We start from the raw sequence: 122,629 nt of genomic DNA on the forward strand, positions 1-122,629 counted from the left end.
GTAGTGTTCAGATTCTGGAAGCTGGGTCCGTTTCTTCCCCCTTGGCTTTCTGGACTTCATCTTTCCCTTCTTTGTATCATTTCTTGCTCATATTTATGGAGACAGACACCATGGCCAAACAGCTTAATTGTTCCCCCCTTTGCTGGCCAATAACAACATTTTCTCCAGTTCCCATTGTCCTTAAAGATACCAGAATATGTCACCCTAAAATATGCCTTTTTGGCTTATGAATTATTTTGAGCTAAAGGCAATTGAGAGCCAGCAGACACAGGAAAAGCTCTGTATCTCCTGATGACTGCCTGAAAACAAAGTGTATTAGTCTATTTTCACACTGCTACAAAGAACTACCTGAAACTGGGTAATTTATAAAGAAGAGAGGTTTAATTGACTCAGTTTCCACATGGCTGGAGAGGCCTAAGGAATCTTCCAATCATGGTGGAAGGCAAAGAGGAAGCAAGGGACATCTTACGTGACAGTAGGAGAGTGGGATGGAAGTGCCCCACACTTTTCAAACCATCAGATCTCATGTGAGCTCAGTCACTATCATGAGAAGAGCAAGGGGGAAATCTGCCACCATGATCCAATCGTCTCCCACCAGGCTCCTCCTCCAATTTGACATGAGATTTGGGTGGGGACACAAATCCAAACCATATCATTCTACCCCTGGCCCCTCCAAAATGTCGTGTCCTTCTCACATTGCAAAATACAATTATCCCTTCTCAACAGTCCCCCAGTCTCTACTCAGTTCAGCATTAACTCAAAATTCCACAGTCCAAAGTCTTATCTGAGACAAGATAAGTCCCTTCCACCTATGAGCCTGTAAAATCAAAAATAGTTACTTCCAAGATACATTAAGGGTACAGGGATTGGGTCAATGCTCCCATTACAAATAAGAGAAATTGGCCAAGACAAACAGGCTACGGGCCCCATGCAAGTCCAAAACCTAGCAGGCCAGTCATTACATCTTACAGTACCAAAATAATTTCCCTTGACTCCATGTCTCACATTCACATCATACTGATGCAAGAGGTGGGCTCCCAAGGCCTTGGGCAGCTCTGCCCCTGTGGCTCTGCAGGGTACAGCCCTCATGGCTGCTTTCAGAGCTGGAGTTTAGTGGCTGTGGTTTTTCCAGACACACAGTGCAAGCTGTCAGTAGATCTACCATTTTGGGGTCTAAAGGACAATGGCCCCCTCCTCACAGCTCCACTAGGCGTGCCCCAGTGGGACTCTGTGTGGGGGCTCTAACAGTGCATTTCCCCTCTGCACTGCCCTAGAAGAGGTTCTCCATGAGGGTGCCTCGCACACCTGCAGTAGACATCTGCCCTGGACATCCAGGCATTTCCATACATCCTCTGAAATCTAGGTGGAGATTCCCAAACCTCAATTCCCAAACCTTTTGTGCACCAGTATCATGTGGAAGCTGCCAAGGCTTGGGGCTTGCACCCCCTGAAGCCATGGCCAGGCTGTGCTTTGGCTCCTTTTAGCCACTACTGGAGCTGGAGAAACTGGGACTCAGGGCGCCATGTCCTGAGGCCGCACAGAGCAGCAGGGCTCTGGGCCTGGCCCACTAAACCATTTTTTCCTCCTAGGCATCCAGGTCTGTGATGGGAGGGACTGCCATGGAGGTCTCTGAAATGCCCTGGAGACATTTTCCCCAGTGTCTTGGCTATTAAAATTTGGCTCCTCTTTACTTCTGAAAATTTTACAGCAGGGTAGAATATCTCCCCAGAAACTAGCTGACTACCACATGGCTGGGCTGCTCTGCTTCCCTTTTAAATACAAGTTCCAGTTTCAGATAACCTCGTCGTTCGTGCATATGAACATGCAATTTTACAAACAACCAGGTCACATCTTGAATGCTCTGCTGCTTAAAAATTTCTCCTGCCAGATATGCTAAATCATCTCTCTTAAGTTTAAAGTTCCACGAATCTCTAAGGCAGGGGCAAGATGCCACCAGACTTTTTGCTAAAGCATAGCAAGAGTGATATTTACTTCAGCTTTCAATAAGTTTCTCATCTGCATTTGAGACCACCTCAGTCTGGACTTCATTATCCATATCGCTATCGGCATTTTGGTCAAAAACCATTCTACAAGTCTCTAGGAAGTTCCAGAGTTTCCCATATCTTCATCATCCTGTCTTCTTCTGAGCTCTCCAAACTGTGTAAAACTCTGCTCATTACCCAGTTCCAGCACTGTTTCCACATTTTCAGGTATCTTTATAGCAGTGTGTCACTCCCAGTACCAATTTTCTCTATTAGTCTATTCTCACACTACTATAAAGAACTACCTAAGGCTGGATAATCTATAAAGAAAGAGGTTTAATTGACTGACAGTTCTGCAGGCTTTACAGGAAGCATGACTGGGGGGCCTCAGGAAATGTACAATCATGGCGGAAAGGGAAGCAAGCACCTTCTCACATGGTGGCAGGAGAAGGACGGGAGCTGCCACATCACGTTAAATAAACAGATCTCCTGAAAACTCACTATCACAAGAACAGCAAGGGAGAAATCTGCCCCCGTGATCCAATCACCTCCCACCAGGCCCTTCCTCCAATTCAACGTGAGATTTGGGTGGGGACACAAATTCAAACCATCCCACAAAGTAAATTTTTTTGTAAAAAAAAAATTTATTTTTAAAGGACATTTGCATTTGTAAAGATGTCTCTGTACCAAGGACAGAGCTACTCCAGGGAGACAAGTCTTATCCCCTCCACCCCACCCCTGCCCCGAGAGAGTATTATATGCACAACAAGGCAAGTCTTCTTTACCTTACATTCCCCCCCTCCCTTTCCCATAACTTGCTTCCCCTGCTCAGAAGCCCAAACTCCCTTTTCTTTGTGTAGCCTAGTCTGTATAAAAGTGTCAAGCAGCTGGCTACCTCCTTGAGTCACATTTTCTCTCATTTGTACATATATAAATAAAATTAGTTTTTCTTTCTTGTTTGTCTGCCTTTATCAGTTTGATTTGTGGGCCCCAGCCGCTGAAGCTAGGAGGATAGAAGGAAAAAGATTTTCTTCTCTATATCCCCCAATTAGTAAACAATTTCCTGTTCCTGTAAATAATTTAAGGAATACTGGCATTGGAATGGCTCTGAGGGTGATGAGGAAGACCAAGCCATGGCTACCTATTTTATCAGAGAGTGTCCTGTTTGGAAAACAGAGCCCATCTTAAATAATTTAGAATTTGAGGCAGGATACAATTCAAGATGAAATTCAGGTGAGGACCAAAAAAAAAAAAAAAAAAAAAAAAAAAATTTAATGTAGGAAACCAATTACAAAAGTGTTGAGAGAATTGAAAAGTCAAACAAAGGATGGGGAGGCAAGCCAGAAATGAGCAACAGCAGGAGGCTGCTGTTACCCATCAGACTAGAAAGAGCAAGAGAAAAGGTGGTATTGGGAAGTCAGGAGCCAGAACCATCACCATCAGTGGGAACTAACCATCTTCGAGCCTGCCCAAGGAGCTGAGGCTGCAGGGAAGCTGGGACCTTGGAGGAGACACAGCTAGAGATGCTGCCAGGTCTCCCGCCAGTGCCTCCCACTGGGAAGGAAGAACTTTTCCTTTGCTATCTAGGTTCAGTAGCTCAGGGCCTGTGGATTTAACAGATAAAAGACAGATTCACAGGAGAAAAGACAGTTTGTGTGTGCAGTGCACACATGAGAGTGCTCAGTGAGGAGTCACTGGGTGAAGTGTGGTGGTTAGAATCTGGGGCTTACATTCCTCACTTCATAGGCGAAAGGGAGAAAGGAGAAAAGGCTCCTAAGGAAAGAACAAATAGATTTCTTTAGGAAAGACAAATAGGTTTTTAGGGAAAAAAAACAGGAGACAAGAAAGTTTGTAATAACGTTTGTCTGTGCAGATGTGAGTAGTCTTTCTGTCTTCTTCCTGACCATGAAACTACTCAGGAGAGGGGATTTATGGAAGGTTAACGCTTGGTCTCGCTTATGGGAGTAAATCTGCTCCAAAAAGGAAATTTATGGCGGCCTTATTTAGAAGTTTTTGCTTTTTGTCAGAGAAAGGAAGCTTTGAGAGGGCTCCTTTCTGTATCGGTTGAATCTCAAGTGTCTTCAGCTTAAAATGATCTTTATATTTTCAACCTAAATGACAAACAGAGAGAGGCTCTCTAAAAGAAAAGATGTTTATTTGGGAATAGAGCATTGCAATAGGAATGCACGGACTATAGCAAACTTGCATTTTTAGGGAGGTAAAGGAAGACAAAGGTTTTTAAACGAAAAAATGAGGATTATGTAATTGTTTTGAAATAACTATGCTTGGCTATGAAGATCAATAATGATGGTGGCACCAGTCCAAGGTTGGACTGGCAGTTGCTGGGCAGAAGTCCTTGCAGAAGTATTTTATGTGCAAAGTTGTGTTTAGTTTTAGAGTCTTTTTCATTGCCAGCCATACAAGCATGAAAACTCTGTCTTCATGGCCTTCCCTGGCTCTATTGTCAGTGTTTTCTTAACATCAGTGACTCCATTTTGACTCTGATATCTTTCACAATACCAGCTCTGCAGTTCCAAGTGGGTTCCCACAGACTAAACCTAACTGAGCGCCAGGTGAACAAGGGAGGCTGGCAAATGGAAATTTCTAGGCTCCAGCCCTTACAATTCAGAAAAGAGCAGGGATGGTTCCAAGAACAAATAAACAGCCAGCCCATTTCTTTTTGTGTGGTCACTGGTGATGTAGTGCCACCGTGGCCCCTTCTGGAGTACTCCACCATGAAGGAAACACTGCCTACCCCCAGACAGCAAGCCCAACACTTCACTTCCGGGTTTCTATGAATTGCCACCTTGATGGTACTGCCTGAATAGCAGGAAGAGCTTTTTATCTGAGAGACTGCCACCACCCTCCACAGTTGCATACGTGGCACTACTAACTTATGGTTTGTAAGTAACACGAAACTGAGGTGTTTAAACAAAACACCCCAATAACACTTTGAAGCTTCTTAATTCACAATATAGATGTGGCAAGTGTTGAGGTAATTCCTTCCAAGCCACTTGAATTACCTGTGGAAGAATTTATCTGCAATTCTAGCAGAGACCAGCCAGGACATCTGTTAACAAGGGTGGGATCCAAGCTTCTCATTCAACAGATGATTGAAGTTCACGAAGGAAGAGCAAACTCTTGAGTGGGTTTCTCTGATCTTAGTCTGCTTAGTGGTCTGTGGAACTCAACTGATCATTATTTATGAATGAAACCACTTGCCATTATGAATCAGTAACATGCCAATTATACATTTGGAATAAATAACGGGAAAGACTCTTACTCATTGCTGAATTGATAATAAATAAGTTTTGACAGTGTCTGCTCATTTTGCTGGAAAAGACAAAAAAGGACACATGAAAGTTGTTGGGGAGACACAGCCTCCACCCGCCGCTTGCTCTGTCCACAGCCACAGAAGTGCGGACACAGCCACTGTGTAGCTTGTTCTTCTGCCTATGGTACTATTCAGTGAGGCATCGGGCCATTCTCATATTTTTCTGTGTGTAGAGTCATGTCCTACTTTTGTGCTTCTCTCAAGGACTTTCAGCTTCTCCTGAAAGAGCACGTGTTCGTTCAGCCCAACGTCTTGGCAAAGGCAAGTCTTTTTGGCAGCAGGGCCATTGATGATAGTAGGTGCTGGCAAAAACGTAGGCAGCCAGGGCTCAGGGGAAGGCAGTGACCCAATTACTGACAGCTGTTAGAGCCTCGTTTCTCTGCATTTTAGTTTCCCCAGCAGGGTGGTACCGACCCCACCATCATTAACAGTTAATTTTGATTTAGTATGTCTGCACAGGCTGGGACAACTAAAGTGCAGACTGTTGCCTATAAAAGCTCAACCTCACCTTGAGGTCATTTTGAATTGCACCTGCTCAGGCCCAAGTGATGGGTGGAAGAAGCTTTCCAAGGTCATTCCAGCTTCTGAAGACCTCCTCCTGTGGCAGGAGTCTTGAAAGGTGAATTTAAGAGCTAGGCAAAGGGCTGCAGTAACTTATATAAAACCCTCTTTCTACTCCCCTGTGATCATACTAAGGAAAAAACCAAGAACTAAAATTAAGTTAAAGACCAAGACCCAGGTTTTATAACAACCAAATGTCAAGCTTATGATAGTATTTTAAAAAATGAGCTAAGTGGAGATTTTGAACAAATATTGGAGGGTGACAAAGACTCTCCTCTTAACCAAACTTTATTTATTACTTTATGGTTTTTTTTGAACCACAGGCACACCATTGTATTCAGATACCTTATGTTTTAAAAATAGTTACAGGGTCTCTGTTGCCCAGACTGGAGTGCAATGGCATGATCATATTTCACTGCAGCCTAGATCTCCTGGGCTCAAGTGATCCTCCCACCTCACCCTCCCAAAGTGCTAAGATTATTGACGTGAGCACCACGCCCAGCACAAACTTTAGAAAGACTCCTTTGAGCCCTCTTTTTGATGAGACCTCAACTTTGGCCATGAAAACTACAGACTCTCAGTACAAATGATTTCATCCACACTCTCTCTTCCCCACTAAAAGACGTGAACCACCGGTAACATAGATTCTAACAGTTAAGGCTGAACCCCTAAGAAGAGCCCCCACTCCCCTTAAAGTGTCTGCCTGGGAATGCTCAAGGCTGCTGGAGAATTACTGTTTGTTCCAGCCCAAACCTGGTAATAGACAGATAGGCCCCTTCACCTGCCTGCCTTAGAGCAGTACCTTTAGAAAGTTTGCAGGTGTAGATGCTTTCTCTCCCTCGCTGTGATGCTGATCTTTCACCGGAGGGCCATTCTTTTTTTTTTTTTTTAGATGGTTGAAGCGATTCTCTTGCCTCAGACTCCCAAGTAGCTGGGATTACAGGCTCCCACCACCACATCGGGCTAATTTTTGTATTTTTGGTAGAGACGGGGTTTCACCATGTTGGCCAAGCTAATCTCGAACTCCTAACCTCCAGTGATCCACCTGCCTCAGCCTCCCAAAGTGCTGGGATTACCTGCGTGAGCCACTGCGCCTGCTGGCCATCTTTTGAAATGCAAAAATTCAGGGAAATAACTCTGCTCTTCTTACAAGAACTCCCAGAGGGATGAGCACTGTGCTCTAACTTGCAGCACTATCTCCTGTCATAAAGATGTCAGGGGAAATCTGCTTTTGTTCCACATAAGTAGCAATGAACAAACGCAGTCCTTGCTCGAGCCGGTCTGGTTCCCTCACGTTACTCCCTCATTCTCCCTTTAAAACACCCAGTCACCTCTGCACAAACCAAAGTAAGCTCAGTTCACACTGGATCTCTTCCCCACTGCAGTGGTTATGACAGAATGAAGTCTATTTTAGCACTTTACTAGTGTCTGACTTTGTCTTTGACAAAGGTCAGATACATTTTCTTTTTGTCATAGGGAGCAGGGATTCGTTTAGACAGACAGACCATGGAGCTAACAAGACCAAGATTATGAACTTGACCTCCAGATGGCTCTGCCCTTATTGCGGTTGCTCGTGCACACCTCTGTCAGGCATTTCACACGTGCCTTCCACTGATCACAGGGGAGACCAGATGAGAAAGTAGTGATGGCTCAGCACAAACCAGGTGCTGCTGCCCTTTCGGTTTCTTGTTACTGCCTTAAAAGCTCTAGTACACAGATGGAAAAAAAGGATGGTGCAGCTCATAGCCTCTTCTTTGTACACCTCAGCTGTAAGAGTACCTGTGCTCTTGCTCCCGCAAATGCCTTCTCTCTGACATCCCCAATCCTCCCATCCTTTTAGCATCTAGTGCATGGTCCCCTCCACCACAGTTCTTTCTCAGACTCTACCTCCCACTTTGCTCACTTCGTTACCTAGAACATTTACCTTTCATAGTCGGCATCTCATTTTGTTATCACAGGTGGCTCATGGTTTATGCATTTATATTTTGCTACTTCTGAAAGAAATAAGGACCAAGTATTCCACCTCCTGCTTTCTACACTTATCAGGCTAGTATATTGAAACTATTCAGTAAAATGCACTGACATATTTTAAGTGAGCTTTCAAATGGCTTTGACAAATTTCGGTAAAATGATGTTGAATTCCTTCATCATTTCTAGGATGGACAATAAACTTTTATTATAACTCTCAAAATGCTTACAAATTTATGCAAAATCAAACTAGTGTTGCTGTACTTTGCATGGAGTAAGCAGTCTATTGCCTATGGATTTTTTTTCCAATTTTATGTGTGATCATACGGTAATATTATATTTTACCACAAAGGAAAATCATTTAGCATTTGGCATTATAATAGCCAGTTCTTTACACTTACATTGCTGTTAGCATACATTTTCATAACTTTATGCATATCTCTTTCTTATGATAGTATACTTTCTGCCCATTTTAAACAGAGGAGAAAGGTTTGGGACAATGTTATAGACTAACTAGATGGCTCATGAAAACTCCTCTGCATTAGTGATTCAAAATTCCAGTTACCTGCAGTAATTGGATCTTTGTTGTTCTGTTTTAATCAACTAAGGATAGGACTTTTACATTTTACTTAAACTGTTATAAAACTTTAAATAAATACATTAATACTAACACTATAAATAAAATCTTTTCACTGGAGAAAAGTGCAATCAATAAAAATGTTAGGTATCCATCACAGTTAACTTCTATATAGTTTTCAGGGATATAAAATAATCTTGTCATGGGTATTTAACTTAGGTTGCTCATGTGCTCAGATCCAGAAGGAACTTTCCAGAATGGTGGTTTTCCAGTTGTGTTCCACAGACCCCCAGGATGCTGAGGAATTATTTTCAGGTGTATTGGTTTTCTATTACTGCTGTAACAAATTTCCACAAATGTAGTGGCTTATAATAGCACGGATGTATTACTTTACAGTTCTGGAGGTCAGAAGTCTGAAAAAGGACTTCCTAGGCTAACAACAGGGCTCAGGAGGGCTATGTTCCTTCTTGAAAACTCTAGAAAATCATCCACTTCCTTGCCTTTTCCAGCTGCTGGAGGTTGCCTGCATTCCTTGGTTTGAGGCCCCTTCCATCTTCAAAGCTAGCAATGGCTGGTTGCATCTTCCTCAGATCAGATCACTCTGACTAACTCGCCTGTCTCCTTATAAGGACCTTCATGATTACACTGGGCCCATCTACATGATTCAAGTCAATCTCGTCATCTCAAGTTCAGTTGACTAGCAAACTGAATTGATCCACAATTCTAATTCCCTCCTGCCCTGTAACAAAACATGTTTATACATTCCAGGAATTAGGGGTTGAACTTCTATGGTTGGCCATTCTACTGCCTACCATACCATGTATCTCACAGATTTGAGTTAAAATTCTAAAACAGCAAAAACAGGTTATTTAAAATATTTAGAAGAAACAAAACACACTCAAATGCAAAATGTACAGATTTTATTTCTGGAGATAGGGTCTCACTTTGTTGTCCAGGCTGGAGTTCAGTGGTGCAATCACAGCCCACTGCAATATTGAGCTCGTGGGCTCAAGCAATCCTCCTGCCTCAGCCTCCTGAGTAGCAGGGACTACAGGTGTGCACCAGCACACCCAGCTAATTTTCTTATATTTTGTAGAGAAGTGGGTCCCCCTATGTTGCCCAGGCTGATCTTGAACTCCTGGCCTCAAGCGATCCTCCAGCCTTGGCCTTCTAAAGTGTTGGGATTACAGGCATGAGCCACTGTGCCCAGGCAACATACTGAATTTTAAACACCAGAGTCTACCAGTGTATTAACTTGTACTGCTAGGTCACTTGTTTGTTCCATCACAGATCTTAGACAAAAACTTCTGCTGCCATTGATGTGCAGATACCTCATTTTGGTGGGGAGTTTGATCATCTAATACATGTGGTTCAGTTAAAGCAAAAATCCAGTTATTTCCTCCAGAGTAATATCTATTCGAAATGGCAAAATTTTTATATATTCCATACTTGTATTTCTCTTGAAAGACATTGATCACATCTTCAAGAAGTACTTCCAGTGGCCACATACCACTTCCATAGCTTCTTCTGAAGACAAGGATCAAAAGACTATTTTAACAATGAAAAATGAAGGAAGTGAAGCCCACTAACTCATCAAACGCAGTTTTCTCCTCCAAGTTTGCTTCAGAACATTCTAAACACAATCATAAGGGAAACAGAGAGCTCAAAACCACCAACTCAGTGGGGAAGGCAGATCACACCGCCCTACTATGCACAGCAGAGTCCCTTGTTGTTGTGCAGTCAATGGCAGAAAACAATTGCCCAATATTTTGGTGTGATTATTCCAGCTGTCTGGAGGGTATGGCTCTCAGAAAACTATCCAGTCATTTTATTTAGGCTGGTGCAATACGGTTTCAACCCACTGTCTTTTCTCATATATATTAATGTCTTTCAGGAACATTTGAGTGAATTCATCACATAATATCCTGATAGATCCTACATTTTCACAAGAGGAACCTTAAAAATCATTGTTGCTTGTCAATATTGCATTTCTTGTGATCTTCACACCAACATACGTTTTAAAAATAGAAGAGAAATAATAGTGTATCTCTTGACCTTGCTTCAACCTGGACATTTTCCATTGTATTTAGAGAGTGAAGATTGTCTCACAGATACAAAGGTAACATGAGAGCCTTTCTAAGAAATGGACATATTCCTATTCCAGGTTAGGTGTGAAAGGTGAAGTCATAAATTATATATTTACCTTTGAATCTGATCTTTCTGAATTGTGCTAAAATAGCTCTCATTGTGTTGACATCTATAGTCAATGAAGAATAAGCCACAGGATTCTAATAGGTTACGATAAAGGAAAAACTGTTGCGCCCCCCACCCCAAAATTTTAATGGCTTAAATAAATTAGTTTAATTCTCTCTCACAAAAAGCCTGAAGTCTTAGAATTTCTGATTCTGTAATTGCGTGCGTATCTCAGATGTTTATTTTTTCTCTATACTAGGATGGGCATAGAGTGCTAGGGCCTTTTCTCTATACTTCTAAAGATATGGCTTTATTATCTTTTAGCATAGCAATAAATAGGTATTAATAGAATTCTCATTCCTTTGGTCTCTAATCTGTTCTTATTTTTTCTCTCTAGATGCTTTATCCTGAGTGTTCTGATTTTTCATTGCCATGTGTCTAGGTATTGGTCTGGACCTGGTGGGGCCCTTTCAATCTGTTTTTCATTAGCTCCAGGGAAATTTGTTTTGTATTTATCTGTTCTCTCCCTTGGGTATGCTTTCTAGACATTCAGATGTCTGAATCTTTCCTCCATGACTTTTTTTTTCTTTCATAGTTGGCAAATTTTTTGTTCTATGGTTACGTCGCTCAGAAAGATTCTTCAACTCAAATTTGGAAATCACCAATTGGCTCTCCAGGTCTACTACTCCTGCTATCTAATCCAGCTTTTTTTTTTTTTTTTTGATACAGAGTCTCGCTCTTGTCACCCAGGCTGGAGTGGAGTGGTGCAGTCAGGGCTCACCGCAAGCTCCACTTCCTGGGTTCAAGCTATTCTCCTGCCTCAGCACCCGAGTAGCTAGGATTATAGGCATGCACCATCATGCCTGGCTAATTTTTTTGTATTTTTAGTAGAGATGGGGTTTCACCACATTGGCCAGGCTGGTCTCGAACTCCTGGACTCAAGCAATCTGCCTGCCTCCACCTACCAAAGTGTTGGGATTACAGGCATGAGCCACTGTGCCCAGCCAGCTACTGAGTTTTTCATTTTGATCAAAATATTAATTTCTGATATGTTAATTTAATCTTCTTTATCTAGCATCCACCCTAAAATATTATGATTTTTCTAGAGTCTTGATCTGTTGCTTATTAATTGCCTCCTTAGATTGTAATTCTTCTGTTCACTGAATTGCTGTTTTATGGTATTGACTTTACTCATAATCATTTGGTATTCTTGGTTCTCTGAGCAACTTAGTACCTGAGAATCCTTGTTTTCTGCTTTTTCTGTTACCAGATGGTGGTAACATGCTGAGGGTTCAAGCCAGTAGCTTTTCTTTGGGCATGTGGAGGTTATCTCCTTTCACTCCTTGCTGGGTCCTGTGGGACACTGTTTAAGCTTTGTAGAAAATGCCACTAGTGTGTGCTGTTCCATATCTATGCGGGATAGGAAAAGCCTGCCGGCCTAGGACGCTCCATTTGGCTTTTTAATGATCGTAACCCGATCTGTTGCCAGTCTTCACTGTTCTTCTGCACTATTATATACTTGGGCTATTTTCAAATCTCTATTTTATTTATTTTTTATGTTGAGATGGAGTTTCTGTCGCCCAGGCTGGAGTACGACGGCATGATCTTGGCTCACTGAAATCTCTGCCACCCGGGTTCAAGTGATTCGCCTGTGTCAGCCACCTGAGTGGCTGGGACTACAGGCATCCACTACCATGCCCAGCTAATTTTTGTATGTTTAGTAGAGAAAAGGTTTTACCATGTTGGCCAGGCTGGTCTCAAACTCCTGACCTCAAGTGATCCATCCACCTTAACCTCCCAGAGTACTGGGATTATAGATGTGAGCCACTGTGCCTGGTGCAAATCTCTATTTTAAATAATTTCATGTGATTTTAGGCAAGAGGAAGGGCAAACACATATGCTCAGTCTGCTATCTTGATCCGCCCCTTTCCAAACACACGCAGAGTAGCTTATGCTGCAAATGAACACAATCAAAAACAGAATTATCAGTGTGATCAAGGATGAGTCTAGGCTCTGTGACGTGATGATGGGGTGATCCTGGCAAGCCTCACTTTCCACACTGGTAATGTGAGGTAGAAAACAGCTGCAAGGAACCTAGACAAAGCATGAAAGTGTTGGGTATAGTGTCGGCACTTGGCAAACCTTCAATAAATGGTAGTTTATTGTCACCCTTATTATTGTCATTGAGTGTAACAAAAGAAAATATACACTTTTGGCCAGGCGCAGTGGCTCATGCCTGTAATCCCAGCATGTTGGGAGGCTGAGGCAGGCGAATCACCTGAGGTCAAGGGCTCGAGACCAGCCTGGACAACATGGTAAAACCCTGTCTCTACTAAAAATACAAAAATTAGCCAGGTGTGGTGGCACATGCCTATAGTCCCAGCAACTGGGAAGGCTGAGGCAGGAGAATCACTGGAATCTGGGAGACAGAGGTTGCAGTGAGCCAAGATTGTACCACTGTACCCTAGCTTGGGCGACAGAGTGAGACTCCATCTCAAAAAAAAAGAAAAGAAAAAAAATGTGCACTTGTCAACATGATTATAAATTACTAGAAATTATTAAATAAAACCACATATAACAATGCTTATATATTTTTGATGTTACTTCTTCTCATAATGAGATGAAGTTCAAAAGCTACAGTGATGCTGGTGTGGAAAGGCTGTCACAAATGAAAGCATAAAGTCAGCGAGGGTCTCACCTTAGTCCTTCCTGAGAAAATACCAGTGTGGAGATGTGCTGAGAGAGTGGTTAGGTTTGAAAAGGCTCATACTTGACCCAAACGTGGGTGTGCTCCAACAGAAAAGTCTCTTTGGTGTAGTTGTTTAGATTTATAATGCAAAACAGAAGAGGCTTGGACATGAGAAAGATCTTGAAGTTAAGCATCTTAGAAATGGGCCAGCTGGCTCATAGCTTGAAAAGAATCAAAAAAGAAAATATATATATATAACCTGACACCACACTGGAATTGCTGACATTCTACTGTTTTGAAGCCTTATAAGAAGGAATTGTAGATACATTCTTTGATGCTTCAGCATAGTCAGATGACACCTTCAAAAATTCCACATTTGAATCTTTGATTTGCCTGAAGTTTAATTTGGTTTAAAGAAATGGGTAGAAATCAGCTCTCTCTCTCTCATATTTATTATTTATATTTATAATATAAAAAATATATAGAGAGTGCTACATATATTTGCTAAATTTATATGCTATATATATATATATATATATATAGAGAGAGAGAGAGAGAGAGAGAGAAAGAAAGAGAGAGAGTCTTGCTCTATTGCCCAGGCTGGAGTGCAGTGGCGTTATTTCGGTTCACTCTAGCCTCAAAATTCTGGGCTCCCAACCTCAGCCTCCCGAGGAGCTGGGATGACAAGCATGTGCCATCAAGCATAGCTAATTTTTAAATTTTTTGTGGAGACGGGGTCTTGCCATGTTGCCCAGGCTAAGCTTAATATTTTTCTAAATGGCAAGGTAGCCATTTGTCTCCATTCCATTCACTGAGTTATTCATCTTTTCCACTGTGACTTGAAGTGTCACCTGTATTAGCTGTTTTCTCTGCTTACCCCTACTTTTCTGTCTTCTGAAAAACCTAAGCCCTATATCCTGCTCACAGGGGTGGGGAATAGACCCACAATGAGCTAATGAGAACTCTTCCTAGGGATTTTTCGAACTAGAGTTGGCAGCAGAGAGCTCTTTTTGCTTTGATCTTGACGCTGTAAAGAAGCAAGTCTGGAGCTGCCCGACAAAGAGGAGGTGGTATGGATGGTGTTGGCATCTCTGGTTCTAGCTACCCTAAGGCCAATTCTATTGCTGCCTACTGTTTGAGAGTGTGGCCACTAAATGTCCCTTTTTGCTTAAGCTACATATGCTTGCATTTCTATTACTCAAAACTGAAAAACCATGTTTATTACATTCTTTTTTTTTTTTGAGACGAAGTCACCCAGGCTGGTGTGCAGTGGCATGATCTCAGCTCACCATCTCCTCAGCCTCCTGGGTTCAAGTGATTCTCATGCCTCAGTCTCACGAGTAGCTGGGACTACAGGCATGTGCCACCATGCCAGACTAATTTTTTGTATTTTTAGTAGAGATGGGGTTTTGCCACATTGCCCAGGCTGGTCTTGAACTCAGGCAATCTGCCTACCTTGGCCTCCCAAAGTGCTGGGATTACAGGCATCAGCCACCTTGCCCAGCCTATTACATTAAATTCTTAAATGTGTTTAGTTCTATTCCCCACTTTGTTTCTTTCTACTTATCTACTTCTCTAGAACTAAACTGTTACAGTTTCTTTACATTTTAGTATCTTTTAGGGCTAATCACCCACCATTACACTTGATACAATCTTTCATTGATATTGACATGCAGAAACACTAAGATAGTGTGTGTGTGTGTGTGTGTGTGTGTGTGTGTGGTGTGTGTGAAGATTGTCCTGAACTGCAGATACTGGTATTCAAGTTATTGTAAAGGTACCCTTCTCCCTCACCTCTAATCTTAATAAATTGATCTTGGATTACAAATTGGTTAACAAGAATCAGAACTTTGGCCTGGCACAGTGGCTCACATCTGTAATCCTGGCACTTTGGGAGGCCAAGATGGGCGGATCACTTGAGCCCAGGAGTTCGAGACCGGCCTGGGCAACGTGGCAAAATTCCTTCTCTGTCAAAATTAGACAAGCATGGTGACACACACCTGTAGTCCCCAGCTACTTGGGAGGCTGAGGTGGGAGAATCACTTGGGCATGGGAGTGAGCCTCGAACTAGGCAACAGAGCAAGACCCTATCTCAAAAAAAAAAAAAAAAAAAATAGAGCTTTACTTACTTGGGCAAACTAGTAAACTTGGGGTTTCTAGACTTAAAAAAACCGGCCAGGTGCGGTGGCTGACGCATGTAATCCCAGAACTTTGGGAGGCTGAGGCGGGCAGATCATGAGGTCAAGAGATTGAGAGCATCCTGGTCAACATGGTGAAAACCCGTTTCTACTAAAAATACAAAAATTAGCTGGGCGTGGTGGCGCATGCACCTGTAGTCCCAGCTACTCAGGAGGCTGAAGCAGAAGAATTGCTTGAACCCTGGAGGCGGAGGTTGCAGTGAGCTGAGATCCCGCACTGCACTCCAGCCTTGCAACAGAGTGAGACTCCATCTCAAAAACAAAACAAAACAAAACAAAAACCAAAAACAAAAGAACCAAAAACCTTTAGGCTGAACTACAGCCCATTGTGAATGCTGCAACTCAGAGGCTGGTCCAAATAGCTAGCAGGTTAGCCAGCTGCTGTTTTACAATCTTTCTAGCTACAGCAAATGGAACATGTGCGGTGAAGCCCAGAATTCTACTAGGACATTAGGATGCCACACTTTGATTTGGGTAAGGAAATGTAGGGATGCGAGTGGGGCAAGGATAATAGAATGCAATGCTAAAGATAAAATCAAGGACAGGTGTAAGGAACACTTAAGAAGGAATAAAATGGACAAATTTACCAAGACATTATCGTATAATAATTAAGTGTGTGGATGTTACACTGGGGCTGAGTGGGTCTGAGTCCCTGCTCTGTGACTAACTAGTTCATGACCTTGGGAAAGTTACTTTAGTTTCTCTGTGTCTCAATTTTTTCATCTGTAAAATAAGGATCATAATAGTACCTGCCTTACAAGTACTACTGTGTAAGAATTAAATTAGTTAATTCATATAAAGCACTTACAAGAGTTCCTGGCACAAAGATACTTTCTATGTATTTACCTAGTTCCCTAAGTAAATCACTATTAGATTATAATGGTCTAAAATGTTAAGGCATAAATAACTTAGACTATGGATCTATTTGCAAAGTTTCCAAAGGATGTTTCTTAGACAGGTGGGTAGAATGTTAATCAAACAAGTTCCAGACTCATAAACATTGCTAGTTACACTTTCTTTCTTGCACTAGTGTCATCTACATTTAAGCTATGATTGTAGAAAAGGAGAGGCAGTATTTAAGTTGTGTTTAAAGAAAATCTTCAATTGTTAATTCTTCACTGAGACTCCTACTTTGTGCAGCGAAGTGTGTGGGTGCTGGTCGCATACACACAGAGAGGACTTGGACATCCAGATTATAAAGTAGTGGCAGCAAAAAAAGGCCTGGGCATAAATGCGGGGCCTATGATGCTTATAGGAGGGAGAGGGCACCCAGGTATGGGGGAGGGGTGAGGATGAACCTGGAATAATTTCATAGAGGAGACAGTATTTCAGCATTTTCTAGTTAACCCTTGAAGTGTTAGTACATTTTAAAGATAATTTTCATGCACTGGAAATAACATAAAGCAGTTAGGAAATGGAGAGTTTGGAAATCCTAAGGAAAATTCTGGGCATTTCAAATAGTCCAATTTGATGAAAGAAATGGGTGAGAGAATAATGAAAGATCTGGGTACAAAGGCAGGTTGAGCATAATGTTGATGAAGTTGAATTTCATTTTGTGGTGGATGCTACAGACCGTGTAGCAGAGAAATAATGTGTAAGTATTCCAAAGAATGAAGTGTTAGTGGGAAGAGGTAGATTCAAACACTATTCATAGTTCTTAATGTATCATTAAAATGTATTTTTTTCATTGATAAAGTATAAGGAATCTTTAATAAACACATATACAATAAATAACTCATATGTGAAAATGCTCACTCGACAGCTTCATGCTTTGTCAGTGGAAGAAGCCACTGCACCAGGGAAATCCGATGGCAATCTTAGCAGCTCTTCTACCTCTTCTTGCAGCGCCTCTGCTTTTTCATTCAACAGCATCTACATCAAAAAATTAAGACATGAGGCCAAAATATGCATTGCTAGAGAATTGCCAACAATTTTACCGTCTATTGAACACCTGAATCCTTACACATCAGAAATCTAGACATTAAAACTATAATGAGATTGAAAGATGGCCACTTAAGAATAAATGATTATAGTCAATGAAGATGAGGTATTTAGTTAAAACCATTTTAGCTGATCACTGCCTTTTAGTATACCAAAAATAAAGGAGTTTTAATTCTCCCAAAGATTTGTTTTATTGAAGACTCAGCCACTTAAAAATTAGCTCTTAATCTATAAAATCTAAGACAATTTTGCAAAAATTTAATTAGCTACTGAAAATGTTATCCTTTATATATATGCACTTTATTATTCCTCAAAATTTAGTACGCTTTTAAAAACCTACCAGTATTTCAAATAAAAGTTTTATTCAAGTTCCTAAACTTAAAACTGTTAATTTCAAAAGCAATATAATGAGCAAAAAAAGTATTTCCAAACATGGCATATAAAACATGTTGATGAATATTTGCTGAATAATAAATTTTTTATCTTTCTTCTAAAAATCAGAACTAAAATACTGGCATTTGTTTCATCTGGGCTTTGTGTACATAAGGGTGAAGTATTGGTACTACTTATGTTATAAAATTTTTATTATAAAAAGTTTAACAAAATCACAGGAGGAAAAATTATGTGAAAGAGTGAAAGTGAGAAAAATAAAAACACTCTGCCAATTTGACAAAGCATTGTATTGTACAGCATCATATAAAAGAGAATAAATGTAATTAGGTAAACTTTCTAGTAATTGAGGTAATGGTGATCATGTAAAAGAAAAAAGTCTCCTAACATATCCTCTAAAAGCTATATAGATCAACGAGAATAGTAAGTAAACTACACAAAACCCATGTGTCAGTATTACTGTAATACAGAGAATATATCAACCTCAAGTTAGTTGTTGTTTAAAAAAGCCCACCAATTTCTGGAAGAATAAATTTTTTTTTTAATTAAAAAATGTAAAAAGTGTTTTTTGTAGAGACAGGGTCTCCCTATGTTGTCTAGGCTGTTCTCAAACTCTTGGGCTCAAAGGATCCTCCTGTGTTGGCCTCCCAACGTGCTGGGATTACAAATGTGCTGAGTCACTGCACTCAGCCAAAACCAGTTTCTTGAGCTCCCACCCAAACATTTGCAGAGATCCAGATGGGGTTGAGAAAAAAAAAAAAAACCTCATGAACAAAAGAAGAGGGAAATAGAGGGTCTAAAATGAAATAAAATCACCTCCAGAGAGAAAAAACCTACCCAAATATAAAAATACTGGCAAAAGAATGTTGGTTGATTAAAACATTCTTTATAGGAAGATACTTAAAAGTCACATGGGACTCCAGAAGGCAGTCTTGGAAAGACAATGCTTTTAGGGGAGAGAATGAGTGAAAAGGGAGGTGGCTTTTAAAAGCTCAGCAGGGAGGGGAAGAGGAAAAAAGGACAAAATGTACAATCTTGTAGGGCAAAAGGAAATTAAAAAAAAAAAAAAATAGACACAAACCCTCCTTGCATTCCTCTCCCACCCAAACTCATTCATTAAAGAAAAATACTTTGCTACTCTGACAGAAGAGAACACTCTTGAACTGGGATCTCATAAACCATTCCAAATGACTGTGTTGTCCAAGATATGCAGAGGCACAGGCAGTTCTCATCTATACAAAACTACTATATAAAAAGAAAACAAGAACCCAAACTCTTCAGCTCACAATAATTTCCCTCCCTGAAAACAAACGATGAAGCAGAAGAACTGTAACACAACATGGCAAACAAAATTAAATATCCTCAAATAAAAATCTGGAGATATGAGGAAGAGTGGAAATGTTCCTTGAATAAGAAGTTCAAAAACTAAGAACTGACATGGACAAAAACTGGAAGAAATGACAGAAAAGTTGATTGAGCTCAGGAAAGGAATAAAAGAAAAAGGCAAAATCATATTAGAAATAAAAACTAGAAACTATAACTAAATAACTGGGTGTCCATAGAAAAACAGATTTAAATAAAAAACCTAATTAGGGCCATTGAAAAAAATTTAAAAAGCAGGAAAACAATAAAGAGAATAAAAATGAGATAGGCTGGGCATGGAGTCTCACTCCTATAATCCCAACACTTTGGGAGGCCAAGGCAGGAGGATCACTTGAGGTCAGGAAGAGTTCGAGACCAGCCTGGCCAATATGGTGAAATCTTGTTTCTACTAAAAATACAAAAATTAGCTGGGTGTGGTGGCAGGTGCTTGTAATCCTAGCTACCTGGGAAGCTGAGGCATGAGAATCACTTGAATCCAGGAGGCAGAGGTTGTAGTGAGCCAAGACTGTGCCACTGCACTCCAGACTAGGCAACAGAGTGAGACTCTGTCTTAAAAATAAATAAATAAATAAATAAATAAGAGATTAAAAAAGATGTGAAAAGATCTAGAGACTGAAATGAAAGATGTCAAAGAAGATCCAACATAAGTTCAATAGGAATTGTTAAAGAAGGAAAATCAAATGGATTAGAACTAACATTTAAAACTGTAACCCAAGTAAGCTTCCAGAAATAAAATAAAATGAAGATCTATCCTAGTAAAAGTATTTGAATTTAAAGATTTAAAAAAAAAAAAACCAACAGGATAATGTTTTACATACTTAAAGTCCATAGGGGTCTGGGTGTGGTGGCTCACATCTGTAATCATCCCAGCACTTTGGGAGGTTGAGGTGAGAAGATTGCTTGAGACCAGAAGTTGGAGACAAGCTTGGGCAACATAGTGAGATCAAGTCTCTACAACAACAAAAAATTAGCCAGGCATGGTGGCCCATTCCTATAGTCCCAGCTAATCGGGAGGCTGAGGTGGGATCATTTGAGCCTGGGAGTTCAAGGCTGCACAGTGAGCTGTGATGGTGCCACTGTACACCAGCCTGGGTGACAGAGACCTAGTTCTTTCCCGTCACCTCAAAAAATATCTGTGATGGAAGGAGGGGAACTAAAATGAAATGCCAGTAGAATTTGTGTTTCAAATGTGTAACAACCACACTGAAGCAGATTTTCTTTTTAAACCCCAAACCAAGGAACATTTTAATACATCGTTGTAATTATATATTCTCAGATTGAAGACACAAAGTGCTGTAAATAAATACTGAATTTGTTTTTTTGGAGTGGTATAATTTAACAATTCTGAAGTTATTTTCAGTGCATTCTAAGACTGAGGAAAACAGAGAAATATATTAATAAACACAGGGATAAGGTTTCTCATTGTTGGAGAAAGGAAGTACAAATATTAAAAAGAGGAAGACTAGACCAAGTCCTGTATGGGATTAGTTTGGCAAATTAAAGATGATTGGAAATTCTTTGACAACATTGTTGAGAGATGGGATCTAATTCTCTTCTTGAATCTGTGCTAGCCTTTTTGGTTCGCTTATAACTAACAGAATGCAGAAGAAATTATGCTACATGACAGGGCTCAGTTAATAAAACGCCTTGGTGTCTTGAAATGAGATCATTCCAAGGTCATGTGAATCCTCCCTCTCAGACCCTAACATCAACACTGTAAGAAAGTCAAACTAGGATAGGCAAGGTGGCTCACACCTGTAATCCCAGCACTTTGAGAGGTGGGCAGACTGCATGAGCCAAGGAGTAGCATGACCACCCTGGGCAACATGGAGAACCTTATCTCTACAAAAGAAAAAAAATTACAAAAATTAGCTAGGTGTGATGGTGCATGCCTGTGGTCCCAGTTATTTGGGAGGTTGAAGTGGGAGGATCACCTGAGCCTGGGAGGCTGAGGTTGCAGTGAGCCATGACAGTGTCACTGCATTCCAGTTGGGGTGAAAGGGAGACCCTGTCTCAAAAACAAACAAACAAACAAGCCAAGCAACAGGGAGATTATAAATAGATAAATAAAAGCTGCAATGTTTTAAAAGATATTATACCAGATTGAATAAAAAGAGAGAGACAATATAAAACATCAAGTGCCTTTGACCTAATTTTTTTTTTTTTAATTTAGAGATAGAGTCTTGCCCAGGCATGATGGCTCACTCCTGTAATTCCAGTATTTTGGGAGGCCAAGGCGGGCAGATTGCTTGAGCTCAGGAGTTGGAGATTAGCCTGGACAACATGGTGAAAAATAAATAAAAAAAGATAATTTAGTTGGGCATGGTGGTGAATGCCTGTGGTCCCAGTTACATGGGAGGCTGAAGTGGGAGGATTGCTTGAGCCTGGGAGGTCAAGGCTGCAGCAAGCCAAGATCATGCTACTGAACTCCAGCCTGGGTGACAGAGTGAGACCTTGTCTCCAAAAATAAATAAATAAAAAATAAAATAGAGATAAGGTCTCACTTTGTCGCCTAGGCTGGAGTGCAGTGGCATAATCATAGCTCATTGCAGCCTTCATCTCCCGGGCTCAAGTGATCCTCCCATTGCAGCCTCATGAGTAGCTGGGACCACAGGTGTGCATCATCATCATTGGTTAATTAAAACAAAATTTTTTTTTGTAGGGACAGGGTCTTACTATGTTGCCCAGGCTGGTCTCAAACTCCTGGCCTTAAGTGATTCTCCCACCTTGGTCTCCCAAAGTGCTGGCATTACAGGTGTGAGCCACAACACCTGACCCTGAACTCTTGAACGTCAATATTCTTGAACTACATATAGGAAGCACATTGAGAAAGCTACCTAGTGGCAAACATGGGCTTATTGCTTATGGAAAAGAGATAATGACTCAAATGAGAGAACCCAAAGCCAAGAAAAATCATTCCCAGAGAGAAGAACTGGGACATAATTAAAGAACTGGCCACATATGGCTGGCTAGATTTCAGAATTGCTGCTAGGCACCACCCATTTTCCTCCTTTATGAACGAGAGTGTACTATGGTTATCCTACTTCTCGTTTCACCATTTTATATAGTGTCTCTTTAGTTCACTTGCCTTCAGCATAAGAAGAAATATAACTTGTGAAACTGTGCTGAAGTTGCATCAGTCACACCTGGACTTAATTTGGAATACTGAATCTGAGTCTGATGCTGTGATATTATGATATACATATATCGGTTTTTATCCACGGTTCTTGGCTTATAACTTCCATAGCCCTTATTACAATGTTGGGGCACTTTAGACCTCAGAAAACAGAATTTCTCTCTCTGACTTTCTTCTGCCCTCCTTTCACCTGCCCAAGGCAGAACTCTAATCTGATCAATGGGTGTTAAAACCCTCATTCCAGGCTGGGTGCAGTGGCTCATGCTGTAATCCCAACAGTTTGGGAAGCCAAGGTGGAAGGATTGCTTGAGGCCATGAGTTCAAGACCAGCCTGGGCAACATAGCAAAGCCTTGTCTCTATTAAAAAATAAAAACAGGCCGGGCGCGGTGGCTCAAGCCTGTAATCCCAGCACTTTGGGAGGCCGAGGCGGGTGGATCACGAGGTCAAGAGATCGAGACCATCCTGGTCAACATGGTGAAACCCCGTCTCTACTAACACAAAAAATTAGCTGGGCATGGTGGCGCGTGCCTGTAATCCCAGCTACTCAGGAGGCTGAGGCAGGAGAATTGCCTGAACCCAGGAGGCGGAGGTTGTGGTGAGCCGAGATCGCGCCATTGCACTCCAGCCTGGGTAACAAAGAGCGAAACTCCGTCTCAAAAATAAAAAATAAAAAATAAAAATAAAAATAAAAAAATAAAAACATTAGCCAGCGGTGGCACCTGTCTGTATTCCTAACTACTCATGAGGCTGAGATGGGAGAATTGCTTGAGCCTGGGAGAGGAAGGCTGCAGTGATCTATGATTGTGCCACTGCACTCCAGCCTGGGCAACAGAGCAAGACCCTGTTTCCAAAAATAAAAAGAGACCCTCGTCCCTGAGTGTCCTGCCCCATATTCTGGAGAAATTAATGCCACACAGAGAGGCCAGAAGAATCTGAACAGACAGGTCTTGCTGGGTTTCCCCACTCAATCTGTTAGTATTATTAATAAATCATACCCTTTCTGTCCAGTCACATTTCTACATAGTTGTCAATCATGACACTCCAATAAAGTTTCCATAAGAGGTCTAAGAGTACAGGGTTCACAGAGCTTCCAGACAGCTGAACACATGGAGGGTGCTGTGTCCAGGGAGGGCATGAAAGCTCTATGCCACTTCTCCCTACCTTGCCCTATGAATCTCTTCATTTGTATGTTTGTGATATCCTTTATTATTCACATGTTTTCCTGAGTTCTGTGAGCTACTCTAGCAAACTGATTGGACCCAGAGAACAGGCTGTGGGAACCCCAACTTGAAGGTGGTTGGTAAGAAGTTTTAGAAGCCCAGACTTTAGAAGCCCAGGCACTAGACAGTGTCAGGACTGAATTGGAGGACACCCAGCTGATGTCTGCTGCAGAAATGATTGCTTGTTTTTTGGGAAGAAATCCCTCACATTTGGTCACAGAAATCTTCTGTCTGTATTGTGTTGTTGAGTGTTGAGTGGAGGAACAAACAAACAAACAAACAAACAAAAAAACTGAGTTTTTCCTGATGGAGGTTATAATTGAAAAAGCCTTTTGGGGGTTAATATATTTTACATGTGGGAGGAACAGAAACAATTTGTGATGAGAGGGCAGATTTTAAAGATGACTGCAAATTATTTGACACTCTTCTCATGAAGAGGTGGAGGTCTAATCCCCTTTCCTTCAATCTGGGTCTTAATGGTTTTCTAGTAACCAACAGTATGTTGTGGAAGTGATACTGTATAACTTCTGAGGTTGGCTCAGAAGACTTCTTGCATTTTTTGCCTTGATACCTTAGAATGCTCACTTTCTGGACATTCCCTCTCAAAACCTAGTTGCTATGTCATAAAGACTGAAGCCACACAGGAAGGCCATACGTAGTTGTTTCAGTTGAAAGCTGGAAAGCCCCAGTTGCCTCCAATTATCAGCTGTTGGTCATGTGAGTGAGCCACCTGGGTCATCCAGCTCAGTTGGGCCTTATGACTATAGCCCCAGTCAACTTCTGACTACAATTACATGAAATCCAAGTGAGAAGCACCCAGCTGAACCCCTCCAGAATTCCTAATCTACAAAAACATGAGCAAAATAAGGTGGCTGTTTTAAGCCACTAAGTTTCGGAGTTAGACTGTTATGTAGCATATGTACCTGGAAAAATCAGAATTAGGGTTATCAGTATGAGCTCATGGCCTTTAATAATTTATACATAAGTACAGAAAAATACATAGACATACATCAACAAGGGCATTCCGAGTTAGTGCCCCAGTTCCACGGGCACCAGAGCTGGCTTCTGGGCAAGTTCAACAGCACACTGTAGGCAGCTTCCTGGCAGTTCTGTCAGCACTCTAGTGGGCAGCTTCTGCTTGTTAGCCTTGGCTGTAGTATCACAGCAAACTTCCCAGCATACATAGTGGCAATGAAGTCTGAATCTTATCCACAGGGGGTGCTGTGGGGTGGGGGTGAACCATCTCTCAAATGTATTCTTTCCTGAATTCTTTAAAGTTCTGTTGACCCCTTAGAGAGGCCTGTTCAAATCAGAAACCTGTGTGGTTTCTGCCTCCTAATGTTTGGATGCTGACAGACACAGCCAGAAAATAAGAAAATACTTCAAGAATGATGATGACAAGTTTTCAGGAGCTTCCACTGGCCAAATCTGAGGTCATTTGACACCAACATAAGTAATGATTATAATGGATTATAACCCATATTGAATACATTTGAACCTAGGAGCACATACTGATAAATACATGAATAAATAAAGGAAAAGCTTTTCCTCATAGTAAAACACCAGTGAATAAATCCAGAAGGAATAATGAAGTTAGAAAATCACCACTTGACAAACATCATGGAAATAATGGAGTTAGGCAAACATCACTAGTAAACGCTAAAACAAGTGTGTGAAAGTTTAATGAACTTTTTTTTTTAGGTGCTATAGCAAAGGAAATGACTATAACTTCATCCCTACCAACTCCAAGAACTCCTATTTTAATGGGACGAGGTCAGTCTTAGTGGTTTCTTCTATAAATTGGGGGTAACACTGACTTTGTCCACCTCATAGGTTTGTTGTAAAGAAAAATTAAGGTAATACAAGCAATGTGAGCACCATTAAAAAAGATGGAAATTTGCTTTCTAGCTAATTCTGATTTACATATGAAAATAGTAAAACAATGAAGTTTCAAAGAAGCCAAGAAGTTTCAGACTTAGAACTATAGTTGAGATCAAGAAGGAGATAATCTCAAATTGCTGTGGAAAGGCTTTACCCACAGGGAGCAGAAGGCAATGACAAACTGGATTGCATCTAGCAAAGGGTAACTAGGACAGTGAATGGCCTGAAACTCGATTATTTAATACAGATAAAAGCAACAGAAAAGAGAAACCCCTGGGGGCAATGAGAGCTGTTTTTGAATATGTGAAAAACAGTGTACAAACAAAAGAAGAGTCTAGTTCCAGAGGTGGTACACTGATGTAATGCTAGGAATTTTAAGAAGGCAAAATTTAGCCTCAGTATATCAGGATAATTTTTGTAACACTAACAGCATACAAAAATAGAACAACCTAACTTCTGATGAGCAAGCTCCTTGTCAATGATGGTACTCAAAGGTGGGGACACCAGATGTCAGGGATGCTGAGGAAAGGATTCCTGTGAAGAGAACTTTGGGATACAGAGCTCAATGACTTTCGGGGTTCTTTGTACTTCAAGGAATCCTTGAAATTGTCTTTTTTTAAATTTGTTTTTTAGACAGACTCTCACTCAGTCACCCAGGCTGGAGTGCAGTGGTGTAATCTTGGCTCACTACAACCTCCGCCTCCTGGATTCAAGTGCTTCTCATGCCTCAGCTTCCTGAGTAGTTGGGATTACAGGCGTGGGCCACCACATCTGGCTAATTTTTGTATTTTAAGTAGAGACGAGGTTTCACCATGTTGGTCAGACTGGTCTCAAATTCCTAGCTTCAAGTGATCCACCTGCCTTGGCCTCCAAAAGTGCTGGGATTACAGGTATGAGCCACTGCACCTGGCCGGCAATTTTTTTTAAACACATTATACTCTAGCCCAGCCATTTTTTTTTAAAGAGTTAGTGTCTCATTCTGTCACCCTAGCTCACTGCAGCCTTGAACTCCTGGGTTCAAGTGATCCTCCTGCCTCAGCCTCCTGAATAGCTAGAACTACAGGCATGAACCACCATGCCCAGCTAGTTTTTACATTTTTTCGTAGAAACAGAGTCTCATTATGTTTCCCAGGCTTGTCTCAAACTCCTGACTTCAAGCCGTCTTCCCAACTTGACCTCCCAAAGAGCTGGGATTACAGGCATGAGCTACCTTTGAAATTTTCTTTATTTTTTAGCAGGACCTTTTTCTGTTTAGCAAGGCTTGTGTCACAGCAGATGCGCTATTTTTACTCACAGATATGAGTATGTGCTTTTCTATCTACAGAAATAAACAGTTATGCAATGTTAAATGTTTTTGTTCTGATGTCTACAATACAAGGAAATAACACAAGATTATTAAGGTTAAAAAATGGTTTGTTTGCTTACCTTTGCTGATGAAACAATTTGCTTGGCTTGGCGTCTTGATAAATGATCAATTGTCCTTGTGAGCACTTCAGGATTTGCATTAGCTAAGTGCATTAGACTTTTGTAACCTGCACTGTATAATTGTTTTGCTCGACCCTGAAAAGTGTTACAAAATCAGTAGGATAATAATTTGGGTTTAGAAAAAAGAAATTTAAGCACCTTAACTGAAAAGAAAAAAAACCCTGCATGTAAGACACCGAGATAAACTAAGATAATAAAGTAAATATGAAGATGTAAGACATGAGAATCCTGAGAAATTTTTAAAAATGCATTTGGGTGGTTCCAAACTGACTACAAGACAGCGTTCTATGCAGCTGGAGTCAACTAACTTGTGCTGCGATCAAGAATAGAAACCCATTAAGGCACTTAGGTTGGTGGCATCATCTCATATCCTAAAGCAAAATGTTCCAGTCCAGTGTCTTTCTTTCTTCTTTTCTTTTTTTTTTTGAGACAGAGTCTTGCTCTGTTGCCCAGGATGGAGTGCAACGGTGTGATTTTGGCTTAAGGCAACCTCCACCTCCCATGTTCACAAATTTTTTTTTCCTCAGTCTCCTAAGTAGCTAGGATTACAGGCGTGCAATACCACACCTGACCAATTTTTGTATTTTTAGTAGAGATGAGGTTTCACCATGTTGGCCAGGTTGGTTTTGAACTCCTGATCTCAAGTGATCTGCCCACCTCAGCCTCCCAAAGTGCCGGGATTACAGGCGTGAGACACCGCATCCAGCCAAGTCCAGTATCTTTCAATGTTCTCACCATCTACTCAGGGGACCACTGGTGTCTGTGTGTGTGTATGTGTGTATTCCAAGTAGAACTCCTCTGACTCAAGAACTGAATAATAGAGAATACACTGAAGTTGAAGGTTGGCTGAAAATAGAAAGCTGAAAAACTAGTTGCGAATCCTTTCTTCTTACTCTCTTAGAAAAAATACAAAGGACCTTTGCTGCCACTGAATCATCATTACCTTAAACAAGCACTGAGTCCAAACTAACAGAAGGTAATTCTTCAAAGGAGTGGAAGAAAGAAGAGGTGTTAAGGACAAGTGGTAGCACAACATACTTGGAGACAGTCACCCCCACACTTCCTGTTTTTTTTTTTTTTTACAACTGAGATTTTTCATCAGGTATTCCATCTAATAACTGGATTTCTGGAAGGCCATCACAGCTATTTGTTTTAAATAAAACACTCCCATGACAAATGAGCAATAAGGCTCTTGCTATTACTTTCCCTGTATTAAGACTTCACAAAACAATAAAACCTGGCTTCTGTGTTAATTGACCTAATTTCAATTGGGAAACCAGGAAGCTACTGACCTCTAAAACTCCAGTCACTTCCATCAGAGGGATTAGTTCTGCCTTTACACAGTAAGTCAGCTTCTTGGTAAGTTCTACCAAAAGGGCTCTGTAAACCCAAAACTCCTCAAGCTCCTGAAGAACACAAAGAAATATATAAAATTTAAATTCTGTAAGTTATTTCACAGTTTGGTTTGTGTGATGGGGGCTCAGAAAGAATGTTCCTTATATAAGTTCTGGAACTTGAGTTAAGCCAGAGATGAAAGATGATTCTAGGCAAAACGGATGTGAAGAAACATGGTGAGGACCCTGAGGAATTTGAAGAATTGGTTTTAGGATGAGGAAAAGATTGAAAATTGAAAAATAAGTCAATAAAAAGAGCTCTGGTCATTTTAATCAAATACCTGGAAGCAAATGCATAGTTTTTCTTTCCCAAATGACTAAAAACAATTCCTACTTCTGGGAATTTATCCCGAAGACAAATATTAAACATGGAAATATTCAAATGCAACATAATGTTCAATGCAACCATAAAATGATAAAAATACTGGACACCATGACTCAATAATTGTTAAAGCTAGATGGGTAAATAGGAATTCAATATAATATTCTGTCATATATATTTAAAATATTCTATTATAGTAGTTTATTTTATTTTAAAGGTCCCTTTCTAGCCTTTGGGTATCACTGTGAGAGTACATGATGCATGGAACATCATTAGCAGCATCTTGTGACCACTAAGAAAGAAATCAATGTAATGAAGATGGCAGAGTAAAAAAAAGAAAACCCTTGAACAGAGCGACTGACTCAATCAACCTTGAAGTTGCCTTAGTCTGGGTATGCCTGTTATATAAAATGATTCTTTTTTTCTTATTGCTTAAACATTGAAGGGTTTTTCTGTAACTTGTAGTTAAAAGCATTTTAACTAATACAATTAATGTACTACTCCATACCATTTGTAACTTTTTTTTTTGAGACATGGTCTTGCTCTGTCGCCAGGCTGGAGTGCAGTGGTGCGATCTCAGCTCACTGCAACCTCCACCTCCCGGTTTTTAAGTGATTCTCCCGCCTTAGCCTCCCAAGTAGCTGGGACTACAGGCGTGTGCCACCACACCCAGCTAATTTTTGTATTTTTAGTAGAGACGGGGTTTCACCATGTTGGCCATGATGGTCTTGATCTTTAAACCTTGTGATCTGCCCGTCTCAGCCTCCCAAACTGCTGGTGTGCACCACTGCACCTGGCCTTATAACTTTTTAAAAGAAAAAATATCTTAAAATAAGCTTATCCAGCCTGTGGCCCACAGGCCATATGTGGCCCAGGATGGCTTTGAATGCCACCCAAAACAAATTCATATAATTTCTTATGACATTATGAGATTTTTTTTTTCTCATAAGCTATTGTTGGTGCATTTTATGTGTGGCTTAAGATGATTCTTCTTCCAATGTGGCCCAGGGAAGGCAAAAGATTCAACACCCTTGCCTTGAGATACTGAAAGTAGACCAGGTTTGGTGGCTCATGCCTGTAATCCCAGAACTCTGGGAGGCCAATGTGGGAGAATTGCTTGAGTCTAGGAGTTTGAGACCCGCCTGGGCAACACAGCAAGATCCCTGTCTCTACTGATAATAACTAAAAAATTATATACATAATGTAATATATATCATATAATTATATACTATTTATATTACATGTAATTATATATTACATAATTATATGTAAAATGAAGTAAATTAATTAGAGCACAAATTGTCAGCTAGATTTTTCTTAGGATTAATCATCAAACTTTCTTGATGCTTTATAGATTTTTTTTTACTTGAATAATTCAATAAGGCTCAAGGCCTCATAGTCACAAAGAAAACAAAGGAAAAAAATATTAGGGAGAGCATCTTTAAATATAAAAAACAACAAACATAAAAAACTTAAGAAAATACATTTTAAAGGCTAGCTGCTTTTTATTACCCATAATTTTTGTCTTCTGTTTAACTAGCATGTGCTCACAGAATATAAACTAACATTTAAAACTCAGCACAAGAAAAGATATTTAGAAAGCTAAATTTGTTAAAATAATTATCATTCAATCCAAAGCCAAGTATTTTTGAATTATTTACTCCCTTCTTTAGCACATATGATAGAATTAATTGCCATATCATATACAGAATATGAAGGTTTAAGAAAGGGAAAATAAAATACATTTTAAATTTAGAAAACAATTCATGGGAAAAAAGTTTTAAAAAACTGAGTTGGAAACAAATAGGGAAAGAATTATTATGCCACCCAATAAGAAGAGACTTAAATGCAGCAAAAATGGCTTATATTATAAATACATCGAAAAATTATCTGATGGAAAAGTCTGGTAAGCTTTATTGTGCTATTTAAAGAAATTCTGAAAGCTTATTTTAATAAAGTCTTAAATCTTTTGCAAATGCATATGGCCAGAATAAGGTTTTCTTCTTAAATTGTTCTATAAAATACACATTTGAAGTAAAAACTTTAAATAGCTGCCTGCCACCGGAAGCAAATATAGTAAATTACAGTGGCAATCAAGAGAATATGGGCCAGGCGTAGTGGCTCATGCCTGTAATCCCAGCACAAGGCCAACCTGGAGGATCGCTTCAGCCTAGAAGTTCAAGACCAGCCTGGGCATCATAGTGAGATCCCCCCATTCTACAAAAAATTTAAAAAATTGGCTCACACCTGTAATCCTAGCACTTTGGGAAGCCCAGGCAGGCAGATCACTTGAAGTCTGGAGTTCGAGACCAGCCTGGCCAACATGGCGAAATCCCATCTCTACTAAAAATACAAAAGTTAGCTGGCAGTGGTTTTGCATGACTGTAATTCCAGCTACTTTAGAGGCTGAGTCAGGAGAACTGTGTGAACCCAGGAGGTGGAGGTTGCAGTGAGCTGAGATCATGGAGGTTGCAGTGAGCCAAGATCATGCAACTACACTCCAGCCTGGGTGACAGAGTGAGACTGCATCTCAAAAACAACAACAACAAAATTAGCCAAGTGTAGTGGCACACACCTGTGATCCCAGCTACTCTGGAGGCTGAGGCAGAAAGATTGCTTGAGCCCCGGAGGTCGAAGCTGCAGTGAGTCTGGATAGTGCCACTACACTCCAGCCTGGGTGTCAGAGTGAGACCCAAGTAGCTGGGACCACAGACGTGTGCCACAATGCCTGGCTAATTTTTGTTATTTTTTATAGAGGCAGAGTTTTGCCACATTGCTCAGGCTGGTCTCGAACTCCTGGGCTCAAGTGATCCACCTGCCTCAGCCTCCCAAAGTGCTAGGATTACAGAAGGGAGCCACTGGATCTGGTCAAAATTAAAATGTTTTAAAAAGAGAATATAGTACTAAATAGTTGAATAGTAGCTGTTGGATATAGGTAACTTACTAACCAAACACCTGACACTTTTATTACTCAGATAAAAGACATTCACATGGAATCTACATCAATAGAGAAAGGTTGTTTTTAACAGTTAATTCAGAATACGTAAAACTATTAATGGTGGCTGTAAGAGTTGGGTTAAAAAGGCACTTTTTACTTGTTCATTACATGTTTTAGTTGACTCAGTAATTTTTGTATTGTTACCATAAATACATAATAGTACTTACATAAACAGAAAAACAAAGGCACATTAAAAATTTTTTTTTAATAACAGAATATGTCAACAATGAGAAAATGCTGACATACTAACTGGCTTATTAGTTTAGTAACAGTTAAAACAAGAAGATGTACAAAGTACATATCATATATTAAATGAAATTACCTCACAGAAATGTAACACACAAGATGAGAATGAGGCAGCTCCACTGAGAAGATTTTGTACATATCCTCGAGGCATATTAAATTTTTCAGATACAGTCCAAATGTTGGTCTCTTTGAGCAAGGAATAAAGAACAAAAGACAGATATAGCCTGTTGACAACGTCTTTGTCCACCTTCTAGAAAGACACAATCAAATAAATTCATTTACTAGATGAATTTAAATGTATGTTTAATGTATGTTATTAAAATTGGACAAAAGGAAATTGTGGATGAAGTATTTCATAGCTAGTACCAAGCTTAGAAACTAATTAATTCTTAAATTAGAGGAAAAAAAAGATGACCTTAAAAAAGAAAAAGTAAATATAAAATGTAAAATTAGAGGCTGGGAGTGGTAGCTCACACGTGTAATCCCAGCACTTTGGGAGGCCAAGGTGGGAGGATCTCTGAGTTCAGGAGTTCAAGACTAGCCTGGGCAACATGATGAAACCCTGTCTCTATTTAAAAAAAAAAAAAAAAAAGTAAAATAAAAAATAAGACAAAATATAAAATTATATCCTCCACATAGTAGAGGATATTATTTTGTATCTATATAAAAATGTATATTTTATATAAATATAATCTCATTCTTCTACTATCCTCCATAGTAGAAGAATGAGATGAGAACTTATGGTGACATAATGAAGGATGTATGAGTTACAGATTCTGCATGTTGATACCGGATCACTTTTTTAAAAGCATTAAGCTGAAAAAGTATGAAAGTTGAACATCAAGTAGAAAAAATAGCTATTTAATTTCCCATTTTAGTGCACCTTCAGTACTAACTATAAATTGAGTCAATGAAGGTTTGTGCTTAGAATGTATTTCCTAAGCCAAGAAAAATGATATAATTATTATATGGCAAAATATAATGCTTTATGCCAATTTCAAGATCTTTTGCAGCCAGGCACGGTGGCTCATGTCTGCAATCCCAGCACTTTGGGAGGCTGAGATAGGTGTATCACCTGAGGTCAGGAGTTTGAGATCAGCCTGACCAACATGGTGAAACCCCGTCTCTACTAAAAATACAAAAATTAGCCGTGTGTGGTGGTGGGCATCTGTAATCCCAGCTACTTGAAAGGCTGAGGCAGGAGAATCACTTGAATTTGGGAGGTGGAGGTTACAGTGAGCCGAAATTGTGCCATTGTACTCCAGCCTGGGTGACAAGAGTGAGACTCTCAAAAAAAAAAAAAAAAAAAAAGATCTTTTGCAAGAAACCAAGAAATGTTCAAAAAAGGTCGGCGGGGGGTGGAGGGGCTCTTTTTCAATGTGGAGAAATCAATTAGATTTTAAGTATTTAAATATGTTCTTTAGAGTTTTTAAAAATTATACCTCCAAAACATTAAACTAGTAATTAATCAATTGTAATTAAGATAAATTCATGTCCACACTATTTTACATATCTATCAATTTAGCAAATATTTGTTGACTATATTACATTAAATGTAACAAAAGTAAACTCTGGATTCAAGCTTAAAAAGATGCATTATCCTAATAAGATTTTGCATGTTTATTATTTGATAATGAGTTCTAAATTAATATTGTTTTATTTTACATTTTACAGTTTAATATAAAAGGTTTAAGAAATGTTTTTATTCAGCATTTTGAAGGTCTAAACAACATAGCCACTTCCAAAGTAAAAGACCTAATCTAAAAATTATGATAACGTGAATGCTTAAGTACCATACAGATACTTTTATTTTTATTTTTGAGACAGGGTCTCACATGTTGCCCAGGCTGGCCTCAAACTCCTATGTACAAGCAAATCTTTTGCCTTAGCTTCCTGAGCAGCTAGAAGTATAGGTGTGTGCCACTGTGCTGGGCTCGTGGATATTTTTGATTTTATGACACAGTGCTGCATGGAACACAGCACCATTCAATAAATGTAAGTAAATGTCACCTTCCATTCTACAAAATGAAATCCCTACTGTCCATGCAAATTTAAAAGGTATAGGGGAGGCTGGGTGCAGTGACTCACACCTGTAATCCCAGTCCTTTGGGAGTCTGAGGTGGGTGGATCACCTGAGGTCAGGAGTTTGAGACCAGCCTGGCCAACATGGTGAAACCCCATCTCTACTAAAAATACAAAAATTAGCTAGGCATGGTGGCAGGCACCTATAATCCCAGTGACTCAGAAGGCTGAGGCAGGAGAATTGCTTGAACCCAGAAGACGGAGGTTGCAGTGACTGGAGATCGCACCGCTGTAGTCTAGCCTGGGTGACAAAGTGAGACTCCACTTAAAAAAAAAAAAAAAGTATGGGGGAAAATGGTAGGTAATTAGGTTTCTATGTAAACTGGATTGCCAAAGAAAATTTAAAATGAAATAATAAAGTGTATTTTAGGGGAAAATAACATTCTCTTAAGGAATTTGAAGATATAGTATATGGTTACCAAAGAATTACTTCAACTTCTCTTAAGGTTAGTGTATGTATTTGATACTTGCTTCATGCCTGCTGACTGAATTTTAAAACACCAAAAGTTATCACACACATGAGTATTAGCTTATCCCCTTTAACCTTATAAAATGCTTTATGTAATATAAGTACTAGACGAGGAGTTCTTTGAGGATGGCAAAAACAATAACAAAAAACCCAGACCTGTCTTATCTTAGAATCCCTGATACTAAGCCTAATATAATGTATTTCTAGAAAATGTATTTCCTCCCTTGAAGTGAACTTGTATCAGGATTGTATAATATGAAAACATTTCATGTTACCCAAAAAAAGGCCATCACACCACCCAGAAATAAATGTTGTTTAAAAATATTAATAAAGCCCAGTGTGGTGGCTCACGCCTGTAATACCAGCACTCTGGGAGGCTGAGGAGGGTGGATCACGAGGTCAAGAGTTTGAGACCAGCCTGACCAACATGATGAAATCCCGTCTCTACTAAAAATACAGAAATTGGCCGGCATGCTGGTGTGCACCTGTAATCCCAGCTACTCAGGAGGCTGAGGCAGGAGAATTGCTTGAATCCGGGAGGCGGAGGTTGCAGTGAACCGAGATCATGATACTGCACTCCGGCCTGGGTGACAGAGCGAGATTCCTTCTCAAAAGAAAAAAAAAAAACCAAAAAACCAAAAACCAAAAAACCTTCATTGAGGTATAATTTATATGTAATAAAATACACCCATTTTACAATCAGGAGAAGGGCAAAAAAAAAAAAATATTAATACATTTTGGGTGCTCAGATATGTTTTAAGTAGTAAAATGAGAATTATACTAATTTAAAGGAGAAAATGTAAACCAAAAAAGATCAGTATAATGGTATTTTGTTGAGTGAACTTAGTGAGTAAACTAAGTGTTGAGTGAACTTATTATTTAGGAAGGAAAAAAACATTGTGATACCTTTCTGATGGCTTGGCCTGATGCTTTCTTCCCAATAAAGCTTTCAGAGACTCCAAGAATGACAGCTACATTTTGTTCAGTTGGACTGAGTTGGCTAAACTACATGGAAAAAAGAGCAAATAGATGGAAATATCAAAAAATCTGTCACGTGAACCAAATCCAGGATTTCTTTTGATATCACATTTTCATGATTAAGGATACAAAAAACAAGATAAATTTATTTGTAAATATTGCAGGTTTTAAAGTTATATCATTAGAATATAACATTCTTTAGTAGAATTACTTAAAGGCATGGCCACAAGTACTGGTTTCCTATGTGATTATGTTTAATACCAGATGGCTGAGGGGAAGGAGAAGGAAAGGTTTTGAGAGTAATTGTATTATATAGTGCCACTTAAAAACTTACTTCCTGAGTCATATAAATTCAGGAAGTTGAGCAGAGATGGAGAAAAAAAAAAACAGTAATGACTTTAAAATATGACATTAAAAAGTAAGTTAATTTCCTGTGATTAAAAGCTGTATACTACTTCCGCCTAATATACATTTTTGTTTTTTGGTTTTTTTTTTGAGACAGTCTCACTTTGTCACCCAGGCTGGAGTGCAGTGGACGATCTCAGCTCACTGCAACCTCCGCCTCCTGAGTTCAAGCGATTCTCCTGCCTCAGCCACCTGAGTAGCTGTGACTACAGGCATGCACCACCATGCCCGGCTAATTTCTGTATTCTTTTAGTAGAGAGGGGGTTTCACCATGTTGGCCAGGCTGGTCTCAAACTCCAGACCTCAAGTGATCCTCCCACTTTGGCCTCCCAAAGTACTGGGATTACAGGTGTGAGCTACCACACCCAGCCCTAATATACATTTATACAGCTAGTCTGTTCAGAGTAAAATAATAATATACTATATGCTACCACTTGGCTTTATAATAAGTATGGACAGTTCTACTTTGTGATAGGTTGTAAAATAAATATTCCTTTTCAGTTACTAACATCATTGGGTTTAATGTATTATCATACTTGGCTCTGAGTTTTCATATAATTAAACTCTCAATCATCAGAGATGGTTTTCACTGTTTTCTTTGCATTCTAGGCATTATAAAATGCAGTAATCATAACAATAACTTTCTGTGGGGAAACAGGACCAAGGGTAATCCTTTTTTCTTTTGACAACCTTTATTTTTTCAATAACAAATACGTTTATATTTAACAGAAAAGTAACATTTAAGTTAAACAAACCAAAAATCTGTTGCCAGATTACAATTTTTAAAAACAGAAAAAATATCCAATTCCAAATATATTTTAATAGAGAAAAAAGTGAATAATCGCTTAATAAAAAGCATATAAAAGGCTCGGCACAGTGGCTTACACCTGTAATCCTAGCACTTAGGGAGCCCAACATTGGAGGATCGCTTGAGCCTAGGATTTAACACCAGCCTGGGTAACATGGCAAAGTCTTATCTCTACAAAACAAAGCAGAACAAAACAAAACAAAACAGCATATAATAATTAATAAGTAGCCTAAGCTGAAAAATGTTATATTCTCACCTGCCTGAAGTATATCATCCAATCAGGGTTACACTGTGAAACCAGATCATAGGGGGTTGTTAGGTAGATTAGATGAAGAAGGTTTTCCAGCACAAGTCCTTCAAGACCTTTCTTCAAGTCTCTGTAGAGAATGTCACAATAAGCTAAATCTATAGTTCCTAAAAGAAAGATACAAATATTTAACCTTTCACAATTACCAGAGGGGGAAAGAGATGGTTTTAAATATTGTGTACATATTACTTCAATATAGCAATGCTTATTAACATTTAATAAGTACATACCTTCTGATTCAACTATTTTGGGGAATCTAACCTAGAGAAATATTTCCATATGTACCCCAAAATACATAGAGATGTCCATGTAGCCTTGTTTATAACAGAGAAAAATCAGAACTAATGCAAATGTCCATCAACATTGAATGGTTAAATAAATTATGGTACATCCACACTATAGATGACAATAGTAGTAAAAGGAAAATGAGATCGATTTAAAGGAACTCTTCTGTTAAGACGTTCATGATATAAATGGGAAATATAATTTGGAAAAAAATATTTAAATTATTATTCCATTTGAAAAATAAATACACACATAAAAATATTTGGAAGAATACATATCACATTGGTAGTAGTAGCTCCTGAGAGAGTAGAAATGGGACAGGAGCATGGCACTTTCCTTAACATAATTTTGAGTTCTTAGGTTTTTTTTTAAACAACAGACATGTATTATTTTTCATTAAAAAAGAGCCTCACCCTGGGCAACATAGTGAAACCCCCATCTCTACTGAAAATATAAAAATTAACCAGGCATGGTGGCATACACCTGTAGTCCCAGCTACTCATGAGGCTGAGGTGGAAGAATCATTTAAGCCCAGGAGATGGAGGCTGCAGTGAGCTGAGATTGTGCCACTGAACTTCAGCCTGGGCAACAGAGCAAGACCCTGTCAAAAACAAGCAAACAAACACACCGACCAAAAAAAAACCCACAACACTTTATTCACTGTCATGAAACAATCTCTAAGACATTATAGTCAGCAAAAAAAAAAAAAAAAAAAAAAAAAAAAGCAAGTTGCAGGCCCACTGTGGTGTCTCATGCCTGTAATCCCAGCACTTTGGGAGGCGGAGGAAGGAGGATTGCATGAGGCAAGGAGTTTGAGACTACCCTGGCAAACACAGCAAGACTCTGCTTCTATATTAAAAAAAAAATTATTTATAAAAAGTTTCAGAATACTATAAATGATTATTTGTTTAAAGACAAAAACAATACTGTACATACATACATATTATGCATTGAAATGAAATGTACAGAAAAGGTCTGGAAAGATATACACCAAATTGTTATTCTTGGTAGAATATTAAGATTTTTATGGTTGCTGGGGAGGGAAGCATGAAGGAGGGATGCCCACCTTATCCTCTATATACTTCTGCAGTACTTTAATTACTTATAATTCAAAACATTTTTCAACTTTTGAAAGTCGAAGGAGTTTATCAGCTTATAAAATAAGATTAATAAGATTAATATAAAATTATAACTTAAAGTATAATTTTTTAAATTTTTATTTATTTATTTATTTTTATTTTTGAGATGGAGTCTCACTCTATTGGCCAGGCTGGAGTGCAGTGGTATGATCTCAGCTCACTGTAACATCCGCCCTCCAAGTTCATACAATTCCTGTGCCTCAGCCTCCCGAGTAGCTGGGACTATAGGCATGTACCACCACGCCTGGCTAATTTTTTTTTTATATTTTAGTAGAGACAGGGTTTCACTATATTGACCAGGCTGGTCTCAAACTCCCAACCTCAGGTGATCCACCTGTCTCGGCCTCCCAGAGTACCGGGATTACAGGCATGAGCCACCGTGCCCAGCCTAAAGAAAGTATAATTTAATTTTCATTTTTTCCCAATGTGTTTTCCCATGCTCAGTAAGATTTAGGTAAGCTCTTACCCTTAAATGAAGCTCGTCCCAACTTTGTAATATGAAAATTATGTTGGACCTCTTCTTCAGACTTATAAATAGTGTCTTTTTGTAGGAGTCCTTTTTCTGTTAGGTATCTAAGTGATTCAACAGTTATTTCCCAGAGACTTTTTTCTTTCAACAAAATCTTCTGCTGAACACCAAAAAATGTACCATTCATGAAGTGATAGATATCATCAAGATTTGCTGCAATCTGAAACAATTCAGGATATCATTGGAGCATTTTCCTTAATTCAAGGCATCACCATGAATCCACATTAATCAAGATGATAACTCATTTCCATACCTCAAAGCTATTTAAATAAAAAAATCAGTATTAAATCTACACAGTTGTATATATAAATTTATAGTGACAATTTAAAATTAACAACAAAAAATGTAGGGGGATGATAGTTATTATATTCATACTTTTTATGAAAACATGTACACATTTTTCATTCCAAAACTCCTTTGAATAGGTCTTTAAATAATTTTTTACAGTATCTCCAAAACTGTGCTATTTACTCCTGAACCAATGTTCACTAATTCTCACTCAGCCTCCTTTATCGATCTTACCTGCACTGCTTTCCACCCACCTGTGAAAGTATCCTTTAGCTCTAAGTTACATTTAAAAAAAAAAAAAAAAAGGATGGCAAATACAACAGTTTCCACTAAAACAGGGTCAGACAATACTTCGCCTAAAATGTTACCTAAAAATAGTTGATCTCTACCTATTTTTGACTCTCTCATTCCTATCTCCTTTTCTTGTTCTTTCACTGCCTTTTTCTTTCCCTGTTACTCACTATTTATAACCTACAATAGCAATTATAATACTTAACCCTCCCATTTAGCATTCAGATGTAGAGATGACTCTAAATTAGAGTGATTTTTATTAGCCAATTTCAACAAAATCAGCATGTATACTAAAATATAGTCAATCAATAAGTATATTTCTCTCTCATAATTCTGATGCTATTTAAACTGGAAATTTAAGTCATTATTTCATATTAAACTGATATAAGGGGCAAGAAAAATATTATGGGGCACATTTTCTATTGCTTCTTCCCACTTTAATAAAATCATTCTTAATACAGTATTCAATTAAGCTAAAATTGCACTTTTAAGATATTTAAGAACTGATACTTGGTTTTTGGATTAATGTACTTGTTTTTTGTACTGTTTCCTACCTAAATGATTAGAGTTAACACTGGGGGTGGGAGAGTGCAGGGGAGCAGGGGAACCTTTACGTGATCCCTCTATCTACCATTATGTCATCTTTCTATCCCTCCCTGAAAAAGTTTTTGACATAGTAATTGAAACCCACTGGGCCAGCCTCTGTTTCTGGCTTCTCAAAGCCAGATTCTCCATTGATGTCCCAACTTGCAAGTTCACCTATGCTGAATTCTAAAGTTAATTTCATCACCATGTCCCAGATTAAAGGAAAAACAAACAACAAAATCAGGCCAGGTGCAGTGGCTCATGCTTGTAATTTTAGCACTTTGGGAGGCTAAGGTGGGAGAAATGCTTGAGGCCAAGAGTTCAAGACCAATCTAACCAACACAGCAAGACCCCATCTCTAAGAAAAAAAGTCAATTTCATTAATTCAAGTATTTATTAAGTGCCAACCACATGCCAAGCACTAGGATTCAGTGATTTTTTTTTTGAGATTGGGTCTTGCTATGTTGCCCAGGCTGGTCTTGAACTCCTGGGCTCAAACGATCCTCTTGCCTCAGCCTCCCAAAGTGGTGAGATTACAGGTGTGAGCCACTGCACCCGACAATTCCATGATTATTTAAAAATTATTTACCTTAATCACTGAAGTGGATGAGAAAACAAAATGTAAGAGAAAAAAATTAAAAGAAACAATTAAATAAAAAACTTAGTATAAAATCTACACAGTTGCATATATAAAGTTACTGCATAACTTTTTAACCTCTATTATCTCAGATAATAGTAATAAGATAAAGAATTTTTAAAAAATACCTTCAAACCAATCAAAGAGAGAAATAATGTTTGGATTCCCTTGGTGAACTCCTGAACAAGATGGCTGTAACAGTTTTCCAAAGGTCTAGTTATTAACTCCAGTACCTATGAAAGTTAAAGCAACACTGTGCTTTGTGTTATTATTAAAAATAAATGGCATTTCATATAAATAGTTTATACTTTACATAAATCTTGTAGAGCCAGAAGGAAATAAAAAAATAAATAAATAAAATAATAAAGACAAAAGAATAAGAATTTAACATTTGATATCATAAAAATGGAAGAAAGACAATAGGAAAAATATTTTTTCATGGTCTGAAATGTATACATTTTCAAACCACTCTTTCTAATTCTTAATCATATAGAAAAGAAAGCATCATTTAAAGGAAATTAATAATTAATTTTAAAAGATGATTTCATAAAAGGGCTAGACCAAAGACCAAGAAAAAGGCAAAAATCAACCAACCAAATTATTACCTGTTGTTTGTCTTTTTCTTGCAATATGAGGATACTCTCCCCAATAGTATCTATTCCAGCACGACCAGCTCTGCCAATCATCTGTTTATATTGATTCCTCTTTAAAAATTCCATAGCAACATAGGGAGCTCGTAAAATAACTCTATGGAATTAATAAAAGTAATTAAAAATGACAATCTACAGCAAACAGCACCAATTTTAAAAATCCTTAATTTCATTATATATTTGTGATATTAAATTTAATGACATATTAACACAAAATAATAGATAACTAGTATTTACCAAGAATCTATAATTTCTTAGGTTTTTACATATGTTATCTATAATTCTTATAAAACTCCTAGTAACAATATACTTTTTAAATTTCATTTCATTTTTATAAAGGAGTTAATTACAACTCAGTTAAGTGACTTACCCTAAACTAAAAAATTAGTCATTACCAGAGCTATCATTTGAACTCAAGTCTGCCTAGCTGCAAGGCCTATGATCAATCTATAGCAATAGTCTCCAAAGTGTTTTTACTTTATACTCCATAAACAAAAAATGTGACCATACACCACTAACATATACATATCTATTTATGAATTTACATTATTTTGAACTGTATAAAGTTGCAGATTTCAACTGTTTTTGATCTACAAAAAACTGATTTCACCCAGGTTCAGTGACCCAAGCCTGTTAATTCCAGCACTTTGGGAGGCTGATGTGGGAGGTTCGCTCGAGTCCCAGAGTTTGAGACCAGCTTGGGCAATATAGTGAGATGCAGTCTCTACAAAAACAAACAAACAAACAAAAACTTGGCTGGGCATGATGGTGTGCTCCTGTAGTCCCAACAACTTGCGAGGCTGAGGTGGGAGAATCACTTGAGTCCAGGAGGTTGAGGCTGCAGTGAGTCATGATTACGTCACTGCGCTCCAGCCTGGGCAACAGATTGAAACCCCATCTTTTTTTTAAAAAAGCAATTTCAATCATGTTCATATATACAGAAGTCTATAGTCAGCTTTCCTATCCAAGAAAAAATCCATTGTTTACCTATATTAATCAACTTACTCTTTATTTATAAATTTCAATATGCAGCAAAGATTACCAAATACTTGAAGAAAACTAATAACATAAAAGAAACATAACATGAATATACAGAATAAATGACCACAAAAAGCAGATAATATAGGGAACAGAAGAGAACTTTTAAAAATCCTAATTAGCATTCACAGAAAATTCCAGAGTATAATATCCATAATATAAGAGTAGACTAGTATAAGGAAAGAACAACAAAAGAGAGTTCTTAGAAATAAAAAAAATTAAATTTATTAAAAAATTCAATTGAAGGGTGTGGTGGCTCACATCTATAAATCTAGCACTTTGGGAGGCTGAGGTGGGTGGATCACCTGAGGTCAGGAGTTCAATACCAGTCTGGCCAACATAGAGAAACCCCGTCTCTACTAAAAATACAAAAATTAGCCAGGTGTGGTGGTAGGCACCTGTAATCCCAGCTACCTGGGAGGCTGAGGCAGGAGAATCGCTTGAACCCAGCAGCTGGAGGTTGCGGTGAGCCGAGACCATGCCACTGCACTCCAGCCTGGGCACTGAGCAACAGAGCAAGCCTCTGTCTCAAAAAAAAAAAAAAAAAAAAAAAAAAAAAAATGTGGCCGGGTGTGATGGCTGACACCTGTAATCCCAGAACTTTGGGAGGCCAAGGTGGGCAGATCACCTGAGGTCAGGAGTTCAAGACCAGCCTGGCCAAGATGGTGAAAGTCTTAAAAAAAAAAAAATTCAATTGAAGAACTGAATAATGAACGAGAATAGTTAATGGATACCATTAAAAACTGATATTTTTTTTAGGCAGGGTCTTGTTGTCTCCCAGGCTGGAGTGCAGTGGTACAATCATAGTTTACTGCAGCCTCCATCTCCTGCGCTCAAGCAATCTTCCCACCTCAGCCTCCCTAGCAGCTGGGATCACAAGTGTATGCCACCATGCCCAGCTAACTTTTTTGATTTTTTAATAGAGATGAGGTCTTGCTATGTCATCCAAGTTGGTCTCAAACTCCTGGGCTCAAGCAATTCTCCCACCTTTGCCTCCCAAAGTGCTAGGATTACAAAAAACTGATTTTTTAATATGGAAGGGAAAGTTAAAAAAAATCACATAGCACAAATTGTGTGCTTACATTCTTACACATTTTGAAAAACATGTAATAAAAGAGATATGAAAGCTGAATCTAAGAGGCCTCAACACTGTCTAAGTGAAATTATAAAAGCAAGGAACAGAGATAATGGGAAGAAAAAATAAAGAAATAACAGAAAAAACTTACTCAAAAAAGAAAGGCATAAAGCTTAGATTAAAAACGTCCACCCAAGTGCTAAGACCTATGAATGAAAAGTAGTAATGTTGGGATTGTAAAATCAAACTTCCTGGGTTCAAATGTTGGCTTTAAAACTCATTTTGGGTATAAAGTTGGGAAAGTTATTTAACTAGTCAGTGCCTCAGTTTCCCCTTCTATGATAGGTATGTAATAAAATAGGACCTTCCTCACAGAGTTGTTGTGAAGCTCTATCAAGTCAATGCGTGTAAAGTTGTTACTACATGAAGGCGAGAGGAATGTGGTAACTACAACTATTATTATACACCACGATGAAACTGGAAGGTTAAAGAGAAAAGTCCAAAAGCTTCTGGAAAATAAAAATCCATGCAGAGGCAAAAAAATGAGTAACACTGACCTCTAGAAAATATGAAACAATATTTACAAAGTCCCTAAAGGAAAAAAAAAATAGAATCTAGAATTATTTTGCTAGTGAAGTATTAAAGTGTGAGGCCGAAATACAGATATCTTCAACTATGCAAAGAGTCAAAATTTTTTACCCCTAAAGCAGTATTCTAAAAAGAATTACTCAAGGAAGGTTAAAAAAAAAAAAAAAAAAATCAGAGAAGAAAGATATGGCATATTTGAGGCAATGGTAAACAAAAAACAAGTATGATTTACAGGTAAGTTTAAATAATTACTATGTAAGATAAAAGAAAAATTTAAACTCTGGCACTAAAATTCTAGGTAATTGAAACATTTATGGGGCAGAGTAGAACATACTAAGGACATGCTAAGCCTCCTGTTATGTTCAGAAGAGGATAGATATTGAATAATTCTAAAGTAATAAAAAATGATCACAACTTAAAATTTTAAGAGTAACCACTGGAATAATAGAAATAGGATATATATCTTTCATTTTTTTCTTCAATTGTCTGAAAAATGGAAAACTTATCAGAGACAGAAATTGAAAATGAAAGAATGAAAAAAGGTACATACTTGCCAAAAAAAAAAAAAATGAATCCTGGTATTCAAAGCAGAATTATTATATGAGCAAAACAAGTACTTGTGGAACTGATAAAAGGTATAATTCAGCAATAAGATATTTGAAGTAAACCTTTGTATATCTAAACAGTTTTGAAATATAAAAAGTAATAACTTCTGGAAATGCAAAAAGGAGAAACTGACAACTACATAATTAAAGTAGAAGACTAACATACTTCTCTGAAATTGACAAAGGAATAGAATATAGTAAGAAAATAGAGAAGCTGATAACACAATGAACAACTGTGATCTCACTGAGATGTATAAAACTGTATATTCAACTGAAAATACATATTTTTAACACTCATGGAAAATTTATAAAAATTGATAATTTATTAGCAAAATACCCCATGGTCATAGATTATAAAGGATAGAAGTCAATTACTCAGGCCCACATATTTGGTAATAACTAAAAAGGTAATCAAAGATCTGCTTTAAAAATATATATATTGGACTCAAATTGCCTTATGGATTAGTTCTCCAAGATTTCAAGGAAATCTCTAAGTTAAATAAACTCTTTCAGATTATACAAAAGGTGAAACACTTGCCAACTATTTCTACACAAACAAAATAATAAACCCTAACATCAAAATCAGATATGAAGAGCATAAAAGGATGGAATTCTAATATCAAGAAATATATGAATGTTATTTTTTATTACATATTTCATCAAATATTCATTTAAATATTAAAGAAAATAAACCAACCAATCAACTCAGCATATGCTAAAAGAACATTTGATAAGTTTTTGATAAACAATATTCATTTAAATATTAAAGAAAATAAACCAACCAATCAACTCAGCATATGCTAAAAGAACATTTGATAAATTTTTGATAAAAACTCCTTGTAACCTAGGAATGGAAAAGTTCTGAGCCTGGTCAATATTCACTTATCTCTTACCGTCGAGCTGGTAGGTTGACACCTGCCGCTAGGGTAGATGTGCAGGTAAAAAGACAAAGCACTCCTGTGGAGTAGGCCTCCTCCAACAGTTTCCTTTCATCACTTGTTAAGCCACTATGGTGATAGGCAACTCCAAATGGGATCGTGCGCTTTAAGACAGGACACAGGTTGCCATTGCCAATATTCTTCAGGTTCTTAATCACCTCACATTTTTCTTTCTCCTTATGTTTCAGATATTCCCTATGAAAAAGATCTGTTAGAAATATAAACCCTTGACCTTCTAGTGACAAAATTCCTACAATTTTCATTTTAGTAGATGCTAATGTAAACATTCTTTATTTAATGTACTATTTTCATTGAGTTAAGTACATTAAGTATTCTCAGAATTTTGATTCTGACTTCATTAACTATTAGGCAGTCTCTCACTCTTTTTGTGAATTACAGAACCCTGTGAAATCCTATCAAAACTAAGGAAAGGTGGGGTGCAATGGCTCATGCCTGTAACTCCAGTACTTTGGGAGGTTGAGGCAGAAGGATCACTTGAGCCCAGGTGTTCGAGATCAGCCTGGGCAATGAAGGGAGACCACCTCTCTACAAAAAATAACAAAAATAAGCTGGGCACGGTGGTGCATGCACCTGTAGTCCCAGCCTATGGGGGAGGATGACGTGGGATGATCGCTTGAACCCAGGAGTTTGAGGTTGCAATGAGCTATAAACCTACCAGCCTGGGTGACAGAGCAAGGCCTTGTCTAAAATAAAATAAAAAAAAAAGATAAGGAAAAATAAAACTATTTACATAAATACAACACTTTACATATAATTTCAGAGGGTTTGTGGATTTCCTGATATTCATTCCTGTACTTCCTTTGAATCCATGGATACCAGGTTTAGATCTCTGCTCTAGATGCTATAACTGTTTTTTCTTTATAACATATATCTGTATAGGGGATAGTTATTTTAAGACACAAATTTTCTTCTCTGTAAATGGAAACATATATATTATTAAATCATATTTCTATGGTAAAACACTGTCTAAACACTAGCACTTTAGAAACTTCATTCATATCCTACAATATTTCCATCACTTAGCCAGTGTCTCCATCTTATTACCTTGAATTATTATAAGAAGATAAGTGATTCAATGAGAATATTTTTTCAATGATAATTTCCTTAAGTTTTTATAATCAAAATCATCATTGTAAAAGCAGACTGTTACCAAAATGAGCAACTCCTTTATCTTATCCCAAACATTTTTATCTTTTGCTATTCAATTAATTTAAGTCCATCTTAGACCAATCCATGACAGTAGGATTGAAAGAGGAGGTAGATGTTGACTAGATTAGCATTCAGGTTAATAGACTATGGATAGTAAGCCAGCATTAGCTAAGGGGCTGAAAGAAATCTCAGAAAATGATTAAACCACACATGGGACAAATAGGTGGATAAAAAACTGAACTATTAGTACTTAAAGTAACTTCATACTTATCTCTATGAATACGACAAAGCCAATATTATGATACTACAAAATTACAAGCCAATACATTTCTTTCTCAGAAAATTACATCCAAATCTCCATACAACTTAAGTGTGAAGTTTACTAAGTAAGGCAGGCCAGGCACAGTGGCTCATACCTGTAATTACAGCACTTTGAGAGGCCATGCGGGGTGGACTGCTTGAGCTCAGGAGTTTGAAATCAGCCTGGGCAACGTGGCAAAATGCCATCTCCACCAAAATTACAAAAAATTAGCTGGGAGTGGTGGTGTGTGCCTGTAGTCCCAGCTACTCAGGAGGCTGAGGTGGGAGGATCGCTTGAGCCCAGGAGGTTGAGGCTGCAGTAAGCTGTGTTTGTGCCACTGCATTCCAGACTGGGTGACAGAGTAAGAAACTGTCTCAGGAAAAAAAAAAAAAAAGAAAAAAAAAGGAAAAGGAGAAAAACAAGAGATGGAAGATATAATTCATCTCCACAGTGGTAACAGTGATTAGTCCTCTGACTGTCTAAGCCAGTGGTTCCTGACCTTGGTTATATGTTGGACTTGCCTGGGGAGCTTTACAAAATGATATCTGGGTGTCGCCGCCAGAGATTCTGATTTATCTGAGATGAAGCCTGGGCTTTGGAATTTTTAAAAGCCTCCAAGATGATTAACTATGTAGCCAAGGTTTTGAATCACTGACCTAAGCCATTATATTAGTTAACATTCTCTTATACGTAACCTTAGAGTTTTCTTTTTGTTTGAGATGGAGTCTTGCTCTATTGTGCAAACTGGAGTGCCGTGCTGCGATATCAGCTCACTGCACCTCCGCCTCCTGGATTCAAGGAATTTTCGTGCCTCAGCCTCCCCAGAAGCTGGGATTACAGGCACAAGCCACCATGTCCAGCTAATTTTTTGTATTTTTAGTAGAGATGGGGTTTCACCATGTTGGCCAGGCTGGTCTCAAACTCCTGACCTCAAGTGATCCACCTGCCTGGGCCTCCCAAAGTGCTGGGATTACAGGCATGATCCGTGGTGTCCAGCCACCTCAGAATGTTTCTCTGGCCATTTAACATTTATTTTCACAGTTAAAATTTCTTTCTTCAAGGTCAAGGCCTTTAGTATACTATAACAATATAATATTTTGCAAGGCATAATTAGTGCTTGCTCAATAAACATAATACACAGTCTGTAATTCATAATAAAAATAAAACAGGATATTTTAAAAAGATTAACATACTTGCTTAAAAATTTGCATATCATTTCTGCTACATTTTCACAGTTCTTCTTACTAGGACAAAAAACTAAGCAGGAATAATTGGGAATAACTTCTGTCACCAATGCTACCAAGTGATCGGGATCCATCTTTTTTAGGGTATCAGAATACTGCAAAACAACAAAATGTAGGAACAAGGTGGTTAGTAAACATGAAATCCTGTCTATTTTTTACCAGTGTGATTTGAAAGGTAAATAAACCATCTATAATTCTAAACTTCCAATTTAATAAATCTGATCATTTAAAATAAAAGATGAAATCTGTATTAAATATCAAAATGTTCAATCTTACATTTCTTTTAGGTTATTATGATTTTCTTAGGTCTAGTTAGTCTAAAAAGAACCTCAGAATTAAAGAAGTGAATTAAAGAAAATTAAAGAAGTGAAAATAGTTAATGTTATTAATAGCCTCACTACATGCCATCTCCACTATAGCAGAACAAAAAGGTCCACAGAGGCAAACACAGGTTGATCTTAATAATAGTCAAAGGACTATGTGAATAAGACATACCCTTTACAGCCGTTAATAGTTTTCAAAAACACAAATTCAATCACACTACTGAATTATGATAATTTTTGTAGTAACAGACATGAGGAACAAAAAGAATATGAAGAAAAAATGTAAAGTTATTTAAAATCTCAGTTTCTTCAACTTTACTGAAAACATACTTTAGAATAACACACCTTCATAGAAGTCTAAAACTATTGTATAGTCCCTTCTTCCCCTGTTTAATATCCTTCATATAAGTTATAAAACACTAAAATTTACATAGTAGACATTAACATTTTAATATAATATCTGACCTAGATGGTCTATAAATTATTCTTTTGTTGTTGTTGATAAATGAATAAACATTTACAGGAGAGGTTTCCAAATTTTCTTGGTTCACAGACCCAGTGCCAAAAGAAATACTTAACAGTTTTGTTAATTAAATAATGAGGTCCAAACAACTTAATAAATATGTACTTCCTCACAACTTAATAGCTGTTAGAATAAATAATACACATTAGTTGAATGAAAAAATATTTTTATTTTATACTGAAATAACCACAATGGCTCACTAATGGGATGTGTGTACAACTTGGTACTGTCTTTCAAACTCTGGAATAAGACTGGACTCAGCTGTTCTCTTCTGTTCCAGATTGATTTTCACATGGTACTTGCTTACAGCAACTGCAAAAACCCCAACTTCACAAAGATATGATGTCACAGAAAAGAATATGGTGTGATCTAAAGTTGAAATTGGAAATGAACTATCTTGCACTGGTAGTCTGCATATTGTCCAACAAATGTCAAGCATCAGCTGTTTCTCTCAAAAATCTAAACTGTCCTATGGAACACACTGGAAACTTCAGCAGTGCCCTGGACACAAAGTCTGGCAACCTAGAATTTAAAGGTTATCAACATTACCTTATAATTAAGGAAACGTGAAAAAGTCATGCCATTCTCAGCTTTGCTGTCAATTTCATATATTGTATCATTTATTTTCAGATATTCTTTTAATTCAACCTTGAATTAAAGGACACTTGCAATTAATACCACATATAAATTCCTCTTCCAGAGTTTTAAACGTTATAAAATTATTAAAAAAGGACAGCTATAAAAGATTTTAGCTTTTCTAAGATATATAAAACATGCTTCAACTTAAAAGTTCTTGCTTTACTATTTCTTCTTCTTCTTCTTTTTTGGTCTTTTTTCCCCTTTAAATCAAAATAGAGATCAATATCCTTGAAGAAATACTTTTAATTAAGTAAACACCATATCCAAAAAGAAATCATACACTTCTGTATTTGTCACAGAAAGTGTGAATCATGGTGTTCTTATCTTTTACTAACCTGTTATATGTCTTATGTCTCAAGATCTAAAACTTTGTCTTTTTTTTTGAGACAGTGTCTCTATCACCCAGGCTGGAATGCAGTGGCATGATCACAGCCCACTGCAGCCTCAGCCTCCAGGACTCATGCTATTCTCCCACCTCAGCCTCCCAAGTAGCTGGGATGACAGGCACACGCTACCATGCCAGGCTAATTTTTATAGAGATGGGGTCCCTCTATGTTGCTCAGGCTGGTCTTGAACTCCTGGGCTCAAGTGATCCTCTCGCCACAGCCTCTCAAAGTACTAGGATTACAGGCATGAGCCACCATGTTCAGCCAAAACTTTCTGTCTTAGTACTCATCAGTTTTAATTCTAAATACCACCACATTATTTTTCAGTATTTACAGACAAAAAGTTTGTAAACACAGCTCATTGCATTTTTTTTAATAACAATAACAATGTCTAATGTGGCGGTTAAGTTCAAAAAACATCTCTTGAGAATGTTCATATCTGGTACAAATGTAAAAACATCAATTTTTTTTTTTTGAGATAGGGTTTCACTCTGTAACCCAGGCTGGAGTGTAGTGGCACAAACACAGCTTAATGTATCCTCTACCTTCTGGGTTCAAATGATCCTCCCACCTCACCCTGTCAAGTAGCTGGGACTACGTGAGCACTACCATGCCCTAATTTTTTTTTTTTTTTAGACGGAGTCTCACTCCATCATCAGGTTGAAGTGTGGTAGCACGATCTTGGCTCACTGCAACCTCTGCCTCCTGGGTTCGGGTGATTCTCTTGCCTCAGCCTCCTGAGTACCTGGGATGACAGGCATGGGTCACCACTCCCAGCTAATTTTTGTATTTTTTATTTATTTTTTTTTTTAGTAGAGACGAGGTTTCACCATGTTGGCCAGGATGGTCTCTATCTCTTGACCTCGTGATCTGTCTGCCTCAGCCTCCCAAAGTGCTGGGATTACAGGCGTGAGCCACAGCACCCGGCTGTCCCGCTAATTATTAAATTTTTAGTAGAGGCTGGGGTCTCGCCCTGTTGCCTGGGCTGGTATGAACTCCCGGACTCAAAGCAATCCTCCTGCTCCTAAAGTGTTGGCATTGGAGGTGTGAGCCACTGTATCTGGCTAAAACATCAAATTTCAAATTAAAATTTGGCAATTAAAAAAATTATTTTCTGTATGAGATCCAAGATGGCCGCTTAGGAGGAAGTCGGGATTGCAGCTCCGAGAGAAGGTGCAGAGGACGCCACATTTCCAGACGGATTTTTACTGCCCACAGACCAGGAGATTCACAGGAGGAGAAGCCCCACGGGTCGCCAGCGCCGCTGGTTTGAGTGGCGTGGCCGCTCAGCCTACGCCCTGGGGCGGGGGGCAGTGGCTTCTTATGCAGAGCGAGAGAGACAGAGTTCCCTCTGAGCCAGCAAGGGGAGCCGAAGCAGGGAGTCAAGCCAGGAGACCCCCGGGCAAGGACGTGCCACGAATCTCAGAGCCGCTGCTTCGGCTGAGGCAGCGGCACACAGGGCAGCGGATTTTAACTGCCCACAGACCAGGAGATTCACAGGTGGAGAAGCTCCACGGGTTCCCAGCACCACTGATTGGACCAGAGCAGCCGCTCGGCCTGCACCGGGGGCAGGGAGCAGCGGCTCCTTGAGCAAAGTGAACGAGACTGTGTCCCCTCTGGGCCAACAAGGGGAGCTGAGGCAAGGAGGCAAGCCAAGAGATTCCCGGGCAAAGAGGGCCCCACTGGAAACACGGCTGAACCCGGGACGGTCCAGCTCTGTGGAGGAGGGGCGTCCTCCATCGGGAAACACCCTGCAGTTCCCGGGGCAATTTGCTGTAACCAAGACAACCCGCCACTAGAGAGACTCCGTCACTACAGGGGCGGGCCAGCATAGCGGAAGCAGTTCTAACTACACCCATATAAACAGGACTGCAGGGAAGCTCACACGGAAGCTGGGCGGAGCCCACAGCAGCTCAGCGAAGCCTCTGCAGGCTGAATGTGACTAGACTGCCACCTTGTGGGCAGGGAAAACGGTAGCAACACAGCTGAAAAGCATAAAGCCCTAACCCCCTGGGCCAGAACACCTGGGGGGAAGAAAAGGGGGTTTATGAGTTCAGCTGCTGCAGACTTAAAATTACCAAAATTAGAAGGACAGCAACTACAACGTCAATAGGCGGTTAAATCCACAAAGATGGGAAGAAATCAGCGCAAAAAGGATGAAAACACCCAAAACCAGAACACCTCTCCTCCTACAAGGCAGCGTAACTCCTCACCAGCACAGGAACAAGACTGGATGGAGAATGAGTGTGATGAAATGACAGAATCAGCTTTCAGAAAATGGATAATAAGAAATTTCTGTGAGCTAAAAGAACATGTTCTAACCCAATGCAAAGAAACTAAGAACCTTGAAAAAAGACTTGATGAAATGCTAACGAGAATGGACAACTTAGAGAGGAATATGAGTGAATTGATGGAGCTGAAAAACACAACACGAGAACTTCGTGAAGCATGCACAAGTTTCAACAGCAGAATTGACCAAGCAGAAGAAAGGATATCAGAAGTCGAAGATCAACTCAATGAAATAAAACGAGAAGGGAAGATTAGAGAAAACAAGGTAAAAAGGAATGAACAGAGTCAACAAGAAATATGGGACTACGTGAAAAGACCTAATCTACGTTTGATAGGTGTACCTGAATGTGACGAAGAGAATGCATCCAAGCTGGAAAATACTCTTCAGGATATTATCCAGGAAAACTTCCCCAACCTAGCAAGGCAGGCCAATATTCAAGTCCAGGAAATACAGAGAACACCACAAAGATATTCCTCAAGAAGAGCAACCCCAAGGCACATAATCATCAGATTCACCAGGGTTGAAATGAAGGAGAAAATACTAAGGGCAGCCAGAGAGAAAGGTCGGGTTACCCACAAAGGGAAGCCCATCAGACTCACAGCAGATCTCTCAGCAGAAACCCTACAGGCCAGAAGAGAGTGGGGGCCGATATTCAACATCCTTAAAGAAAAGAACTTTCAACCCAGAATTTCATATCCAGCCAAACTAAGCTTCATAAGGGAAGGAAAAATAAAATCCTTTGTGAACAAGCAAGTACTCACAGATTTCATTACCCACCAGACCAGCTTTACAAGAGCTCCTGAAGGAGACACTACACATAGAAAAAAGCAACCAGCACCAGCCACTCCAAAAACGCACGAAATGGTAAAGAGCAGCAACACAATGAAGAATCTGCATCAACCAATGGGCAAAACAGCCAGCTAGCATCAAAATGACAGGATTAAACTCACACGTAACAATATTAACCCTAAATGTAAATGGACTAAATGCCCCAATCAGAAGACACAGACTGTCAAATTGGATAAAAAGCCAAAACCCATCAGTGTGCGTGTATCCAGGAAACCCACCTCACATGCAAGGATACACAAAGGCTCAAAATAAAGGGATGGAGGAAGATTTACCAAGCAAATGGAGAGCAAAAAAAAGCAGGAGTTGCAATTCTCATCTCTGATAAAATAGACTTTAAAGCAACAAAGATCAAAAGAGACAAAGAAGGACACTACATAATGGTAAAAGGATCAATGCAACAAGAAGAGCTAACGATCCTAAATATATATGCACCTAATACAGGAGCACCCAGATACATAAGGCAAGTTCTTAAAGACTTGCAAAGAGGCTTAGACTCCCACACATTAATAGTGGGAGACTTCAACACACCATTGTCAATATTAGACAGATCAACGAGACAGAAAATTAATAAGGATATCCAGGACTTGAACTCAGACCTGGAACAAGCAAACCTAATAGACATTTACAGAACTCTCCAGCCCAAATCCACAGAATATACACTCTTCTCAGCACCACATCACACCTACTCTAAAATTGACCACATAATTGGAAGTAAATCACTCCTCAGCAAATGCAAAAGAACGGAAACCATAACAAACAGTCTCTCAGACCACAGTGCAATCAAGTTAGAACTCAGAATTCAGAAGCCAACCCAGAACCGCACAGCCTCATGGAAATTGAACAACTTTCTCCTGAATGTTGACTGGATAAACACTGAAACGAAGGCAGAAATAAAGATGTTCTTCGAAACCAACGAGAACGAAGACACCACATACCAGAATCTCTGGGACACATTTAAAGCAGTCTCTAGAGGAAAATATATAGCATTAAGTGCACACATGAGAAGAAAGGAGAGAACTAAAATTGACACCCTATCATCAAAATTGAAAGAGCTAGAGGAGCAAGATCAAAAAAACTCAAAACCTAGCAGAAGACAAGAAATAACTAAGATCAAAGCAGAATTGAAGGAGATAGAGACACGAAAAACCCTACAAAAAATCAATAAATCCAGGAGCTGGTTTTTTGAAAAGATCAACAAAATAGACAGACCACTAGCCAGACTAATAAAAAAGAAAAGAGAGAATAACCAAATAGATGCAATAAAAAATGATAAAGGGGATATCACCACAGATGCCACAGAAATTCAAACCATCATCAGAGATTATTACAAACAACTCTATGCACATAAATTAGAAAACCTGGAAGAAATGGATAAATTCCTGGACAGTAGCCTCCTCCCATGCCTAAACCAGGAAGAAGTCGAAACCCTGAATAGACCAATAACAAGGTCTGAAATCGAGGCAGCAATTAAGAGCCTACCACCCAAAAAAAGCCCAGGCCCAGATGGTTTCACAGCCGAATTCTACCAGACATACAAAGAGGAACTGTACCATTCCTACTGAAACTATTCCAAATAATCCAAAAAGAGGGAATCCTTCCCAAATCATTTTATGAGACCAACATCATCCTAATACCAAAACCCGGCAGAGACTCAACAAGAAAACAAAACTACAGGCCAATATCCATGATGAACATAGATGCAAAAATCTTCAATAAAATACTGGCAAGCCTATTACAACAGCACATCAAAAAGCTTATCCACCATGATCAAGTAGGATTCATCCCGGGGATGCAAGGCTGGTACAATATACGCAAGTCTATAAATGTAATTCACCACATAAACAGAACCAAAAACAAAAACCACATGATTATCTCAATTGATGCAGAGAAGACCTTCGACAAAATTCAACAGCCCTTTATGCTAAAAACTCTCAATAAACTAGGTATCGACGGAACGTATCTCAAAATAATAAAAGCTATTTATGACAAACCGACAGCCAATATCATACTGAATGGGCAGAAACTGGAAGCATTCCCTTTGAAAGAGGGCACTAGACAAGGATGCCCTCTCTCACCACTCCTATTCAATATAGTACTGGAAGTTCTAGCCAGAGCAATCAGGCAAGAAAAAGAAATAAAGGGTATTCGATTAGGAAAGGAGGAAGTCAAATTGTCTCTATTTGCAGACGACATGATTGTATATCTAGAAGACCCTATCACCTCAGCCCAAAATCTCCTGAAACTGATAAGCAACTTCAGCAAAGCCTCAGGATACAAAATCAATGTGCAAAAATCACAAGCATTCCTATACACCAATAATAGACTTAAAGAGAACCAAATCAAGAATGAACTGCCATTCACAATTGCTACAAAGAGAATAAAATACCTAGGAATACAACTAACAAGGAACGTAAAGGACCTCTTCAAGGAGAACTACAAACCACTGCTCAACGAAATAAGAGGACACAGACAGATGGAGAAACATTCCATGTTCATGGTTAGGAAGAATTAATATCGTGAAAATGGCCATACTGCCCAAAGTAATTTACAGATTCAATGCTATCCCCATCAAGCTACCAATGACCTTCCTCACAGAACTGGAAAAAACCGCCTTAAACTTCATATGGAACCAAAAGAGAGCCCGCATAGCCAAGTCAATTCTAAGCAAAAAGAACAAAGCCGGAGGCATCACACTACTGGACATCAAACTCTACTACAAGGCTACAGTAATCAAAACAGCATGGTACTGGTACCAAAACAGAGATATAGACCAATGGAACAGAACAGAGGTGTCGGAGGCGACACAACATATCTACAACCACCCGATCTTTGACAAACCTGAAAAAAAACAAGCAATGGGGAAAGGATTCCCTGTTCAATAAGTGGTGTTGGGAAAACTGGCTAGCCATATGCAGAAAGCAGAAACTCGACCCCTTCCTGACACCTTATACTAAAATTGACTCCAGATGGATTAAAGACTTAAACATAAGACGTAACACCATAAAAACACTAGAAGGAAACCTAGGCAAAACCATTCAGGACATAGGCGTAGGCAAGGACTTTATGACCAAAACACCAAAAGCATTGGCAACAAAAGCCAAAATAGACAAATGGGACCTAATCAAACTCCACAGCTTCTGCATGACAAAAGAAACAGTCAATAGAGTGAATCGGCAACCAACACAATGGGAAAAAATTTTTGCAGCCTACCCATCTGACAAAGGGCTGATATCCAGAATTTACAATGAGCTAAAAAAGATTTACAAGAAAAAAACAAACAAGCCCATTCAAAAATGGGCAAAGGATATGAACAGATACTTTACAAAAGAAGACATACATGAGGCCAACAAACATATGAAAAAATGCTCATCATCACTGGTCATTAGAGAAATGCAAATCAAAACTACATTGAGATACCATCTCACGCCAGTTAGAATGGCAATCATTAAAAAATCTGGAGAAAACAGATGCTGGAGAGGATGTGGAGAAATAGGAACACTTTTACAATGTTGGTGGGAGTGTAAATTAGTTCAACCACTGTGGAAAACAGTGTGGCGATTCCTCAAGGACCTAGAAATAGAAATTCCATTTGACCCAGCAATCCCATTACTGGGCGTATATCCAAAGGATTATAAATTGTTCTACTATAAGGACACATGCACACGAATGTTCATTGCAGCACAGTTTACAATAGCAAAGACCTGGAACCAGCCCAAATGCCCATCGATGATAGACTGGACAGGAAAAATGTGGCACATATACACCATGGAATATTATGCAGCCATTAAAAACGATGAGTTTGCGTCCTTCGTAGGGACATGGATGAACCTGGAAACCATCATTCTCAGCAAACTGACACAAGAACACAAAATCAAACACCACATGTTCTCACTCATAGGTGGGTGTTGAACAAGGAGAACACATGGACACAGGGAGGGAAGCACTATACACGGGGGTCTGTTGGTGGGGGGGGGACAGCGGGGGGTTGGGGAGTTGGGGCGGGATAGCATGGGGAGAAATGCCAGATATAGGTGAAGGGGAGGGAGGCAGCAAATCATACTGCCACGTATGCACCTATGCAACAACCTTGCATGTTTTTCACATGTACCCCAAAACCTAAAATGCAATAAAATAAAAAAAATTAAAAAAAAAAAAAAATTATTTTCTGAAAACCTATTTAGAAACTGAAAAGCTATTCAGATACAAAACATACACACTAGTACTACACACAAATAATATATATATATTATAAGCTATTTTCAAATAACTACAAATTACATTTGTTTACTTTCTTCAAGCATTTTGGGAATGCTGCTAGTGAGGAGTTTACATGTAAATCCATGTGAAGCCTTAACTTACTAAAAAAGTATTATAACTACTAATATATAAATATTTTAAAATAGTTTAAATTTTAAGATATGTTTTTTAACGTGCCAATAACTCAAAACATGTCTCACTCAATTTTTGCCAAATAAAAAAATTTACTTTAGAGAATAAGAAATGAAAAAATAAAATGAGGGTCTGGGAAAACTCATTTAATGAATGTTCATTGAGGGCCTGTGGGCCAGGTTATAGATAATTAGTGACCCAACCCAAGATCCCTAACCTATACACAAATTGTTAAATTCTCTATACAAAACATCTTATTAACATATAGTTATGGTGAGTAAAACGTGCCCCTTCACTACTCTGTAGAATTCTTTAAATGTTATGTTTACTACTTTTATTTCTAAGTAAGATGAATACAAAACAAATCAATACAGTGCAAACCTTAGGTACATACTGGTCTAAATTGACTGGTATAATATTCTGCTTGAAGAAACTTTTGTAGGTCTTCAACATTGTTTAATGTTGCACTCATACCAATAATTTGGGTTGTTTCTAAAAAACAAACAAAAAGCAAAGTGTTAAGGAAAATATTTAATACATCATAAAGTAATTTTAGCAAATTTTTTGTGCTCTGAATTCTTCCTGAGTGATTTGGGAAAGGGGTGGGAGAGGTAAGTAAGAAAAATACAAATAGGCTAGGCATGGCCTGTAATCGCAATACTTTGGGAGGCTGAGGTGGGTGGATCACGAGTCAGAAGTTCGAGACCAGCCTGGCCAACATAGTGAAACCCCATCTCTATTAAAAATACAAAAAAAATTTAGCTGGGCATGGTGGTGGGCTCCTGTAATCCCAGCTATTCAGGAGGCTGAGGCAGGAGAATCGCTTGAACCTGGGAGGTGGAGGTTGCAGTGAGCTGAGATCGCAACACTGCATTCCAGCCTGAGCGACAATGTGAGACTCCATTTCAAAAAAAAAAAAGGAAGAAAAATACAAATAGCTGGGTGCCTGGCTTACATCTGTAATGCCAACATTTTGGGAGGTGAGGTGGTGGGAAGATTGCTTGAGGCCAGGAGTTCAAAACCAGCCTGGGCAACATAGCAAGACCTCATCTCTACAAAAAAATTTAATCACCTGGGCATGGCAGTGCATGCCTGTAGTCCCAGCTACTTAGGAGGCTAAAGTGGGAGTATCTCTTGAGCCGAGGAGGTCAAGGCTGCAGTGAGCCATGATCGTGTCACTGCACTGCAGCTTGGGCAACAGTGAGAACTGACCTCTTAAAAAAAGAAAACTACAAATATACTACCAGAGTATTAATCTGGCAATTGAAGAATGAAAGTTTTCAGGTATCCTGAAAGTTACTACTTAGAAGTTTATAGAGTTTTAAACTTGGCAAAAAGTAGGATATTAAGGCTTCTAAACAAGAATAATGAGTATAAATTTGCCTATAACTGTCTATCTGGATCCTTTTTATGAAGAGCTATGATATGTTCCACAGGTATGGCTATAGACAGATGTAGAGTTAGTAGGATAGAGTGCTAAATGAGTCCCAAACTCTTGCCACATGAAAAGTCCTTTATGAGATCTTGCTATCAAGCTAACTTTTTATTTTATTGATTGATTGATTGAGACAGAGTCTTGCTCTGTTGCCCAGGCTGGAGTGCAGTGGCGCGATCTCAGCTCATTGCAACCTCCACCTCCTGGGTTCAAGCAACTCTTCTACCCGAGGCTCCTGAGCAGCCAGACTACAGTGTTTTCGTTTTTTTGTTTGTTTGTTTGTTTTGTTTTGTTTTTAAATAAAGGTCGAGTGAAGCTTATGAAGCCATATGACATCCTGGGCAATACAAAATGGCTGCTTTCTATAGACTTAGCTATTAAATGAAAACCCAAATAGGGTTTCTTTCCAAATGTTTCTTAATTGCTCCTACGTCTTGAAATGATCATTCAAGAAGCTGGCTGAAAGAGGAATATGTAGGAGTATCCTTCTCATTCCATAAGGATAGACTATGAAGCTGAAGAGGTGGGTGTGGGGTCAAATCAAGAAAGGCTGTGCTAAGAAATTAGGCATTTATGCAGAAAGCAAAGGGAAGCTATTATAGATTGGTAAACAATAAAATTAACTAATTGAATTTGCATTTGGGAAGATCATTCTATTTGCACTGAAGAAAGATGGATGTGGTGGATGAAGGGCAGTGATCAAGACTAAAGGCAGACAGAAGAACTTGGTGATATCTGGGGCAATCCAGGTAGAAAGGATGAGGTACTGAACTAAGGACTTAGTGGTAATGAGGGATAGGAGGGAGAGAGGTAAAAACATATTCATGAGGTAAATCAGATAGGATTTGGTTGCTGATAGAATATGTAGGATCCTGGCTTGGCTGGCTGGAGAGTGGTGGCTAAGAATTCAGACTGAAGAATGGTTTTGAAGGAAATGAGTTGAGGTTAGACTAAGCCTTAGTTAGGCTTAGCTGTTCAAAGAATATTTAAATAGGGATGTCCAGTTGGCAGATGATATTACTCAGGAGAGGGGTGGGGTAGGAAAAAAATCTTAAAAAAAAAAGATATTACTCAGGAGAGAGGTGCAAGCTGGAAATTCAGATTTGAAGCCAGCAGCACACAGGAAGTACTTGAAGTGATGAGTATGCATGAGAATTAGCAGAAACTGTAGCAAACAAGGGAGGAGCCTAACATGAATCTATAGTGACACCTACATCCATAATAAACAAGTTTAGAAAGAGATGTCACAGAGGAAAACGAGAAGGAAAAACTAAAGAGATTTTATTCAAATACCTATTAACTAGATATTAATATAAGTCACTGATGATAGAAAGACAATAATTACAGAATAGCAAACACAGGTCCATTATGTGATAGGTACTATGTCAGATGCTCTACAAAGATTAATTTATACCATCTTTGCAGCAATTCAGCAAGAAAGTTTCTGTTACCATCACTCATTGATGCCTAAGAAAACAGAGTCACAGTTTATATAAATTGCCTAGGGTCATGTACCTATTAAAAGTGAGCCAGGGTTTGATTAGCTCCAGAGTCTGTTCTCAGCTGTTATGCTATGCCATCTCTCAATGCTGAGGCATGATCCCTCTACAGAGAGACAGTAGGAAAGCCAAGGGGGAATGATGCTCCATCACCCAAAGCAAAAAACAATGATAAGCAGTTGCATGAAGAAAAATCAAGATAAGGACAGTTAGTGCACACTGGATTCCATAAGCAGGTGATTATTTTCCTCTCTTTCCCACTTTAAGTTCCATTGAATTTATCACCATTTGACATACCATTTGATTTCTTATCTGCTTATTGTCTGTTTACTTTCACTAAAATACAGTCATGATGAAAGCAGGAACTGTTTTATTCACTGTTATAACCCTAGCACTTAAAATAGTGTCTAGCACACAGTAGGTGCTCAAAATTTTTTTTAATGAACAGTTATAAAATTCTATATAACCTGCTTAAATATTATTGCTGTTGAAATATTTAAGATACATTTTAAGATTTTTACCTTTATAGCTAATTTTTCCATATATAAGGTAAATATTGCAATAGCATATCTCTAAATAGTAAGTTATGACATTTAGATTAAATTTTTCATATACTTTAAAGGCTATCTGATGTTGCAAAATAGCTCCTTAAAGTGACTATTAAAATGTATTGCTTTAGTGGTATTATTATGATGATGATGAGAATGGCTGCAATAGCAGCAGCAAATCCTCACTTAATGCAGTGTGCTAAGCACTGCTGAATGCAATACATGCATTAACTCACATACTTCTTACAACAATCTCATCAGGCTGGTACCATTATTATCCTAGTTTTACAGATAAAGAAACATAGAGGAAGAGGGGTGTGCCTCTTCCTCTATGTTTATAGTGGATAATAACAGAGGACTTCTTCAAATACCAATTTCATTTACTTTCAAAATTCTACACATTAGAAATTTTAAAACAAAGGCAAAAAGCGTTGAGTATCTTGCTTTAGGTTATATAATGTAGCTAGTGAAAGAATTAAGTCTTTTGTAAGTTTCTTGATTATAAATCAATTCATGACCTCATTTAAAAAATACTTACTGCTAGTGTAGAGGATTTTTGCTAGGGTCATTTCCAGTATAGCTCCACGGCTTCCTTCACCAATCATGTGCAACTTTGAGATTTTTTTTTAAAAAAGGGAAGAGAATTAAATCTTCATATAATACTCATATAAAACATGCATATATTCATATGAAATTTGTAGAGTTGCTTATAACTTGTAAGTATTTTGAATATAACAACTATAGTACATATACATTATTTCACTGGTATTTAGGTCAATGAGCTTTTGGTGCAAAATCTTGATAAATCTGAGATTAATAAGTACTATTATAATTTCCTTTTTTTTTTTTGAAACTGATTTTGGCTCTTGTCCCCCAGAGTAGCTGGGATTTCAGGAGCCTGCTACCATGTCCAGCTAATTTTTGTATTTTTAGTAGAGACAAGGTTTCACCACATTGGCCAGGGTGGTCTTAAACTCCTGACCTCAAGTGATCCACCTGCCTCAGCCTCCCAAAGTGCTAGGATTACAGGCGTGAGCCACCGTGCCCGGCCTATAAAATTGTATACTACACATATATGTATTCACACTTCAAGAAACACTTGACACAAAACCAAATTTAAGATTATCAAGCATGGACTGTCTTCACCTATATTGTCCATATGTTAAAATAAATTTATTTTTATAGCGGTACTAAGGTACTAAGCAGATCTACACAATATCCAGAATAACAAATATTTAGTATAATAAAAATGTTGACAAATTATAAAAGTATTAACCAACCTCATCTACAACAACCAGACCCAGACTGTCAATTCTTCCAGTTTCAATCAGGGAGTTCACCAAGCTATGTCCTTTTTCAATAGTGGCAATATATAGAGATTTCTTTTCCCTTCTTTTAGTTGGAGGAAATCTTCCTTTGCTTCCAGCATATTCTTCAACAAAGAAACCGAGTTCTATACCAAAACTTGACAAACCTGAAATCTAGAATATTAGTTAAAATAAAGAAAAACAAGCAAGGCATTGTGGCTCATGCCTGTAATCCTAGCACCTTGGGAGGCTGAGACAGGATCACTTAAGCCCAGGAGGTTGAGACCAGCCTGGGCAACATAGTGAGACCTCATCTCTATAAAAAATAAAAAAATAGCTGGCAGTGGTGGTGCCTGCCTGTAGTCCCAGCTACTTGGGAAGCTGAGATGGAAGGACTGGTTGAGTCCAGGGAGTTGTGGCTATAGTAAGCCTTGGTCATGCCACTGCACTCTAGCCTGGGTGCTAGAGCAAGATCTTGACTCAAAAATAAATAAATAAATACACACACACAAATGAAAAACACAGATTAAAAAAACCTCTAATTATTAAGTGTTCATGGGGTTAAAAAAGCTATAGCATTTAATACCCATCAACAGGAACAAAGTCACAGGTAAGACATACTTTGAAATACATAAGAAATGCTGTAATGTCTTGATCTTTGCAAAATAAATGCAACTTTTAAAATACATGTGAAAATAAATTTCAATGTTTGATGTCAAAAAGCATCAGGGCATGGTGGCTTACGTCTGTAATCTCAGCATTTTAGGAGGCTGAGGTGGGCGGATCACTTGAGGTCAGGCCTTTGAGATCAATCTGGCCAACATGGTGAAACCACATCTCTATTAAAAATACAAAAATTAGCCAGGTGTGGTAGCATGTGCCTGTGATTCTGGCTGCTGAGTGGGGAGGTGGGGCACAAGAATCGCTTGAGCCTGGGAAGCGGAGGTTGCGGTGAGCTGAGATCACGCCACTGCACTCCAGCCTGGGCGACAGAGCAAGACTCTGTGGAAAAAAAAAGCATCAGAATAACTCTAATTTTAATAATAGGCCAGGCTCAGTGGCTCATGCCTGTAATCCCAGCATTTTGGGAGGTCGAGGTGGGAGGATCACTTGAGGTCAGAAGTTCGAGACCAGCCTGGTCAACATGATGAAACCCCATCTCTACTAAAAATACAAAAATTAGCCGGGCATGGTGGCACACACCTGTAATCCCAGCTACTTGGGAGGCTGAGGCAGGAGAATTACTTGAACCCAGGAGGCAGAGGTTGCAGTGAACAGAGATTGTACCACTGCACTCCAGCCTGGGTGACAGAGTGAGACTCCATCTCAAAAAAGAAAAAGGAGGGTAAATAGTAATAGAATATTTAAGATGACATTTAATCTACCAGTTTAGAAAAAAATAAAACTTTCAACAACAGGTAGTTAGTATTTGAAGAGATTTTAGGTACTGTACACTGCTTTTATACATTCTAAAAATATCAATTCTCCATCAAGAGGCACTTCGCGCCAGGCACAGTGACTCGTGCTTGTAATCCTAGCTCTTTGGGAGGCTGAGGCAGGCGGATCACTGGAGATCAGGAGTTTGAGACCAGCCTGGCCAACATGGTGAAACCCTGTCTCTACTAAAAATACAAAAATTAGCTGGGCATGGTGGTGTGCGCCTGTAATCCCAGCTACTCAGGAGGCTGAGGCAGGAGAATTGCTTGAACTTGGGAGGTGGAAGCTGAAGTGAGCAAAGATCACGCCACTGCACTCCAGCCTGGGTGACAGAGCAAGACTAACTTAAAAAAAAAAAAATAGAGGTGCTTCCTGACAGTACAGTTATTACATTTATGCTAATTTTCAGATCTTAATGTCAAAGTATAAGCAAATAATATTTATTTTAAAACACACACACCTTTTCTTGGACAATTGCCACATATGGAAGAATCATTAAAACATCCTTCCGAGAGCAAAGCAGTTCTTGTAGCATTAAAATCTCAGCCACGAGGGTTTTCCCACCACTTGTTGGCAAGGAATATATTAAATTTTTTCTTTCTTGCACAGACTTCAATGTTAAACAAGTATGTTGCCATTCTGTGGAATTAAAAAAAAAGGGCATTATTTTCCCCTTCCAAACTTTGAATCTCAAAAGTTTTCTAAGAAAAAAATCAAATCACTTTTTGTGGAACAATCTTCTCATAAGGATAAATGTAATTATAACCAATGTTACATGGCAAAAATACCAAATGTCCAAGTAGTACAGCCAGTGAGGGCCTAGTTCAGGCCTAGGCAGCAGATGGACAACCAGTCCATTTATTTACCAGCTGCAGACTTGGGTCCAATATTACAGCAAGGCAGGTAGCAGCTTGCTGGACAAGGAGTGTCATCTGGGATATCAGAAGAGCAAAGGGACAGTACAAGGATCTATGTGTATTCTAATGTTTTCCTCTTATGTTCTGCAAGGAGATTATGTAAGCTTCCCTTCCTCATTCAGCCAAAAGCCATCTCAGAGAGAAGCAGGGGGAGGAGAGAAACAAATCTATTAGGTTTTACACAAACCATTAAAAACTTTAGCTGTCATGGAGATCTGAACTCTGAATGGCTCAAAAACCACTTTAAGTGTTCAGACTGTTTAAACCACAAAAGACTAGGATTATTAACTGGCACAACTAGGATTCCCACAATTTAGCAAGGTGGGATTCATGAAAATAGATCAGATCCAAGATGTTGTGTGAAAACTAGTATTAATTACTCTGTAGGATAACTTGACATTGAAAATCATCAAAAGTCTTTAAAAATGTGCTTTAGTGTTTTATCACTAGAAAATTGAGCAAAAAAAGGTAAGACACTTCATAGCAAGAAGAAATGCAAATGGCCAATAAATACATGAGAAGATGCTCAACTGTTCTCTACTGATTTGGCAAAATAAATTTTAAAAATAAAAAAGAAATAACAACTAATAAAAAAAAAAAAGCCCCACACATGTAAAATCCAGAACTGACTAACGTGGGGGAAAACAGCCATTCTCATGTATGGTTGTGAGAAGATAAACTGCTAGAATCTTTGTGGAAAGTAATCTAGTATCATCAAAACTAGAACTGCACATTGCCTTTGATCTGGTAGTATTACTTCTGGGATTCTACATCTACAGAAAGGAAGCCAAAGCATATAAAGATCATTTGCAGGATGTTCACACAGCATTGTTTGTAGGTACAAAGTGCCATGGAGGTGGGGGTAAAGGCTGAATGAATTATTGTACAATCACCCAAAGTGATTCTCTACAGTTTAAAAATGAAGAGTAGATGGATCTATGTATGTTCAATATACAGTTAAGTTAAAAAAGCAGATCATTGGCCTGGAATGGTGGGTCATGCCTATAATCCCAGCACTTTGGCAGCCTGAGGCAGGAGGATCACTTGAGCCCAGGATTTCAATATGAACCCATCTCTATTAAAAAAAAAAAAAAAAAGGTTATATCTGAATCACAGTTTCAAGTAACTTTAACTTATTGTGCTTTAGGGTGATTCTCAAATATTACAAGTGACTGTATTTTTTCTTTAAAAATACTTCAAAAAGACTTAAATTTAATATTAAATAAATATTCAAAAATACTTGAGATTGGTATCAATCAAATTATCAAATTAGAGTGTTTATGCCAAAATTTAACTTAGCTATAACTACATTTTATCCAATTCAGATTTTTAAGTATAACATGACAAAATAATATTTGTATCATCTTCACATCAAAAACATAAATTAGCCAGGTGCAATGGCTCTTATCTCTAATTTCAACCCTTTGGGAGGCTGAGGCAAGAGGACTGCTTCAGCCCAGGAGTTCAGAACCAGCATAGGTAACAAAATGAAACCATGTCTACAAAATATTAAAAAATTAGCTGGGTATGGAGGCACATGCCTATAGTCCCCATGACTTGGGAGGCTGAGGTGGGAGGATTGCTTGATCCTGGGAGATTGATGCTGTAGTGAGCCATGATCACAGATTGCCAGGTCATACTCCTAGAGGTTCTGATACAGCAGGTCTGGGGAAGTGTCTGAGAATATATGCTTTAACAAATTTCCAGGTGATGTTGATGCTGCAGTTTAGGAATCACACTTGAGAACCACTGTTTTAGTTTCATAAAAAGTATCAGATGCATTTATGCTTTAATCTAGTCATGTTATTAAGCCAGATTTCAAGGTAAAAAGATTTAAAAAGTTGTTCTTTACTGGTTCTTACTTAGAAACTACCAATATAATTACTGACAATCATTACCAACATCTAATTTGGCATGTCCTTGACACAGAATCTAACTTGCAAAAAAAGTACCCCTTTTTATAGATGAGGAACTAAGGCCAGAGTGCTAAAGCTGCATTTTTAAGTGACAACCCCCAGCAGTTGAGAACTTACCAGAGTGTACCAGGCACAGTGCTAGTTAAGAAAAAGATGAGTTAGATAGAGCCCTATCCTCAGGGTATTCATTCTGGCAGACTAAATAAAATGCAAGGTGCTAGGAAAAAAGCAGAGGGAAGTAAGTTAACATCTACTTCCAGGGTAGTGCACACCATTAGCTCTTAAACCATGAACCTCACAATTTAGATTCTTGTAGAGTCTTTTGTTAGACTTTGTTTCCTGTAGTGCTACTTCTCCAACCTGATTGTCTTCTCCCTAAGAACCCAACTTTTCATATCATTCATAAGATTCTAACAGGAGTTCCAGAAAAGTTATGAAGTAGAAGGTTGACAGGCTGACCTTCCAGTATGGCAGCAACTGTCCCTTCTTTGTGTAAAATGAAACATATCTGAAATATATGCAAGGACCCTGGATTTTTGAAAAACATTACAAGATACCTTAATATTACTGTTTCTTTGCACTTAAGCTTGTCCAACCCATGGCCCTCATGAGGCCCAGAATGGCTTTGAATATGGCCCAACACAAATTTATAAACTTTCTTAAAACATTATGAGATTATTGTGTTTTTTTGTGATTTTTTTTTTCTTAGCTTATCAGCTATCATTAGTGTTAGTGTATTTTATTGTGGCTCAAGATAATACTTCTTCCAATGTGGCCCAAGGAAGCCAAAAGATTGGACATCCCTGACTTTTAACTGCAGATGTTTAGTTTTGGGAGTAACAGCACAAGGCCGAGCATCTGGGTGGTGGCGGGGATGTACCTGCGGGGAGAGGTGGCTGTGGCTGCTGGTGGGAGGTTAGGGGGAGAAAAAGAAAAAAAAAGATGCTTAGTTTTAATCAACAGTATTACTAATACTGACTTCTTTCACTCAAGACATGTGAGTGTGAAGACATACTGCAACAACTAAGTTTTGGTAGAGAAGACAGAGCCAACCAAGGAAATAACAGCTAAGAAAACTGAGGATCCACTAGACAGAGTAAAAAAACAGGAGTGGTTGTAAGGAGGTCCAGAAACAAGAATTTCAAGAAGGGTGTAGTCAATAGCATCAGGTAAGTTATTGAGAAGTCAGATAAGGTAAACATTGAAAGTATCACTGGCTTTAGACACCTTATCATCAGATGAACCCAGAATTAGAGTAGGGTAATTTACCGAAGTTCTTACTTAGAAGCTACCAATATAATTATTGACAATTGTTACCAACATCCAATTTGGCATGTCCTTGAACCAGAATCTAACTTGTAAAACAATTTACGATTCCTTTCTTTTTTTTTCTCTTATTTATTTATTTATTTATTTTTAAAGACAGGGTTTCTCCATATTGGTCAGGCTGAAGTCCTGACCTCAGGTGATTACCTGCCTCAGCCTCCCAAAGTGCTGGGATTACAGGTGTGAGCCACCACGCCTGGCAATTCCTTTCTTACAAATGAGGAATTAGAGGAATTATGTGAGGTGAGGAAACAGACAGAAAGGATAACTGGTTTGATAGGTGTGACTGTGAAGGGAAGGATAGAGGTTCAGTAGCAGCATGATAGGGATGGAAGGGGTTGAGAGAACACTGATAATTTGTTTTTAGAAATAGTACGGACCATGAAAGCATTTGCTTCTATTGACTTGCACTAATATTATGGTAACAATAGGAAATTTTTTTTTTTTATTCCAGCAAAAAGCATTACCATATAATTTTTCAATTCCTTTGAGCTGGACATAAAGGTCTCTCACTTTGCTGGGTAATGAATAAAAAGGACCAAGGTCATTTGATGATGACTCAATTGTTTTCTTAGCAACATTAATTTCTTCAGATAGGAGAGTCTCTTTGAGCTGTTTACTTCTAGAGAATACTGGTGTCTGGGCCTTGGCATTTCCAGTCATGGCACTTTTTAGATGATCTTTAATACTTGTTCTCCTATTCATATCTGAACTCGTTCTGACTTTGGAAGAGGACTCATCATTTTGCTGGGGTTGCTCTATGCAATTATGGGGCAATTCCTCATTCACAGTGTTGTGAGAGGATGACTTCCAATCCCTTTCTTTCATAAACTGATCACCTAGATCATTTGAAGAGTTCTGCAAATTTTCAAAGTACATAGCCTGTGAGGAGGGTACATCATACAAAAGATCAGCTCCAGGTTCAACAGTGACATCTTCATACCCACTCTGGTTCTCTGGGTGCTTATCAGTTTGTAATTCAGTAAGGTTGCCTATGGGAGTAACGCTGAGTTTGTTTTTGATACTTTCTGAGCAAAGATTTTCAGTGGCAAAGTCTGTAGCGTGTTTCCGATGTTCGGGAAGTTGCATATATTTTTGCTCCAAGTCGTCAGCTTGAGCTATAAAGGAATTTTCAGTAAAGCTATCATAGTCACCAAACATGTCCTCTTCACTGTCATTATGCTGCAAGGAGAACAAAAACACTTAGGGTAATTTCAGCTTCATTAATAAAAGCTTCACCAGCCTGGCCAACATGACGAAACCCCGTCTCTACTCAAAATACAAAAATGAGCTGGCTGTAGAATCCCGTGATCCCTACTTGGGAGGCTGAGGCATGAGAATTGCTTGAACCTGGGAGTCACAGGTTGCAGTGAGCCCTGATCGTGCCACTGCACTCCAGCCTGGCCTGGGCGACAGAGCAAGACTCTGTCTCAACAACAAAAAAAGGAATAAAAGCTTCAGGCTAGGGCTGCACCAAGTATATAATTATGTGGTCACATATGGATCATACACCTATATGTAAACAGATATCATTACCAATTTACAGCTGAAGAAATGGAGGCCCAGAGAGGTTAAATTACTCGCCTAAACAGCAAGTTTATGTGTTGTGATGATACTGGGATTCTGAACAGGTTCTTGCTCTGTCGCCCAGGCTGGTGTGCAGTGGCTCCAACCACTGCATGATCACGGCTCACTGCAGCCTTAACATCCTGGGCTCAAACGATCCTCCTGCCTCAGCCTCCCAAGTAGCTAGGACTAAGGTGCAGGCCACCACACCTGGCTAATTAAAAACATTTTTTTTTTTTTTTTTTGGTAGAGACTAGGTCTCTGTTGCCTAGGCTGGTTTTGAACTCAAACTTCTGGGCTTAAGTGATCCTCCCATCTCGGCCTCCTAAAGTACTGGGATTATATGCATGAACCACCACACTCGGCCAGATTCTAATTCTTCTTTTTTTTTGAGACTCAGTCTTGCTCTGTCGCCAGGCTGGAGCACAGTGGCGCAGCCTCGGCTCACTGCAACCTCTGCCTCCCGGGTTCAAGCGATTCTTCCGCCTCAGTCTCCCAAGTAGCTGGGACTACACGCGCGTGCCAAACGCCCGGCTAATTTTTGTATTTTTAGTAGAGGCGGGGTTTCACTATGTTGGCCAGGATGACCTCGATCTCTTGACCTTGTGATCCACTTGCCTCGGCCTCCCAAAGTGCTGGGATTACAGGCGTGAGCCACCGCGCCCGGCCAGATTCTAATTCTTAAATCTGTACTAAAACAGCAGGAAGACTGGTAGATGTATACGAAATGTCAGCACATTCGATGTTTCTGATAACTGCAGCTCTGCCCTCCCAGACTTCAATATACAGAGACTAGCCTGTAACAGAATCATGGCTGTGCTAGTAGACACTCGAAGGAGTTCTTAGGAATTTGGAATTGAGACTGAGAATCTGAACACTGACTTGGGGTGGTCTACTACAAAGAAGAGACGTAAACTTGGAGGCAGCAATATAGTAAAGTGATTATAGTAAAATGGAGTAAGAACTGTAGTATCTCAACTATTCAGGGCCTGATTACTGTAGTAAAATCTAGATAATGTAACTAACATAACGGGTCTTCAATAAACAGCAGATTTTATTTGTACAGTAGGAGCTGCTGTTATTTGGAAGCCTAGATTTGCGTCTCAGTCATGCCATTTATTTGCTGTGTGTACAACTTTTATGTCTAGGGGTTTACATTTCATATTTATACAGAAATGTAGATAACACGGCAATCAATAACTCCTAAGTGCCGATTAACAGTGGTAATGAAGACGAGAGAAGTAAACTAAGGTGACGATAAAACTGGTCAACTCTGCATCTGGGAAGGATGCCAAACGTTTGCAGTTTCAAGTTCCAAGCCCTCCGTACCTGATCTCCAATCCCTCTGTCAGTGGGCATGCGACGTAGGAGGTCCAGGTTTGTATCACCACCTCCAAGAACAAGACAATCAGGGGAATCTGAGAGTAGACGGGGTTGTACCTCGACCGGTATTACGCTTGCAGTTTTCCGCCGCCTGTTCTCAGCCACCATTTCCTCCTCCTTCTTCTCCTCATCTCCGCGCTCGAGCTCCGCCGCGGTGGGAGTGACAAAAATGCACCCCAGGCTCGGACGTTTCCTTTTGGGGAGAGACACCCGCCGGCGGACACGGGAACCACCTTCATCCATGGCAAGGGCCCAGGGCCCTATTCAGAAGTCATTCTCAGTGACCCAGAGGCTAAACCCGAATGGAAGGGAGAGTGGGAGGCGGGCGCTCGCCTTTACATCCACCTTGAGAAAAGCCCCCAAGTTAGTTCTCAGGGCTCGCGGACCGGAAGCAAGCATAAACGTCTGCCCTCTCCTTGTCCAATCATAAGCGTCACGTGACCTGCCGCGAAGCGAGGGCCAGAACCGAAGGGTGCTGCGCATGCGTATTGAAAACCTCACCAATTCTCGTGGGTCCTCAGCGTTCTCCCGTGGAACCCTTGAACGGGGTACTCGAGCCAACAGGGGAAGAGCAGCGGAAGGGACCTTTCGGAGCGACTTGGAACTAAAGGAAGTGGAGGAAGCGAGGAGTCATGGCCACTATGCTTGCTGTTTGCGGTGGTCTAGGGAGGAAGAAGTTGACACACCTGGTAACGACTGCTGTCAGCCTTACACATCCCGGGATTCACACGGGTAAAGTCTCCATATCCTATGCTCCATAGTAGCGTTGCAGGCATGACCTTAGTCCTAATGGTTGGTGGAATCGTCACTGTTATAAAAACGACTCTGGTTTCTAGGCGATTAAGTTTCTCCAAGATGGATGGGAATCTGTAACTGCCCATGGCTAGTGTTACTGTCGTCTAGTCCACTCCTTTAAAGTATTTGAACGTATGAGGAAGTTGGAGTGGTTCTTAAAAAAGAAGCAGAGATCTCTGGATAATCTTAGCGAGGAAGGGACATTTCCACAGTCGCCCAGCAGCAAATTCCAGATGTCTAAGGTTCCCAAACAGAACGAAATTGTGACAGAGGTCTTCACATCTATATTTTTGCAATTTTATCTTCTCTGTGCTTCTCTGTAAGTTATCTCTGGGACGGGTCTGTTACTCATTTTCTTTTTGGTATGGCAGTGCCTTTTTGTTGCTTCTCCTGTAAGAATTTGCATTAAGCATTTTCTCTAACCATGGAATGAAGGGAATAAATGTCAGAAAGAGAGCAGATGAGTGGTTGTATGGGCGGGAAAACATGTGCTTTTCCCCCAAAGCCCTGGAATGCACACCCATGTTAAGTCTTACTCTGTCCCAAATATAAATTAAAGGTACTTAACCAGTCATTCTGAATACAATGAATATAAAACCAGTATTTCATATTGTGTCCCTTAATTCATCCTGTCTCCATAAAAACAAAAATCTTTAGCTATTCACCTAAGGAAAAGAAATGGTTAACTGCTGTTTCTGTTTAATCGCAGTGCTGTGGAGAAGAGGTTGCTCACAATATAAACAGGTATCCAGCAATGAGGACCTGGTAAGAATTTTTTTTTCTGTTAGTAAGGCACTTGCAAATATGACCAAATTTTAATTTTTAAATGAGAATTGATATTAGACTCTAACATCTTTTATTTTAGCTACGTGAATAGAGTTCTGCTGTAGGAGAAAACAATTAGATAATAATTACTCTGAATTCACAAATTATGATGAATTGGTATGTTAAGTGAGTTTTGAAGTGAGGGAATTCCTAGATTCCCCTACTTTGCAAGAAGCAAAGCTGCTATGATACCCTATTTTTCTTCCTAGATCTTAAATTTAAGAATATGTGATTTGGGAATTTTTTATTATTTTTTTTCCATTATTCTCAAATTTATCACCACTGTTTTATTTTTTTACGTAGCTCTCTGTAAGCAAATGATGTGGGAATTTTTAAAGGTAGTTTGGGTGAGTAGGATTTTAGATAACTGAAAAGAGACTGTACAAAGCTTAGCTGTAGGTTGGCTCTCATCCTCATTTTGAATTCACATTTTTTTCCTACCTTTGTCTCATTCATCACTTTTGGAGGGCTGCCTTAAGAAATTAGGGATCAAGGCTGGTGTGGTGGCTCATGCCTGTAATCCCAGCACTTTGGGAGGCTGAGGCGGGTGGATCACAAGGTCGGGAGTTTGAGACCAGCCTGGCCAATATGGTGAAACCCCATCTCTACTAAAAATACAAAAGAATTAGCCAGATGTGGTGGTGCATGCCTGTAATCCCAGCTACTCGGGAGGCTGAGGTAGGAGAATTGCTTGAACCTGGGAGGTGGCGGTTGCAGTGAGCCAAGATCACGCCATTGCACTCCAGCCTGGGTGTCAGAGTGAGACTCTGGCTCAAAAAAAAAAAGGAATTAGGGATCAAAATTAAAGTTTTACACGAAGACATTAAATACAGTTTATTCTAACCTGTTGGTATATTTTTATGAGTTTAAAGTATTAGCATGGACTTGAAAGCACAGGTTCTTACTATATATACAAAGGTAATTTGACACTAAGACTACACAAAGCACTTGCACAGAGCTGAGGAGGAATGTAGTCATGTGAGCTGAATGTAAATTAGAAATTTTTGAGGAATTGGAAAAAAACAAAAGAACTTGTCTAGTTTCTCTGAGCATGTGTCTTGGTAATCTGTCCACCCACCATACTTTAAGAAAGTAAAGGGACTTTATTCTTTTTAGTTCATAAATCCCACTTTGTCTCTAATCAAATTTATGGATCGTCTCCACAGAAAAAGGCACACAGTCCCATTCATTTGAAATTTTGCATACAATTACAGGGAGTCATGGGCTTCAAAAGCCATTTCTAGGTTAAGAACCTCCATCGTGGAGACAGCCATACTGACAGTAGGAGGAAGGCACTGTGACAGAAGCATTACAGGCAATAGTGATAATAGAAAAGCCAAAAAGGCAGATACAAACTTATATAGTAGTCTGGGATGATAAAGAGCCTTTTATTATAAGTCATGGGCCATTATCTGTGTATAAAAATAATGATAAAATACTTGATGGAGACATGGGGATGGATAAATTAGGGATTGCACTCATTTAAGAATGGCATGTTATCTAAAATTTTTTTCATTATATACAATCTGGGCAAAGCATTGAAGCAATCACTTTCTTAGCAGACATAATTTATTTTTCTGCCATAAACCCTTTTATTCCACAAAGATTGTACGTTATTCCAGAATCTTCCCATGAGTTAATTTATAGGCTAAACTGAAACAAAATAAAGTGCTTGTACAAAATATGTACACTGTAAGAAAGGTATAACTAATCCTTTGAATGGATTTGAATGTAGAATAGTAACCTTTTAAAATTCAGAATGAACACATCCTATTATCAGACTTTCCATTTTTTTTCCTAGCCCATTCCAATGGAAAACCCTTATAAAGAACCACTTAAGAAGTGTATCTTGTGTGGAAAGCGTGTAGATTATAAGAATGTACAGGTGAGATCTGGTTTTACTTCACTATATTTATTTTAGGATTTTGCTTCTGATAGATCTGCTTAAAGAGAATCAAGTCAGTTTATAGTAGGCTTTTGTAGAGGTAACTGTTTTAGTAACTTTGTAATTTCAAATCTGATTATAATTCTATGTATAAGTTTATTTCTGCTTTATTCAAGTAAAAGCACCTTGGCTCTCTCTCATTTACTATTATTTCCACTCTTTTTTTTTTTTTTACCGCCCCAAACATTTTAATAGCTCACTGTGGTAGTGATTCTCAATTGGTGAGGGCCAGAACTTTGGAAAAAGCTCATCTGGTGAAGCTGATCTCTTTACCTCACCATCCATATCACTGCTTCATATATTATCTCTTGTCTAACTCTCAGCAAATTAGAAGTTCAAATTTGGGGGAAGTGAATGGCACTAGAATTCTATATATTGGCTGGGCGCGGTGGCTCACACCTGTAATCCTGGCACTTTGGGAGGCCAAGGCGAGCGGATCACCTGAGGTCAGGAATTTGAGACCAGCCTGGCCGACTTGGTGAAACCCTGTCTCTGTTAAAAATACAAAAATTAGCTGGGCATGGTGGCGCATGCCTGTAATCCCAGCTACTTGGGAGGCTGAGGCAGGAGAATTGCTTGAACCCGGGAGGCAGAGGTTGTAGTGAGCCGAAATCATGTCGTTGCACTCCAGCCCGGGTGACAAGAGTGAAACTGTCTCAAAAAAAACAATTCCATATATTGACAGTAGTATAAGGTGATAGCTGCCTTTGAGGGAAAACCAAGAAATTACAAAAACACACATACTAGGAAGATTATGCAAAGTGCCAAGAACAATGCCTAGCACCTAGAAAGTTCTAAAGAAGTATTTAAATTAATAAAACATAAATTACAGCAAATGCCTGGTATACTTGTACCTCCTGAAAATCTCACTACCCTCTGATAATTTGTCTTAATGATTATTATCAGAGGGTAATGTGATAACCTGTCCTGACAGATGAAATTTTTTAGTAGCTCGTTTCAGCAGTGTTTTAGAAAGGTATCTGCAGAAGTCAAGAAAACAGATTTAGCATTGAATGAATATGCTAATTAATCTGCTATTTAATTATATATAGACTTTTGACACACTGGATAGAAAATATTACTTCAGAAGATAACAGGATGGATAACAATATTCTCATATTTTATAAAATGTGTCTGAAATTTAGTAAAGCTTTATATAACTTGAAGGCTGTTTTTTGAAATTTACACATTTAGGAATAAATAACAATTTTTTTTTTTCCCCTCCAAATAAAACTCCAAAACAGCTTTTGTCCCAGTTTGTTTCTCCATTTACTGGATGCATTTATGGAAGGCACATTACAGGTATTTTGTTTTTTATTATGGGAATTTAAATGCAGATAAGAATTATATCAGTCTACTTCTGTCATTTAAGAGAACTATCAAATTTTCAAATTGTGCTGTAAATTACTATTAGATCAGATACTAGAGGGACTAGAGCTAGGTATTCTGAAAAAGCCTCTTAGGCCAAAAGGATTATTATTTTGCTGTCTTATGCAGAGTTTAACTATATAGAAAACTTGGGCTTTAAAAACTGTTTTCTGATGTTTTTGAATATCCTATACTCATTCCTAGATTGATACTTAAACTTGGTATGAGCAGACTATGGCCCATAGGCCAAATCCAACCTGTCCCCCGCCCCCCCTTTTTTTTTTTTGCCAATAACTTATTAGTCGGTCAACAATATTACAGATATTTAAAAATTACTTAATATAAATAGTTGGCAGCAACCCCCTTTTTTCTTGATCGGGTTCATCATAAAAAAAAAAGCATACAAATGCCACTTGTTTTTTTGTTTGAGATGCAGTCTCACTCTGTCATCCAGGCTGGAGTGCAGAGGCACAATCTCAGCTCAGTGCAACCTCTGCCTCCTGGGTTCAAGTGATTCTCATGCCCCAGCCTCCTGAATAGCTGGGATTATAGGCGCCTGACACCATACCTGGTTAATTTTTTATTTTCAGTAGAGACAGGGTTTTTCCATATTGGCCAGGCTGATGTTGAACTCCTGACCTCAGGTGATCTGCCCGCCTTGGCCTCCCAAAGCGCTGAGATTACAGGCATGAGCCACTGCACCTAACCCTACTTGTTTTTGTAGTTTTGTTTACATAGTGCCATATGGTTAGTTTTTGTTCTATAACAGCAGAGTTGAGTGATGGTGATAGAGACTTTATGGCCCACAAAACCTGCATTATTATTATTCTGGCCCTTGACGAAAATGATTTACTAATCTTTGACTTTAAAAATTGTTGTGAGGCCAGGCACTGTGGCTCACACCTGTAATCCCAGCACTCTGAGAGGTCAAGGTGGGTGGATCACCTGAGGTAAGGAGTTTAAGACCAGTCTGGCCAACATGGTGAAACCCCGTCTCTACTAAAAATATAAAAAATTAGCTGGGCGTGGTGGCACATGCCCATAATCCCAGTTACTAAGGAGGCTGAGGCAGGAGAATTGCTTGAGCCTGGGTGGTGGAGGTTGCAGTGAGCCAAGATCATGCCATTGTACTCCAGCCTGGGTGACAGAGCAAGACTCCGTCTCAAAAAAAAAAAAAAAAAGTGAACTTTAAATACTGACATTTTTTATGAATAAGATTACTTTTTATTTTACAGGTCTTTGTGGGAAGAAACAGAAAGAAATCACAAAAGCAATTAAGAGAGCTCAAATATTGGGTAAGAAAGAGAACCTCAACAACTGAATTGAGTTAGCTGAAAGTTTGCTCATTATGTTTTATCAAGAACTTTACTTATCTCTTTACAGGGTTTATGCCAGTTACATACAAGGATCCTGCATATCTCAAGGACCCTAAAGTTTGTAATATCAGATATCGGGAATAAATTCTATCACGTTACCACCAATAAACTTACCTTACAATACATGGTTGTATGATGCCAATACTGACTCAAACCAACCTTTGGATAGAAAAGTGTTTCAGGAGTGAGGTAAGGAATGACACTGCCCCTTCATACCAGTCAGTGTCCATTAAGCACATCATTCATTTAAAATGTTAACACTCATCACATTTTACATGTTGAATAAAAGTGGTTCTGTGTGATTGTCATTTATATCTGGTCCCCAAGTAGCTCATACAAAAATATACTGTTCAACTGAATGGAGTTAAAACTGCTCAGAATGATATTTGAACTAGCAAATCTAAGTATGCCTGGTTAAGCTATCTTCCCTTTGTAGAAATGTTACATTGGGACGGATAGTGGTGCTGTCATAGGAGGACAAAATATTCCTAGATAAGTCTATCCTCAAACCAGTAGTGTCTTTTACATAAAGAGATGATTTAGGCCTAATAGACACTGAATGTGATAGACATGTATGTATATATGTATCAGTTCTGAGTTCCCTGGCCTATCCCAAACACACTGGATTACCAGGCTTATACTGAACTCAAAATTATGGATTTGCTAAATTTCAGGCAGAGGACTCTAAACTAGAGGAGAGATTACTGTTTGTGTTGTGTTATAGTTGTGTAATAATTAAGGCTGCCAAATTTAGCAAGTACAAATGTAGGACAAATTTAAATTTTAGATCACATTTTGCAAATTTATTGTGTGGCATCCAGCATTTTATCTGGCAATTCCAGCCATAATGTACTTATAAAAAATTATCACTTAAGAATTTTAATGACTTAGATAAATTTTCATATAAATTTCTTTCCACATTGTGAAAATAAGGCTATTCTTGCTTTTCCAATATTTTTCTTTTTTAATAGAGATGGGTTCACTACGTTGCCCAGGCTGGTCTCTAACTCCTGGCCTCAATCAATCTTCCTATCTTGTCTTCTCTCAGTGTTGGGATTACAGGTGTGAACCACTGTGCCTGGTCTTACTTTTCCAATTCTAAAGAATGTGTCTGTGTAAGCCTTTCCCTCAACAACTTAGTGAAAGGTGAAAAAAGGTTTGGAAATAAAAGCATCTGATGTTTGAAAAAGTACTTTGTAAAATAAACGCACTAAGACTTAGCTGTATATTACTGCAAACAGGTGAACATAGTGAAAACAAATGAAATCTGGATTACTGCAAGTAGCTCAACATGTAAAAACAATAGAAAAGTTTGGCTTTACACATCAGCCAAATTAAAGAAACCCCTTTTAAGGTTAAAAGGATCAAAATGTAGGAGACCGTGAATATTCATCAAAACCCTTCATCTTTTCAATCTCTTCATCTGTTTCTGGGCTGCTCATTTTCGATGCTTTTTCTTGGTTACTACCATCAGCATCTGTTTTAGATGGCTTGTCTTGTGTATCTAACAGCCGTAGTCTCTTGAATTGCCATCTGTCATCTAAGTCTGAGGCTTTATGCTTAATCGTTTGTGGTGTACTAGCTGGACTAGCTTCAGGAATGTCTGTGTGTTCTACCATTAAGGTCAGATTGTCTACTACATCGAGATGGTGGTGGTTGTTACAATTACTTTTAGAAACATGTCTATTTTTTAAAGACATAACACATGAATGAAGAAATTCAGAATCTGGAAAAAAGGTCCGTAATGCTTGACAAAGAAAAATGTTCTCCTGAGGGTCTTTTTGGATGTTCTTCTCTCCTAAACAAAATAGAATAATAGTTCAACATATAACATTTCTTCTACAAAGCTTTTATAATTAACTATTTGTAAGTAAAATTAAGTCAAAAAGATTTATTAACAGTTGTATCAAATTCTCTAAAGTGAGAATAACATACATAATTTTAAATTCTAATTTATACACCACAGTATTCTAAGATAAAATTGAAGTTGTGTTATTTCATGTCAGCAATATAGCTACTATAGTATTATGTTCTTTAAAAGCAAAGAAAGGGCCGAGTGCAGTGGCTCATGCCTATAATCCCGGCACTTTGGGAGGCTGAGGCAGGTGGATCACTTGAAGTTAGGAGTTCAATACCAGCCTGGCTAACATGGTGAAACCCTGTCTCTATTAAAAATACAAAAAATGGGTGGACATGGTGGTGGGCACCTGTAATCCCAGCTTTTTGGGAGGCTGAGGCAGGAGAATTGCTTGAACCCAGGAGGCAGAGGTTGCAGTGAGCTGAGATCATACCACTGCACTTCAACCTGGGTGACAGAGCGAGACTCTGTCTCAAAAAAAAAAAAAAATTAATAATAAATAAAAAGCACAGAAAGGAGAGATGTATTAATTTTTTTTTTTTTTTTTGAGAATAAGTCTGGCTCTGTCACCCAGGCTAGAGTGCAGTGGCACGATCTCTGCTCACTGCAACCTCTGCCTCCCGGGTTCAAGGGATTCTCCTGCCTCAGCTTCCTGAGTAACTGGAATTACAGACTTGGGCCACCATGCCTGGCTAATTTTTGTATTTTTAGTAGAGATGGGGTTTCACCAGGTTGGCCCGGCTAGTCTTTAACTCTTGACCTTAGGTGATCCACCGACTTTAGCTTCCCAAAGTGCTGGGATTACAGCCGTGAGCCACCGCGCCCGGCTGAGATTTGTTAATTTTTTACTTACGTGCTGCCTGAATCTGTGCTCCTCTCCTTTTTTTAATTTCTTGTTTTAATCTGTTTACATCCTTTACTAGTTTATCTACTGCTTGTTCACTGTCTTCCACTTTTTTGCATATGCTCTGCAAAATAAAATAATTTAAGGGCATAAATAAGATTTCAAGCTCTGAACTAATACCATCTAGATTCACAAATAATATAAAATCATTGGTGGTATATAATGCCAAAAACTATTTGCTTTTATATAAATTTTATTTATTTTCTGGAGAACCTCAGTAACAAGCACTAGTAGGTTATAAACAAGCCTTATAGGTTATAAAATGCTTTTTCAGATGTAGTAACTTCTCATTTATACAGTTTTTATCATGCCAGTTATTTCATTGAAAATACATAGAAATGAACTGAAATACTAACTCATGGGCCAGGCATGATGTCTCACACCTGTAATCTTAGCACTTTAGGAGGCTGAGGTAGGCAGATTGCCTTAGCTCAGGAGTTCAAGACCAGCCTAGGCAACATGGTAAAACCCCATCTCTACTAAAAATATAAAAAATTATTCAGGTGTGGTGATGCATGACTGTAGTCCCAGATACTCGGGAGGCTAGACATGTGAATTGCCTGAGTCCAGCAGGCGGAGGTTGCAGGGAGCCGAAATTGCGCCACTGCACTCTAGCCTGGGTGATACAGTGAGACCTCGTCTCAAAAATAAAGGAAAAAATTTAACTCACTTTGAAACAAAAAATACAGATGCATACATTTAACACTAATAAACAGTAAGTAAAAACAAAGTGACTGTATCTTACTATTATGAAAGGATACTACTGAAGATTTTTTTCCTGTAAGAGAAACTACTTTTGAAAAGCAGACCAGTTCTGCCTGTCTTCAGTTTTAAAAGTATGAATACCGGCCCAAGTGTGGTGGCTCATGCCTGTAATCCTAGCACTTTGGGAAGTCGAGATGGGTGGATCACCGGAGCTCAGGAGTTTGAGACCAGCCTGGGCAATGTGGCGAAACCCCATCGCTGTTAAAATACAAAAAAATTAGCCGGGTATGGAGGTGTGTGCCTGTAGTCCCAGCTACTCGGGAGGCTGAGGCAGGAGAATTACTTGTACCCGGGAGGCGAAGGTTGCAGTGAGCTGAGATTGCGCCATTGCACTCCAGCCTGGGAGACAGAGCAAGACTCTATCTCAAAAAATTTTAAATAAATTTAAAAAAGTATGAATACCAATAATCTTTGACCCCATAATTTCATTTGGGAATGTATCTTAATAACAACAAAAATCTATATAAGATGATGTTTCTTAGTATAACATGAAACAACTGGGGAAGGGGAGAATATTAAAAAAAAAACAACTTATTTCCAATTCTGGGTAATAGTTGTTTTGCCAGTTTTAGTGGATACTTTTTAGGATGTCTGCCAAGCCTACTTTTTATGAACACTTTTGCCCTGACATAACAGTTTGCCAGTAACCTCTGTACCCACCTATCACCCTAGCTGACCCAAGTAGAAACAATTAGATTCTTGCCTGGCAATTTGAAGGTATTACATAGCCAACTGGAAAATCCTATGTTCTAAAAGAGATCTAAATGCAGGAACTGTAGGTTGGCTGTTCTCTGGCCTGCAAGTGGATGAAGAAACAAAAAGGTCTGGAAGGATAGCAATGTGCAGACACAGAAAATTCTATTGGCATTCTAGCTCCTGGTTCCAATTCCTTACTAAAGGTCAGCTGCTTTCTGTCTACAGTTCCTATGATATACCTCTACATTCCCTATTTTAGCCCAAGTTGGTTTTTTTGTTTTTTGAGACTGACTCTCGCTCTGTTGCCAGGCTGAAGTGCAGTGGCACAATCCTGGCTCACTATAACCTCTACCTCCTGGGTTCAAGCAATTCTCCTGCCTCAGCCTCCCAAGTAGATGAGACCACAGGCACACGCCACCACATCCAACTAATTTTTTTATTTTTAGTAGAGACGGGGTTTCACTATGTTGGCCAGGATGGTCTAGATCTCTTAACCTCATGATCCACCCACCACAGCCTCCCAAAGTGCTGGGATTACAGGGGTGAGCCACCACGCCTGGCCCCAAATTGGTATTTTTCCATAACACTGCTCTATTAAATATACTGCCATTAAAAATAAAGAGGACGGGCATGGTGGCTTACACCTGTAATCCCAGCATTTTGGGAGGCAGAGGTGGGCAGATCACCTGAGGTCAGGAGTTTGAGACCAACCTGGCCAACATAGCGAAGATTTTTTTCTGTCCCTACTAAAATACAAAAATTAGCCTGGCATAGTGGCGGGTGCCTGTAATCCCAGCTACTCAGGAGGCTGAGGCAGGAGAATTGTTTGAACCCAGGAAGCAGAGGTTTCAGTGAGCTGAGATTGTGCCACTACACTCCAGTCTGGGCAACAAAGTGAGACTCTGTCTCAAAAAAAAAAAAAAAAAATTAAGAATATATAGAAACAGGAACAATTTTTGATGTATCAAGTTTTTTAAAAATCATGACACAAAGTTAGGTCACCATGACTGCCAACTATATCAAAGTATACATACATTAAGGAAAAACTGGAGCACACGGCAGAATGAAAATAGTTATGTTAAAATGGTGAGATTCCAGGCTAGGCATGGTGGCTCATGCCTGTAATCCCAGTACTTTGGGAGGCCAAGGAGGGTGGATTGTTTGAGCTCAGGGGTTGGAGACCAGCCTGGGAACATGGTGAAACCCTGTCTACACAAAGTACAAAAAATCAGCTGGGGATGGTGGTGCACACCTGTGGTCTCAGCTACTCTGGAGGCTGAGAGAAGTGGATCACTTGAGCTCGAGAAGTGGAGGCTGCAATGAGCTGAGATTATGCCACTGCACTCCAGCGGGTAATAGAGCAAGACACTGTCTCAAAAAAATAAAGAAGTTGGTGAGATTCTGGATGTTTCTACCATCTAAAATTCCTGTATCATTCATATGAACAAATAGTATAATATGAATCAAAATGTTTCAACTGCTTTTCTGTTAGTGTGCTCTACTGATAAGTATGGTGGCCATGGAAATATACTCCTTAGACGGGGGAAGCACAGCTGACTTAGCCCCAGCTTTGGATGTACCACTGTGTTCGCTCTTAAGCCACCCTGGGCTGTTCCTAGCCAATGACTGAGCACAGTGCAGGTATTAGTGCAAGTCCGTGCCTACAGAACAATTTTGGGGCAACTTTGCTTAAGAACTCCTCATCAGCCTAGTGAAACTTCCTTAAAATGGCACTGCAGTCTGAGACTCTTCCTAACCATGTGTCCTTTTATCCCCCTCTCCTTTCTCAAGGGTCAGACCTGCAGTGTTTTCTAAAGGCTCTTCCTGCCTCCTCTTGCTTCCTCTTTATCCTTCTCAGGCCCAATAAATCTCCTGCACTACAATCCCCATTTTGACATCTAGTTCTCAAAGGACCTGAACTGACTCGTGAAATAGAACTTAACACTGTTGTACTGTTCCCAAGTATACTTCCCTCTATTCTGTAAGAAGGATTACATATCCCTGCCTATTACCATGTGATGTGTTCAGGCCAATGAAATGTGAGTGGAAGTGACATGGCTGTTGTAAGCAAAGTTTTAAGAGCTGTTATGAATTTTCACTAGCTTTCTTACTCTTTGCCTTATGCCATGAGAACATATCCCAAATAAGGGCTGCTCCTTTAGCCTGGATCTTAGATGAAGATGACATTCAGAAAAGGAGTAGAGCTACAGCCAAGATATAATGTTAGCAAGACTAAACGATGGTTGTTGTAAGCAAGAGATTGCAATCTTTGTTACTACAGCTGAAGAAATATATCTCAGTCAATGAAGCTAAGAAATAACATCTTGTTCAACAAGTGACAGCATCTATGATGGGGTCACAAGATTATAATGGAGCACATATAGAAAGCTGATATACAGCACTTAATACTGGCATTACAGATCAAATAGGGTAAATGATTGATATTCAGTAATGACTTGGGGACATGTGAAACTATAAGTAAAAATACATATACTATATAGGTTTATGGAAGTATATATTTGCACAATGATGAAACTGCCTAATAACACATTTCTCAGAAGGTATACCCCTCATTAAGTAACTCATAACTGTATTAATCTAATAAAGATGTCCGGTTATCCCTAAAATATGTCAGTCATTAATTTGATAAGAAATCTATCTAGAAGTGGTTGAAGTGTTTGATATGTTAACTTACCTTTAATTCCCCTTGTAATGAAGCATACATTTCATTTATCTTATGTACCTCCTTCAAGGATCCATCTTCTTCAAAAAATTTAGAGCTGTAAAAAATTACCACTTCCTCAGGCAAATACACAAAACTCATTTTAATGATAAGGTGAAAAACTTATTCATAGTCAAGGAGCAATGGAAGATTCTTTTTAGTGGTTTTGCAGGAACCATAATTTTGTCAATCTCTGTGTATACAGAAAAACCAACCACAAAACCTACTTCATTGATCTTCACATTAGTAAACTTTTTAGCCTCCTAAGTACTATTGCCAGGTATCCCAAAAAGGTGAGGATGGAGGAAGATTGCATAAAAATAGATAAAAATTGAAGGAAGAGGCCGGGTGTGGTGGCTCATGTCTGTAATCCTAGCACTTTGGGAGGCCAAGGTGGGTGGATCACCTGAGGTCAGGAGTTCAAGACCAGCCTGGCCAACATGGTGAAACCCTATCTTAAAAAAAAAAAAAAAAACTGAAGAAAGAAAAAAAGTCTCTATTGGCAATGGGGACCAGAGTCAATTTTTAAAATATTTTACGAATTTAAGTTACCGTTAATTGAAAGAAGCATCACTATTTTATGATCCATGAAGGAGAAAAGTAATTCTAAGAAGGCATGATTTGTAAGACATCCCAATTTCAGAGATAAATATGAAAAATGTGCATCTCAGAATCAATGAAATATGGTATTCAGCTTTTATACTGCTAGCACTGTGGGGACACAAAAGTAAGTAAAACCTTAAGTCCTTATTCTTTTTTTTTTCCTTTTTTTTGTTTTTGACAACAATCAAGACTTTCCATCCAGTAACAAGGTCCTTATTCTCATAAAGTTTACACTCTAGTAGGTATCCTGTAGGACCAATGTTGCTGTTTTTGACATTACTTCCTTAATGGCCACAAAAAAAGTTATATCTAAGCAGCCTATAGTGTGACTGAGTCTTGGCTAAAGTCAGATTTTTACAAATATCTGATTTCACATCTTTAATCTGAACCACTGCCTTAGAAAATTATAATTTTTAGGCTATATACTTATTCTAATCTAGAATAGATATGTTAAACTTTACAGGACATGCAACAAGTTCCTCCCACTACTTTTTTTTTCTTCTTAATTTCTTTGTAGAGATGGGGTTTTGCTCTGTTGCCCAGGCTGGTCTCCAACTCCTAAGCTCAAGTGATCCTCCTGCCTCAGCCACTGGAATGGCAGGTGTGAGCCACCAGGCCTGGACTAACCACAACCTTTTTTGTATCTTGTAAATAGACAAGTACTAACAGGAATAAGGGGAAGGTAAAAACACCCTAGTTTACTTGAGTAATGGATTAGTTTTCCCTTCCATTTTTATTCTGCTGTTTGAGAAATAAGAAAATTAATTTCAAAGATGAATATAAGTTTTGTGAGAAAGCAGTTGAATCTTACCTGTGTGTTTGTACTGCTCGGCTAAAACCAGTGGACATACAGGAACCTGATACAGTTTTATAACCTAGTTGTTCAGACATGCCCAGATTGGCAACCACTAAAGGTACCCTGTGAAAAAGTCTGACAAAATAAAACTTGAGTATAAATTTAGAATGCAGAGAAAGATTAGTGTCTAACTGCTAGAATAGACTACTTGTCCCTTGCAAAATTAAAAAAACACACCTCCCCAACCCATTCTTTACTATTTATCCAAAATATAATGTACTGATTTGAGACAACTGGTTTTTGTTTGTTTTTTGAGACAGGGTCTCACTCTGTTGCCCAGGCTGCAGTGCAGTGGTGTGATCACAGCTCAATGCAGCTTCAGCTTCCTGGGCTCAAGTATTCCTCTTGCCTCAGCCTCCCAGGAAGCTGGGACTACAGGTGCCCATCACCACACTCGGCTAATTTTTAAGTTTTTTGTAGCAATGAGGTCTCCTTATGTTGCCCAGTGATCCTCTTACCTTGGCCTCCCAAAGTGCTGGGATTACAGGCGTGAGTCACCACACTGGGCCCAGATGGCATGTAAAGCTGTGAAATGTGCTTAGTATAATTGTGTAGAAAAACAGTTTAATGGCTCCTTTGATTAGTACATGTATAAATAAGGCAGTATTAATGTTGAGATTTACCCTATCTTCCATGAACAATAAAATTATCCTTAGTTGGTACTCTTTTAACTTAATTCTCACATTCCATGAAAATGTAGTTTCCTATATACACAACCTGTGGGGGGTCCCTGGTTAGACTCATTTTAGTGTCCCATCAAGAACTACTTTGTTTCTTTGCTCAGTTATAGAAAAGCTGCTCAAGTATCTAGGCTTAAATTCTAAATTATATCCTTTATCATTATAAAACAATTTTTTTCCACATTAAATAGTAAATAAGAGCAAATCCCCTTCAGTGCCAGAATACAAGTCATCATTCCACACTGGGCTTCTAATTTCCTTATCTGACCTTTATTTTCCCACCTATAATTAACAGATGGTAAGATCTACTTCTGAGGGTTATCGGGACAATCTGATGTGACAATATATGAAAACACTTTGTAAGCGGCAAAAAGTATGAAATAGTAAGTATATTTTTCTAATAGTTTAACAGCCAGTGACTGGCCAATATTTACCCTTTTTGAGGTTTATATAAGGCATGTTCCAGTCGATGAGTAGAGCAGCTTTCTGTTATTATACTTGGTGTTAATAGCAGAAAAACAAGGTCTTGGTTTGAAAAATGCTCCTGCAAGTTTTTGTGAAGCAGCCTCTCTCTAAAAGTCATGATCTGATCTGAATGACGACGGAATTTGTACCAACCTACTACATTCTGAAATATAGAAAAAAAAAGGATATACATCTTAATAGTTACAATTATATGTCTTACTATTATAATTAAACAAACAACCTTAAAATGGCTTAATATTTAGATTTGGGGCATATATAAACAAAGAATACACTTTATCATATGCTTTACTTTTGTAAAATATACAAACTGACTTAAATTACTTTCCATTCATTTAAAAGGCTATAATTTTGATCAATATAGATTAAAAGGAAGAATTAAATTCTTGACTTCCTTTAGTTTCTTTTACAGCATTTGCTATCTTGCAATCTTAATCTTTAGTCAAAATTTAAATGAAAGAAATATCAATGCCAATGACTTACTTAAAAGGCAATCACTCCCTGAAAACAAATTGATTGCCTGTATGGATATTTGGTTTGTTAAGTAAGGTAAGCTGAACCCTACAGCTTTTACCTAAAATTTATATGGGAATGATGTCACCTACACGACAAAATTGGTTTCAAGATTAAGATCACATGAAAGGGTTTTGTAAACTACAACATATTAAGCAAATGTGTTAATATTACTAAAACTTTAAGTCAGAAAATAATTCTCCTTTACTTAAGACAAAGAGAAAAGCAACTGCTCTGCTTAGAGATCTATGAGTTTCAGCAACTAAATTTTATATTTGCACATTTAAATTGAGGACATTAAAGTTGGTTTTTAAAAACAAGGCATTTTTACAGGTATATTTTTAAATACTCAAATAATAATTGGGAAAAAGAAAACCAAGTATTTTCAGCTAAACATGTTTTTTGAAAGAAACATCTTTCAATGAATCTATTTTTCTTTTTTTTGAGACAGAATTTCGCTCTTGTCGCCCAGGCTGGAGTGCAATGGCACGATCTCAGCTCACTGCAACCTCCACCTCCAAAGTTCAAGCGATTCTCCTGCCTCAGCCTCCCAAGTAGCTGAGATTACAGGCATGCGCCACCACACCTGGCTAATTTTGTATTTTTAGTAGAGATGGGGTTTCTCTCCATGTTGGTCAGGCAGGTCTCAAACTCCCAACCTCAGGTGATCTGCCTGCCTCAGCCTCCGAAAGTGCTGGATTACAGGCCTGAGCCACTGTGCCTGGCCTCTATTTTTATTTTCAAATCAGAGTATTTTCAGAGAAAAAGTAGTGCCTTGAAAAAATTTTGTGTTTGGGGAAAAAATCCATTTTGATTATTCAACAGCTTTTAACCAAACATGAAGTATGTTGCAGAGGATTCAAATTCAGGGCTATATAGGAAACATCCCTGCAGTATCTATCAAAAGTAATAACCGAGGCTGGGCATGGTGGCTCATACCTGTAATCCCAGCACTTTGGGAGGCCGAAGCAGGTACATTACCTGAGGTCAGGAGTTCGAGATCAGCCTGGACAACATGGTGAAACCCCATCTCTACTAAAAACACAAAAATGAGCCAGGCATGGTGGCAGGCGACTGTAATCCCAGCTACTTGGGAGGCCGAGGCAGGAGAATTGCTTGAACCTGGGAGGTAGAGGTGAGATCATGCCACTGCACTCCAGCTTGAGTGATAAGAGTGTGACTCCATCTCAAACAAACAAACAAACAAAAAAACCAAAAACTGCAGCTAAGTAAAATAACAAACTGATTAGGTCATAGAATAAATGATAGCAGGAATGGGTATGGTGGAAATATAAGAGAAAGAGATCAATGTTAATTATAATAGTCAAGAGAACAAAATTAATATTTTTAATTACTAGTTTTATTTTCAGAGCAACTGCTTTGAATTTCTGGGAAGAACAAACCTTTTCTTACCTACTTTACAGGATACCATGATGTCAAACACCACTTAAAAATTGTATCAAAGTGCTGTGTGTTTTTAAGAACCAAAAATAATTCAGATAACACCAAAAAAGGAAGATAGAGAATACCTTTTTGACATTTGATAATATTTTCTTCAGTGCTTGCTCGTTTACTTCACCTGAAGAATTATAAAAGCTGTAAAAGCCAAAATTAAAGGTATTTCAGAATATACTAAAAATATAAAGAATGTTATTAGTATTTTAAATTTTAGTTATTCCTAACCCAAACTACTCAAAGTTCATATATCTATTTGGCTGTCGGATGAAGTCCTAAAATAAATAGTAGAGAAAGTTCTCAAATTGACTTGAAGTGGTAGAAACATAGTCCATAGAGCAACGAAAAGGAAAAAGGAATAACTTAAAAGACAAATTTGGAGAATCACTTTTTTTGAACCTAAAACAATAAACTATCCATGAAATACAGGTATTAAAATGTAAGTTCACATAGCCAGTTCACAATTCAATCATTTTACCCATTTATATTTTTTACAACATTGATACATACGAAAGAATGTATAACCAGTAATAAAGCACAATAACAAAAGGGCAATTTATTCACTGCTAGTTACAAAAGCTATGTATTTTGGGAGGTGGCTGGACTTTTTGGGGTAGGGGAAGGAAATAGGTTTTGCTTTAGAATAGCAGTCTTTGCTCAGGAGTTGGAATATCCAAGATGTAGGAAGAATCAAAAGATAATTCTAAAAGATTCTATTTCCAGGCCAGGCGCAGAGGCTCATGCCTATAATCCCAGCATTTTGGGGGGCCAAGACAGGTGGATCACAAGGTCAGGAGTTCCAGACCATCCTGACCAACATGGTGAAACCCTATCTCTAAAAATAAAATAAATAAATAAAAAAGATTCTACTTCCAGCTTTCTTTCCTTTCCAATAACAGAGACTGCAAATAATATTTTCTTCTTTTTACCATTCATTAAGATCAACAATATTTTCTATGATGGTGAAATATGTTATGCAAAATCCTTTATAAATAATTTTTGGCAGGGCATGGTGGCTCACACTTGTAATCTCATCACTTTGGGAGGCTGAGGCAGGTGGATGGCTTGAGCCCAGAAGTTCGAGACTATCCTGGGCAACGTAGCAAAACCTCATCTACAAAAAAATACAAAAATTAGCTGGGGGTTGGTGGTGTGTGCCTGTAATCCCAGTTTCTAGGGAGAGGGAGGTGGGAGGATCACTTGAGCCTGGGAGGCAGAGTTTGTAGTGACATGAGATGGCACTACTGCACTCCAGCCTGGGCAACAGAGCAGACTGTGTTGTCTATTTATATTTACAATATTTTGTCTACTTACGGTTCCAATGTGAAAATACAAGAAATTCTCTAAATACAAGAATTTATTCCTATATTTTCCTAGAATAGTCTACTTCTGAGCTCCTCAGATCAGAGAATAAAGCAATATATTAGGGTAAGATTAACAATAGGATATAGCTACACCAGGTTAAAAAAAAAAAAAGAAACAATAGGATAACAGTGTACATCATCTGTGGAAGTACTAGGTTTATGTGAAGTTTCTGGGGAGAAGTTGAAGTGGGTGGCATTTTATGTAGAAACTGATATGCAGAATTCATGTCAAACTGCCTAATTGTTTTTGAGACAGGGTCTCACGCTCTTTCATCTGGGCTGGAGTGCAGTGGTGTGATCTAGGCTCACTGAAGCCTTGACCTCTGCCCTCAAACAATCCTTTCACCTCACTTTCCCTACTAATTGGGACTACAGGCATGTCACCATGCCCAGCTAGCTTTTTGTATTTTTTGTAGAGGGAGTTTTGCCATGTTACCCAGGCTGGTCTCCAACTCCCTGAGCTCAAGCAATCCACCCACCCACACCTTGGCCTCCCAAAGTGCTGGAATTATAGGCATGAGCCACTATGACCCGCCTGCATAAGTTTTAAAAAACTGACTTTAAGTTTCAGAAGTTGGGCACAGTGACTCACGCTTGTAATCCCAGCACTTTGGGAGGCTGAGGTGGGTGGATCACTTGAGGTCAGGGGTTCAAGACTAGCCTGGCCAGCATGGTGAAACCCTATCTCTAAATACAAAAAAAAAAAAAAAAAAAAAAAATTAGCCAGGCGTGGTAGTGCATGCCTGTAGTCCCAGCTAACTCATGAGGCTGAGGTGGGAGAATCGCTGGAACCTGGGAGTTGGGAGGTTGCACTGAACTGAGATCACACCACTGCACTCCAGCCTGGCCGACAGAGCAAGGCCTTGTCTGAAAAAAAAGAAAAAAATATATATATGTACACTGAGTTTCAGTAGGCCGGTATTTCCTCCAGAATTCTGAGGTAAACAAATCAGTGTATTTCAGTGGAAAAGTTTGATTCACAATGTATTTAGCACAGGGTTAACAAACTTTTTGTGAAGGACTGTATAGAAAATATTTCAGGCTTTGACAGCCACATCCAGTCTCTATTGCATATTTTTCCTCTTTGTTTTACAACCCTTAAAAATATAGTGAACAGTCTTAGATCCAAGGCCATATAAAAACACGTCATGAGGCTCTATTTTAGCAACCCCTGTATTAGAGCAGGAAGAGGAAGAAACTGCATAGTATGATGATGGATTAGAGCTCAAGAAATCCTTATTTTTCTAGTTTGTGCTCTACCATGAACTAGATCTGTGGCCTTGGTTAAATCATGAACTTTTCAGGCCTATTCTTGTGTTGTTTAATGAAGTATGCAGTTATTTTCTGAATGAGAGGTATTTCACATGTCTCTCCTAATGCCGTCCCCGCCCCGCGTGCACCACCCCGCCCCCAACCATGTAAGAGCTAAAAGGCTCAGGCACTGGTTTCTCATCACTTAGATGGTTTCTTCAGGTCTTAGCCTCTACTAAGTTGGTCTAGTCATTAATGTGGTTGAAAAAGATACTTAATCACTTTTCACTCTTCCTTTAAATCCTTTGCTGGTCCACAAGATCCTTCAATAAAGTCCTTTTTATGAATATCCACTAAGAATTCCTCAGTCATCTAACAAATATTTTTGTATATCCATTACACATATGGCAGTATAGGAGCTGTACCTTTTCCTGGCATAGCAGTTTAAGACCACACTAAGCTCCTTTTTTCTGTTATTTCCTACAGTTATTTCTCACTTTAACCATATGCTCCACTGTAATTCTTATACAACTTCAAAGATGTGCACAGTAGATAGTCTGTAAGATAGTTATACTGATTTTTCTTTTCTTTTTTTTGGAGACAGGGTCTTGCTCTGTCATCCAGACTGGAGTGCAGTGCCGTGACCTCACCTCACTGTAGCCTCTGTCTCCTGGGCTCAAGTGATCCTCCTGTCTCAGCTTTCCTAGTAGCTGGGACTACAGATGCATGCCACCATGCCTGGTTAAGTTTTGCAATTTTAGTGGAGACAGTATTTCATCATGTTGCCCAGGCTGTTTGTGCTGATTTTTCTTGTGTGATCTATATAAATCATAATTAAAACTATACCATGCTATGGTTACATGTGTTTGCTTTGTGAAATTCATTCGTGTACTTTTCTATGTGTATGTTATACTCAATAAAAAGCTAAAAAATATAGAATGCATTATAGCTAACAGTACTATGACTAGCTGTAGGACTGAGTGCAAGTTTTCACCCTAGAAAAGCAATAGGAAATGGGTTAAAGAACATAACCAGCTGAATGCAATGGCTCACACCTGTAATCCCAGCACTTTGGGAGGCCAAGGAAGGAGGATGGCTTGAGCTCAGGAGTTTGAGACCAGCCTGGGCAACATGGCAAAACCCTGTCTCTACCAAAATACAAAAATCAGCTGGGTGTGGTGGCTGATGCCTGTGGTCCCAGCTACTTAAGCGGCTGAGGTGGGGAGGGTCACCTGAGCCCAGAAGGTCAAGGCTGCAGTGAGCTGTGTTTATGACACTGTACTCCAGCCTGGGTGACAGAGAACCTGTCTCAAAAAGAAAAACAAAGAACATAATCAGCCAACAGACAAAAGATAACACTAAAAAATACAATAAGTGAGGGACAAGTTGCTAAAATATGCTGGAATAAAAGGGTAGAAAAAAGGCTTCTATTGATAATGTACAAGAACACCTCACTTACTGAATTTATAATATGCAATGAGGTGACTGAGTGTGAGAAGGAAAAGCAATCCTCAAGGTAAACTGGTACCTGGGAAAGGTAATGAAGATCAGCTTATAGTAATATAAATACAGAGAAGAACTACTAGGGTTGACAATGCACAAGTGATTTTTCAGCTATTTTAAAAAACCTTTCCATTCTAATCAGTACCACCATGCACAGCTGATAATTAAGATAATCTGTTAGCTTTAAAAACTATTTCACCTGCAGAGAGTAAGTAATTTACACAATGGATCATTTACTTACTCTCACTAGCACTACTACTTACCTAAAAAGCTGATAGCATGGAATATATTTCTGAATGTCTGGGGAAAAAAAGGATTTTTAGTTATTAATTAAGTCAATTAACAATCATTTGAATAATACGTATTGAGCCTTTACCTCATGCTAGTAAGTACTTTACCACTGATTATCTGATTTTTATCCTCAGAAAAAATCTGAAACATATACTATCATTATTCCCCTTTCAAAGATGATATAACAGGCAAACAGAGAATAGTGGCTTGCCCAATCCAGTGGTAGGACCAGAGTTCAAAACCCAGAGCCTTATCTGGAACCACAATGCTATATTTCCTCTAAATAATGGTCTAATAACTCCAACACAAAAGATAAATTCAAAGTTGCCACATTTTCACCGAGATCTAAAAAGGTTGTGTTCTAAATTTACCCAATTAATAAAATTACCTGCTAAAGGAATTTAAAATGATGAAAATCTCCTTAACCTAGCAAAAATAAAAAAAATAAAAAAAAAGATTAAAAAAAAGAAAATCTCCTTAACCAAAGCAATGGAATAATATGTTGATCTTCGATTTTACCTGTTTAAACATCTGTGAGAATCCAACATTTAAAATAATTTGAGCAAATATCTTAGAGCTTAGCACTGTACCTAATACCACAATGTAGTTGCTCAGTTAACATTTGCTTAATTAAATCAAATACCCAGAAGTATGTTAGATACTTTGGGTAGCATACTAATGCTCTAAGGGCTTGCTTTTATTTTTTAATTTTTAAAAAATAATCTTATATTGCTATAAAGGACTTACTTTTTTTTCAAGTTTAACTATTTCTGCTTTTATTAATTGAGTTCTACATTTTCAAACACTATTATTTTAAGAATCAGTCTGTTCTCTTCATACTGCTGGTATGCCCAATACTTCTGGTCTTACTATATTTCTAAAAAAATCTCGAATTCTCTACCACACTAGTACAGAAGACATTAATGAAACTTCTTGGGCCTTCCTTGAGGTCTTCCCATTTTTCTTTCTATTTCTTTTTTCTGTTGATGTGCCTTAAACCTCTCAGCCATTGATACAAGTTCCTCTGGAATAGTCTGATTTGCTCTTTCCAGAATATTAATCAATTCAAGGGCAACAAAGGGCTTGCTTTTAAAACTCAAGTGTCTGAACAACAAAAAAAACTACAGTAAAATTATAAACTACAGGGTTTCAATGCTTCTGGGTTGGTACTGCGGTGGCATTTCTGACGGTGGAAGCCTCAGTTTCCTAGTCATCCGATGAGCCTGAACAGCAGCAGGAAAGTACCACTGTAAGCCATGAAATGTCTGGTGTGAATTGGAAACTCTTTGTATTCGGTGGCCTTGCCTCTATCATTGCTGAGTTTGGAACTTCCCTAAGGACCTTACCAAAACACGACTTCAGGTTCAAGGCCAAAGCAATGATGTTCGTTTCAAAAAGAAACAAAACATAGAAGGATGTTTCACCCTTTGTTTCTGGTGAAACATCCGAAAGAGGAAGGTGTATTGGCTCTGTATTCAGGAACTGCTCCTGCTTTGCTAAGACAAGTGTAATATGGCACCATTAAAATTGAGATTTACCAAAGTTTGAAGCAATTATTTGTAGAACATTTAGAAGATGAAACTCTTTTAATTAACATGATCTGTGGGGTGGTGTCAGGAGTGATATCTTCCACAATAGTCAATCTCACCTATGTTCTAAAGATTCTAATGCAGGCTAGGGAAGCTTGTTCCAAGGGAGCATGATTGGCAGCTTCATCGGTATATACCAATAGAAAGGCACTGGGGTCTGTGGAGGGGTGTGGTTCCAACTTGCTCAGCATGCTGCCGTCATTGTGGGAGTAGAGCTACCAGTTTATGATATTACTAAGAAGCACTTAATATTGTCAGGAATGATGGGAGACACAATTTAAACTCACTTTGTTTCTAGCTTTACATGTGGTTTGGCTGAGGCTCTTGCCTCTAATCTGGTTGATGTGGTATGCACTTGCATGATGAACCAGAGGGCAATCATGGGACATGTGGATCTCTACAAGGGCACTTCGGATGTTATTTTAAAGATGTGGAAACATGAGGGCTTTTTTGCACTCTATAAAGAATTTTGGCCAAACTGGCTTTGGCTTGGACCCTGGAACATCATTTTTTTAATTACATATAAACAGCTCAAGAGGCTTCAAATCTAAGGACTGAATTCTACATGAGCCCAGCCCTGCCAGCCTTTCTATTCCTTTTTCCCCTTTCCCGTGTTCTAATATATTTGACAAAGTTGTAAGTGTTTACCAAACCACTGGTCTCCCAAGGGCCTCCTGATGGAAGAAGAGTAGGATGGGTCAAAGTTATTTATATGTTTGTGTTATCATGTTAACTTTTCCCTGAGAGAAAGTGTTAACATTGAGACTCTAGCCCCAGATTGGTGTCTTCTATGACAATGGATACTGATGGATGACACTGAAAACGGCCTGCTTTCCAAATGTGGGTTAAATGTAATTGGTTAACCCCAGACTTGGGCTAGAGCAGAAGGCATAGGCCAGGGTGGTTACTGCTATATATGTTACAAGCCTCGGTTCTCATTAAAGTATTTATTGGCAGAAAAAAATATATAAACTGTATAAACATATATATAAAACATATGACAAAAGCCCAATTTCCTTAAGTAATATGATTACAAATCACTAAAAGCAAAATAGTCTAGTACAAATGCAGTCAAAGAATGGAACAGGCCTATCTTTTTCAAAGAAAAATACCAAGAAAAAAAGTAAAAAGTATGAAAAAAAATACCCTCTTTTGTACTTAAGAAACGCAAATTAAAATGCTATTTTTTCACTTATCAACTTGGCAAAGATTAAAAGATTTGATAACACTAGTGTTGGCAAGAGCAAAGGGGCTTGGCCCCGTGGCTCACACCTGTAATCCCAGCACTTTGGGAGGCTGAGGCGGGCAGATCACCTGAGGTCGGGAGTTCAAGTTCAGCTTGGCCAACATGGTGAAACCCCATCTCTACTAAAAATACAAACATTAGCTGGGTGTGGTGACAGGCACCTGGAATCCCAGCTATTTGGGAGGCTGAAGCATGGAGAATCACTTGAACCTGAGAGGCAGAGGTTGCAGTTAGCCAGAATTGTACCACTGCACTCCGGCCTTGGCAACAGAGCAAGAGTCTGCCTCAAAAAAATATGGGGACCTAGGCACTTTTATATACTGTGGAGAAGCCTAAAATGGCATAAGTTTTCTAAAAGGCAATCAGCTAGTCTACCTCCAGGAATCACTCAGACAAAGGCACAAAGATATGTACAATACTAAAAAAAAATGTTCATGGTAATACTGTTTATGTTAACAAAAAAGAAAAATAGAAAATCATTCTTAGATGGTTAAATTATGGTATGTCTATATAATAGGATATATGTAGCCAGCAGAAAGAATAATGGGCCAAGTATGGTGGTTCATGCCTGTAATCCCAACACTTGGGGAGGCCATGGTGGCAGGATTGCTTGAGCCTAAGAGTTTGAGACAAGCCTGGGCAGCAAAGTGAGATACTGTCTCTACACAAAATAAAAAATTAGCCAGGCATGGTGGTGCATACCTATGGTCCCAGCTAAATGGGAGGCTGAGGCAGGAGGATTGCTGGAGCCCAGGAGGTTGAGGCTGCAGTGACCAGTGTTTGTGCCACTACACTCCAGCCTGGCTGACAGAGCGAGACCTCATCTCAAACACACACACACACACACACACACACACACACACACAGACACACAACAAAAAAAAAAGAGTGATGAGTTATACACACAGATACTATTCTGTACTAGTCATATCTTGGGAGATATTAGGCACATATAGTAAGATCCCATTTGTGTAAGTCAAAAATATATACATTTGGCCAGGCACAGTGGCTTATGCCTGTAATCCCAGCACTTTGGGAGGCTGAGGCGAAAGGATCACTTGAGGTCAGGAGTTCGAGACCAGCCTGGCCAACATGGTGAAACCCTGTCTCTACTAAAAAATAAAAAAAAAAAAAAATAGCCAGGCGTGGTGACATGCACCTGAGCTACCCGGGAGGCCAAGGCAGGAGGATTGCTTGAGCTCAAGAGGCAGAGGTTGCAATGAGCTGAGATTGTGCCATTACACTCCAGCCTGGGCAACGAGTGAGATTCTACCTCAAAAAAAAAAAAAAAGAAAAAGAAAAATGATATTGTAGAGGATTATGTAACACCAAAAAGTGATCATGGCACAATATGATGCCAAACCTTTTATAAGGTACACCACCAATTTTGCTTAAAAATATATATATATACAGGCCGGGCGCGGTGGCTCAAGCCTGTAATCCCAGCACTTTGGGAGGCCGAGGCGGGTGGATCACGAGGTCGAGAGATCGAGACCATCCTGGTCAACATTGTGAAACCCCGTCTCTACTAATACAAAAAAATTAGCTGGGCACGGTGGCACGTGCCTGTAATCCCAGCTACTCAGGAGGCTGAGGCAGGAGAATTGCCTGAACCCAGGAGGCGGAGGTTGTGGTGAGCCGAGATCGCGCCATTGCACTCCAGCCTGGGTAACAAGAGCGAGACTCTGTCTCAAAAAAAAAAAAAAAAAAAAAATATATATATATATATATATATACACACATATAGAGAATGTTAGATAATCAGAAAACTCCCTATATGTTTCATTCATTCATTCATTCATTTTATTGACTGATTGATTGAGACGGAGTTTCGCTCTTGTTGCCCAGGCTGGAGTGCAATGGCACGATAGCGGCTCACTGCAACCTCAACCTCCACCTCCCAGGTTCAACTGATTCTCCTGCCTCAGCCTCCCAAGTAGCTGAAATTACAGTCATGTGCCACCATGCCTGGCTAGTTTTGTATTTTTTAGTAGAGATGGGGTTTCTCCATGTTTGTCCAGGCTGGTCTCAAACTCCCGACCTGAGGTGATCCACCCATCTTGGCCTCTCAGAGTGCTGGGATTACAGGCATGAGCCACTGCGCCCAGCCCATTTTATTTATTTTTAACATTTTTTTCCCCATACATTTTAAATGTTCTCCCGTTTTTCTTTTCCCTGAAAGAAAAGCTGCCACCAGCTGTAACTGCTTTACCACCCAGCCCTCAAACCCTTTGCAGCCTGGTATCTTCCCCATTACATTCCAGAAATTACTGACGATTTTCAGTCATCTAATAATCCAATTACTGCATTTTTTCAGTTCTCATCTTCCAACTTTTCTGCAGCATTTAACATTTTCTCTTTTTCCTTGGACTTCCTATTGCTGGGCCATCTTCCTGCCAACTAAATTGCAGGTGTTTCATCCTTTTTTCCCTGGCAGTAATCTTGTCTGCTTCCTAAGTCTCATACTATTTCTAACTTTAGACCAGTCCATGGCCATAATTTTAACTGCAAAATAAGTGTAACATATCCTTTTAAATTACTTTAAATTTAATATATATTGCTTATTTTTTTTTTTTTTGAGACAAAGTCTCACTCTGTTGCCCAGGCTGGAGTGTAGTGGCACGATCTTGGCTCATTGCAACCTCTGCCTCCTGGGTTCAAGTAATTTTCATGCCTCAGCCTCCCAAGTAACTGGGATTATAGGCGTACACCACTACACCTGGCTAATTTTTGTATTTTTTAGTAGAGACGGGTTTTACCATGTTGGCCAGGCTGGTCTTGAACTTCCTACCTCAGGTAATCCGACTAGGCCTCCCAAAATGATTACAGGCGTGAGCCACCATGCCCAGCCTCTATATTTCTCGATTTAAAAACAGTAACTTGGCTGGGTGTGGTGGCTCATGCCTGTAATCCCAGCATTTTGGGAGGCAGAGGCGGGTGGATCACGAGGTCAGGAGTTCAAGACCAGCCTGGCCAAGATGGTGAAACCCCATCTCTACTAGAAATACAACAAATTAGCTGAGTGCAGTGGTGTACGCCTATAATCCTAGCTACTTGGGAGGCTGAAGCAGGAGAATCGCTTGAACCTGGGCGGCAAAGGTTGCAGTGAGCTGAGATCATGCCACTACACTCCAGCCTGGGCAACAGAGTAAGACTCCATCTCAAAACAAACAAACAAAAAACCGCTTATACTGACCCCTTTCAGCATAAACTATCATATACAGGAGACACAAATCACTCAAATATAGGAGAAATAAATGACTCACCAATTGTATAAACAACTTCAACATCATCCATTTGGGAATCAGTAATGCTGTTCTTGGCTTCACCTTTAACTTCCCCAAGAAGAAAACCTTCCTATGAAGATAAAGAGGCAGTATATGGAATACACTGATAGAATTACTGTTCAGTCACTTAACTAACCAGTATTTTCTGGGTATTTTACTACATATACAAGTATGTGCTACCAGTTGGAGGCACATGAAAGATCTAAGATGCTTCTATTTTACTTGGGAAACATGAAGAGTTAAATACAAATGAGAAGAGGCCAGGCACAGTGGCTTACACCTGTAATCCCAGCACTGGCAGACCATGGGAGGCAGATGGCTTGAGCCCAGGAGTTCAAGACTAGCCTGGACAACACAGTAAAACCTCTCTCTTCAAAAAAAAAAAAAAAAAAAAATACAAGATAAAGTAGGCATGCTGGCACACTCCTGTAGTCCGAGCTACTCGGGATTACCTAGGCCTAGGAGGTTGAGGCTGCAGTGAGCTGTGATCACGCCACTGTACTCCAGCCCAGGTGACAGAGTAAGACCCTGTCTCAAAAGAAAAAAAGTAGAAATAAAGAGGGGAGGAAGGGGAGAGATTAACCTGGCCCGAAATAATTAGAGAAGGCCCTGGAGAGCAAGCACAGATTAGACTTTAAAAGGCTGGGCAATATATGTGTAGGCAGAGCATGGAACACTCAGCACACTTGTAAGGATAGAAGACTTAAAGCCAGAAATGAGCACACACTGAGCAATGAGTAGAGCACTTTGCCTTGGAGCAGAAGGAAATCAAAGATAAATTAGAGCCAGCCAATAATGGAACACCCCGAATGACTAGCCAAAGAGTCTGGATTTAACCACATGTGCTTCTGGGAGTTAGAGAAAGCTTCAAAGTTATGAAATAACATTAGTGTTTTCTGATTAAGACTCATGCACAATATGAAAGATTAAAATTCAATTTCAGAGTCTGCTTTCTAAAAGGAGTGCTGAGAGCCTAATTCTTTTAAAACTACTTGTATTCTGCCACCCCAGTGGTAATTTATCTGAGTTTAGGAGAATTAAATTTCTCTAGGCACACTTAAAAGACCCAACGTGCTTGACAGACAATGAAGATTTTATATCTTTTTTTTTTTTTTTTTTGACAAGGGTCTAGCTCTGTCACCCAGGCTAGAGTGCAATGGTGCAATCACTGCTCACTGCAGCTTTGACCTCCCGGGTTCAAGCAATCCTCCTGCCTCAACCTCCCAAGTAGCTGGGACTACAGGCATGCGCCACCACACTGGGCTAATTTTTAAAAATTTTTTGGCCGGGCGTGGTGGCTCACGCTTGTAATCCCAGCACTTTGGGAGGCCGAGGTGGGCGGATCACGAGGTCAAGAGATCGAGAGTATCTTGGCCAACATGGTGAAACCGTCTCTACTAAAAATACAAAAATTAGCCGGGCATGGTGACACAAGCCTCTGGTCCCAGCTACTTGGGAGGCTGAGACGGAAGAATCACTTCAACCCAGGAAGTAGAGGTTGCAGTGAGCCGAGATTGCGTCACTGCACTCCAGCCTGGCGACAGAGCAAGTCTCTGTCTTAAAAAAAAAAAAAAATTTTGTAGACACGAGGTCTCCTTATGTTGCCCAGGCTGGTCCTTAACTCCTGGGCTCTAATAATCCTGCTGCCTCTGCCTCCCAAAGTGCTGGGATTACAGGAAGATTTTATATTCTTTATAATTAATAATGCTTTTTCCCCCTAAAAGTAAAAAAGGAGTATTTCCATAATATGAGTCTTTACTGGAATCACGCGGGGGGATATCCAGAATCTAGCATTCTTGATTTTGATACTCCCAAAGGCAAACTCAGGGAAGGGAAGCAGGGGCAATGCAAGTGCAACTACCCAGAAAAACCACCCTTTAAAGACTTTCAGAAAAAGATCTGAGAAACAGGGGTCTCTCTAGCACTCAGGTACTTCCCAAGGGCTAATCCTTTAAGCTACAGAGGACTTAAGGACCCATTCTACCTACACTAAAGACTTTCAAAAATAATTTCCACAGCTACACATATATTTTAAATTGTCATATAGTTGCTCTTTACTGGGTATTAATTTATAAGGTTATATGAAATTGTATAAATAAAATATACCAATTCCAACCTTTATTAGGATTGTGCTAGAAAGCAATTTTGTAATTTTTATATTTTGTAGAGACTGGGTCTCACTAGGTTGTCTCCGATGGTCTCCAACTCATGGGCTCAGGTGATGCACCCGCCTCGGCCTCCCAAAGTGCTGGAATTACAGGTGTGAGCCACCGCGCCCGGCCTATATTAAGGCAATTGTAAGACAGACGTTATATCTTAAAATAAACTTAGCAGAAATTACTAGGCATTGTACAGCAGGATATTCTCCGAACTGTATTACACAGGAGGGAGGTGTATTTTAGATGCTTAGAATTTCTTTCTGCAAGTTTCGGAAAGTACTACAGGACATAAACTACTTCCGAGCTCAAAGTTTTACAGTGTTTCTTTGATTCACAAAACTTTTAGAAAACAGGCAATGTATTTTTAAAAAGTCTTAACAAATTTAATAACGCAAATAAAAAGTTATCTTATATACCAGATTAAGCTGTTCCATCCACTAAGATTTGCCAAAAAAGAGCCACTGGATGCAACACCTATTTTTATTCCCTTACCATCCTACTATCTCAACAAGCCCGCATAGGCTCTGCCCTGCAAGAAAAAGTCCGGCTGGCTTTGCAAACGCCTGTCGGACGTCGCGAGAAACGGAAAGTTAACCGCAGGCTCCGCAGAGCAGCGGGAGGACGCTCCGTGAACTTTCCATCTGTTCACGCCCAAGTTTCCATAGCGAAAGGGGCGCTGAGGCAAGATGGGGGCGTGTGGGACACTTGGGTCGGAAAAGGGAAATACACGGAGGGTAGCAAAGGGAGGGCTAATGCTGGAGACGACTTCGTGGGCACGCGACATCTGAGGGACCGCTGAGGGGGAGAGAAGGCAGAGCCGCGACAGCCGGGAGGAAGCGCGGTGACGTCGGGGGTGCCCGCGGGCGAGGACCGGGGCAACGGCGGGGAGGCAGGCCGCGCGCAGGGCTCTTCCCAGGCGACGCCGGACCCCGCCCCGTCCCTCGGCTCACCGTGTCCGAGTCCGTGTTGAGGTGCTGAAAAGCGAGTGCGCCGAGCACAAAGCCCGAGAGCACTGCCGACGTACTCTCACCCTCCATGCTGCCGCCGCCTCCGGCTGCACTAGAGGTCTAGAGCCGGGCGCGCGGGTCCCGGATCCTGTGGCGGCGGCGAGGCGGGGCCCGACCAGAGGGCGGGGCCTGCGCCGGCGCAGGGGCCGCTGTGCTCTCGGCGGAGGGGCGGGGCGAGGGGGGCGCTGAGGACGGGCGCGGGCTGGTCCCCAGCCGCCCGCTGGTCCCCAGCCGCCCAGCCTCACGGGCGGGTCCCCAGCCGCGCGCTCGGCTCCTCCCTCGCTTCTGCTGGAGGTTTCTCCCGGAAGGCAGCTCCGTGCCGGCACCACTGCACAGGGCCGCGAATTGCGTTTTGGTGGCCTGCGACTGCTGAGCGACCTGTCACAAAGACGCAAAGCTAGCAAAATGAACACGATTGACAGGGTCATTTTAAGACCAGCAATGGTTACAAAAATAAAAGAGTTGCGTAGCAACGTTACGATACCACAATGGATATGCCACGATGGATAGGTTTTTAGTTTTGAAACTGCATTTTAGTGCCCCTCACTCACTGAAACGTCTAGAATACTAATAACCATTTGGGGTTGTCTCTTCTAGAACTCTCCAGTCAGGCTCTGTGTGTTACCTTGCTTTTAGAAAACTTCAGCCTAATTTGAACACATGGATTTGTAATGTTCTGACAGTTTCATGATGGGCATAATCATAGTATGCTGATTCATTTAATGTAAATGATAAGGTGAGTGGACACACGTAAAGCTATGGTTTTTAAATGACTGAAAGTCAGCATAATATCAGACTACTGAATTAGTGTGGCCCATTTGTGGGTTTTGTTGTCCAGCAGTCATCTTTGGCTGAGTAACACAAAATACATATATATATAATTAATGCTTATGTATTTATTCCCTACAATTAAGTTTCTTGCCTTCATTTTGTAGGAGTGAAGGGAAAGCTCTGCCCTCTAAAGGTTCACTGGCGTGAACTAGCCAAAGAAAAGATGAACAGAAGGAAAGGGCATACAAATTTATTTTTATTTTTTACTTTTTGGAGACCTAGTCTCACTCTGTTGCCCAGGCTGGAGTGCAGTGAAAGCATCTCCGCTCACTGCAGCCTCCGCCTCCCGGGTTCAAGCGGTTCTTCTGCCTCAGCCTCCTGAGCAGCTGGGATTACAGGCACGTGCCACTAAGCCCGGCTAATATTTTTTGTATTTTTATTAGAGACGAGGTTTCACCTTGTTGAGCAGGCTGCTCTCGAACTCCTGACCTCAGGTGATCTGTCGGCCTCGGCCTCCCAAAGTGCTGGGATTACAGATGTGGCCAGCGCTCCTGGCTGGCATACAAATTTATTAATATGCCCTGGAGAAAATCACAGGAGAGTGATTATCCAATAACCCCATGAGGTTCAGATGCTTATGTACACTTTTTCATAGGGGAGAGGGAGATGGAGGAATGAAAGTACTTTTGAGGGCCACAAATGATTCTTTGGATGGGCCTGAGAGATGGATGATTGCTTGCAAAGGATTCTTTTTGGAAGTTGGATGAGCCCAAGCGGAAATCAATGGCTTGGGACAAAGTTCCTCTGGGGTCTAGATTTGATGTTTGACTTTCAGTCTTCTTGCAGTCTGTAGATAATGAAATTTAAACGAAGGGGTGGAAGACAATTGTTGTAGGGTTCATAAAGAGTGGACAGTCATGCAGGAGTATGATTATACAAAGGGAGTATGATCTAATGGTAATAAGTGAGGGGAACTTAGCATGGACTGTTAGTTCAGGTTCTTCTCTGTGTCCTTGTGTCTTCAGAGGTAAGGATGTTCCTTTTCTCTGTGTAAGGGGAGGGTGCCTCTCAAATGAGGGTCTTATGACCTACTTCAGGGAAGGACACCAGATTTTATGGCCTGCCTCAGGGCAGATGGCCAGAGTATTCTTTCAATGGTTTATGGCCTGCTTCAGGGGAAAAGGAGTGAGGGAAAGGTGAAAATGACCTCTTTGCTTTTGCTATTTTCTCAAATGCTCAGGTGCTATATTATTTTGGAGTAGTGTGTCCTGAACCCCATCACTAGTTTTACTGCCTGCAATCCAGAGCAGCACAGTCGATGAACCAAATATTCCTTCCAAAGCCAAAAAATCTGGGGTACGAGTGGCAATAAAGAGAAATAGTAGAGTAAAGGAATAAATAAATGGATTATATAATGAGGGAAATCCAGTATTCATTAAGACCTCCAAAGAAACTCAAAGCAAGGGATGATATTGTCTCTTAGCTCAATTATATCAGATGGCTGAAATAATGAAGATACATATTGCTAAGAACTCTGCTTTTGAAACCTGGAAAGATCAAATGGATGCCTGTGTGGCCACACCCCGGGAGGCAGTTTCATATGATAGGCTGATGACTGGACAGATTATTAATGACTGAATGGGGTTTTAGAAATGTGCCACTGTCTTTTAACTCTTACGATTCTTTTGCTATAAAGAATCAGTGGTCAAAGATAAAGGATTTGTCTGTAGTACAGTAAAAAAGAAAATAAAAATTTAGTCTTTGTCCTGAGTTCCTGGCATGGAGCTTCTAAAACCTTAGGAATTTATTGGTTTTTGTATGCTCAAGAATGATTCATGGGAGAGTGTATGTCCGTTCTTGCACTGCTATAAAGAAATACCTGGCTAGGAACAGTGGCTCATGCCTGTAATCTCAGCACTTTGGGAGGCCGAGATGGGTGGATCACCTGAGGATAGGAGTTCAAGACCAGCCTGATCAACATAGCGAAACCCCATCTCTATTAAAAATAAAAAAAACTATAGCTGCATACCAGCTACCAAAAAAAAAAAAAATTACAAAAACTAGCCAGGCGTGGTGGCGTGTGCGTGTGCCTGTAATTCTAGCTACTTGGGAGGCTGAGATAGGAGAATTGCTTGAACCCAGGAGGTGGAGGTTGCAGTGAGCCAAGATTGTGCCACTGCACTCCAGCCTGGGCAACAAAGTGAGACTTTGTCTCAAAAAAACAACAAAAAAAATAGATTGGGCATGGTCACTTATGCCTGTACTTCCAGTGTTTTGGGAGTCTGAGCAGAGAGTATGGCTTGAGGTCAGGAGTTTGAGACCAGCCTGGGTGACATAGCAAGACTCTGTCTCTTCAAAAACTTAAAAAAATTAGGCCGGGTGCAGTGGCTCATGCCTGTAAACCCAGCATTTTGGGAGGCCAAGGAAGGTGGATCACCTGAGGTTGGGAGTTCGAGACCAGCCTGGCCAACATGGTGAAACCCCAACTCTACTTAAAATACAAAATTAGCCAGATGTGGTGGAGTGCACCTGTAATCCCAGCTACTCAGGAAGCTAAGGCAGAATTACTTGAACCCAGGAGGCCAAGGTTGCAGTAAGGCAAGATTGTGCCATTGCACTCCAGCCTGGGCAACAGAGGGAGACTCCATGTCAAAAAAAAAAATTAAAAAATTAAAAAAATTAGTTAGCCAGGCATGGTGGCTGACACCTGTAATCCCAGCACTTTAGGAGGCCGAGGTGGGAAGATCACTTGAGCCCGAGAGGTGGAGGTCACAGTGAGCTGAGATCATGCCACTTTATGCCAGCCTGGGACAGACCTGGTTTCAAAAAAAAAAAAAGCAAACAAACAATTAGCCAAGTGTGATGGTGCACACCTGTAGTGCCAGCTACTGGGGAGACTGAGGCATGAGGATTGCTCAAGTCCAGGAGCTTGAAGCTGCAATGAACTTTGATTGTGCCACCTCAGCCTGGGAGACAGAGTGAGACCTTGTCTCTTAAAAAAAGATTTAGAAAGAATAACTATGAAAATGAGGGCCAGGCGCGGTGGCTCACGCCTGTAATCCCAGCACTTTGGGAGGCCGAGGCGGGTGGATCACGAGGTCAAGAGATTGAGACCATCCTGGTCAACATGGTGAAACCCCGTCTCTACTAAAAATACAAAAAATTAGCTGGGCATGGTGGCGCGTGCCTGTAATCCCAGCTACTCAGGAGGCTGAGGCAGGAGAATTGCCTGAACCCAGGAGGCGGAGGTTGCGGTGAGCCGAGATCGCGCCATTGCACTCCAGCCTGGGTAACAAGAGCGAAACTCCGTCTCAAAAAAAAAAAAGAAAATGAGAAACATTTTAGCTGTTGTATTACAATCATGTTAATTATAGGATTGATTGCTTCAGAAGGATGTGCTTGCTTGCTTAATTTGGGATCCAATAATATTAATCTCTATTAAGTTTGTGGTATTCTATTTTAAATAGGAGGGTTAATAGAACCTCAGTAATTTCAAGAAAAAACTGTATCTTTGCCAGGCTCGGTGGTTCATGCCTGTAATCTCAGCACTTTGGGAGGCCGAGGTGGGCAGATCATGAGGTCAGGAGATTGAGACCATCCTGACCAACATGGTGAAACCCCTGTCTCTACTAAAATACAAAAAATTAGCCAGGTGTGGTGGCATGTGCCTGTAGTCCCAGCTACTTGGAGGCTGAGGCAGGAGAATCGCTTGAACCCAGGAGGCAGAGGTTGCAATGAGCCGAGATTGTGCCACTGCACTCCAGCCTGGTGACAGAGCAAGACTCCATCTCAAAAAAAAAAAACAAAAAGAAAGAAAAAACTGTATCTTTTACTTTTCTATTGCATTTTTAGATATTGGCTATTTTCTTATGAAAAGGGTAAGAATATGATTTTTTTTTTTTTTTTTTTTGAGACGGAGTCTTGCTCTGTCACCAGGCTGGAGTGCAGTGGCACAATCTCGGCTCATTGCAACCTCTGCCTCCTGGGTTCAAGCGATTCTCTTGCCTCAGCCTCCTGAGTAGCTGGGACTACAGGCGCATGCCACCATGTCCAGCTAATTTTTGTATGTGTAGTAGAGACGGGGTTTCACCATGTTGGCCAGGATGGTCTTGATCTCTTGACCTCGTGATCCGCCCGCCTTGGTCTCCCAAAGTGCTGGGATTACAGATGTGAGCCACTGCATCCCACCAAGGATATGATTTTTAAGCAATGATTTAACTCACAACAGATCAATTTTTAAACAAATATTCTTACAAATAAATGAGTATCATAAAGGGAAATATGTGTTATCTTCACAGCATATTATTAATTATACAGTTTCTTCAAAATGAATGGAGCATTTGATGGCCATGAACATGCACCACACTGGTTGAACCTGCTGGGGGAACCACAGTTGGCTGAAAGCCAGCTTCTATCAACATTGCTGCCCTCTAACCTTCTTTGCCATAGCGTCAGTGAGCATAGGGGGCTATTAACTTAGGCCATTCTTACAAGATGCAGGATTCCTGTAATGGGACTTTGGCTCAAGGAGTCTCCATCAGCTTGGCTAAGATTATGTTAGCTTGCACTGAAGTCTGAGACGCCTATCCTTCCCTTTCTCCTTTCCCCGGGTGTCAGACAAGCATGGCTTTCTGCAGCCTCTCCTTGCTTATTCCTGCTGTCTTCCCTTTATCCTTCACAGACACTTCCCCAGTAGGTCTCTCTCTTGCACGTGGACTCCTGTCTTTCAGTCTGCTTTTCAGACCATCCAAAGTGAAACAGAGTGCTTGCTTTTTCACATGACCTATGAAGGACTTTCAGAGCCATAAATATCACATTTTCAAAACTCTTCCAATTAAAAAAACGTTCAAGGTCCACTGCCTGAGCCCCCAGGGGGACCAACGAGTGGGCATCTCCCTTAAAACAACCAACAACAACAAAAAACCTTCAAATACAAACATACTCAAAATATAATATGATGAATTTTATTTTTTAATTATAGAAATGATTTATTTCTAATGGCAAACAAATATAATTTTTTTTTTTAAGACAGAGTCTCAATCCTGTTGCCCACCCTGGAGTATAGTTATATGATCATGGCTCACTGCAGCTTCCACCTCCCAGGGTCAAGCAATTCTCCTGCCTCAGCCTCCTGAGTATCTGGAACAGGTGCATGCCACCATCCCTGGTTTATTTTTTGATGTTTTGTTGAGATGGCGGGGGTGGTCTCACTATGTGGCCCAGGCTGATCTCCTGAGCTCAAGCAGTCTTCCCACCTCAGCCTCCCAAAAGGCTGGGATTACAGGTGTGAGCCACTGCACCTAGATAAATATTATTTTTTAAGGCTGTTATCTGGGAAATACTATCATAAACACATTTTGTTTTCTTTGTAATATTTTTGTATATTGAAAAAGTAATGAGAGTTTTAAAAATCTGGCCAGGCGTGGTGGCTCACACCTGTAATCCCAGCACTTTGGGAGGCCAAGGCGGGCAGATCACAAAGTCAAGAGATCAAGGCTATCTTGGCCAACATGGTGAAACCCCATCTCTACTAAGAAATACAGAATATTAGCTGGGCATGGTGGCATGCACCTGTAGTCCCAGCTACTCTGGAAGCTGAGGGAGGAGAATTGCTTGAATCTGGGAGGAACCCGGGAGGCAGAGGCTGCAGTGAGCTGGGATCGTGCCACCGCACTTCAGCCTGGCAACAAAGCGAGACTCCATCTCAAAAATAGTAATAATAATAATAATTTAAAAATCGAAAAAACTTTAGGTCGGGCGCAGCGGCTCAGGCCTGTAATCCCAGCACTTTGGGAGGCCGAGGTGGGCAGATCACGAGGTCAGGAGATTGAGACCATCCTGACCAACATAGTGAAACCCTGTCTCTACTAAAAAATATTAGCTTGGTGTGGTGGTGCACGTCTGTAGTCCCAGCTACTTGGGAGGCTGAAGCAGAAGAACTGCTTGAACCCAGGAGGCGGAGATTGCAGTGAGCCAAGATTGTGACACTGCACTACAGCCTGGGCGACAGTGCAAGACTCGATCTCAAAAAAAAAAAAAAAGTCTTTGATTAAACTTGATATAACTCTAAGATTATAGACACAGAAATAAATTTATCTGATGTCCCAGGGAAATTTCAATTTGTTATTATTTCATTCTATTTCATTCCATCTATTAAAGAGGCATAAGGAAAATTACGAACATCCTAAAGAAATATGCCCGCTCAGGATGCACCTCTACCTCGTGACCTGCAGGGGGCACTGTAATAGTAGTTATGAAGGAAAAGGCCTTTGATGGAGACTGCGGAGATTATTATTATGTAAAAGTAGTTAATAAGGCCTAATCTGTTATAATGTGTTAAAATAGGCTGCTTTGAAAAATCCATGGTGATTTAGTAAAAATGACTTAAATGACGTAGCTTGGATAAGAATCATTGGTTTTAAAAAATACCCTTGCACATTCACAAATGTAAAAACAGTGGAACTCTGGCAAAGGATATAAAGTAACTGTAGAAACAGCGGTGCTGACTCATGCTTTAAGAATTATTGCAGTGCTTGCTTCGGCAGCACATATACTAAAATTGGAACGATACAGAGAAGATTAGCATGGCCCCTGCACAAGGATGACACGCAAATTCATGAAGCGTTCCATATTAAAAAAAAAAAAATATTGCAGACAGGCTTAAGAAGCTAATTTGAATTCCAACAGAGTCCTCCTTAAAATAAATTCCAAGAGCAAAGTAAAAGTTTCAGCAGTGTTAGTTCAACTAAACCTGAGAAGGCATTCTTAACAGGGAATTCCAAGAGGCATTAGTTTGATCTGAGCTTGTATGGACAACTCTAGGTGTAAGGTTGTTTCTGGTAGAAAATTAATTTCTATAGCTTCAGTTAATAATTTACACTAGTTTAAATAATGAATAAATGACTGGCTTGGGTTAAACACAAAAAAGCACCTCCTCTGGGTGAGGTGGCTCACACCTGTAATCCCAGCTACTAGAGAGGCTGGGGCAGGAAAATCACTTGAGCCCAGGAATTCAATGTTACAGTGCATTATGATGGCACCACTGCACTTCAGCCTGGGCGACAGAGCAAAATACTACTGTTCCAAACAGATAAAAAGTATGTTATATATTTAAATAATGAGATAAGAGAAAGTTTCCATAATCCTTCCAGCCAAAGATATTACTGTGAATGATTTGGCATTTATTTCAGGTTTTTATCTATTCTTGTGTGTATTAATGTATCTAGGTGTTTGTGTATATTTTGATTATCATATTATATTACATTATATTTCTTTTTTTTTGAGATGGAGTTTCGCTCTTGTTACCCAGGCTGGAGTGCAATGGCACGATCTCGGCTCACCGCAACCTCCGCCTCCTGGGTTCAGGCAATTCTCCTGCCTCAGCCTCCTGAGTAGCTGGGATTACAGGCACGTGCCACCGTGCCCAGCCAATTTTTTGTATTTTTTTTAGTAGAGACGGTGTTTCACCATGTTGACCAGGATGGTCTCGATCTCTTGACCTCGTGATCCACCCACCTCGGTCTCCCAAAGTGCTGGGATTACAGGCGTGAGCCACTGCGCCCGGTCCCCCTTTTTTTTTTTTTCGAGACAGAGTCTCACTCTGTTGCTCAGGCTGGAGTGCAGTGGCCCGAACTCAGCTCACTGTAGCCTCCACCTCCCGGGTTCAAGTGATTCTACTTTCTCAGCCCATAAGTAGCTGAGACTACAGGCGAGCACCATTCTGGCTAATATCTGTATTTTTAGTAGAGACGGGGTTTCATCATGTTGGCCAGGCTGGTCTCAAACTCCTGAGCTCAGGTGATCCTTCTGCCTCGGCCTCCCAAAGTGCAGGGATTACAGGTGTGAGCCACCATGACCGGCCTGCTTTTCACTTTTAAAAATACACACTGGCTGGGCACGGTGGTTCACGCCTGTAATCCCAGCACTTTGGGAGGCCGAGGCGGGTGGATCACCTGAGGTCAGGAGTTCAAGACCAGCCTGGCCAACATGGTGGAACCCTGGCTCTACTGAAAATACAAAAATTAGCCGGGTGTGGTGGCACGTGCCTGTGGTCCCAGCTACTCGGGAGGCTGAGGCGGAAGAATCGCTTGAACCCAGGAGGCAGAGGTTGCAGTGAGCCGAGATTGTGCCACTGCACTCTAGCCTGGCAACAGAGCAAGACTCTGTCTCAAAATAAATAAATAAATAAAAATAAATAAATAAAAATACACATTATATTTTATTAATTTTATAATTTAAACATATTAATGGGGTTCAGGACATACCACCCCAAAATATGACTGTAGAGTGCTGAATGTGCTATCCCAAATATGCCTCTTTGTCATAATTATTATTTTGAGCTGGTTATTTTGAGAAACTACAGACATAGGAGAATTTCTGGAAAGTTTTTGTAAGAGAAATTCACAGCTTTTGTAAGAGAAATTCACAGCTATAAAGGAAATCTCTATTTGTAACTGTATTTCCCTCTCTGAATCAGGAAGAGAAGGATGACTAAATTTCTAGAGACTTTTAATCATTGGAGAAGGTATCACCTTAATCCCTTAATCTGTATTAAAAAACTTACCCTGGATTTATCATATTTTTCCTGGTCATGCCATTTTTATTTTTGAGACTAAGTTTTGCTCTGTTGCCCAGCCTCTCACTACAGCCTCAATCCCCTGCCTTGGCCTACCAAAGAGTTGGGATTAGGTATTAGAGTTGTGAGCCACTGTACCTGGCATTTTGGTCCTTAATTATTGAACTGTTGGGCATAGTTGGGCACAGCTAAATGTTTGCTGAACTTTTTTTCTTTCCCCAGGAAGATTCTACTCTGTTAGAAGGTAAAAATTTTGCTTTCCACATTCCTTATATTCATGAATTCGTGGCTGTTGAGTGCCTGCTTTACATCAGGCACTGTGCTAGCCATTGGAGGTACATTGCATAACAAAATAGAGATAGTGCCTGCCCTAATACAATTTATAATCCAGTGAGGGAAAAAAACATTACATATATTCTCTCTCATATGATGACATAATTACAATTCCGATAAATATGTAGTAGGAAAAATAGGAAGCCAGAAGCAAGGGTAACTAAGATACTCACTTCCCTAGTGCTGGGATCAGAGAAAGTCTTCTCAAGGACCTGGATACTTGGGAAAAGGAAAAGAAGTGGAGAAGAGCATTCCCAGTTAAAGGAACACCATGTGTGAACCCTGAGGCAATTAGAAGATTCCAAAACCTGGAGTGTGGGAGAGAGGGAGTCAGAGGTGAAAGCTGACTAGTGAGAAGGGCCAGACCATGTGGGGTGTTGTAGCATAGGATTTTAGAATTTATCTTTTTGGTTTTGAGACAAGGTTTCACTGTGTTGCTCAGGCTGTGGTGCAGTGGCACAATCACGAATCACTGCAGCCTCGACCTCCCTGGGCTCAGGTATTCCTGCCCCTCAGCCTCCTGAGTAGCTGGGACTACAGGCATGCACCACCACGCTGGGCTAATTTTTGTAGCAATAGGATTTCACCATGTTGCCCAGGCTGATCTCCAACTCCTGGGCTCCAGCGATCCTCCCACCTTAGCATCCCCAAATGTTGAGATTACAGGTGTAAGCCAACATGCCCAGCCCAGAATTTATCTTAGAAAAGAGGAAACTGCTGGGTGCAGTGTCAGCTTGGCACCCACATGTATCTCCTTAAAGCATACTTAATTTCCAAGTAAAGACAATAACGAGGCAGCAATAATTTTACTTAACATGATAAAACTATCTCTGTACAATAAAAAATGCATGAATCTCTTCCCCAGAAAATGAAATAAAGCCCCTGGGTGATGTTTACTCTTTTCCTGATATCTGTAACTTAAATACTATGATGTAAGATTAGCAAATCTTAAATACTGACACAAAGTCAATATATATTATGTTACATAATAAGAGAATGAGAGAGGAACAAAAACAGGTCATTTGCTTAATATGTGTATATACACACAAACTTAGTTCCTTGGTCAGAAGCAGTGCTGTGTGAAATACTATGATGGTGGATAAGACGTTCTGTATTTTTGTTTTTGTTTTCATTTTTTTCTTGAGATGGAGTTTCAGTCTTGTCACCTAGGCTGGAGAGAGTAGTGCAATCTTGGCTCACTGCAATGTCTGCCACCTGGGTTCAAGCGATTCTCCTGCCTCAGCCTCCTAAGTAGCTGGGATTACAGGTGCGGACCACCACTCCTGGCTAATTTTTGTATTTTTAGTAGAGATGGGGTTTCACCATGTTGGCCAGGTTGGTCTCAAACTCTTCACCTCAAGTGATCTGCCCGCCTCGGCCTCCCAAACTGCTGGGATTACAGGCATGAGCCACTGTGCCCGGCCTGATAAGGCATTCTGTAAGTGCATGGATGGTAGTTTTGGCAGAAGCACCATATGCAGAGAAGACACATCCTTATCCAGAGTGTCTATTCCAGTAAAGATAAAATGCTGCCCCTTCCATGAGGAAAGTGGTCTAGGTTACTGGTTGACTATCCTGGGGAATGATGCCATATCAGGAGCTCAGTGCTGGTCTCTGCTGCTGTCATGTTGGACACTCATCAGTGGCCGTAGCCAGGTCCACTTTGCTGGGTGAAAGTCCATGATGCTGAGCCCAGTGTGTATTGTCCATCCCTCCCACCATGGCCCCTTTGTTCATGAGCCCATTGGCCATTGACAGGGGTGACTGGGGTAGGGAGCCAGTTGATATCCACAGAACAGGTCATCTTACCCACTTGATTACCAAAGTCTTCCTTTGCTGAAGCAAAGCTTTGGTGAGCATTCACATGGGACACAAACATCTTCATGTCTTGCCCACTCAGAGAGGTCTAGCCACATAACTCCTTCCAAAATTGCTTTGTCACCAGTTCTTCAATCATGTTTCTTTCATGTCCCTGACCATCCAGCCAAACCATTGGCTACAGTCCATGAATTGGTGTATAATTGCATATCTTGGAACATCCTCACAGAAACATTCAGATGTAATGCTTTATCATTTCTCTAGGTATTTAATCCAGTCAAGTTGACACCTATCGTCACAAAAAAGCAGATTAACAGGAAATTTTAAGAGGCTGAGACTTCAGTCAGTAGTAAGAAAACAGATATTTTCCTTGATTCATTCAACACATGTAGGTAAGTGAATCACCTGCTTTCTTTTTTCTTTTTTAATTGTATTCCACTGCATTCCTAAAGGAAAATCACCTGCTTTTTAAGGTCTTTTATAAAAGCCTCATAAGCTGGGCTTTTCCTGGTTCCAAAAAACACTTCCTCTAGCTTCAAGTTCATCAGATTCAGAACCATATCACTGTTCTCCTAAGATGCTCAAACAAGAAAATTCTCAGATCTCAGAGATGTTGTTTATATACTCTAACTTAATAAATATTAGGCTAGGCATAGCGGCTCATGTGTATAATCTCAGTGCTTTGGGAGGCAGAGATGGGAAAATTACTTAAGCCCAGGGGTTCAAGGCTGCAGTGAGTTATGATTGCACCACTCACTCAATAGAGTGAGACCCTCTCTCTAAAATTCTTTTTTTCTTTTGAGACTGAGTTTCACTCTTTTGCCCAGGATGGGGTGCAGTGGCATGATCTCAGTTTATTGCAACCTCCACCTCCTGAGTAGCTGAGATAGCTGAGATTACAGGCACGTGCCACCATGCTCGGCTAATTTTAAAATTTTTATTGGGGCCGGGCGCGGTGGCTCACGCCTGTAATCCCAGCACTTTGGGAGGCCAAGGCGGGTGGATCACGAGGTCAAGAGATCGAGACCATCCTGGTCAACATGGTGAAACCCCGTCTCTACTAAACATATAAAAAATTAGCCGAGCATGGTGGTGCGTGCCTGTAGTCCCAGCTACTCGGGAGGCTGAGGCAGGAGAATTGCCTGAACCCAGGAGGTGGAGGTTGCGGTGAGCCGAGATCGCGCCATTGCACTCCAGCCTGGGTAACAAGAGCGAAACTCCGTCTCAAAAAAAAAAAAAAAAAAAAAAATTTATTGGAGATGGAGTTTTACCATGTTGGCCAGTCTGTAAAAATCTTTTTAAAATAAAGAAATATGGGATTTAAAGAATAGATGTCAGCCAGATTGTAAGTGCAACTTTGGTAATACACAACTCTAAGTGGTTCCTCATGAGGCATGTGCTAATTGTAGGTCACCCTATTAATGAAAACCCAAACAAAAAATTTTCACAGGTGGCTTATGGGCCTTTGAGAGTGTGTCTATGCCCCTTATGAGTTCCAGGGACCCCACTTTGAGAACCACTGGGCAGATTATTCTTTTCCTAGGATTATTTACTCATACATTGCATTTATGTTGAGATTTTGCCCTAAATGTTGTTAGTCTTCTAGTGAAAACAATATTCTGATAGATTCAAATATAAGTAAAACAATAAAAATAGTGGAAATAAGTGAAGCATAGGAATCATGCTAGGAAATTAGGGTCCTTGACACCATTACCTGTTTCAAACTCTGATTTGATGAGGAATGTTTTTCCTTCAGAACTCTAGGAAGAATATACCAGGAGGGGACAAATAGGAGTAATGGTGGCTGGGCGTGGTGGCTCAGGCCTGTAATCCCAGCACTTTGGGAGGCCAAGGTGGGCAGATCATGAGGTCAGGAGTCCTAGACCAGTCTGGCCAACATGGTGAAACCCTGTCTTTACTAAAAATACAAAAATTAGCCGGGCATGGTGACGTATGCCTGTAATCCTAGCTACTTGGGAGGCTGAGGCAGAATAGCTTGAACCTGGGAGGTGGAGGTTGCAGTGAGTGGAGATTAGGCCACTGCACTCCAGCCTGGGAGACAGAGCAAGACTTGTCTCAGGAAAAAAAAAAAAAAAAAAAAAAACAGTAATGGTTGAGGCATTATGAACAATAGGAATGTGTTATAACAGTCATCATCATAGTTGAAGAGATTTTAACAGAGGCCATAGTACATTGAAGCTACTAATTAGTCAGCAAATTGTTTTCTTTTTAATTGTTGCCATCAGCTAGTTGCCCTCTGCTCAAAGTGCACAAATAAACTTTAGCCCTATATATTACAGGGTGGTGACAGCAGTCCGTTAATTAAAGACAACTCTTGATTTGAACAGATTTTTAGCTTATGAACTTGTAGAATAAAAGAGTTCAAGACTAATTCTGGGAAAAATTTGACTTCTCTTTATCAATCTACTTTCTCGCTTTAGTAAAGAGAGGGTATGCCTCTTAATAACATTTAAAATATCAGTTTCTAGTTTGGGCCACCTGTTTAAATATTTAATTCACAGCTGCATTGTGGTTTTTTATTTATTTATTTAATTTTTAAGTTTTTTAGGCCAGGCATGGTGGCTCACGCCTGTAATCCCAGCACTTTGGAGTATGGCTTGAGTTCAGGAATCTGAGATCAGTGTAGGCAACATAATGAAACCCTGTCTCTACAAAAATTTGCCAGGCATGGTGGCACGTGCCTGTAGTCCTAGCTACTTGGGAGGCTAATACAGGAGGATTGCTTAAGCCTGGGAGGTTGAGGCTGCCATGAGCTGTGATCGCACCACTACACTCCAGCCTGGGCAATGGGGTGAGACCTTGTCTCAATTAAAAAAAAAAAACAGTAAAAGATTTCTATTTTCCCTGAACTGTTTAGACTTTAAGGACTGAAGACAGAATAGTCAATCTCTATGACTTTTCTAATCACCAATGTCTCTCAGTGGTGTGTGATTATACCATTAGAGATTTATAAATCATGCCTGTCATCACCAAATCATCAGGTCATTATGTATATTTCTATGTGTTTTTTTTTTTTTTGAGACGGAGTTTCGCTCTTGTTACCCAGGCTGGAGTGCAACGGCGCGATCTCGGCTCACCGCAACCTCCGCCTCCTGGGTTCAGGCAACTCTCCTGCCTCAGCCTCCTGAGTAGCTGGGATTACAGGCACGCGCCACCCTGCCCAGCTAATTTTTGTATTTTTAGTAGAGACGAGATTTCACCATGTTGACTAGGATGGTCTCGATCTCTTGACCTCGTGATCCACCTGCCTCGGCCTCCCAAAGTGCTGGGATTACAGGCGTGAGCCATCGCGCCTGGCTCTTATATTTCTATGTATATGTGTGCACGTGTGTGTGTAGATGTGGTTGCAATACTTTTTCTAAAGAGGCAAAGGTCTTACCCACTTAGGTAAGGTCGGAAGTCTAGATACTGTATCAGCATCTAGACAAAATGTTGCTATCATTCAGAAAATTCTAATATAAAGCCAATTTTTAAAAGCCTGTTAAAGTTTTCATGGCTATTATAATAATAGTTCTAAAATCAGGGAAATGTTTTGGGTGGATATTACTGGGGATAATGTAGCTAAAACTTCCTGAGGAAGAAGCCCCTCCATGAGTGAATGTTTTTTAGTGGAAACTTTTACCAACATTTTTATCATCTTTCCATTCTATTCTCCTTCATCCCCTTTCTTCACTTCTCGGAGGTGTCAAAGTCTATGGTGGGGTTTTTGGTCCTAGTATCATGCTGGCAACACAGGTTACTTGGCCCTCAAATTCCTTCTCCAGCCGGGCGTGGTGGCTCATGCCTGTAATCCCAGCACTTTGGGAGGCCAAGGTGGGCGGATCACTTGAGGTCAGGAGTTCGAGACCAGCCTGACCAACATGGTGAAACCCCGTCTTAAAAAAAAAAAAAGAAGGCCTCAGAAGTAAGGTTCCTTCCTTCCTTCCATCCTTTCTTCTTTCTTTCTCCTTCTTTCTTTCTCTCTCTCTTTTTCTTTTCTTTCTGAGTACCTTGAACTAAAGGATATTAGAAGACCTCAGAAGCAAGATTCCTTCCTTCCTTCCTTCCTTTTTCTTTTTGAGATGGAGTTTTTTTTTGGCTCTTGTGCCCAGGCTGAAGTGCAGTGATGTGATCTCAGCTTACTGCAGCCTCTGCCTCCTGGGTTCCGGTGATTCTCCAGTCTCAGTCTCCTGAGTAGCTGGGATTACAGGTGCCCACCTTCATACCTGGCTAAGTTTTGTATTTTTAGTAGAGACAGGGTTTCTCCATGTTGGCCAGGCTGGTCTCGAACTCCTGACCTCAGATAATCCATCCATGTTGGCCTCCCAAAGTGCTGGGATTATAGGCGTGAGCCACTGTGCCCAGCTAGAAGCAAGGTCTTTCTGACCTTTCCCAAATTCTCCTGTGTCCCCACCCTGCCTGTCTTTCTCCCCTGAAGCAATTCCTCTTTTCCAAGGTGGATCATAGAAACTAGAACCTTTCTGCCCCAAAGTAAGTCATGAAACCTAGAATAGTCCTATTTCTTTGCCTTTCTCCCTTGAATACCCTTATTCCAGAGGGATTCTGCGAGAGGCATTTGAACCAGAGCAACTCCATCTTGAATAGGGGCTGGGTAAAATGAGGCTGAGACTTACTGGGCCACATTCCCAGATGGTTAGGCATTCTAAGTCACAGGATAAGATAGGAGGTTGGCACAAGGTCATAAAGACCTTGCTGATAAAACAAATTGCAGTAAAGAAGCCCGCTAAAACCCACCAAAACCAGGATGGCAACAAAAGTGACCTCTGGTCATCCTCACTGCTACACTCCCACCAGCACCATGACAGTTTACAAATGCCATGGCAACGTCAGGAAGTCACCCTATATAGTCTGAAAAGGGGAGGCATGAATAATCCACCCCTTGTTTAGCATATCATCAAGAAACAACCATAAAAATGGGCAACCAGCAGCTCTCAGGGTTGTTCTATGGAATAGCCATTCTTTTATTCCTTTACTTTCCCAACAACTTGCTTTCACTTTACTCTATGGACTCATCCTGAATTCTTTCTTTCACGAGATCCAAGAACTGTCTTTTGGGGTCTGGATCCAGACCTCTTTCCTGTAACAGTCCTGCCTTACCTGGGAGGAAAGAATGCTACACAGGGATGCCAAGAAGAATCTGAACAGACAGGCCTTGCTGGGTGTCTGCCCTGTCTATTACCATTAGGCCATAGCTTTTGTCCAATCACATTTCCACTCACCTGTGCTTTCTTCATTGAAGTGTAGCATAAAAATAGACAGTTTTCCTTGGGGCTTTGGGTCTTCATTTCTGAAGACTCCTATGTTGTGTTAAACTTTGATTATCTAAATTTATCATGCTCTTGTTAACCCATCTTTTGTTATAGGGCTGTTGGCTGTGACGCAGGTGATGAGTGAGGAAAGGTATCACAGTTTCCATCCCTACATAGCTCTTAGTGATACTGAAAATCTGCCTGTAATCCCAGCCCTTGGGAAGGTGGAGGTGGGCGGATCACAAGGTCAGGAGATCAAGACCATCCTGGCCAACCTGGTGAAACCCTGTCTCTACTACAAATACAAAAATTAGAGGCCGGGCGCGGTGGCTCATGCCTGTAATCCCAGCACTTTGGGAGGCCGAGATGGGTGGATCATGAGGTCAGGGGTTCAAGACCAGCCTGGCCAAGATGGTGAAACCCCATCTCTATTAAAATAAAAAAATACAAAAATTAGCTGGGTGCGGTGGCACGCCTGTAGTCCTAGCTACTCAGGAGACTGAGGCAGGAGAGTCACTTGAATCTGGGAGGTGGAGGTTGCAGTGAGCTGAGACCATGCCATTGCACTCCAGTGTGGGCGACAGAATGAGATTTTAGATATTGTATCAGCATCTAGACAAAATGTTACTCCATTTGAGACTCCATCTCAAAAAAAAAAAAAAAAAAAAAAAAAAAAAAAAAAAAAAAAAGCCTGAAAATCTAAAGCTTTGTAGTGATTGGGGGGTGGGTGGTGGTATTAGAAGTCCCAGGGTAAGAGGTTCTGATTAACTGGCATTAGCTGAAGTTTATCAGCATTTAAATTCAAATGCCTACTGAAAGAGGCTAGACAGGTGATGAAAAGGAGAACGTAAGCCGGGGTTAAGACACATTTTTCTAACTACTTAGGTATGAAGTACATGTCATTTTTCTCTTCTTTTTTCTTTTTTTTTTGAGATGGAGTCTCAGTCTGCAGTGGTGTGATCTCAGCTTACTGCAACCTCTGCCTCCTGGGTTCGAGTGATTCTCCTGCCTTAGCCTCCTCAGTAGCTGGGATTACAGGCACCTGCCACCACGCCTGGCTAATTTTGGTATTTTTAGTAGAGTCAGCGTTTTACTGTGTTGGCCAGGCTGGTCTCAAACTCCTGACCTCAGGCGTCGATCCACCCACCTCGGTCTCCCAAAGTGCTGGGATTACAGGAATGAGCCACCATGACTGGCATGTCATTTTCTTCTAAAGTTTCTTCTATTATAAGAGATATAACAATGCCAGCGTGATGACAAAAGACTGTGAGAGAGATGGAGAGAGGACACACTGAAGAGGTTATGTTCTGCAGACATTTGAGCTCAGGGTCGCCTGTGTTGGGGCTCAGGACCCACCACCCCAAAATATGACTATAGGAGACCAGACTATGACACCTCAAAGTATACTTCTTTGGCATATTTTGAGCTGGTTATTCTGAGGAACTGCAGACACAGGAGTAGCTCTGAAAAGCTCTTGTTTTGTAAAAGAAATTTAGATCTATAAAGGAAATCTACATTAGAAAAGTATCTGTATCTGGAAGAGGGCTACTCCAGATTACTTTTATTACCTGAGATACTTCATTTGCATAACAAGCTAGCTTTTGGCCAGGTGTGGTGGCTCATGCTTGTAATCCCAGCATTTTGGGAAACCGAGGCGGGCAAATCACCTGATGTCAGGAGTTTGAGACCAGACTGGCCAACACAGTGAAAACCCATCTCTACTAAAAATACAACAATTAGCCAGGTGTGATGGCACACTCGTATAGTCCCAGCTACTCGGGAGGCTGAGGCAGGAGAATTGCTTGAGCCTGGAAGGTGGAGGTTGCAGTGAGATTATGCCACTGCACTCCAGGCTGGGTGACAGGGTAAAACTCTGTCTCAAAAACACAAAAACAAACAAACAAAATCCCCCAAATCAAGACAGCTTTTATCTGCCATGCATTTCCTCACCTCACGCTCTGATAACTTTTCTTTATTATATACCAGAATTCCCAAGCCTGGATTTTCTTAAGTAGTTCGGAGTGCTATAAAAGCTTCAATCACCTAGCTCCTCTTCGAGTTCCATATTCTGTGGGACTCTTATATATATATATATGTAATCCAGTATGGTTTTTCTCCTGTTACTCTGCTTTATGTCAATTTAATTTATAGCACAGTCACAGAACAGAGAAAGGTGGAGGGAAGTCATTTTTTCCCTCTCCAACACCCGATCTTAGAATAACATAGGCATTTTTATTTTAGTGTGAATTTTTTTTTTTTTTTTAGTAAGACAGGGTTTCACCATGTTGGCCAGGCTGGTCTTGAACTCCTGACCTCAGGTCATCTGCCTGCCTCGGCCTCCCAAAGTGCTGAGATTACAGGTGTGAGCCACCATGCCTGGCCTAGTGTGAATATTTTAATTTGTGGGCAATCAGTTCAAATGTTTTAAGTTGTATTTGTTTATTATTATTATTACTATTGAGACAGAGTCTCAGTCTGTCACTCAGGCTGGAGTGCAGTGGCGTGATCTTGGCTCACTGCAACCTCCGCCTCCTGCGTTCAAGTGATTCTCCTGCCTCAGTCTCCCAAGTAGCTGGCATTACAGGCACCCGCCATAACACCTGGCTAATTTTTGTATTTTTAGTAGGGATGGGGTTTCATTATTTTGACCAGACTGGTCTCGAACTCTTGACCTCAAGTGACCCACCCACTGTGGCTTCCCAAAGTGCTGGGATTATAGGTGTGAGCCACCACACCAGGCCATTTATTTATTGAAACAGGATGTTGCTCTGTTGCCCAGGCTAGGGTTCAGTGCCATGATTATGGCTCACTGTGTCATCATCCAACAGTTTCTTCTTGTGGGCTTCACAGTTTGAGACCAGCTTGACCAACAGGGTGAAACCCCATCTCTACCAAAAGTACAAAATCAATTCACTGAGACCACGGCACTGTAATTAGGAAAGAGTTTGACAGAAGGCTGGCACACCACATAGGGAGATGGAGTTATTACTCAAATCAATCTCCCTGACAATTCAGAGGCTAAGGTCTTTCAAGGATAATTTGGTGCACAGGGGGCTAGGGGAATGGGTGCTGCTGATTGGTTGGGGATGCAATCATAGGGCTATGGAATATTATCCTTGCATACTGAGTCTGCTTCTGGGGAGGGGCCACAGGACAGGTTGAACCAAGAGTTGAGGGTCTGGGTGAGGCTATCTAGTTGTTAGAAATGCAAAAGTCTAAAGAGGTGTCTGAAAAGGCCAATCTTTGGTTCTACAATAGTGAAATGTAGAAGTTGCAA

General features: G+C 39.9%; 3 protein-coding genes, 1 non-coding gene and 1 pseudogene across 15 annotated transcripts; 3 read left to right on the top strand and 2 right to left on the bottom strand.

Moving 5' to 3' along the window:
• Nucleotides 1–10,028: 10,028 nt before the first annotated feature.
• On the bottom strand, nt 10,029–71,454 carry HELQ (helicase, POLQ like). 9 transcript variants are annotated; one of them, XM_021669608.2, is made up of 19 exons: nt 70,991–71,454; nt 68,563–69,277; nt 64,397–64,575; nt 62,473–62,673; nt 61,731–61,803; nt 58,105–58,202; nt 49,707–49,805; nt 48,261–48,406; nt 45,552–45,791; nt 41,308–41,449; nt 40,831–40,935; nt 38,839–39,061; nt 36,898–37,055; nt 35,357–35,455; nt 31,976–32,149; nt 28,232–28,345; nt 26,880–27,014; nt 17,258–17,374; nt 10,029–10,055 (listed from the first exon to the last, which is right to left on the bottom strand). In XM_021669608.2, exons 1-18 carry the CDS (start codon nt 71,285–71,287, stop codon nt 17,267–17,269), a joined length of 3,306 nt encoding a protein of 1,101 aa, XP_021525283.2. In that variant the 5' UTR covers nt 71,288–71,454; the 3' UTR covers nt 10,029–10,055; nt 17,258–17,266. The 9 variants fall into 9 exon arrangements, 8 of the variants coding, with proteins under 8 accessions (XP_021525283.2, XP_021525282.2, XP_021525281.2 ...); XM_021669607.2 differs by lacking the exon at nt 10,029–10,055 and adding an exon at nt 12,602–13,525; XM_021669606.2 differs by lacking the exon at nt 10,029–10,055 and having other exon boundaries at nt 17,157–17,374.
• A 129-nt stretch (nt 71,455–71,583) lies between these two features.
• On the top strand, nt 71,584–77,665 carry MRPS18C (mitochondrial ribosomal protein S18C). Of its 2 annotated transcripts, XM_064368795.1 has the most exons (6): nt 71,588–71,776; nt 72,549–72,604; nt 74,466–74,549; nt 75,854–75,911; nt 77,213–77,272; nt 77,361–77,476. In XM_064368795.1, the coding sequence occupies exons 1-6, from the start codon at nt 71,677–71,679 to the stop codon at nt 77,435–77,437; spliced, it is 435 nt and encodes a 144-aa protein (XP_064224865.1). In that variant the 5' UTR covers nt 71,588–71,676; the 3' UTR covers nt 77,438–77,476. The 2 variants fall into 2 exon arrangements, with proteins under 2 accessions (XP_064224870.1, XP_064224865.1); XM_064368800.1 differs by lacking the exon at nt 75,854–75,911 and having other exon boundaries at nt 71,584–71,776; nt 77,361–77,665.
• On the bottom strand, nt 77,016–102,633 carry ABRAXAS1 (abraxas 1, BRCA1 A complex subunit). 3 transcript variants are annotated; one of them, XM_064368788.1, is made up of 9 exons: nt 102,529–102,633; nt 99,399–99,489; nt 93,270–93,306; nt 88,963–89,029; nt 86,872–87,065; nt 85,713–85,832; nt 84,272–84,356; nt 80,065–80,179; nt 77,016–79,151 (listed from the first exon to the last, which is right to left on the bottom strand). In XM_064368788.1, the coding sequence occupies exons 1-9, from the start codon at nt 102,613–102,615 to the stop codon at nt 78,718–78,720; spliced, it is 1,230 nt and encodes a 409-aa protein (XP_064224858.1). In that variant the 5' UTR covers nt 102,616–102,633; the 3' UTR covers nt 77,016–78,717. The 3 variants fall into 3 exon arrangements, with proteins under 3 accessions (XP_064224858.1, XP_064224861.1, XP_064224859.1); XM_064368791.1 differs by lacking the exon at nt 102,529–102,633 and adding an exon at nt 101,601–101,618; XM_064368789.1 differs by lacking the exon at nt 85,713–85,832 and having other exon boundaries at nt 102,529–102,632.
• LOC105713338 (brain mitochondrial carrier protein 1-like) lies at nt 94,538–95,450 on the top strand (annotated as a pseudogene).
• Nucleotides 102,634–109,885: 7,252 nt separating the features above from the next.
• On the top strand, nt 109,886–109,992 carry LOC135271929 (U6 spliceosomal RNA). The gene has a single exon (XR_010340056.1). It is a non-coding gene; the product is annotated as a U6 spliceosomal RNA (small nuclear RNA).
• Nucleotides 109,993–122,629: the final 12,637 nt, after the last annotated feature.

This window comes from Aotus nancymaae, unplaced genomic scaffold (genome assembly GCF_030222135.1).
Source record: "Aotus nancymaae isolate 86718 unplaced genomic scaffold, 86718_ANA_hifiasm-v0.15.2.pri h1tg000006l, whole genome shotgun sequence".
Classification (NCBI taxonomy): Eukaryota; Metazoa; Chordata; class Mammalia; order Primates; family Aotidae; genus Aotus; species Aotus nancymaae.

Excerpts from the sequence above, each read along its gene's own strand:
- HELQ (XM_021669608.2), bottom strand. The coding sequence starts at position 71,287 with ATGGATGAAGGTGGTTCCCGTGTCCGCCGGCGGGTGTCTCTCCCCAAA. Across the intron at positions 58,203-61,730 it reads AAAAATCCTCTACACTAGCA|AAACAACCCAAATTATTGGT; the intron begins GTAAGTATTTTT and ends TTTGTTTTTTAG. Across the intron at positions 48,407-49,706 it reads CACGTTTCCTTAATTATAAG|TATTCTGATACCCTAAAAAA; the intron begins GTAATGTTGATA and ends GTTGTTTTGCAG.
- MRPS18C (XM_064368795.1), top strand. The coding sequence starts at position 71,677 with ATGGCCACTATGCTTGCTGTTTGCGGTGGTCTAGGGAGGAAGAAGTTG. Across the intron at positions 72,605-74,465 it reads TATCCAGCAATGAGGACCTG|CCCATTCCAATGGAAAACCC; the intron begins GTAAGAATTTTT and ends TTTTTTTCCTAG. Across the intron at positions 74,550-75,853 it reads TAGATTATAAGAATGTACAG|CTTTTGTCCCAGTTTGTTTC; the intron begins GTGAGATCTGGT and ends ACTCCAAAACAG.
- ABRAXAS1 (XM_064368788.1), bottom strand. The coding sequence starts at position 102,615 with ATGGAGGGTGAGAGTACGTCGGCAGTGCTCTCGGGCTTTGTGCTCGGC. Across the intron at positions 85,833-86,871 it reads TTATATAAACCTCAAAAAGG|ACTTTTTCACAGGGTACCTT; the intron begins GTAAATATTGGC and ends TTATTTTGTCAG. Across the intron at positions 80,180-84,271 it reads CATTACAAGGGGAATTAAAG|AGCATATGCAAAAAAGTGGA; the intron begins GTAAGTTAACAT and ends TTTATTTTGCAG.